At 38.9% G+C, this 144,179-nt stretch overlaps 1 protein-coding gene, 1 long non-coding RNA gene and 1 pseudogene across 7 annotated transcripts; 2 read left to right on the top strand and 1 right to left on the bottom strand.

The window, feature by feature from the left end:
* Positions 1–1,315: 1,315 nt before the first annotated feature.
* On the bottom strand, positions 1,316–3,713 carry LOC140528014 (uncharacterized). The gene is made up of 3 exons (XR_011975021.1): positions 3,617–3,713; positions 3,031–3,097; positions 1,316–2,723 (listed from the first exon to the last, which is right to left on the bottom strand). It is a non-coding gene; the product is annotated as an uncharacterized lncRNA (long non-coding RNA).
* A 14,893-nt stretch (positions 3,714–18,606) lies between these two features.
* Positions 18,607–19,861, top strand: LOC140523976 (E3 SUMO-protein ligase KIAA1586-like; annotated as a pseudogene).
* A 6,148-nt stretch (positions 19,862–26,009) lies between these two features.
* Positions 26,010–127,978, top strand: PECAM1 (platelet and endothelial cell adhesion molecule 1). 6 transcript variants are annotated; one of them, XM_072645417.1, is made up of 16 exons: positions 26,010–26,288; positions 26,377–26,403; positions 38,093–38,386; positions 44,905–45,204; positions 50,142–50,420; positions 56,739–56,987; positions 61,188–61,463; positions 64,105–64,392; positions 65,933–66,040; positions 68,161–68,188; positions 69,661–69,734; positions 71,928–71,981; positions 74,563–74,631; positions 95,709–95,759; positions 113,023–113,045; positions 126,809–127,978. In XM_072645417.1, the coding sequence occupies exons 1-16, from the start codon at positions 26,255–26,257 to the stop codon at positions 126,836–126,838; spliced, it is 2,184 nt and encodes a 727-aa protein (XP_072501518.1). In that variant the 5' UTR covers positions 26,010–26,254; the 3' UTR covers positions 126,839–127,978. The 6 variants fall into 6 exon arrangements, with proteins under 6 accessions (XP_072501518.1, XP_072501523.1, XP_072501520.1 ...); XM_072645422.1 differs by lacking the exon at positions 65,933–66,040; XM_072645419.1 differs by lacking the exon at positions 95,709–95,759 and having other exon boundaries at positions 126,809–126,973.
* The last annotated feature ends 16,201 nt before the right edge of the window (positions 127,979–144,179 follow it).

Below are 144,179 nucleotides of genomic sequence, written 5' to 3'. Positions count from 1 at the left end.
GACCAGGACATCAGGAAGATGATGCCGCAACCAGCAAGTGAACTGAATTTAAGTGAGGCAAGGCTGTGCAAGGTCACCAGCCTCACTTTCTCCTCCAGACCCATTTAGGGCCACTGGCAAGATGTAGACCAGGACAACTGAAGATGGCCCCCAGGCTTCTTTAATTGGTTTCTCAGGCACAGGTTACATAAAGTTGTTTTAAGTTAAAAAAAACCTTAGTAACCTCAATTACTTGCATGAGATAAATGGAATAATCCAAGAGATAAACCATATTCTGTTGCTCCCAGAGAAACCATAGGCAGGAGTTCTTAACTTTTTTGTGTAATGGATCCATTTGGCAGTTTGCTAACGCCTATGGAACTCTTCTCAGAATAATGTTTTTAAACCAATAAAATACAAAAGCGTACAAAGAAAACCAATCATATTGAAGTAAAAATGTATTTTTTCCCATCCAAATTCACAGAACCCTTGAAATCTATTAGCCATAGCTGTCCATGGAGTCCCAGGTAAGAACTCTTGCCATAGTAATAATCATTGAGAAGACCCCAATATTGAATGTATAAGCCCAGAGCAAGAATTTAGTACCAAAGTGATCTTGAATATAGAGGAAGCAGGTGGTGAAACTCATGTTAAAGTAATTCAAAACCTTGGGAAACTTTAGAGCGCAGATGTGTTCATCTAACCTTCCATCTCCTGCTGGCTGTAGCATGTCCTCTGAAGAAAAGGCCACCAGAGGCCAAGCTGGACAACTTCCATTTACCCCCAAGTCACCATTTCCCTCTGTGTCAGCACAACTACTGACCCCTTGGTTTCTTTTAAATCTTGGCTAAAATCCCACACTTTACAGAAAGCTTCTCCAACCCATCTTAATCCCAGTGCCTTCCCTTTACTATCTCCTATTTTTTCCTGTATTTAGCTTGCTTTGTTTGCATGTTGTCTCCCCGATTAGATGTGTAAACCTCTTTGTCTCTTTGTATCCATAGCCATTAGCACAGTGCCTGGCACATAGCAGGTCATTAGTAAATGTTTATTGATTGAAATCTCACAGCAGATTCAGGTCATTATGGATTTGAGATTAGAGGACCTGGGTTCAATTTCTGATTCTGCCTTATACTACCTATCAGGTATTGGGCACAAGTCATTTATTTTCTCTGGACCTCAGTTTCCTTCTGACTTTAATCCCTAAGATTTATGACAATCTATGCAATTGTAATATTTCTTCCCTTTCTTGTGGTATATAGTGATGCACATATTTTCTTCAGATACATTTTCAAGACCACTTGCTAAAGATAGGCTTTTCAAACTTAACCTTAAGTTTTGTTTAGAGTTTTTATTGTAGAAACTTTGGTATATTATAAAGGTGATAAAATTTGAGTGGAGGCATCATGGTATAGCCCTCCTAGATACCAGATCTCAAGTAACTATTATACCATCAAGTTACCACCATCAAGGTGGGGTTTCTACTACAAGCCTTGGGTTGTCAGGGCAAGGAATGGAGAGTGTCAAGGCTAGGCTTGCTCTCCTAGTAGTGGTGATTCCCCTCTGCGGAGCTCCAGTTATCATAGTTTCTTCTACTTCTCTGCTCCGTCGTATTGTAGGGTTGTATATTTGTTTGGCTAACAAACCATCTCATGATCTAAGAAACTGGCCCTGACAGTGAGAAACTGCCAAGTGAGATCTGGTGACCTTATCCCTTTTCTTGCACATTTCTAATATCCCTCAACATCAGCTATGTCAGGGAACAGAAGGCTTGAGACCCATGGATATGCTGGGAGCAGGGATCAATGTTCCTACCATGTCCCTTTAACTCCCTATTTTGGCCTGTCTAGAAGGTAGGGAAAAAGGAATGGTCCCTGAGAGTAGATTATTGCAATTAAACCATGAAGTACAACCAATTTGAGTACCCCTTCTAAATTAACTATAGTTACAGTTTGGTGGAGGGTTTTCAGTCTTGGGAGACCATCAGACTGTCAGGGTTAAATGGGCAATTGTCCTCAGAGGGACTTGACTATGAACCACCATGACTAAGGTGTAAACTACATGCTTAAGCAACATGGTTGCTTCCCGTGGTTAAGACAAGGTTAGTTCTTTCAATGCTGGGTCACCAAAGGTCTGGAAGATCACCAGAATGCTGTCACTCATGCATTCAGCTGGAAGTAGACAGGGAATATCTGTGCATTCTCTGTACAACTCATCTTACATTCATATACCGTGATCCCAAAATGTGCACTTTAGGGCCACACTTGGGGCCAGCCAAAGGAGACTCAGTTGTTTCGGTTGTCTCTGATTCTCCGTGACCCCTTTTGGAATTTTCTAGGCAAAGAACGAGGCAAACAGTGCTAAGTGACTTGCCCAGAGTCACCTAGCTAATAAGTGTCTGAGGTCAGACAAGTCATGCTGACTCCAGGCCCAATACTCTATCAGAACAGCGCCAGCTATCAGAACAATCCAGTAGAGTGTCTTCTGCCCATTTATTTCCTAGCAGTTGTTACAAGAACCAGCAGGTGGCTCTCATTCATTGCTGGATGTCCTTTCCACAGATTCAATTACCTTCTTCTTAACGCTAAAAGAAGAATCTTTCTTCCCTCCTCATCTGAGTCACATGTATCCTATTCCAAGCTGGGGACCATGGCATGGCCATTGGCTCAAGGGGTCTGGTCATACAAATGATAACACATTTCTGTGGCACTTTGGGGTTAAAAGGTTCTGTCTTCAGAGCCAGCCTGTGAAAAAGATAGGACAAATACAGTTATCCCCATTTAATCTTGAGTGTTTAGATGAATTACTCTATCAATTAATTGGTCAGCAAGTATTTCTTAAACACCTATCATTCCCTAGATGCTAGGAATGCAAGTACCAAGAAAAAACCAATCCCTGCTCACAAGGGCTTATAGTCCAATGAAAAGGGGAGACATTCATATGCATACATATACGTATACTTATACATATACTTGCGTGTATATCTAGAACCGTATGTATCCTCTTTAGAAGCTGGAAGCCAGAGCAAAGTTCTCATCTCATTGAACGAACCTCTTGCCAACTCTGCCCCCTCACATAAGCACGGAGCATGGCCAGTAAGAAGCAATGGATTGAGCTCCTGGTGACATACACACACATATGCAGAAAAATATAAACTGAGTAACTACCAATCTATTCAAAGTAATTAAATACAAGGTAGTTAGGAAGGAAGGACAAAGGAAACTGAGGGATCAGGAAAGATTTTATGCGGCCAACAATACTTATACTGCATATTAAAGGAAGAGCGAGACACTTCGAGGCAAAGGTAAGAAAAGAATTCACTCCAGGCCTGGGGCGCTGCTGACAGACAGAAGAAGGAATGTTATTTGTGAGTTACAGAGAGTAAGCCAATTTGACTGCATCTCAGAGCGCAAGACAGGAAGCAACATCCGATGAGGCTAGAAGAATTGTTAGGTCCAGGCTGGGCAAAGTGAGAAACTTACATTTTAATTTAGAAGCAGTAGAAAGGCACTAGATTTGATGAAAAGGGTCATATGGTCAGAATTGCGCTTAAGGAAAATTACTTGGGCAGCAGTGTGGAGGATGGACCAGAGGGATGAAAAAACATGGGACAGGAGACGTTCCTGAAGTCACAAACCTGGGAGATTGGCGGGGTTTTTTCTTTCTTTGTTTTCTTCCTTAGAGCTTACCAGAACTTAGCACTAGTGCCTGATCCCTTGTAAGTGCTGAAGAAGGAGGATGGTAACTTTGACCGAAGTAGGGAAGTCTGAAAAAGGGGAGGGTTTTGGAGGAAAGATAGTTCAGTTTTGGACATGTGGAATTTAAAGTGCCAGGCACATTCAGTTTGAAATGTTACACTGTAAATTTCACAGGGGTAGCTAGATGGTTTAGTAGATAGGACCTGGAGTCAAGAAGGCCTTGGTTCAAATTTAGTCTCAAGCACTTGCTACCTGTATGACCTTGGGCAAGTCACTTAACCTCTGTTTGTCTTAGTCTACTGGAAAAAGAAATGACAAACCACTCCAGTATTTTCACCAAAAAAACCCCATGGACTATTTTGGCATGCTATGGTTCATGAGGCCACGAGGAGTTAGGCATAATTGAACAACAGTAAGTTTCACAGGTCTCAAACCAAGGTCTTCTGATGTTGAAGTCAGTGTTCTTATTTAGGTACTCTTCATAACCTCTCAGTCTCAGACGGTCATTGATATTCTTGGGAGAATAGCATCAGCTACTGTAGTATACCATTGTTCTACATGTGTTGGGCATTGAAGGTCTTTGGGAGAGAGAATTTTGTTCATCTTACCACCAGAATCCCGTCTTTATAATTATATACTTATATAATTATATACTTGTATAATTACATAACATAATTATAACTCCTCCCTCAGTTAATTTTATTTATGCCTTTTAAAAATAATTTCCCAATACAGTTCCTTTCCTTATCTCACCTTAAATCTTCTCTAGTATCAAACAAAACTTGACTTTGTCTGTCAGGACATGCAATATTCTGCTCCACCTCTCTAGTAAGAGAGGGGAAATGCTTTCTTCTTTTCCCTGGGGCCAAGACTGGATTGCAATTAATGAATTAAGAAGCATTTTAATATCATTTTTATTTACACTATTGCAGTGGTGGTGAATATTTTTCTCTTGGTTCTTATTTTTTCCATTTTTTTCTGCTCCTGAAGCATGGAAATCTGAGAATAGGTGGAAATAGAGCTGGGCAGCTAACTGCTCATGATATATGGATGGTTAGACTATAGGAAGAAATGGGAAAGTTGAGGGTCTCAAAAAAAAGTAGTAATATACCAGTGGGCAGCAGTTAGATTTGTCTTCCAGGGGTAGGGAATCTAGGGCTTCTAGGCCACATGTGGCCTCAGGTTCCCCACCCCTGGACTCTACACCATCACTTCCTGATGGGAATAAGGTGTTAGTAAGGGTACAGCATGTGCTAGGTTAATCAGCTGTTGGCCCAGAATCACTCCTAACTCAATCCCTTGGCTTCATTGGCAAAATGCCCATTCTGTGTTCTTTATGAGGAAGACCCTGAATACTTCAATCTGACCTCTGACTTCCATTAATGAGGTTATGTATTCAGAGAAAAAAAATTCATTTTACGATGCAGTAACTTTTTTTCTCAGTCCTTAGCTGACATGAAGCAAGTGCTTAACAAATGACTGTTGAATGACTGACTAATGGAAAGCATACTGAACTAGCAGTGAGACTTGGAATATAGTTGCAGGGTCTTCTACATTCTAGCAACATTACCTGTGGTTAAATAAATTTACCTCTCCAAGCCTCAGTTTCTTCATCTGCCAAGTGAAGGTAATAATACTGGTCCTGTCTAGCTCATAGGGTTGTTGGAAGAATCAAATGAGATAATGCATATATTTTTTTATGAAGTACTATAAATCATTATTATTTGGCTCCCTTCATTCCTTTCTTTCTAAGAGAGTTTAAGTTCTCCTTCTGGCATCTGTGCAATATGGCTTTAAGAGGAAGAAAAAAAAAAGTCACCTTCCTTCCTATGCTATCAATAGCGAGAGTTTATCAATTTGTGTTTTCCATCTGGCTAGTGACCTCCATCTCTCTTCCTCTACCTGTGACTCTGGAGACTCAGCTGGACAGGGGCCAAACACAATAGCTCATTTGTTATAAATACGTTTGAGAAAAACCAAATGCAGGGAAGGAAAAATCCTATTACTGGCTGATAATGTTCTCTCTGAATCTTGTTTCTCTGTCTTGTTCTTTCTCTCTCCTTTCTTTCTGTCTTTCTCTCCTTTTCCTTCTTTTTCTCCTCTCTTCTCTTCTCTTTCATAGTCTTATAGACACACACACACACACACACACACACACACACACACACACACACACACACCACTCACTTCCTGGTTATTCATTGCCATGGACACAGAGCTCTTTTTCTTCTCAGACAGTGGGTTGGGTGCTAACATTGTTGATGCCATCACTACACAGATCAGAAGTTCCTTCCTTTTTCCTGTTGTAGAAATGCCACAGTGATGTATGTTGTGTCCAAGAACACCAGCTTACACCTGTGGAATTCACGCTTGGGAAAAACAATCCCCTTTGATCCCCTAAGGATCAAAGGTAGCCTTCTGGGTAAGTAGTGCTGAATGAGAGAACTAACTGAACTGTATGGCTCTACTTTGCTCCCCCAGACTTTTGAACTGGGTTTAAAAATGGATTCACAGGCAATAATAGTAATTTATATAATTAGGTAATGACTTTAAGTTTGCTAAGTGCTTGATATATGTCGCATCCCCTCAGGGTTACTCTCCAATCTTGTATTCACACTTGAGCGTTGCAATGACTAGTTCTTGGTGGTGAGTAATTTGTGTGCCTCCCATTAATGATCAGCTAATAGATGCAATTAACTCTTGGAAAGGCATTTAAAATGGTGTTATAGTAAAAGTAATAGCTACAAGGCATTCATTCTACAAACACGGGGCATATTTACATATGGCATCCATGGGAAGTGGGCTCAAACTCAGAGTACAATGGTAGAGAGGCACACATATAGGATACATGTGTGGCAAAGGCAACTCACAACTTGTTGTACAATACAGCATAAAAGTCTTTCCTTTCTTCCAAGAGTCCTCATGCAGCTCCTCCTTGGTTCTGGGTATAGTGTCTTTGATGGGTGGGTTGCTCATTTGGTTTCCTATGCTCTTGGTTCCTCAAAACTGCTTCCTTCCCAAAGTCTTTCTATATCCATGTTTGTCTAGAGTATGTATCTCTACTTCCTATTGGACATGTAATGTTTTCTGCTGATCAATTAATTCTCTTTCAAAGCTGAATGGACAACACGGTGAGGGGAGGAGGAAGGATAGAGAATCATTCCTCTCTCTTCTCCACAAAACACTGGGTTTAGAACTGAACTTAGTTTCCAGGGCTTAGCTATTCACAACTGAAAATAAAAGTTAAAAAAAAATTTTTTTAAAGTCATGAGTGAGGTTGTTTTTTCTAATCTCATCGAAGAAAAATGTTTATACATCCCTAAAGGGGTTAGGAAGTAGTAGCATCTTTATACTTAATTTAAAACCTTATTAACAGGTTGTGAGTAGGTTCTGAGCTTTCTGGGCTGCGAGGTAAAAGTTAACCCCTCTAAGGTAGTGATCATGGCTATTATTTTATAGAACAGGAAACTGATGCTCAGATGGGTTAAGAGACTTGCCCATGATCACACCGTTAGGAAGCATAAAATAGGATTTTAACTCAGATCATGCTCCTTCCAAGTCCTCTATCATGTCTCAGTTGGTACAGGTGACCAACTTGAGGGAAGATGACAAAAAAGAGAAATCTTCCCTTTAGGCAAGACACAACTATAGACATAAGCAGAATAGGTGGTCACCTACATGATGTGATTTAGAGAATAATTTGCCTACTCATCAATTAATCCATAAGCATTTATCAAGTGCCCACTATCTGCCAAGCATTGTGCTAACGAATGGGAATACAAAAAAAAAAAAGAAGAAGAAGAAGAAGAAAGGCAAAAGACAGTCCCTGTCCTGGAGGAGCTCACAATCTAATGGGCAGAAAACAAGCCAACAGATATGTACAGTCTATATATATGACGAATAGGAAATAATTAAGAAGGAAGATAGTAGAGTTAAGAGGGACTAGGAAAGCCTTCCTGGAAAAAGTAGGATTTTAGCTGGGACTTGAAAGAAGCCAAAGAAGCCAGCAGGTGAAGATGAGGACAGAGGGGCAATCCCTGGCAAGGGGGATAGCAAGAGAAAATGCCTGGAGCCAAGAGGGAGGGTCTCTTGTTGGAAGAACAGCAAAGAGGCCAGTATAGTTGGATGGAAAAGTACATGGTGGGGAGGTGTAAGGTATAAAGAGACTGGAATGGTAGGTGTAGGGCTTGGGTTATGAAGGACTTTGAATGCCAAACAGAGAATTTTGTATTTCATCCTGGAGGTAAAAGGGAACCATCAGAGTTTATTTAGTAAGAGTGACACGATCTAACTGTCACTTCAGGAAAATCATTTTGGGGGCTAAATAAAAGATGAACTGGAGATGAGGAGAGATGAGTGGCAGACAGAGCAACCAGCAGGTTGTCACAATAATCCAGATGTGAAGTGATGAGAGCCCTGACAGGGTGATGGCAATGCCAGAGGAAAGAGGGGAATGTATTTAAGATCCATAGTAACAGATTAGATATAGAGTTGGGTAGCGTGAGAGATAGTAAGGAGTCCAGGATGACACCTGGGTTGTGAGCCTGGGGGAGAAGGGGAGGAAGCTGATGGCAGTGCCCTAGACATTAATAGGAGAATTATTAGCCTGTTGCTTATTACTAGTGATTTAGAGCATTCTTTTAAATGGTTGTTGACTCGTATATTCTTTAGGATTATATTATTTAGCCTCCATTTGCATTTTTATTTTTTCTTCAAAGGGTTTTAAAAGTATATTTTCCTCCTTTATGAATTTTTATGCTGTAATTGATGAATATGTTTATGAATACTTATGCTGTATCCGATGGTTACTTTTGTTAAGGCACCAGGCATCACTGAGAAATACGCATACTCCTTCCTTTTGTCATTCAGTGATTACCTGCAAGCTGTCATATTTAACTTTTTCTAAGATGAGTAACTTAAAAAATTTTTTTTGTCTTGTCTAGTTCTATTTTCAGGTAGATTCCTCACCATGATAGTTGTCCTTTCTGTTTCTCCCTCATTAACAGCGACTGGGTTTTTAGAGGGGTTTGTTAGAAGAGGCAATCAACTTTCCCTTTTAGATGATCCCTGCTCTCAAGTAGATAGAGTTACTTCATTTCCTACTTCTTTTTGTAGGTTTATGACTTTCTCTCTTCTAGGCTCCCTTCTCAGCCTTGGGGAAAGTGTTTCTTAAAACTTGCTCAGGAAGAAGAGAGGTATATCTGAGGTACGTAAGGTTTTGAGGAAAATGATTCCTGCTCATGTTTTCCCCCAGGCTTCTCTTCCTCTAATATCATTGTTTAGCTCAATTGTGCCCAGGGGAATCCATGAATATTCTGGGTCCATATTTTTATTTTTGAAGAATGACAGTTTGGTCTGCCCATTAGATTTCATTTCATTTTTCCCCCTGGTCATTTTATTTATTTATTTTCAAAAACATTTATTTATTTATAGTTTTTCAACATTCATTTCCATAAAACTTTGAGTTTTAAACTTTCTCTACCCTCTCTAAGATGGTGTGCAATCTGATATGGGCTCTACTTTCACATCTTTATTAAGCATATTTTCACATTAGCCATGATGTAAATACTTAAAACTAATGGGAAGAACCACAAGAAAGAAGAAACAAAACAATATAACAAAAGAAAAGGAGAATAAATAGTGTGATTCCATTTGCATTCAGACTCCAAAGTTCTTTCTATGGATGTGGATAGTATTTTCCATCATGAGTCTTTTGGAATTGTCTTAGATCCTTGCATTGCTGAGAAGAGCTAAGTCTATCAAAGTCAGTCATTGCACAATGTGGCTATTACTGTGTATTACTGTGTATAATTACTGTGTTCTCCTGGTTCTGCTCATTTCACTCAGCATCAGTTCATATAAGTCTTTCCAATAGTATTCCATTACATTCATATACCACAAGTTGTTCAGTCATTCCCCAATTGATGGGCATCCCCTCAATTTCCAATTCTTGGCCACCACAAAAAGGACTGCTATAAATATTTTTGTACATGTGGGTCCTTTTCTTGTTTTTATGATCTCTTTGGGAATACAGGTCTAGAAATGGTATTGCTGGATCAAAGGATATGCCAATTTTATAGCCCTTTGGACCTAGTTCCAAATTGCTCTCCAGAATGGCTGGATCAATTCACAATTCCACTAACTGCATCAGTATTTCAATTTTCCCACATCTCCACTATTTATCATTTTCCTGTTTTGTCATATTAGCCAATCTGATAGGTGTAAGGTGGTACCTCAGAGTTATTTTGATTTGTATTTCTCTAATCAATAGTAATTTAGAACATTTTTTCATACAACTACAAATAGCTTTAATTTCTTCCTCTGAAAATTGTTCATATCCTTTGACCATTCATCAATTGAGGAATGACTTGTGTTCTTAGAAATTTGACTCAGTTCTCTATGTATTTTAGAAATGAGGCCTTATCAGAGACACTGGCTGTAAAAATTTTTTCCCAGCTTTCTGTTTACCTTCTGTAGCAGCAAGAACCTGACATATCCAGGATGGCCAGTTAGCACAGATTCTAGATCTGCTTTTCTGAAAAGAAAGCAACTTTGAAGGGGGTCAACAATCTACTTTAATTACATTCACCAACAGAGAAAATACAAACAGAAGAATAAAGACCAATAGACAGGGCTTTCAACTGTCTGATCATAAGCAATACATACATCACAGATCAACACACAGATACAACTGTGTGACTATTATATACATACATAGTTGCCATAGAGAGAAGCACTAATATCTGTGTTTTCAAAGCCGTGAAGGGTGGGGATGGAGGTGGGAGTGGGTCCTTAACAGCTACTCAGAGTCTCATCAGGCACACAGAACCTTCTTCCAAAGAGTAAGCCCTGAAAGCAAACCTCATCTCAGAGTATATATATGCTTTTCCAAGGCAGAGGACATTACAGCCCTTGTAACCCAATGCCTCATTAGAAATTAATAAAATGTGAGGGCCTTCACACAAAACAAGCCTCCCCTAATCAAGTTTTCCTTAATGGGCTCCACCTGAGGCCTATTAATGGGTGGGAAAGATCTTTAACTTTCATTAACACACCTTCTAAACTTGGTTGCATTAGCTTTGTTTGTATAAAAACTTTTCAATTAAATGTAATCAAAATCATCCATTTTGCATTTCATAATGTTCTCTAGCTCTTGTTTGGTCATAAATTCTTCCCTTCTCCATAGATCTGACAAGTAAATTTGCTCTTTTGCTCTCTTAGTTTGCTTATAGTACCAGTCTTTATATCTAAATCATGCATCCATTTTGATTTTATCTTGGTATAGGGTGTAAGATATTGGTCTATGCCTAGTTTTTGCCATACTATTTTCCAGTTTTCCCAGCAGTTTTTATTAAATAGTGAGTTCTTATCCCAGAAGCTGGAGTCTTTGGATTTACCAAATAACAGATTACTATAGTCATTTGCTACTGCGTCTTGTGAACCTAACCTATTCCATTGATCCATCACTGTTTCTTAGACAGTACCAAGTAGTTTTGATGATTACTGTTTTATAATACAATTTAAGATCTGAGAGAGGTAGGCAACCTTTCTTTGCATTTCTTTTCATTAATTCCCTTGATATTCTGGACCATTTGTTCTTCCAGATGAATTTTGTTAGTTTTATCTTTTATTTCTTTTTTAAAAGTTTATTTATTTTTAGTTTTCAACATTCATTTCCACAAGATTTTGAGTTTCAAATTTTCTCCTCATCTCTCCCCTTCCCCCACCCTAAGACACTGTGCATTCTGATTACCCCTTCCCCCAATCTGCTCTCCTTTCTATCACACCCCTCCTTTCCCTTATCCCCATTTCCTCTATTTTCTTGTAGGGCAAGATAGATTTCTGTACCCCATTACCTGTGTTTCTTATTTCCCAATTGCATGTAAAAAGAATATTTAGCATTCATTTTTAAAACTTTGAGTTTCAACTTTGCTGCCTTCCTCCTTCCCCATCCATCTGCACTGAGAAGGCAAGCAATTCAATATAGGTTATACATGTGTAGTTATGCGAAAAACTTCCATTAAAGTCATGTTGTGAAAGACTAACTATATTTCCCTCCATCCTATCCTGCCTCTCAGGGTAGCTAGGTGGTGCAGTGGATAAAGCACTAGTGCAGGAGTCAGGAGGACCTGAGTTCAAATCCCACCTCAGACACTTGACACTCATTAGCTGTGTGACCTTGGGCAAGTCACTTAACCCCAATTGCCTCATCCTGGGTCATCTCCAGTCAACCTGATGAATATCTGGTCACTGGATTCAGATGGTTCTGGAGGAGCAGTGAGACTGGTGACCTGCACAGCCCTCCCTCACTCAAAAAACAAAGTCAAGTGCAAGTCATGTCATCATTTCTCTGATGGCATGATCTTCTTCTGCAACCAAGGATGAATACACACACACCTGCCTGCCATTTATTGTATTCTCTCTTTTGACCTTGTCTTTCCCCAAAAGGGCTTACTTCTAATTACCCCCTCCTCCCATTTGTTCTCCCTTCTATCATCTCCCCACACCTCACTTATCTTCTTCTGCCCTACTTTCCTGTAGTGCAACATAGATTTTCATACCAAATTGACTTTGCATGTTATTCCCTCCTTAAGCCCAATGTGGTGAGAGTAAGCTTCACTTTTTCCCTCTCACCTTTCCCCTTTCCCCCCTCCATTGAAAAAGCTTTTTCTTTCCTCTTTTATGGGAGATAATTTGCCCCATTCCATTTCTCCCTTTCTCCTCCCAATATATTCCTCTCTGATCCCTCAATTTTATTTTTTTTAGATATCCTTTCCTATTCAACTCTCCTTGTGTCCTTTGTCTATATGTATATAATCCCTCCAGCTATCCACATACTGAGAAAAGTCTCAAGAATTACAACTATTATCTTTCCATGTAGGAATGTAAACAGTTCAACTTTAGTAAGTCCCTTATGATTTCTCTTTCCTGTTTACCTTTCCATGCTTCTCTTAATTCTTGTGTTTGAAAGTCAAATTTTCTATTCAGCTCTGGTCTTTTCATCAAGAATGCTTTAAAATCCTCTATTTCATTGAATTACCATTCTTTCCCTTGAAATATTATACTCAGTTTTGCTGGGTAGGTGATTCTTGGTTTTAATCCTAGCTCCTTTGACTTTTGGAATATCATATTCCAAGCCCTTTGATCTCTTAATGTAGAAGCTGCTAGATCTTGTGTTATCCTGTTTGTATTTCCACAATACTTGAATTGTTTCTTTCTGGCTGCTTGCAATATTTTCTCCTTGACCTGGGAACTCTGGAATTTGGCTATAATATTGCTAGGAGTTTTTCTTTTTGGATCTCTTTCAGGAGGTGATCACTGGATTCTTTCAATATTTGTTTTACCCCCTGGCTGTAGAATATCAGGGCAGTTTTCCTTGATAATTTCATGAAAGATGATATCTAGGCTCTTTTTATGATCATGGCTTTCAGGTAGTATCATAAATTTTAAATTGTTTCTCCTGGATCTATTTTCCAGGTCAGTTGTTTTTCCAATGAGATATTTCACATTGTCTGCCATTTTTTTCATTCCTTTGGTTTTGTTTAATAATTTCTTGATTTTTCAAAAAGTCATTAGCTTCTATCTTCTCCATTTTAATCTTTAAGGAATTATTTTCTTCAGTGAGCTTTTGGATCTTCTTTTCTATCTGGTCAGTTCTGCTTTTTATGACATTCTTCTCATCATTGGCTTTTTGGATCTCTTTTGCCATTTGGGTTAGTCTATTTTTTAAAGTGTTATTTTTTTCAGCATTTTTTTTGAGTCTCCTTTTAGCAAGCAGTTGACTCGTTTTTCATGATTTTCTTGCATCACTCTCATTTCTCTTCCCAATTTTTGCTCTACTTTTCTTACTTGATTTTCAAAATCTTTTTTGAGCTCTTCCATGGTCTGAGACCAATTCATATTATTCTTGGAGGCTTTGGATGGAGGAGTTTTGATTTTGCTTTCTTTTGTTTGTATACTTTGGTCTTCCTCGTCACCAAAGTAACATTCTGTAGTCTGATTCTTTTTCCGGTTTTTGTTCATTTCCCCAGCCATTTACTTAACTTTTGAGCTCTTTGTCAAGGTAGTTCTCTGCTTCCAGTGGAGGTGGGGAATGTAGTGTCAGCTGCTCAATCTCCCCAAAATCTGTGGGCGTAGAGCCCCAGAAACAGTGGCTGCAGCTGCCTCTGCTGCTGCTGTGGGTTCCTCTGCCTCCTCCCCTCTCTGCTGCCCTGGGGCTGGGACCAGATCACTACGTTCTCCTTCACTGGTCTCAAAGGCTTTTTTCCACTGACCTTCCAATTTATCCTGAGCATTTTGGGTTCATGAAGTCTGGAAACTACAACGGGTGTGAGAAATTCAGTCTCCTTGAGGCCTGCTCAAGTCCCGTCTGTCACTTGTGTCTCACACTGGACCATGCCCTGCCCCCCGTGTGGAGTGATAGATACTTCCCAGGGACCTTCCAGGCTGTTTTGGGCTGGACATTTGCTTCACTCTGTCATTCTGTGGATTCTGCAGCTCCAGAATTTGTTTAGAGCCATTTTTTTACAGGTATTTGGTTGGGCTTGGGGGCAGCACTCTAGAAAGTCTGTGCTGTTACTCCACCATCTTGCCTCCACTGTTACTGTTCTTCCTAGCTCTATGAAATAAATTTTTGGTAGTTTGATTAGTATGCCACTGAATAAGTAATTTAATTTAGGTAGAATTGTCATTGTTTATTACATTGGCTTGACCTACAGGGCCCATACTTTTACATGTTGAAAAAATAGAATTCATTTTAAAAAAAAGGATATTTGCATCAAATGCCAAAAGATTTTTAGAATTTTAGTGCTAAGTATATTATAGAAAAGTTTTAAAAAGAAAAAATGCAAAATGTTCCTATCTTAACCTGGAAAGTTCATAAAACTTTTGTATACTAAATTTTCTTGCATAAAATGTCATTTGAAAAGCTTAGATATTTGTCTGGAGCATGCTGTTTTTTATTTTCAGTTTTTCTTCCTGTTGTTCAAGTTTTCTTGTACAAAATGACTAATATGGAAATGCTTTACATGATTGCATGTGTATAAATCATATTGGATTAGTTACCATCTCAGTGAAAGGGGAAGGATAGAATTTGGAATTCAAAACTTTTAAAAAAATGACCCATTTAAAATTTAACAATTCATTGTAAATTTGTGGGTTTTTTCTGCATTGAAATTTTGGTGATGTGACATTACATCATGTAACCATATAGTATTGTATTGTAAAGAAGTCATTACATGAACATATTCCTGCCCATGCATGCTGAATTTCACAACAATGAATCACATGCTTGCCAGCCAACACTAGCTAGTTAACACTTGTTGGCAGATTTGGCCACTGATTGGTTATAACTTGCATTTTGTGTGTTTATTTGGATAAAAAATATGATCACTATGACTTTAACTCTGCTATACAACACATGAAACATGTACAAATGATTTTTCAAACTTCTCTTCTTTCCTTATGCTTCCACCATCTCCTTATTTTTGTTCAAGGACCCCTAATTGCACCAGAGGCTACAACCATCTGTCTGGACCATTCCAGCTAGCCCCAGGGGAGAGTGTTGTCCACTTTGGAAATCTATGAGCCACAGGGACACTATACAGTAAGAGAAGGACCTGAGGGACTCTTCTGTAATCCAGTAAGACTAGCCTCCTCACTGTTTCTTGAACAAGACACTCCATCTCCTTACTCTAAGCATTTTCACTGGCTGTTCTCCATGGATAAGTTCTCCTTCCTCACCGTTGCCTCCTCACATTCCTGACTTCTTTTGAAATGAACACCTTGAAAGTAGAAATCATGTCTTGCCTTTCTTTGACCCTCTGACGTTTAGTTCAAAGCCTTGCACAAAGTAGATATTTAATAAATGCTTATTGATTGACTCATCACCTTTTTCCCATGTTAGCTTAAGATTTCCCTTCTCAACATAGGTGTTAAAAACACTTGGTTCCCTTATAATTTTTTTAAATGGTACAATAAGGGGAAGGTTGAAGAGATCTGCAGTTATTTTTACCTTGGGCCTGTCTCAGTTTCCTTTTTGTGTAATCATAAACTGGGAGTTGGCTTTTTCCCATGACACTGCAAGGCCTCCTTTCTTCTTATATTTTTCATTGCTTCCCTGGATATTTTTTTTACCTTGTACTCCTCAAGATAAATTTTATTATTTTGTCTATTTCTGTAAAGTATTCCTTTGGTTGTTGAGTCACCAAATATATTAATTAATTAATTAACATCATTGTCTCATATTGAATTTATTGTGATATGTAGTATAAAAGGTTCATCTAAATGTGTTTTCTTTCTGTCTACTTTCCAGTTTTCCCAGAAATTCTTGCCAAATATGGAGTTATTCTATCCAACCAGTTCCACCACCCCAACCTTCAGTTGACATATGTTGATCTGTCATACTCCAAAACCATTTCCCAAAACAACAACAATCCAACAATTTAGGAATAACTTTGTTAACCTGATTTAGATTTTTAAAAAAATAAGACAAAAACCCACAGAAACAATAAAATTGGAGATGAATAGGAAAAAAAAGCTGGCTCAACCCTCATCTCATGATTTGGCATTTCTTGGCACTAGAAGCGTTCAGCACACGGGATTCCTGGAACAGGCTATTTCCTATAAACAACTATGTCTTCTTCCAAGACAGGGGTGAAAAGTTGGTGAAAAGATGATGCTTAAAATCCTGAGAGAACCTTGGTTTTTTGGAGTTTATATTTCAATACTCATAGAATCTCAGAGTTGGAAGGAACATTAGAGGTCATTTAGTTTACCTAAAGAATTTCCAAGAGCTGATATCCACATGTCATATCTTTATGGCTTAGAAAGTGCTTCATATACGTTATATTATTATTTCATTTGAGCCTTATGATAACCCTCTGAAATATACATGACAAATATTATTACATTTGTTTTCATGTTGAAGAAATTGAGATTCATGCAGAGAGTGAGTGCCAAGAAGAATAATTTACTCCTAGGTCTTATGGACTCCAAATCCAATATTAATCAGCTTCCCAATGATATAATTTTCAGTTTATCACTTGTATGCTTTTTCTGCCATGTTATATAACAGTGGGGCAGGGTAGCAAGCAAGCTAAATTTGGTTGGACTCAGAGAAATCACTCCCCACCCCTCACCTCCCCTTGAGCCTCAGTTTCTTTCCATGTAAAAAGGATTTGACGATTCAACTAGATTATTCTTAAGGTCTTTCTACCTCTAAAATTCATGATCTGATTTTATTCTTAGATCTCAAGTCAACTTGTTTCTCTCTTCTCTGAAATTCTACAGAAATTTCTTTCTTTAGCACATAGTTTATACAGTATGGTGTATGGGGTGTTCAGGAGGGCTCTGACCTCTGGTGTGAGGGCTTGCTGAGTCCTTTTTTGGACTGCTCATCCACCTTTGGTGTCCACCTTTGCTCAGCTCTCACCTGTGCCTCTGAGAAGCTGTAGCATGCACAGCAGCCACGCTCTGGTAAATCATTTCAGCAGATGGGCTAAACCAGGTTGAGGGTGACCAATGGGCCTCAGACCTGTTGCTGAGTTTGGTGGATGTCAAACCCAAGTATGTGAAGACTTCCCTCCAATGGAATGGGTGAATGAGAAGAATTTCTCCCAACAACCATGAAAGTAGCTGAAGTAGGTGCTGTAGAGTGCTTTCAGCTTGATCAGTCATCGAAGATGCCAGGTTCATCCACTGTAGCCTGGACCCATCTCCAGTTGTCCAGACTTTTTTGGTGCCACTGGACTTCAATAACTCTGGAAGAGAGAGTGAGACTGACAACTTTGTGTACCTCTGCCTCACTTAAGTCTAATTCATGCACAAGTCAAGTCATCACCCGTGATGTCAATGGTCCTCTTTGAAAATGAAGGACAAAAAACAACAGCTTATATAAAACATGATTTTGTCTACTATTATTATCATTATCGTATCTTATAATGACTATCATTGTCATCACTGTTGTTCAGTTGTTTTAGCTGTGTCCATGACCTCATTTAGGATTCTATTGGCAAAGATACTGTAGTGGTTTACCATTTCTTTCTCCCATTCATTTTACAGATGAGGAAACTGAGGCAAACAGGATTAAGTGACTTGTCCAGGTTGCACAGCTGAGGCCAGATTTAAACTCAGGTCCTCCTGACTCCAGACCTGGTGTTTTATCCACTATACTATCTAGCTACCTGCTTTATATTATCATGGATTCACTAGTTGTTTCATGTGTATGTGTGTGTGAGCCCTATTGGCTTCCTTTCACCTCTGGGATCCAATATAAAAATCTTTGACTTTTACATTTTGACTTTTAAAGCCTTAGACACTTATTAGGTATGTGACCTTGAGCAAGTCACTTAACCTCTATTTTCCTTAATCTACTGGAGAAGGAAATGGCAAACCATTCCAGTATCCTTGCCAAGAAAACCCTATGGAGAGTATGGTTCTTGGGGTCACAAAGGATCAGAGACAACTAAAAGGCAACATTTTTTTTTTCTAACAAGATTTTAAGTTTCTTGGGGCCAGGGATGGTGTCTCATACGATTGGCCATGACCCAATCACACTCAATGGAGACCATGGGGTGCTGGTACTGGCTTGTATTGGTTCAAGTGAGCTGATTGTTAATTTTCAAGAATATTTTTCAGCACAGCCAACGTACAGTTCTGAACTGGCAATGTTATTTGTTGTTTCAAAAGAATTCAAAAGATTTAATATCAACCACAGCAAATGCTGTGTGTATTTTCAGAGGGTATTTTCAATACATTATTGTCTACTTTAAGTAATGACTATATTAGTGAATATTTGATAATGAACTTAACTGCATTTTGTTCTGATGGTGCTGATGAAATTCTGAGAATAAAGTCTGGAGTGAGTGTGAAGTTGTTGGACATTTTTCCTAAAATCATAATTTGGCAGTTTTAGGGAAGCTACTGAAACAATACATAAAGTGCCAGGCCTAGAGACAGGAAAACTCACCTTTCTTGACCTCAAATCTGTCCTCAGACACTTACTAGGTGTGTGAGCCTGGGCAAGTCATTTAACCCTGTTTGCCTCAGTTCTCATCTATAAAATGAGCTGAAAATGGAAATGGCAAACCACTCCAGTATCTGCCAAGAAAACCACAGAATGGGGTCACAAAGAGTTGGACATGACAGAAAATGATTGAACAACCTCAAAAAATCATCAGGCAACTTTCACTTGATGATTCAATATTTGAAATAAAACAAGTTAATCATTTCAAAATATTTCTGAATAAAATCTATTCTTTTTATCACCAATCTAATAAAAATCATACTGAGCTAGAAACTATAGCTAAAGAACTTGAAATTGAAACTGTTAAAACTGGTTCAGTACTGGGATCTACGTGAGTAGCATAGAGTTTATGAACTGCTACTGTCATAAGGCATTCAATATCCTGTAGTATATATGGATTTCTCTCATTCTTCTTATTGTGGTTTGACAAAGAGATTAGCTAACATTAAATTGTTGCAAAACTTTAATAGAATATCATTACTTTTCCACGCATTGCAGTTAAGATCACCTAACATTCAGAAAGTATAAAAATTAATCAGATGTTCCAATAACAGCGTTGGAAAATTTAAAGACTGGCACTGGAAGTCTTGAATTTCAATTGATTAAGTCAGATAAGTTCAAGGACATTCCAGTCAATAAAAATAATAAATTTTATGCTTTTCCTAGGAACATGTTATTAAAAAATATAATACAACGCATGAACTTACATCTTTTATCAGATAGAAACAACAGTGAAAACACTTTAATTATTTTGATTTGTTAGAACCACCTACTAGATCTTATGAAGAACTAACATAGACAACTAGTGAAAAAAATTGTATCATGTAAGTGATATTTTAAAATATGAAATCAATTTGAATGATTTTCAAAATCTTGTAGTTAATAATGCACAATCAAATAATGTTCCAATTTATGTAACAGTAATGTTGAAGATGAAAAGGATTTCAGTTTAATGAATATAATTTGTATGAAGGTGAGAGATAGTGTCAGAATAGATCACATATGAAATTTAGACAATAAATATATTGGGAAAAGAGTAAGCGTATTAAACACAACTCCATCCGTCAAATCATGGTTGCATTTCAACCATAGGGTGGTTATGGATACAAGAGTTCTGTAAAAGTGAATGGAAGCATTATATGAAAATCAATTGACTATATAGAAGTTATAATAAAGAACGTTAAATATTTTATTATTTGTAATTGTGTGCTACACATCTACAAATCAGTAAAATATGTATTCTTCCTCATTTTGGGGGGAAACTGGTTGTTAAACATTTACTAGCACACCCCTGAGGGTGTCCTAATTTTATGGAGAGAATGTTCTATTGCAATTTTTCTTACTATGCCATTTTTTTGAATGCAAGTACTTTGAGCTGTGTCCTCTTGATGACTAGAGAAAATATAAAACATTGTCTCATGGATATTTTAAATTCAACATATCTAAAACCAAACTTATTATCTTTCTAAGTCTTCCCCTCTTCCTAACTTGCCCATTACTGTTAAGGGTACCATCATTCTTCCAGTTTCCCAGGCTCAAATTCTAAGTATCGTTCTTGACTCTCTTTCATGGTCCATATCCAGTCAGTTGCTAAGCCCTGTCATTTCTACCTTCTTAATATGACTTGTATACTCCTGCCTTCTCTCCTTTGATTTTGCCACCACTCTGCTCCAGTTCCTTACCACCTCATGCTTGGATTATTAAAATAGTGTCTGTTCAGTCTAAAACTGATCTTCCTAAATTGAGGGTCTGGCTCCCTATCACCTCCAGGATCCAACACACAATCTTCTATTTGACTGTTAAAGCCCTGCATCACTGACACTTTCTTACCTTCCCAATCTTCTTATACCTCACTCCATGCCAAGTACTCTGTTATCCAGTGGCACTGGCCTCCTTGGTTGTCCCTGGCATAAGACACTCATGTCTATACTCCAGGCATTGTTACTCTTCGATTCTATAACTCTCTCCCTCCTCATCTCTCCCTCCTAAGTTCTCTGACTTCCTTCAAGTTTCATCTAAAGTCTCACCTATGAAAATCAGTCCTTAATCTTTAGTGCTTTTCCTCTGAAATTATCTCCAATTTGTCTTATATATATCTTTTTGAACATAGTGCAGATTGTCTCACCCATTAAATCATGAGCTTCTTGAGAACAAGGCTCTTTTTTGTTTTGATTTTGCCTTTATTTTTATGCTCTAGAGCTAAACATGGTGCCTGGCACATAGTAGACACTTAATAAATGTTTTCCGACTTGACTTGGTAGAGGTTCTTCAGCTGTGGTTTTGAGTGGTTGTGGATTCATAATGTAGCCCCGTGGGTACCCCTCACTCACATGTAAAGCCCTAAGGATAACAATTCCATACACAAGGTAATTTGTGAGAACTTCTGGTATATAGTCTCAGTAGGGTCTTCTGGCAGCTGCTGTGTATTGGTGAACATCACAGCCCTCTATTCCAGTCAGTTATCTTGCTTTGGGTTAGACTTTCCCCAAATCCTCTCCTGTTTAGTATGAAAATGAATTTAAGCCAAAACAAAAGTTAATCTAAGATTAGCTCAATGTTCTCTAATCACCTATTATTAATTCTTGACTTCCTTATGAATATTTGTAATTGACAAAATTCATTGCTTTGGTTCTGCAATTTGTAGGGAAAAAACTCCAAGTCTTATATTTGCAGTTTTAGAATGTCAGGAATTAGAGAAACTTTATCACTCAAGCAAATTCATCTCTTTTCGGTTTCTTTTCCCACCTTCTTTATTTCTATTGATGCAGCAAAGATTTTTATAATTCCCGAGATAAAATCTCACCTAGAAACATTTTTAAAATGTCTTTTATTTGTATTTTGAAATCATTTCTGAATCTCCATCCCTACTTGAGTCCTCTTTTGTATCAAAAGAAAACATTAAAAAAAGAAAACCTCAGCAACAAATGCAGTGACTACACTGATCAGTTTTGACATCGCATGCCCAAAGTACCTCACCTCTTTACTAAAAGGAAGGGTGTCTCATCATCTTTTATGTGGTACCAAGACTGGTCATTGTAATTGTGCATGGTTCAGTTTCCTCTTAGTTTTTTTCTTAAATTTGTGTTATTATAGTCATCATATCTATTGTTCCCTTGGCTCTGCTTATCTCTCTCTTAATTACTTCAAGTCTTCCTATATTTTTCTGAATTCCTTATGTTTGTCATTCTTCAGAATAATGCTTTACTATTGTCTCTCTACATCCAATCATTTGCCAAATCCTGATGACTTGTCTTCTGCAATATTTCCTCCTGTCTCCTCTTTAGTCACCACTCTAGTTCAGTATCTCATTTCTACTTATCTACACTATTGTGACAAGTCCCTTACAGTACTCCCCCTCCCCGGGGTAGAGCTACTCATCCCCACGGACTTGACTTTCTTACCTACTCTCTTGGGCCCATCTGTCTGGGAGGGAGTTTCCTATCAAAACAAGTCCTGGGGCAAAAATAAACAAATAAAAAAGAATTTGAAAGAAAGGAAGTGAGAAAGAAAGAAAGAGAAAGGAAGGAACAAATTAATGAATGAATGCCCATGACTTCTATATCAGTCAGGCTAGATACAGAACCAGTATCCTGTCTTCACCCTGCCCCCAAGACTGCTAATACTACAAAGAGACAGAGAAAGAGACAGAGAGATAGAAGGAAAGAGACAGAGAGACAGACACACATGCACACACACACACACACACACACACACACACACACACACACACAGAGCACCCATAAAAGAATTTCCTCTACCTTGAAAAGTTATAAACAATTAATCTTCAGCTCTGAGTCTCCAGTCAGGGAAATGCTCTGGCAGTACACCACAGCTGTAAATTGCCATCCCAAGTGCTCCCTTACGGCCCCTTTCCAATATGTTTGTGCATAGCCACACATGTTTTATCTATACAAACGATTACTTCTGTGTTGCTCTATCTCTATCTCTGTCTCTCTTTCTCTGATTTTCAACTTTTTCTTTTCATCTTCTTCATTGATGTCTGCATGTATGTCATCACACCTTCCCCTATCCTTAACATGCATATTAGGGCTGGTCCTAGGAATCCCACCCTCTTTGTATTTATGATCTTTATATTATTATATTGAAAAGACAACACAAACAGAAATGCAACCTGCGCTTCGATGGACATGCCTAGTTCTAACACGGAGACACCCGTCTTGAACATGCTTTTTTGAGCATGCCAGATTTACCTAATATGGAGTCAGCTATGACCCCTACCACATGGATGGGGAGAGTCTACTTTGATTGGCTGCCTACGTCTTTAAAACTGGCAAGATTAAAACTTGTTCTTTTTGACTACTCTCTTCTCCACCAAGTTTTCTGACGTGCCCAGCTTGGATGCCATGAAGTGAACCAGTGAAAGGGGAAGAAATGTACTTCCCTTCCTCCCTCGCTTTTACTCTCACTTCTGAGAAATAGGTCTAGGGGGTGTTTGTTACTGTCCTGTGCTGTTTGCCATCTTCAGTTACAGGTGCTAGAAGTGATGTCAATGGGTCTGGGAGTTTGAGCCATGGTTCAGCCTGGGAGCTAGGATTGCAGGTGGGGTGGTGCAACCAGTCAGAATGGCATGAAAGTCCTGAGAAATCAGGATGCCTTCAACTAGAGCCCATGAGGGGGTTTTGAACTTGGAACCGGAACTGTGTACTATGGGAACCAGGCTAAACTATGAACCTAATCCTCTTTCCCTCTCCAGAGACAGAGAGGGCGTCCTGTCTCCACTTATTGGGAGTGTGCTTGTGCTTACATTTTTTGAAGTAAATATTTCTAATTTCCAGTCTGACTGTTTGTGACTGATAGAAATGGGGTACAGGAGCATAGTCCTCTATACTTGGGGGAGGAAGACAATTACTGGGGGCTGGAGCCAATGGCAGAGAACTGTAAAGTTAAGGGAATTTGAAGATCTTCCCTGCCCGTTAGTAGGCTCATGTGACCTGCTTTGAGCTTTGGCCCAGCCCACAGCTTGAGTCACATAGAGTCAATTGTGGGAGGAGCTTGCCAAATGAGTGGAGCTGAGAGAGAGTGAGGCAGAGCTGAAGCAGAGCAGCTAGCATGAGTGAGAAAGAGTGGAATTTTGCCTAGGGGAACTTGTTTGTGGGGTGGCCTAAGAGAGGGAAGGCTTGGGGATACCTGTATTCCCTTCATTGGTAATGTGTACAAACTTTGTTGTTACCATGGTGGAATTGGCTTTCTGGTGTTGGAATAAATATTTTTTCATCTTTGAGGAAGAGAGTTTATATTTTGAGAATTTACCCTGGAAATACACATACATACCCATAGCAGCTGCTGTGGGTATCGCATTGATGCTACAAGAACCTAGACCCCCCAAATCACTTTAATGATACTGGAGAACCCAAAGGGCAGAGTGAAATGTAACATACCTGACTTTCAGGCAGTGAGGACCAACATAGTCTGTGTTACAGAAAGGTAAACAAACTCTTAAGAACCGAAGGTAAGTTTCAGAAAATAAGGCTCTGAAGAGAGACAGAGGGGAAGAGAAGAAAGGAGAAAAATAGAAAAATCACTTTCCTATGGGTCTATAGTCTGGGGAGTGGGTTTTGGTGGCATCTTTCCCAGTATGCCTGGTGCCCAGCTCTGATTCTAGAGTCTGGCACCAAATCTTACAGTTAAACATCTTCCTCTTTCCCAGGACACAATCTTCAGCTCAGTTACTGAACCCCCCCCCCTCAATATCCCAACACACACACACGCACATGCACACGCACATACACACGCACATGCACATGCACACACCCACTTCTGTGTTAATGCATTCTCCAGTGGCCCACCATCCTGTTGTCTGGGAGAATAAATCTATGAGTCACATCAGACTCCTTCGGTTAGTCCCTAAGTTAGGGCAAATCCCTGGGTGATTGAGGAAGGAAACACTAGTGTGATTTCTGCCAGAATCAACAGGCAGCCAATCTCCACTGTCCTGATCTCCTTGACACAACACCAAGATGGTACTATGTATATATTACATTTGTACACCCCACCTCCCACAAAAAAAAAGCTCAAACAAACCACTATGTAGCACAAAAACATATCCCACCCTTTCTGTACATATTCTGCACTTCAATCAAATTGCAGGGAGAGTGACAAGCAGACAGACACAGAAACACAGTAAAAAACTAACAAAAAGACACCATGCATGCATACATGGACAAACTGAGATAATAAGATATACACAAAAACCAATGGATGTAGGAACATCAAGCTGAATAAGCTGAGAAAGGCAAACACAGAAAGCTGTAGAAAAAGGGAAATGGACCGGGAGACTTAGATTTTGCAGTGTTTATGTTCCCTTGACTGTGGACATCAGAATAAGTTACCCTTACTGTGTGCTGATAAGTTCCGTAACACTTTAAAACAGTCCTCACTGTACCAGGAAGCATCTTTTCTGTTTTTATTTTCAAACTTCAAAGTTTACTTTTGAAATAAGAGATTATATTCCAATAGAATTCTAAAGGTTTTTTTTTTCTCTTTGAGAATGTAAAGGAATGACATATGTTTTAGAAATTTACTTTGGTTCCACAGCATGTCTGTTTACTACCAAATGCCTTGGTCCTGAAAATTACCTCGTAAAACCAGCATTTCTTGAATTCTTCTGGGACTTTAATCTTTAGAAAATTGAAGACAAATCCTTTTTTGTTTCTTTTGGTTGAATGGGGAGCTGGAATATAGAATGGGAGGGAAAACCAATTTGTCTATAACACCATTCGGAAACAAATGAGTTAAAGTCATAAGGCTTTGAATTTGAGTTCTATCCCTGGCACTCCTGGGCACCTTCCTTAGCCTCAGTCGCATCCTCTGTAAAATGGTGATAACAGTGAATCTTTCAGGATTGTAAAGTACTTTTTAACCACGTGGAGCTACACAAATATGATATTATGATTAATTAGCAAACTCTCATGATTCTGGCAAAGCAAAGCTTTTTTTTTTCCCCCTACCATGGGCTTAGCAGTAAAATCTAGATTCACGACTATTTTAAAATGAGAATAGTTAAAGGGAAGAAATATCTTTCGTCTTGAATATCTTTCTTGAGTCAAGGGAGAAGTCTCCCTAGGTGGAAGGTAGAAATTGGAGGGTCCCTTCATTAAAAGATGAGGGAGTTCCCACTCTTCCCCATTCTGGGGGAGCCAGAAGGAAGATTGACAGGTGTGCCAAGACAAATGTCATTTCTGCTGCTTGTTTTCAAATATACTTTAAGAAACTAAACAAAGAAAATTAGTTCAGCAGCCTCTCAGGAAAAGGCCAGTCATTTCCTGAGTAGCTATCAAACCCGGCCAGAAGCTCATTGTTTTCAGTTTCCAGTAATGGCAGCTATTACCTGACCAGTGAGTGCCACTGGCCATTCGCTATTCACAAAGAGGAAAATCCTTCCAAGAGTGAATCTTAACTTTTCACACTAAGGCTTGCTTATCTATTACCCCTTTTGAAGACAACCTTTCCTACCAGCCCCTTGGTCGGACTTAACCTTCAGCGAATGAGCATTCCTGGGTTCTAGACTGAGCAACTATTACTCCAAGACAAGATGTATCTGGTTCTTCTGGGGATGCTTTGGTTCTGTAAGTTTTTATTTTCATTTTATACCTTAAATTTTATAGGACTTGAAGCTTCTGAGATAATGACACTTGATCTTTTTTTATTTTTTAGGTCCAAGACTGAAAGGTCAAGAGAACTGTAAGTTGTAGATTTTTCTACCTCTTTCCCCCCTTTCTGTCTTGCCTAGGATCTTGTCTAGGATTACAGATTTAGAACCAAAGAGAGTTTGGAGATCTAACCCTCTCATCTTACAGATGAGGGAAGGAGGTCAGACAACTTTCTTTCTTCTACATTATGTTGTCTACTTTGGGACTTTATAAATTACAATTAAACTGGTTTGATTACATTTTTAATGAAAAGATAAAAGACTAGAAGCTCCTCTTTTGGAAGATAATAAAGACATATAAAAATATGATCCTATTAGCACATATGTAAAAAAAGTTTTTGCTTAGTCCAAAACACTTGCATTTAACAATAATGTTTGAAATGTCATGAAAGTTCCAAGTGGGCAGCTGTTTGATTTTTGGAAAAAGTGAGCCACTTCATAATCTTTTTTTCTCTTTCTATGGCCAATCTCATTCCCATTCAGCACACAAAGGGTTGTTTTATTTTTTTAGACCCCAGCAGAGTTTAAGTGATTAGTCTTGGCTGTGATTTTTCCTTCTTCACAGAATATTGATTTGGGTTTATGTTTGATCCCAACACCAAACAATTCAGAATCTTGTGATAAGAGAGAATAAATATGTGTGTGTGTGTGTGTGTGTATCTTTGAAGATTTATTGACAAAGTGAAAATTATATATTTGGAAATTTGGTTTGGGATATAAAATATATGTGGAATAAGGGATTTGTTTTTAACCTTTTGAAAGAGTTTGGCATATTTAAGTAGGTCTGGGAACAAGGAAGAACTTTATATAGGGTAGAGTTCAGTTGCTGAACGGGGAGGAAGTAAAACTGAAACTCTGGAAAAATGGGTAGAAATGTGTGGCTGTTAAATTGGCCTTTAAGTTCAGATTATTTGAGAGTCTTCCGAGGAGGCAGTGTGGAATAGTAGAGATAGCAGTGGAGTTAGAGTTGGGAAGAACTGGTGAGTTCAAATTGGTGAGTTCAAATCCTATCTTAGACAATTATCAGTTATGTGACTGTAGGCGAATCAGTTCATTTCTCTGTGCCTCAGTTTCCTCATCTGTAAAATGAAGGGATTGAGTTTCATGACCTTTTACATCTTTTCTAGTTCTAGTTCTGTCTTTCTCTCTCTGTATGTATATATAAAACAACAAAGGGTTGTTTTTTCTAGATACCAGCAGAATTTAAGTGAGTAGTCATTGCTGCGATTTTTTCTTCCTCACAGATAATTGATTGGATTTATGTTTGATCCTAACACCAAACAATTCAGAATCTTGTGATTAGAGAGAATAAGGTGTGTGTGTGTGTGTGTGCGCATGTATATATAATATATTTTATATATATTATATGTGTATATGTATACATATACGTATATATACATATATACATATATATGTTTCTTCAGGGTGAGCATTTAGTACTTTCCAAAGTACTTTCACCAAAATTTGATTTTTATGATAACGTTGCAAAGCAAGTCAAGTAAGCATTATTATCTCTATTTGCCAGATGAGGATACTAAGCCCCAGAGAACAGAAGTGTGTTTTTCAAGGTTATGTAGTGAATTAGTGGTGGCATGGGGATTACAACACAGATCTTCTGTTTTACAATCCACTTTCTTTATCCATGAAATGGGAACTAACCTAATGGGAGCTAACCTAATCACTTCTCAGGGACCTGTCCCCCAGGTCTAGAAGCTCTCTTTCTTCATCTTAGAATCTCTGGTTTCCTTCAAGTCTGGTCTGCACAAGGCCTTTCCTTGTCCTCCCAGCTGCTTTTCCCACCAAGGTTACCTTGAATCTGTGTTTTATATATGTTTATACACACCCATCTCTCTCCTCTTTCCTTCAAAATAGAAGCTCCTCAGAGGCAGGGATTGTTTCAATCTTATCCTTGCTTCCTCAGTCCTTAGCACAATATCTGACACACAGCAGATGCTCAATAAATGCTTGTTAATCGATGAGGGCAGAAAGTCTTTTGGAAAATTGAAATTCTTTCATTTTGCATGATCTTGGTAAGTTTGGCAAAAATTCCCAGGCTCTTGGTTCTGTGTCTGTTTTTCATTGAAGTAGCAATGTACATTTAGAGCAACTAGGTGGTGCAGTGGATAGAGAGCCAGGCCTGGAGACAGGAAGACCTGAGTTCAAATCTGGCCCCAGACACTTGCTGTATGACCCTGGGCAAGTCATTTAACCCTCTTTGCCCTCAATTTCCTTATCTGTAAAATGACTTGGAAAAGAAACTGGCAAACTACTCCAGTCTCTCTGCCAGGAACCCTCCCTCCCCCCAAAAAAGAGTTACAAAGTCAGACATGACTGAAGTGAGTAAGTGATAACTATAGTAATGTACATTTAGGCTAACTACTTTTCTCTAGACCTCAGTTTCCTCCTTGGTAAAATGAGGTGACTGGGTGATCTCTAAAGCTTCTTCCAGAGTTGATATTCTATAATGATTGCAGTCCACAATCAGCAAGACATTTGTTCTTAGTTGGAAATGGGAGAGAATTCCTCTTTCCCCCGGTAATGAGGAGAGGAAGAGAGCCACTTGACTGGACCCCACTCATTTCATCTCAGTGACTTATATGAGTCAGTGAGATGACTGATAAAGTAGGGGCCACACACGATCTGTGGTCAAGCAGCTGGGGGAAACTAATTGGTTCCCATGATTACTGAAAAAACATGACTTCAGCCTTATAAGATTCAGCTGTAAACTAACAGAACTGACCAGCTGCATATTTGAATGACTAATTGCATGGGATATCGTTTAAGTCCAGAAAGTTGGGTGGAGGTGTCAAATTACAATGGAGCAAGGCAGTAGAGAATGAGATAGTTCGGGGTTGTCCCTGGTTACTGTAATGGCAGCAGGCCCACTCTCTTATGGGACCCAGGAAGAGAGGGAGACATTTACTGTAGCCCATTGGCACTAATTTTTGTACAGATTGGCCTGGTTTTTAAGTAAAGCCCGTCCCTTAGCTGCTGGCTGATGATCTTCTGCATTCTATAAAGCAAACACTGTGGTCACTGCTTCTCCTGGAGGACTGGGAAGGGGAGAGAAGAGCCATAGATTAGAGAACCATTGAATCCCAGAGCTGTGATAGATAGATTTTAGAGGTCCTGCCATTCAACTCTTATCCAAAACATGAATCTCATCGATATCATCTACAAATGATCCCTCTGGCCTCTTCTTGAAGACTTGCAGTGATAGGGAACTTAGGGTAGTCCATTCTATTTTTAAAAACAGCTCTGATTTTTAGGAGTTTTTCTCTTATACAGGATGTCCCCAAAATCTTCAGTTTTAAGATTTAATAGCTTACTGTTGTTCAGTCACTTTTTTTTTAAGTTGTGTCCTACATTTTGCAATCTCTTTTGTGATTTTCTTGGCAGAGATATTGGAGTGATTTGCCATTTCCTTCTGCAGCTCATTTTATAGACAAAGAAACTGAGACAAACAGGGTTAAGTGACTTGCCCAGGGTCACACAACTAGAAAGTGTCCGAGACCAGATTTGAACTCAGGAAGATGAGTCTTCCTGATTTTAAGCCCAGTGCTCTATCCACTGCTCTGCCCTTTGAGAACTTAAGGCTATTAAATTAATAATTATTAAAGCTTTAAAAATCCACTAAGATTCTTGGGATACCCTATTTTAATCTTCTATAACTTTCACCCACTGGTCTCAGTTCAGCCTTCTGGGATCAAGAAGAAGTCTAATCCCTCTCTCATATCCTAAAAACTATCATATCCTTTCCACATCTTTTCTTCTCAGGTTAGCCCTCCCCTCCTCCCTCCCCACTACTTCTCATTCTTCTTTCAAGGACAAAAGCCTTTTAACCATTCAAATACTTGATGAAAACTAGCTAAGTGGCTCAGGGAATGATGGAGTGGTAAACCTGGAATCAGGAAAGCCTGAGTTAAAATCCAGCTTCAGACACTTACTAGCAGTGTGACCCTGGGCAAGTCATTTAACCTCCACCAGCCTCGATTTTCTCATTTATAAAATGAGAGTAATAATAGCACCTAAGGTTGTTGTGAGGATAAAAGAAGACAATATTTGTAAAGTACTTTACCGTTCTTAAGGCATTATATAAATGCTAGTTATTATTATTATGTTAAAATGGTATCTTGTTCTGGTCCCCTTGATAACTCCCCTTCCTTCCTCACCCCTGCCCCGCCCCAGTCAGTATAATAAATTTATAAGTTGGTGGGTTGTGGTCCTTCGTGCTTGAAAATGACCAGAATGACATCATTATGTTGGGGCCAAGGTACAGTGTGTCCGACTGTGGCTGATCAGACCAATCCGAGCTCAGAAGGCTCTACCACAGGTTGGGCACAAATAGTCCATATGAACATTTGGAGTGAAGATGTCTCTAAATTTGCGCCTCTCACATTTTCTTTTTTTTGAGCTACTGCTTTGCTCATAGAGCACAGTGCCTTCTTTGATGTGGGCACACCACACTGGGCAGTCCTGTGCCAGTCTCCCATGTCTCAAAATATTCCTAAATTTCTGTAGAGACCTCATGAGTGTCTTTGTATCATTTCTTCTGACTTCTGTGAGAGTGTCTGCCTTGTGTGAATACTCTGTTAAATAGTCTTTTTGGCAAACATATGTTTGGCATTTGAACATGTAGCCAGCCCATTGAAGTTGTACTCTCTGCATTAGAGTTGGAAAGGCTGGCAATTCAGCTTGAGAAAGTACCTCAGTGTGTCCACTACCTTTTTATAAGTTTATAAATAGTCACTGTATCCTAGCAATAGCAGGAAGTAAGAGTGCAAAGGGGAACCTAGAAATCTCAAAAACCAAAGGAGCATAATTTGCAAATTGTATCATCGATTAACCAAAAATCACATCCTGGTAAACATGTGCTAAATCAGGAGGAGCTAACTAGACTTTACTGTCAGGGAGTGTTGGTCCCTGATATATAAATCTCAGATAAGTGTCCAGCGATCAGAACACCAAAAGGTGCTGAGAATTTGAGATGACGTGGACATGTTAACTTTAAAGTTTTCCTGACAACTTGAGATAATTTGGATATATTAATGAACTAACACCAAGGTGGTACAGATAAGAGTTTGTCTATTTCCCTTGGAAAAACCCTGTAAAAATGAGTTCCCAAATTCTTGAGCAGTCTTCCATCACCAACAGGTCCACGCTGCTTGAGTGTCTCCAATTTTAATCCATAGTTACATGAGACATTTTCTGTACCTCTCCCTTTCTCCATCTTCTTCCCCGTGCTGCGTACCTTCCTTCACAACCATATCCCTATCCCCTCACCACTTGTCTCTGTATCCTTTTAACCACTTGTCTTTGTACTCCTTGTTCCTTACTAAAGTGTCATTGCAGTCTCATTCCCTACTGCCATCATAGTTTTACCTTGGAGTACCCAAGAACCGATTATGCGCCATATCATAATTTCATAAATTAATTATCAGTTCATCATTATTATTATTTATTAGGATGCCCCCCCCTTAAATCTTCTTTTCTCAGGTCCTCACCTTCTAATTCTTTCAAGAAGAAAAGTCTTTTAGCTAGTTTCCTGAATACATAACTGTTCTTCAGAACCTTGAATTTGTAGTTGTACCCCAGTGGTCCTATAGGCAGTTCTGCTGCCAGCTTTTCCATGAAGACAAATAAGAGCATACTTCATTGATATATTTGTGTCAGAAAAATAGGCTCTACCAGGAATGGCAGTGGAAAGAGAATTGGGTCAGAGGATCTGGGTTTGAATCTTCACTTTGCCCCGTTACTTCTTGTGTGACCTTGGGCTTCATTCTTTGGTCTCAGTTTCCTCCTTTGTAAAATGAGAATGCTAGACTAGATAACTACCTAAGACCCCCTCTCTCTTTAAATCTAAGACTTCTAGGTTGTGGTCTATGAGCCTTAGCAAGACAAGAGTCCTCATTTAACAGGTATTTCTTGTTGTCTGGTCAAAGAATTCAGTAAATATACTGAAAAAATAATACCACTACCCTGCATGATGCAGTAACACGTTGGCCTCCTTGCTGCTCCTTGCACAAGCCTCTGCATCACTCCACTTGGAGTGCTCTTGCTGGCTGACCCCATACTTGGCACTTTCTCTTCATCTCTGCTTTGTGGCTTTTCTGGCTTCAAATCCCAGCCCAAATCTCTGCTTAGCAAAAGTACCTTTCCCTCTCTCCCTTAATGCCAATGCTTTCTCTCTGTTGTATATCTGCAGTTTATCTTGTCTTTGTCTTTTTTGTACATGGTTGTTTACATGTTTTCCTCCCAGTTAGATCATTAACTCCTTGAGGGTAGGGAATGGTTTGGTTTTTTTTTTTTTTTTTTTTTTTTGCATTTCTTTGTATCCCCAGTGCTTAACACAGTATCTGGCACATAGTAGGTGCTTAATAAATGCTTTTTGACTGACCAAATATGAAAATGCAGCTGTTGGGTGGCCACTCCAGTGATTAGTTTAAAGCAATTTAACTAAGTAGGTAGTCATAGAGCCCTTACTATGGTCTCAGATTCATAAAGGGTACAAAAGAAATGTAAGAAATTGCTTATGAATCAAAGAGTTAACTCTCTAATATGCCTCAAAGCTTCCTAAGCTCATCCACAGTTGTAAGGGGACTAGGTAATAGAATTCTTATTCTGGGGACCAGGAACGAAGAGGCCACCCTTCAGGCAGAGAAACATGAGAACACATGTAGCTTCCATTATAGATCAGCGCCAGGATTCTTTGGTAGTAGTGACTGTAAAGGATGTAAGATGTTAAAGGGGAAAGGCATCCTCCCTGAAACTATTCTTTAATTTGATCTATATGTCAGTGGCACCCACCTAGGGGCCATTTATTGCTGAGTTATTAAAATTTTGTTTTGGAATCCATTTTTTCTACCTTATCTTTCTTTTGGGTCTCTACCTAATAAGTTTCATAAGTTGGTTACCTGTTGTGTGAGACACTTTGGATGCTGCAGACATCTCAAGCTCAATATGTCTAAAACAGAACTCATTATCTTTTACCCAATTCACTCTATTCTAAACTTCCTTATTTCTATGGAAAGTACCATCATTCTTCAGCTTCCCAGATTTGTAACCATGGAGTTATCCTTAGCTCTTCACTTTCCTTCACCTCAGTTTCTATATCTTGCTATTTTTACTTCTTATGTCATCTCTTACATTCAGCCCCTTCTCTCTACTCACATGACTGTGACCATTTTAGTTCAGGCGCACATCAACCCTCATTAGATTATTGAAATGTCCTTCTCATCACTTTCCAGTCTCTCCTTACCTCAGGCCATCCTCAGTCTGTATAACCTTGGCAAGTCATTTAACCTGTATGCCTCAGTTTCCTCATCAGTGAAATGGGGATAATAATTGCTCCTACTTCATAGGGTTGTTGTGAACATCAAATGAGATAATATTTGTAAAGTGTTTAACACAGTACTTGCCACATAGTAGGCACTTAAAAAATTCTTTTTCACTGCTGCCTTCCTCCCCACATTGCTGCCAAAGAGATTTTCCATGCTACTCCCCTATTCAGTAAACTATAATGACTCCCTATTTTCTCTAGAGTAAAATATAAACTCTGCTTTTAAAGCCTTTCACAACCTGTCCCTGATCTACCTTGCCAGCCTCATTGGTCGTTACCTCCTTTTCCACATTGCTAGTCCAGTCCAAAGTCCTTCTTCCTGTTCCTCACATTTCTGTTCCTTTATCTCCCATCTCTGCTTTTGTCTCTCAGATCAGTAAAGTACTCCTCCCTCACTTCAAGCTCATAGAATTCCTCTCTTCTTTCAAGATGTAGGTTATGCAGTTTTCTGCATGAAGCCTTATCTCATCTCTGCTGCCTTCTCCCATCCCCCAGCTACTGGTGTCCTTCCTCCCTAACTACCTTGTATATAACTTCTTAGCATTTATTTTCTTTGTCTTTATTCTGTATATCTTTCTATATCCCTTCTTTTAACAATTGCCCTCCCCCCACTCTGATCTCCAGTTTTGGAACCAAATCGTCTTGGTCATTGTTCCTGGTTGCGGCATGTCAGTCTACTCCCCTATGGTCTTACTTACTATTCCTGTAATTTTCTGGACCAAAGTGCCCTTCCTCAACCTCTACTCTTCCATGTATATTATCTTTCCCTATTGGAATATTAGTTCCAGGGCCTTTCTTTACTTGGGGATTTGTATCCCTGGCACTTACTACAGTGCTTGGCCTTACTTGATAAATGATTTATCATTCATCCATCCATTCATATGTGTTTATTATTAAATGTAAGTTTCTTGAAAGAAGAGATTATTCATTCTTTGTATTTTTATCCTCAACTCCCAGCAAGGCACCTGGAATTTGGTAGACCAGAAGCTGGCCAGCCCAAACAGTCTAATGGCTGTTTTTATATGCCTACGAACCAAATGATTTTTACATTTTTATGGTAGGCTGTACAAAAGTAGACCTGGCCACATTTGATCCTTGGCTGTAGTGTGTCTGTAGGAGATGCTTAGAAGTGCTTTTGATGGATTGATTTTATTTGTTCTAGGCTTACCTTGTTTAAGTTTCATAGGGGACTTCTTCATTCAAATATACTGGAATTTAGGAAACATGTTAATCGATCGATCAACAAGCATTTACTTATTACGTACCAGTGACTAGGTAGAACTGTCCTTGACCTCAGGGTGCTTACATATATAGAAAGATGCAAAATAGATATGAGATAATTTGGGGGCAAGGGAGACACAGAAGCTTCATGTAGGTGGTGCTTCATCTGAATATTGAAGGAAACTTAGGCATCCTAAAAAGGCTAATATGAGAAGGGAATACACTCCTGGCATGGGGAACATGAGAGACGGAACATCATATGTGAAAAATAGTAAGAAAGACAGTCTGTCTGGATCATAGATGGATGAAGGAGAATGATGTGTGTAACATTCTTTGGGAGATGCAGTAGTCCTTTCCACCTCCACTCCCCTGGACACTGAAGTTTCCCCCAAACATCTATTTTTATACCTTGCAAGTTTGGGATTGCTGAGCCTAAAAAACAGGTTACATTTACAATAAAGCTGGAAAGGTAGCTTGTTGCCAGGTTATGAAGGGGTTTGAATGCCAAACAATGGAATTATATTTGACCAAGCAGATAATATGAGAGGCAGAATGCCATAATAGATAGAGAGCCAGCTTTGCATCTAGGAAGACCTGGGCTTAAGTCTTGCTTCTGACAGAGACTGACCATCTAAGCTAGGCAAGTCATTTAACAGTTCAGTGCTCTAGACAGCTTTCTGAGAATCTCTAAGACTATAAATTGCAGAAAAGGTGCTGACTGTCATGGGTAGAAGTTTCCACACATCCATGAACTCTTTACACCAGTGAAATTCTTTTTTTGTCTCCTATCTCTAACCCTACGAAGTCTAAGAAACCAATGGAATTGATTGCAGAGGGGAAATTATTTTGGTAGCTAAGTTGAAGATGGCTTGTAATGGGGAGAGATTTGAGACTGGGACACTAACTAGGAGTCTGCCTCAATCTAGAATAGTGGTTGTGTGAGTGAGAAGAAGGGGATCGATGTTAGAGGAGTATGGGGGTAGAAATGACAAGACTTGACATTTGCATAGACATGTAGAGGAAATGTGAGGGAGGAGTTGAGGATGACACTGAGGTTGTGAACTTGAATGATTGGAAGGATGGTGTCCTGAACAGAAATGGAGAAGTTCAGAAGAGAATTTTGTGGGGAATGATTGTGAGTTCTGGTTTGGATACGCAGAGTTCTGTATATGATGAGGTCAGCAAATGAGAGTAGAGAGAGAGGAGAGGAGGGGACAGAGCTCTGGAGAACACCCACAGTTAACAAGGGCATGATATGGAAGGAGATCTATCAAAGGAGAATAAGTTAGACAATTAAGTATAGAATGAGGAGAGGACTATGTCATGAAAACCTGGAGAGGGGATAATATTCAGGATAAGATGATCAACAGAGTCAAATGCTACAGAGAGGTCAAGAAAGATGAGGACTGAGAAAATGCTAGTAGATTTTGAAATTCAATGATCACTGGTATTTTTGGAAAGGGGAATGATGAGATAGGAGCCAGATTGCAAAGGATCTAAAAGTGAATGATAAGAGAAAGAAGGCAATAAATATAGACAATTTTTCCTACTAGTTTGCCTGAGAAAGAGAGAAGAGATGTAGGACAATAGCTTGAGGGGATGGTCAGATCAGGTGAAAGATTTTTATATTTGGGGTAAATGGTCATATTTGTAGGCAGCAAGCAGAGAAAGAACGAATAGTTAGGAAAAAACTGAAGATCAGAGACAAAGAAGTGATAATTGTGGGGGCTGTCACTATCTCTGTGTTTACATCTGCTATGGTGATGGACAGTTATTTTGCTTGATTGCATACAAGTTCTGTGATGGACCATATATCTGTCATCTGAGGATCACAAGGTACCAAAGATTTTCAGTCATAGCAGCTCTCAAGGACCATCTGTTAGTGTGTTTGTCTTTTGTTTTCGAAGAAGACCATGCCATCAGAGAAATGATGACTTGACTTGCACTTGACTTTGTTTTGAGTGAGGGAGGGCTGTGCAAGGTCACTAGCCTCACTTTCTCCTCCCTAAAGACCATCTATTAAATTGGGAAAGAAGTTGCAATTTACATTGGTGGAGAGGATACCCACCCGGAGGAAAGCATAGCTTCTTGAAGTATTAAACTATGCAATCATTTCTTCTCTCATCATTCCCTTTCCAGATTGAAAAGTTCAAATTCTTTTAGTTAGGTGATTCCTTACCTCCAACAAAACCCTACAAAAACAAGAATGACAACAGAAAACAAACCTATTTTCATTTGGATTACCCTTCTTTCTTTGAAGCCTTTGCTTCTAGTAGTGCCCAGAATGTCTATGTTCTCAGTGCAGAACCACCCTATTTTAACTTAAATAAAGGCAAAGTAGAGAGGTAGCATGGAGCAGTTGTTAAAAATTTGATTTTGGAGCCAATAAGACCAGGGTTCAAGCCTTGTCTCTGATTTGTACTGCGTGTGATCATTGAGGAATCACTGAACTTCTCACAGTCCCCAGGCAATTCCCTAGGACTAAACTGCAGAGTAGATGCTCATCCACAGTGAGGGGGAGTTTCTATATTGAATATCTCCTACGTTGATGAAATCATTGGGTTAGGAAAGGTGGGGCCATTACCATGAAAACAGAACAAGGTTAGATTTCCTCAGCCAGAGGAGAATCATGTGAGAGTATAGGCTTGGTTCGAAGGGATCTTAAACATCATCTAGTCCAATTTCCTCACTTTATAAATGGGAAAACTGAGGCCTGGAGAGGAGAGCTGGCTTGCTAAAAAATTACTGAGTTGTAAAATGGAGGAAAAGAATTCGTTGTTTAAAAATTGATCACAGATTCTTTAAAAACTAAATGACACAAATTCCATCAATAAACAATTCAGGCCAGCATTTTTTCCAGTGGAGTCAGGCTTGAGGATGGGGCAGGAGGCTTCATAAACTCATAGACTTAGAGCTGGTAAGGGTCTTTATGATTAGCTAAATCAACCCCCTCTTTTTCCAGAAAAGAAAACTGAGGTTCAGAGGTTGTGATTTGCTGATTATCAAAGATTCCCAGACTTAATGTCTCTGGGAAAGGAATCTAAAGCATGACTAGATTACTACTAGACTAGATGACTAGAAATGCCTAGCGAGAGCCATTTCCCCAAATGGACAATGTCACTTCTTACTGAAATGATTTTCCCCTGTCTTTCAACATTTAGTTTTCACCATCAATACGATTGAGATGAAAGCAGAGCCAGGCTGGGAGGTGGAGAATGGGAAGAACCTTACTCTGAAATGCCATGTGGACATCAGCACCACCTCGAAGCTCCTGTCTCAGCACCAGGTCCTCTTTTATAAGGATGACCTTCTACTCAAAAACGTTACCTCCTGGAATAAAGAAGAGAGCTTTTTTATTCAGGCTGCTCGGATATATGACCGAGGGAATTACAAGTGTATGGTGATTTTGAACAACAAGGAGAAAACCACAAGAGATTACCCTGTTTCAGTAAAAGGTAAGTGTATTGCCGTGGTAGGCCACTAAATCAGCAGAAGCTTTCCTAATCCTGTCTATGTAAAGTCAATCAACCAGCACTTACTATGTGTCAGGAATCATCAGAGACTGTAAGAGACAGGAAAATTTTGAACTACCTGGATGTAAATGTGGTACGGTGGAAACAGCAACAGCTCTGGGGTGGAGGACCTGGGGTCAGATTTCACCTCTCATCTTTCCTTATTTATATGAACTCAGGCAAATCATTAACCTCCTTGTGTCTCAGTTTCCTCCTCTGTAAAATGAGAGGGTCAGACTAGATGGCTACTGATGTTCAAAAAATAGTTCAAATTCAACCTCAGATATTCACTAGCTATGTGACCCTTGGACAAGCCACTTAACTTCTGTTTGCCTCAGTTTCCTCAACTGTTAAAATGGAGATAATAACAGCGCTTACCTCATAGGCTTGTTGTGAGGATCCAATAAGATAATATTTGTAAAAAGAGCTTAGCACAGTGCCTGGCGCAGAGTAGACACTATATCAATGCTTATTTCCCTTTCCTACTGATGTCCCTTCCAACTCTAGATATATGATCATATGAATACAATGCCAAATACAGGGGTTCAGTTGCTGACTGAAATTTATAACAAAGGCAGGAACTTGGAAGGTGATTAATTTTTGTTTTTGTTGTTTAGTCATTTTTCAGTCCTGTCTGACACTTCCTGACCCCATTTAGGGTTTTCTTAGCAAAGATACTGGAGTGGTTTGCCATTTCCTACTCCAGCTCATTTTACAGATGAAGAATTGAGGTAAACAGGTTAAGGGACTTGCCCAGGGTCACACAGCTAGTAAGTGTCTGAGGCCAGATTTGAACTCAGGAAGATCTTCCTGACTCCTACTTGTAAGACTGGGGAATAACTGTGTGGATCTGCAGCGACATACATGGATAGACATGCAGACAATACTGTGTAGGGTCACAAACACTGTATCTGTAGTTAGAAGGCCTGGTTTAAATGCCAGCCCTGACACTTTGCTGCATAATTAAGCGAGCCACTTCCCTCAGTTTCCTCATCTGTAAAATGAGGCGGTTGAACTAGATGTGTAGACAGACCTTCCCTCTCAGCTCTAAAACCTAAGGCACCAGGGAATATTCATTGATTTGAGTGTCTTGATGTTTGAATGACTGGAGAGGAAGCATAGTTTTATCCAGACAGCACTAGACATGGAGTCAAGAGCTTTGGGTATTAACTTTGTCTCCAACCCTCACTGTGTGATTGTGACCTCTCTGAGCCTTGAGTCCCTTACTGCCATCTACCTTACAGTGCTAATCCAAAAGACACAGGCAGACTTTACTGTAGAAGTAACTGCTATTGTGAGGACTGCCTCGTTCTGATAAAGTATTACCATCAAACAACTGTTCCTGTATCTGTTTCTATAGCACTGACCAGTCTTGTACCTGAAGTACTTTGAGATGGCTGTTAAATTAGTAAAAATTAAGTGACTTTTTCTCTTCCTTCCTTCCTTCTTTCTTTCCTTCCTTCCTTTTTTCTTTTCATTCTTTCTGCAGGCAGATATTAGTAAGTAAAGCTAGTCATAACTAATAATTGGTGCCTGGGACTTACTTGGGGCAGAAGGAGACAGACCCTGGGACAATGCTATGGAGACAACTGACTGTAGAGGGATGTTCATAGAGGGATGGACTGTGACAGAGTTCACTTAGAATGTGGTCTTTCTAAGGGGAGCGAGGAAGTATGTCATGTTGTTGCTTCCACTTTTAGTTATTTTTGCTAACTAGGGGTTAGGTACAGCTGTATCTCTTCTGTACAATGAGTACAAGTGCATTTGGCATTCTCTAAATTTTGGTGCCCTTGTATAAGACCCCAGTTCCCTCATCCTAGTTGTGGTTCAGGGTAAACCCCCAGGTTAGGGGTTGAATATTTGTCATTAGAAGTGCTTCTCTTTTTTACCATTCTTCAGTCTTGTGTTGCCAAACAAATTACTCAATAACAATGATAATAGCTAATATCTGTATGGCATAAAAACCCTATATTATTTCCTTATAATAATCCTATGAAGTAGGCAGAGGTAAGGAAGATGTACAAAGGTACAGAGGCAGGAAATGGAGTTCTGTGTATATAGGTCAATTTGACCAAAAGCTAGAATATGTGAAGAATGGTAATGTGTAAGAAGCCCAGAACTGTAATGTTGTAATGTAATGTAGAATCCATAAGACTTGATACCTATTTAGACACAAGGTGTGAAGGAGAGTGAAGAGTTGAGACAAGATGAATCATATCTTACATTTTATGGTGATTTACAGTATTCAAAACATTTTATAAATATTATTTCATTGGATCCTCATAGCAGCCCTGTGAGGTAAGGACTATTATCTCCATTTTACAGATGAGGAAACAGCCTTAAGTGACTTATCCATGTTTATACATGGTAAGTGTAGGAGTTGAGACACTTTATGTGCCAAGTTTATTGTGGAAAAAAAAAATCTGTTATAGAAAATGACATTGTAAAGAAGCTATATTTCTTTAATAAAACCAAGGACAACAGATACATAAAGCATTATTGTGGTGGTAGTGGTGTTCAGTTGCTTTCAATCACGTCAGACCCTTCATGGCCCCATCTGAAATTTTGTTGGCAAAGATACTAAAGTGGTTTGTCATTTCTTTCTCCAGCTCATTTTACAAATGAGGAAACTGAGGCGAACAGAGTTAAGTGACTTGTTCAGGGTCACACAGCTAGCAAGTGCCTGAGGCCAGATTTGAACTCAGGAGGATGACTCTTCCTGACTCCAGACTCAGTCTTCTATCCCCTGTACTATCTAGTTACCCACTTATAAAGCACAAGAAACTGGCTATTCTACATCTTGAAGACAATACAAGATTGAATGGAGATAACCTATAACTGGGGCAACTACGTGGCACAGGGAATAGAATGCCAGGTCTGAAGTCAGGAAGACTCATCTTCTTACCTTCAAAATGACTCTCAGACACTTCCTAGTTGTGTGACCCTGGGCAACTCACTTAACCTTGTTTGCCTCAGTTTCCTCATCTGTAAAATAAGCTAGAGAAGGAAATGGCAAACCACTCCAATATCTTTGCTAAGAAAATCCTAAACAGGGTTACACAGAGTCAGACATGACTAAACAACAAAAAAAGTTATGGCATAAAGAATTAAAGTTAAATGTGAGAGAAGAAATTGGTGACCAGGAAATTTTAAAATAGCCTAAGGAATTTTTGAGGGATAACATTAAAGTTATAACAGAATCAATCAGTCAGTTAATCAACCCACATTTACTAGGTACCTACTGTTTGCCAGGTTTTGTCTAGATGTTAGGGGTACAAAGACAAAAACATAGCACCCCTTGTTCTGATGGAGCTTACAGCTGAATGTATTTGGAATTAGAAGGTGACCATGCGATAGAGTCCATGTGGTGTAACCACTTCGTTTTTCTACAGAAGAAGAAACTGAAGTCCAGTGTGAAGTGATTTTGCAAGATCACAATGAGTGAGAGTCCAAATTTAAACATAGGTCCCCTTGTTCTATATCCAATCCTCTTTCCTCTGTACTTTGCTGTCTCTCCATTTATATCTGTCTGATATTATTCAGCAGGTCAAAGTCAGGAGGCTGGATTTGATTGGCTCAACACTGCCTTTTCCCTTGCTACTCTTGCGCAAGCAAGAATAAGGAAGGTACCTTTGTGTCCTCAGGCTCACCCTGGTACTAGGCTTATGGTGAACAGAGCAGTGGGCTCTTAGTCTTTGGCAGATCCAAAGGCAAAGTATAGAAATGGATTGTCTCTAATGGACAAGACTGAAATATTTTCTCCCTAATGGTCCTTGAATCAAGGCAGAAAGGGTGATGGGTTCAAAATGAGGTGTTAGGTCTTCTGATGAGCATGGCCTCTCTGCTTTTTAAATTTAAAAATTTTTGTTGATATTTTAATGATTTTCTTACCGGCTTACTCTTATTCATTTCTAGTTATTCCATCTCCTTTTGCTTCCTTCCCCATGGATATATTCATTTAAAAAATTACGCAAAACTGTCTGAATAACAACCATGTCTGTTGTTTCTCATTCAGCATTCATTAGTCCCTTTCACCTTTCCTTACTAAGAGGAGGGAACAGTGTTTTATCATCCCTTTTTTAAGAATCATTATTAGTCAATGTGTTTAATCTGAGTTTATCTGTCTCTTTTGTATTGTCTTCATTTCTATTGTTTTTAGTCTTTGTGTATGTTGTCTCCAGTTAGAATGTAAGCTTGTTGAGAGTACAGATTATTTCATTCTTTGTGTTTGTGTCCCCAGAGCCTAGGTCATAGTTGGTGTTTAATAAAAGCTTGTTGATTGAATAATTGACTGTTTTCCTGTTCTGTTCACTTTAATCTCCATCAGTTCATGTAAGTGTTCCTGTGTTTCTATGATTTCCTCATAATTATGCTTTTTAAAAAAGTAGGATAGTACATTCTATTTATGTATAATGTTTTGTTCTGTCCACTTGACAGACACCTACATTGTTTTCAATTTTTTATTTTTTACTTACTATGAATATTTTGATATACTGGCAATATATTTTTATGCTTGTTTTCCTCAGGGTACATACCCAGTAGTGAGATTGCTGGATTAAAGGATATGAACAGATTAGTCACTTTTCTCACATAATTCTAAATGATTTTCCTGAGCCATTGAGCCAATTCCCAGCTCCACTAACAGTGGCTGACTTCCCAGAGAACCTTCTGTCTTTGGTTTTTAACTTTCTCTGATTACAAGATATGTTAGTTGACAGCTTCAAAATATTTTGACAAAATGCCTATCACCATGGTGATAACCAGTGAGACCCAGAGCCTACTCTTTTGTTCTCACATATTCTTCCAAAAAAAATATGTTTATGCAATCTTACTATCAAGCGCAATCAATTTTTCCTTTTCTGTTCTGTTTTCTTGCCACCTCCCTACCCTGCTTCCCCATTGCCACTCTATTACTGAGTGGCAATGGGGAAATAACTTCAAAAACAATCTCAGTCATTCTGGCTCTCCCCATCCAGTGTATTTTGCACAGATTCTCCTCCTGCTCAAGAACCTACAATCATTCTCTATGGCCTATCAGATTAAAAATTAATTCTTTATCCTCACCTTACCTATCCAACAATATCTTACCTTATTTCCTAATGGCTCCCTTATGCATATAGAGACAGCATAGTATAATGGAAAAGTATTGACTCAAGAGTCAGAAGATGTAGGTAAAACCCAAACTCTGTCTATTTTCTTAAGTCACTTAACTCTCTGAACCTGTGTCTTTATCCGTAAAAAGCGGGTAATAATACTTGCATTGACTAATTTGGCATTATTATGGGGTTAAAAACTTTATAAATTGTAAAAAGCTATATAAATGTGAACTATATTTTAGTGAGTCATGCCAGTCTTCTCACTGTCTCCCAAAGATACCTTGTGGTTCTTAACTCCCAGCATTTATTCATATTAACCCTTCCTTTTCTCTGCCTTCTTTTACTCCCAAACCCTCCACTGCAGTATGATGATGATGATGATTTACACACACACACACACACACACACACACACACACACACACACACACACACACACACACACTGATGTGGTGGAAAGAACATGATGAATTTGGAGTTAAGAGATCTGGCTTCCAGTCTAGGTTTACCAGCTGATAGACCGTGGGCAGTTACTTCATGGGTGGAATGAGGATAACATATCTATACTTCCAACCTCCCAGGTCTGAGGTGTTGCTACTATTTAAATATTATTCATTCTCCAAGAATCACCTACTCCCATGAAATTCTTCCTTGATAATTTCAATCCATATGTAGGTCTTCAATTTCTCACCACTCACTCTTGTCTGTTCCATACATTTTGGGCACTAGATTTATATTCACTTTAGTACTTGATGACTTACTTTGTCTTTCCTTTTTCATTTCAAATGTTCAAACAATTATGACACCTGGACAATGCAGTTGAGGTTGGGGGAGAGATGGGATATTGTATGTAAGGCTATTGCTGGGGTGGGTGATTGCTGCCAAGGGAGGAGTTGGGTGTGTGTGTGTGTGTGTGTGTGTGTGTGTGTGTGTGTGTGTGTGTGTGTGTGTGTGTGTGTGTGTGTGTGTATGTGTGTGCGCATGCGCGTAGGGGTGCCTTGGTGTGTGAACTAAATTCAGGTTTTTTTTCTACTCTGCAGAAGGAGTACAGATGTTTGACAGTGCTCTTTACATTTTGGAGTCCAGGATTTTCCTATCCTACTTATTTATCTATTCCCTAGGGAAATTGTGGACTCTTGAAGGCTTGGATCATGTCTTAAACTTCTTTTTATCTATTCCCTTCATAGCACCTCACAAGGTACCAGACACCTAATAAGGATCTAATGAAAGGTCGTTGCACTAATTGCATGTTTAAGAAAAGGTCAAGCCAACCATCAGACTAACCTGATCCCAGAAATAATCCAAGAGAGACTAGTTTATGACTCCAGACCAAACTCACATTATTTTCTTTTCTTTTTCCACAAAGGAGTTCCGCGTCCTAGGGTTACAGTGGACAAGATGGAAGTGATGGAAGGAAGCAGGGTGACGGTTGAGTGTTCGGTGCCTGAGGAGAAGCCTCCGATATATTTTATAATTGAAAAACTGGAAATGGATATTGTCAAGCAGAAAAAAGAAAAGCTGGCCCTGAATCAAAATTATGTGATGCTGGATTTCCCAATAGAAGAACAAGACCATGTTTTAATTTTTCAATGCCAGGCCAAGATCTCTTTTGGGAATTTCTTCGAGGCCTCAGAATTCACAAAGAGTGACCTGGTCACTGTGAGAGGTCAGAGTTCTTTTTCCATTTCCATTGTTATTGTGGTATGCAAGTTTGGTTTGGGAATAAAGATACCACCATCTGATCCCATTATCTGGGCAATTTTCTCTCAAGACTGTAGCATTGACTTAAGATTTTTTTGGGGGGCAGGGTGTGATGACTCATTTAGCTCAGTGTCAGTGATTCCAGAATAGGGAAGGTCAGATCTGGAGGTCCCAGGGGCCCCCTGTGGAAAATGGCTTTTGGATCTAGAAGAGAGTGACCTAAATGGTAAAGGAACAAGAGACTATGGCATACAATGTGATTGGAAGAATGTAGGATGTTTAGGTTAAGTCTTTGAAGAACTATATGAGGAAGACTTAGATTTATTCTGCTTAGCCCCAGAGGACAAAACTAGGAGCAATAAATGGAAATTACAGTGGGATGGATTTCAGCTCAATATAAGGGAACATTTACTAATAATTAGAGCCATACCAAGGAGGAATGGGTTGCTTTGGGAGGAGATGGGTTCCTCCTCACTCACTAGATGTTTTCAAGCATAGGCTTGAGGATTTCTTGTTGGGGATATTTGAGATTCTTAGGTAGGAGTTGGACCAGATGACCTTTGAGCCTCCTTCCTACTCTTAGATTGTAATTTTATAGTGCCACATCTCCAAAAGGCACAGAAGAAGTCCCCTATTAATGGTACCAAGATGAGGGATGGCTGCCCCCTCTCACCCCCTAACAGTCTTACTGTTAATTGAGTAGATCTTGGATGAAAAGAATCAATGAAATGACATGGTAAATGATCTCAGGGCAGAAAAAGAAAACAGGGGATGTAGCCTTAGAGTATTCAGTGCAAGGCATCATATGAGGAGATTCTAATGTAGTGCTCTTTAAACATCTTTATCTTAGGCCGTCATGTCTGCCCTATCCCTAAACCTTTGTATTGACACGTGCTATCTATTCCTCCATCCCATTTGTTTTACAAGAGAACAGAGGCAGAATCAATTAATCCACAAGTGTTTATTAAGTGTTGACTATGTAGCAAACACTATGCTAGGGAAAGAGACAAAAATCAAGCAATAACTTCCCATAAGTAGCTTACATTCTTTTTGGGGGAAGATGGTGTGTACATTTGCCAAACAAATGCACAGGAAGGAAATTGCCTTTCCAACCAGTAAGTTCTTCCTACACTTGAGGCATCATGCAAATGTGCCTGAATTGCTTTGTCAAGACTTGCCACATGATGCTCTCAAGGAAAAGAAAATCTAACAAAGAAACCCCTAATGTGATGCTCAAGCACCACCACCAATCAATCACTTTAAACTGGAATGAGTTTCACAGTCACAGCAGAGGGGGTGTGACTGGCATGGAAAGAATACAGAGGAAAGGTTTAGGAAGTGAATTAGGTAGCTTATCTCATGTAAGATACTGTTTTCAGTTTGCCATTAAATCAGGGGTAGGGAATCTGCAGCCTCAAAGTGCATCCTCAAGTGCCGCCCTTTGACTGCATCTGAACTTCACAGAACAAATCCTCTTATTAAAAGAATTTCTTCAGTAAAACTTGGACTCAGTCAAAAGACTGTACCCACGGACCTAGATGGCCTCATATGGCCTCCAATCTGCAGGTTCCCCACCCTTGATCTAACCCCTTCCTACCTTTCCAATCTTACCTGCCTCTCTGTAGTTTTTGATCCAATGACACTAGCCTCCTTGCTGTTCCTTCAACAAGAATCTCTTGTTTCCATCTCTTGGTTCCAGGAATTTTCATCGTTTGTTTCCCATGCCTGAGACACCTTCCCTCCTCACCCTCACCTCCTGGCTTCCCTGGCTTCCTTCAAGCCCCAGCGAAAGTCCCATCTTCTACTGGAAGACTTCCCAGTCCCCCTTGATTCTAGCGCCTTCCCTCTGTTGATTCTTTCCTGTTTATGCTAATATAGCTTATTTGTACATAGTTGCTTGTATATCGTCTCTACCATTAGATTATGAGCTTTTTAAGGGCAGGAACTATCTGTTGTCTTTTTTTGGATCCCCAGTGCCTGGCACATAGTTGTGTGTGTGTTCGTCCTTTGTTGCCGAAGAAGACCATGCTATCAGAGAGATAATGACACGACTTGCCCTTGACTTTGTTTTGAGTGAGGGAGGGCTGTGCAGCTCACCAGCCTCACTTCTCCTCCAGAGCCATCTGAATCCAGTGACCAGATATTCATCAGGATGACTGGAAATGACCCAGGTTGAGGCAATTGGGGTTAAGTGACTGGTCCAAGGTCACACAGCTAGTGAGTGTCAGGAGAGAGAGAGAGAGAGAGAGAGAGAGAGAGAGAGAGAGACAGAGAGAGAGAGAGACAGAGAGACAGAGAGACAGAGAGAGAGACTCGAGAGTGAGAAGAGAGGAACACTCCCCACCCCCCAGGGGGCTTCCTTCTTCTTTTCCCGGTTTTGGGTCACTCTTTCTTGCTTCTCTGGCACATAGTAGGTACTTAATAAATGCTTATTGACTTATTGACATTGGCTAGAAAAGCAATCAATGATTTCTCAAGCACCTACTATTTGTCAGATACCACACTGGGTTCTCAGGATATAATTATTGTTTGTCCTTTGTACTCAGAGGACCTCAGGAGGGTGATAATCTTGACTTGCAAGTGAATTGGATTTAAGTGAGTCAGAAGTGGGCAAAGTCATGAGTCTCACTCTCTCCTCCAGAGTCAGTGAAGTCTAGTGGCAAGATATCAGTCTAGCAATGGCCCAGGATGCAGTGGAAGAAGACTTGGGTCTTTTTCAGCTAAGGTCTTTCCCAGGTCACAGTTTGTCTGAGGCAACACCCATTTAGTGATTAAAGACTAGATTAGAATTGAGACAAAAGATCGCCTATTTTACCTTCTTCAAAGAAGCAATCTGGGAGGGCAGGAACCTTAGAATTTCTGGCCAGAACGGAAAAAAAATTGCTATGTCCACTCACTCTGAGCCATCAAAACCCAAACCTCAGGATATAAAGAGGATAAGTGAAACAATACTCATTTTCAAGGATCTTAAATTCTAATCAGGATATGCATACAAAGATAAATGCAAAATAGTTAAAAGCAATATAGTTTGCAAGCAGGGCACTAGCTATTGAAAGCTTCAAGAAAACTTTCATGCAGAATGTAGAACTGAACTGAGTGGAAGGAAGAAAGGAATTCTGTGAAGTCTAGGTGAGAAGGGGGTATGCTCCAGGAATGGAGCCTGGGCGGTGCAGAAGCCCACAGGCAAGAGACAGAACACCATATGTGGGGAACAGAAATGAGCAGTTTGGCTGGATCAGTAGAGTGTGAGAGAGGAACAGTGTTCTCCGAGGTGAGAAAGATAGGTTGGGGTCAAGTTGGGAAAGGTTTTACAAAGCTAAATGAGGAGTTTGTATTTTATTCCTGAGATAATAGGGAGCCATGGAGTTTATTTGTACAGAGGAATGACGTTGTCAGATCAATGTTTAAGAATCATGCGGTTGGCAGCTGTGAGGAGAGAGGACAGGGAAAGTGAGGGGGAGGACTTGTCAGTAATCTAGATGAAAGGTGAGGTGGGTCTGGACTGAGGTAGTCAAGGATAAAGTCAAGGTTGCAAGACTTGTTTGTTAGCCAAAATAGGCAAGCACATCTATTGCTAGCAGAGAGAGTGTTGGAATAAAGTCAGGAGACCTGGGTTTAATTCCCAGTTCCCACACTTGGTATCTATGTGACCCTATGTAAATCATTTAACCTTCCTTTGTCTAAGTTTTTTTATTCTATGAATTGAGAATAATAAGAAAATCTTATTTGTCCTATTAATGTTTTTACGAGGCAAAGCATTTTGCTATGTAAATGGGAGCTATTATCAGTCTTGTCATTTGCTTCTAAGTCAGACAGCAGAAGGGACTTGAAAGACAAGGAATTTTGTTCCTTAGAGGCAGAAGAAAGTTGTAGTTATATGCAGTTATAGGAGAAGGATGGAACTCTAAGGAGGAGGTTTACAATCTCGGTGTTGTCAGTCTAATTTCAATTCTTATTGTTTCTACTTCTCAGTCAGTCAATAAGCATATATGAGGTATCTGCTGTGTGACAAGCACTGTGCTAAGTACTTTTACCAAAATATGATCTCATTTGATGAGATAAAAAGATGAGATAATGTAAGAAGACTGGACAGGTTGGGTCAGGAGGAACCAGGTTATGCAGATCTTTGAATGCCAAATAGAGGATTTTATATTTGATCCTGGAGATGATAGGGAAACACTGGAGTTTACTGAAGGAGGAAAATGGAGATGACATGAATGGACCTTCAATTTAGGAAAATAACTTTGGATGCAAAATGGAAGATGGGTTGAAGTGGGAGGAGACTTGAGGTAGGCAGTCTCACCAGTAGATTATTGCACTAGTCCAGTTGTGAGGTGATGAAGGCCTGAACCAAAATGGTGGCAATGTTTGAGGAGAGAAGACGATCTATTAGAAAGATGCTGTAAAGGTGAGACCAACAGGCTTTGTCAAAAGATTGGATATAGGAGATGAGAGATAGTGAGAAATCAAGGATGACACCACTAGGTTGGGAGTCTTTCATAACATTTCTTGTATATATCCCCCTTTTTCCCTATACATACGCAAAGATAAAGTAGGAAAATGGAGGGGCACTATGACTATAGAGAGGAAAGCATGACAATGGAAAGGCTTTGAAGAAAACAATGGTTTACAGAAGGGAGGCAGCAAGGAAAATAGAAGTAATTTACCATTTCTTAGTAGAGAGGGGACTTTACATGGAATGGCGCCTATGAAGACCTGCTTCACATGTAAACTTGTTTTGCTGCCCTGTTCTTTCTGAAGGCAGGTAGGGGAGTCTAAGGGAAAGGAGGAAAGGGAAGTGAATGATGCTTTAAAAATCATAAAGGATGGATGTTTAAAAGAAAGAAGTAGCAAGAATCACCTTGACCCCATGCCCAAGAACTCTTGTTCATTCTTTTGCAGAAACGTTTTCAATCCCTAGTTTCCAAATAACACCTGAAGGAGAGATCACAGAAGGAGATCCCCTCAAACTTAAATGCACCATCCGAGTGACACATATGTTTCTGGAGGACCGTGAAATCATCATCCAGAAAGACAGAAAGATTGTGGCCTACAATAAGGAAGGGACAGAAGTTACTTACTTCACTCCAATAGCCAGAGTGGAACACATGGGGAACTACACCTGCAAAGTGGAATCCAGCAAGATATCTAAAGTCAACAGCGTGTTCATCAATATCACAGGTGAGAAAAGTCACTAACATGAGCTTAACTAGAGAAAAATGTTGCACAGATTAGCTGTAGACTCTGAAATGTTGCTGTCCAATAGGAACTTGCTGCTTCCATTCATTCATTAAGTACTGTTGATTTGCCTGTTCCATGCCAAACCTTGTGTCTGGTGCTAGGAGAAATACAGAGTGAGAAAATGCTATCCCTGCCTTTGCTGTTACTGTTGTTAATACTTTTATTTTCTTCTTCTCCCCTTTATGTTCAATGAGACTCAGATAGAAACAGTCCTGGGTTAAGTCACTATCCTGCTTCCATTTTTTTTAATGTTTATCATTTGGTGAACTTGTGCTGGGGGAATAAAATAATTGATCATTTGTAATTGAATAAAAGTACTAGGTTGCAAGCTCACCTTCTATAGACTTACTGAAAAGATTTTCAGAACAAGCCTCATACTAGATAGGATGAATGGGGTAGTGTGTTCTTTTTTCTGCCTGATTTTTATTTCTTCTGCTAAGACTTTGTATTCTTTCTCTATTTTTGCAAATAATTTACATTATATTATAATTAGCTATTCTTCAAATGTTTGATATAATTCATTGGTTTGGGGTATTTTTTTCTCTGGGAATTTTTTAATAGTATATTTAATTTCTTTTTCTGAGATTGGTTATTCAAAGTCTCTATTTCTTGTACTGAGTATTGTATATATTTTTGTAAATATTTATTTTTTTTTTATTTAAAATTTTGTTGGCCTATAGTTTGGCAAAATAATTTCAAATAATACCATTTATTCACTCTTCATTTGTTGTAAATTCTTTTCTATTTTTGATATTTGTAATTTGATTGTCCATTCTTTTATTAGATTAGCTATTAGTTTAATTTCTTTATTAGTTTCTTAAGGTTCCTAGTTTTATTCACCAATTCAATGGATTATTTTTTATTTTCAGTTTTGTTTATATATCCTTTGATTTTCATAATTTCTATTTTTTGTGTTTAGCTGGAATTTTTTTGATATTTTGTCTTTTCTAGTTTTCTGGCCTGTCTAATTCATTAATTTGTTTTTTTTTTCTCTTTTACTGATTAGAGTGTTTAAGATTTTCATCTAAGAACTTTGTTGACAGTGTCCCAAAGTTTTATTAGGTTGTCTCATTTTTCCCCCAATTTTCCCTAAAGAAATTATCTGTTACTTCTATTACTTGTATTTCGATCTGCCAATTCTTTAAGATGAAATTATTTGTTCTTCATTTAAGTTTAAAATTTTTACCCCAAAACTTATAATTTTTATTGATTATAATTTTATTGCATTGTTCTGGGCAAGAAATGTGTCTCATATTTATGTTTTTATGCATCAGTTTTATTCATTTGGGACATGGTGTAAAGTCACCAAACATAACTATGAATATGTATATTTCTTCATATTCCCTTTTAGTAACTACCAGAGAGCTATCTTCCAAAATTTTATTTAGGACATTAACTCCTCTCTTATTTATCCTTCTGTTACTTTTCCTATTTCTGAAAGGGATTACATTGAGTTATCTCATCACTATAATTCCACTGTTTATTTCTTCTCATAATTTAATAAATTTTCCTTCAAGTATTTAGATGTTATGCCATTTGTTCCATAAATATTAAAGCTTGGCATTATTTTATCATCTATGGTGCCTTTATGTATAATGTAACTACATTGCTTATGTCCTTTAACCACATACGTTTTTATTGTTGCCTTTTCTGAGATCATAATTGCTACCCTGCTTTTCTGAATTTGCCTGTAGCATAATAATTTCTGCTCCAGTCCCTCATTTAAATTCTGTGTGGATCTTTATATTTAAAGTGTGTTTCTTGTATGCTACAGACTGCTGAATTCTGCTTTCTAATCCATTATACTGCATACCTTTATTTTATGGATGAGTTTATATTAATCATTTTCATGATGCATATGTTTTCCTCTTTTCCTTTTATTCCCTTCTTTATGATGAAAAAGGGAGGTGGAGCAAAAGAAGGAAACTGATTAACACTAGTAATATTTAACTGGGAGCAGCTAGGCAGCACAATGGATAGAGTGCCAGGACTGAGGTCAAGAAGACTCATCTTCCTGAGTTCAAATCTGGCCTCAGACACTTACTAGTTGTGTGATCCTGGTCAAGTCACTTAACCCTGTTTGCCTCAGTTTCCTCATCTGTAAAATGAACTCGGGAAGGAAATGGCAAAGTACTCCAGTATCTTTGCCAAGAAAACCCCAGAGTGGCAAAGAGTTGGACACAAGTGAAGTGAGTTAGGAACAACAACAATCTTTAAACGCTATCGTCTGTTTCAATTCTATCCTTTCTTCACCAAGCCCAAGCTCTGATCTCAGACATTTAAGTTTTCCTTCTCTCTTTCAAATTCCCCTTGCCTTTTATGAGCCATTCTCTGAAGTAAGTTCATTTTACTTATGACTGTTGTTCATCCTTCATTCTCAAAGAGGACCACTAACATTGCAAAGGTGATCTGCCTTGCTTGTGACTTTTTCTTCCCTGAATCTACCCTTCCATTTATATCTTGTTTCACCCTTTCCCTTTTCTCACTTTCCTCCCATTGCTCATTTTTGCACCAAACTCTTTGTGTGTCTTTGTGAGATCATGTAATGTCTACTTCCCCTGCACTTTCATACATTTACATATTCTTTTCCCCTATATTTGTATACTTTTTTCTTATGTGACCCATTTATGTAATATAAGGTCCTTCTGCATCCCGAATCAATTATTTCTCCATTAGGAGGTGGGTAGCAGGATTTATTATCAGTCTTCTAGAATTGTGGTCAGTCTTTGCATTGACCATAGTTCTTAAGTGCTACAGAATTGTTTGTCTTTAATGATGTTGTCACTGATACACAGATTGTTCTTCTGGTTCTGACCACTTCACTGTGCATCACTTCAGGCAAGTCTTCCCAGGTATCTCTGAAACCATCCCTTTTATAATTTCTTATAATAAAATAACAGTCCATTAATTATATGCCATCATTTATTCATCCATTACCCAACTTATGGGTACACTACGATTGTTTCCAGGTCTTTTCTACAAAAAAAAAAAGCTACCATAAATACTTTTGTACATATGTACTTTTCCTTTTCCTTTGATCTTTTCAGAGTATAGGCTTCGTAGTGGTTTTCTGGGTCAAAGGATATGCTCAGTTTACTGACTTTTGGGGTAGAACTCCAAAACACTTCCTAGAATGTTTGGACCAAACATTTCTCTACCAGTAATATATGAATGTGCCCATCTGCCTGTACCCCCTCCAATAATTGTTGTTTTCCTTTTTTTGTTCTTTTTGCTAATTTGATAGGTATTAGGCAGAACCTCAGGATTATTACATTTTACCTTGAATCTTTATCTGAGTTTGCACAAGATTCCCTGAGGTGGTACCTGTTGTGTGTTTGTGCCATTCTGGAGTGCATACAAGAATTTATTTCTGTTTCTTTTTTCATCTTCTTCATCATTGGTTTTTCTGGGGTCTTTTCAGGCATTCATTGGGACTAGGTAAGTTGCACTTCTCCTTCATGATCTTTCTTTTGTCAGCACCTTAACTGAAAGTGAATTTTTGTTTCAGTTAAGAGATTCATTTGACACAATCATTTGTCCAATACTTGTTTTTGGACATGTTTTTGATTTCTTGTGGATATTAACTTTTGGTTCCATTGCTAAATCTTAGCTATTTAGTAGGCTCTGTCTGGTGGTAAACTAGTTATGAGATACCTTTGGTAAGTCCCCCAGTGGTGTCCAGCCTTTCCTCTTTCTCTATTCTGGAAATGTTTCTGTAACTTACTAAGGTCCCTCCTAGCTCTAAAGCTATGATAAACTTTTTTCTTTATTTTTTTTAACCTTCCCATTCTGCAGAATCAGGAGGTGCTAGTTTAGACAGTATGATCATCAGAGAGATTCTCTGTTTTCATATTGTAATGTCTCTCTCAAATATATATTTTTTTCCTATATGTCAGCTGGACAGAGAAGTCTTGGTTTGGAAGTGAGAGACTGAAAAGTAGAACCAAGTGTTTCAAAAGAACAATTTGCTCTGTATTTAGGAGAGGAGTCTCTCTCTCTCTCTCTCTCTCTCTCCCTCCCTCCCTCCCCCCTTTTCTCTGTCTCTTTCTCTGTCATTGTCTCTCTCTCTCTCCCCCTCTCTTTCCCTCTCTCTCTTTTTCTCTTCTTTCTGTCTCTGTCTGTCCCTCTTCCTTCCCAGCTTATCAGGAAACTAACTAGATCTCAAAGCAGGAAGTGTGGTGTAGTTGAAAGAGTGCTGAATTTGGAGTTTAAGGACCAGGGTTGGAATCCTGGAGCTGCTCTTTACTAATTATGTGACCTTAGTCAAAGCATTTAACCTTTGAGGCCTTAGTTTTCCCATTTATAAAATGCAAGGATTTGATTAGAAAATGAATAAGATAGTGGTATACTGGTAAATGTTTAACAATCCGCTCTATAAGAAAAAATGTACATACAACATACTTTTAAGTTTAATCCGAATTATTAACATTTTATTCATCACTTTCTTAAGTCCAGACAATAAACAGAACAATAAATCAAGCCCTCATTTGTGGATTTGGACAAATTTTCAAGATGTAAATGTTCACATTGAAAATTTAATAATCAGCTCTTGTGAGCTAGTATGAACTGGCTTCAATATACCATTAGTATGAAGTCTCTTTCAACTCTAAATCTACGATTCTATAGCCTAGTGTAGGAAGAACATTGAACTTGTGTTCAAATCCTGGTTCTGTCACTTACTACTTAAAGTGATCTCAGGCTAGTCACTTCATTTTTCTGGGTCTCAGTGTGCATCATCGTCATCACTAGCACTTATATAGTGCTTTAAGATTTGCAAAGCAATTTATAAATGTTATCTTATTTGACCTTCACAACAACTGTGGAAGGTATGTGGTATTCCTATCCCCATTTTACAGATGAGGAAATTGAAGGTAGAATTTGATCTCAGGTCTTTCTGACTCCAAGTCCAATAGTCTATCCACTGTGCCCACATAGTTGCCCTCCTGTAGAATGAGAGGGTTGGACTAAGGGATTTTTAATATTCCTTTCATCTCTGATATGCTATGATTCTGTGATTCCCAAGCTAAGAAACATTAAAATTTTTGATTTAAGAATTCACCAGGTTGAACTCAGTTCAATTCAGCAAGCATTTGTTCAACTCCTATTATATTTAAGACACTACGTATGCTAAGCCTTGGAAATACAGACACAAAATAAAAATCAGCAAGAAAAAAATCAGCCCCTAGCCTTAAGAAATTCATATTCTACTGGAATTTTAACTAGGGACACAGTTTAGATACAAAATATTTTGAGGAGGGAACGAGCATTAACAGCTAGGAGGATCAGGAAGAGGCTTCCTATAGGAGGTGGCACACAAAAGGAGTTTTTGAAACTGAAAATGTAATAATAATGATGTTGATGATAGCTACAATTTATATGGAGCCTACTATGTGACAGGCATTGTGCTAAGTACTTTGCAATTATTATCTTGTTTGCTCCTTACAACAACCCTGAGAGTTAGGTATAATTATTTTCTTCATTTTACAGATAAGAAAATTGAGGCAAACAGAGATTTTACGTGGTTTTCCCAGGGTCACATAGTTAGTAAGTGTCTGAAGTTGGATTTGAGTTTTTGTCTTCCTGACTTCAGGTCTGGCCTTAGAATAGCTACCGGTTAAGTGGAAATGAGGAAAAGAATACATTACAGGCATAAGGGACAGCCTATGCAGAGACAGGAATGCCTGAACTGGAATACAGGGGGTAGCAAGTAAGCCAATCTGACTGAAATTTAAGATTATGTGAGATAGGGACCGGATCTGTAATTTCATTGATACAGTGATCTTCTAGGTGAAGACAGTACGCCTACCAGTTCAGGACAGCACCTTCTAAATGAAAGGTTTGTCTAGAGAATTGAAAGACTGGAAGGTTTGCCCTGGGTCCTGGAGCCTCTATGTGTCAGCAGTGGGACCGCGAACCCAATTCTTTCTGGTTTTGAGACCAGTTCTCTATCTACTGCACCACATTGCCCTTCTAAGAGTACAGAAAGAGAAGTAACATGAAATAAGCCTGGAGAGGGAGGCTAGTGTTAATCAGCCAATCAACAAACATTTAACAAGCACCTACGATATGCCAAGCACTGTACTAAGTCAGTCTGTGAAGGGCAAGTCTGTTCTCCTTTTATCTTTCACGGGGTTGATTGTTTCTGTCAAAAAGTAGGTCAGTGGAAACGTCCTCCTCATTGATATTCCTTTCCCTTTCCTTTAGTAGCTTTGGAGTGGTGCCCAACTACACATCATTGCTGCTCTTTGTTCTTTACAGAGTTATTTTCCAAACCCCAGCTGCTGATTTCTTCCAACCATCTGGATGAAGGTGGGAAGCTAGACCTATCCTGTCAGATCTCAGGGTCTTCACATGCCAATTTCACTATCCAGAAGGAGAATACAACAATAACAAATTCTCAGAACTTTACAAAGAGGGCCTGGGTACATGACAGTGGGACATACAGATGCCTTGCTGCAATCCACAATGTCATCAAGGAAAGTGATCCAGTACAGTTATCTGTTTTTGGTGAGTAAATGTTTATTTATGTGTAGGAGACCAAAAGATGGAAAAGACTCTGAATAGAGCTGCTGTTTCTCTAGTACTCAGTGCTAAACAGAATTCAAAAGGTGAGTCAGAAAGTGGTGGGATGGTGAGTGGAGAAATGAAGAAACCAACGGAAAATGCAGAGCACAAGCACCTAGAGCTGTGTCGTAGAAAGAGTTTTTTGCCAGTATTATTATTTGCTTCTGCTTGACCACATGACAGAAAACACCAATGTTAAGACTGGGCCGGCACTTTGCAAAGTTCTAACTTGCCTAGACAGCAGCTTGTTTGAACAGACAACTCAAGAACGTTGCTGAGGGTTTTTAAGAAACTCTTGTGAAAAAAAAATCCAACTTCTGGTTCTTTGTTCATGTCTTGGAGAATAAGCTTAAAGGTTGCCCCAACATGGTAGAGAGGGAACAGAGCTGCATATATTAAGATGGGCAATGAAGCAGACAGAAAGTTAAGCACCATACCAGGAGGTTGCATGCCAATCCAGTCCAATTAAGTACAGTTCTACAAGCATAAGTACCCTCAGTGGTATGTGAATTAATTGGGACAAGCAATAATTTGTTATGGTTTCATTGTGTTTGTGTTTCTGCTGAAATTAGGATGATTCATAATGTCTGACTTTGACCCAGTAAAACTGGAGGGAACTGGTTTTCCCACTTTTTGTCAGTCATCCATCAGTTGTGTTATATTTCTTAGCATATATGTGTGCTTCATTGTTCTGGTAACAGCACCCTTCCCCTGCTTGTTTGATTAGGAGATGAGCATGGTCACAACTGGGTTTCATTTTATGGGTTCGGTCTTGGACTATGGTTTTACTAACAAAGCCTGAAGTAGCCAGGCTAAAGTTGGAAAGCTGAGCCAAATGGGACAGGTCATTGGATTCTCAATCAGTCTGAAATGCCACTGTCCTACACATAAGGGGCATAGCAAGTCATCATGATGTGAATGTTGCCATCAGCCTCATTGTTGTTGGTGTTAATATAATGTTGGTGCTGAACATTCATTCATTTGGCAAGCATATATTAAACACCTGCTGTCTGTGGAACCTACTAAGCCAAGTCCTGAAGGTGATGTAAAGTTTAGATAAGATACAGATTCATTTTCAGGGAGTTTACAATCTTGGAGGTGGATGGAGGGTAAGCCACCAGCACAAATAATTTCTATACAGTATTATGTGAAAATAAATTAAAGAAATGTCAAACATAATGCTATGTGAGGAGAAAGGTGGAGGCTGGGGGATCAGAGAAGGATTCTCATGTGAATTCAGACTTAAAAGATAGGAATTCCATAGGTGAAGGAAGGAGGTAAGGAAGAGGGGACATACTCAGAGTTTCCACTGATTTTACTATTTTACCTGGGTCCATCCTGTGCTGATCTTCCTAATAATAATTTCCCAGGAGTAGTGATAATGTTTATGATAATCATGAGTATCAGTGTGGTGCAACAGACAGAGAGACAACATCAGAATTAAGAAGAACATCTCCTTCCTCAGACATAAATGGGCAAAAAGGATGCACACTGATCTTGGACAAGTCACTTGAGTTCTTAGTGTCCCAGACCATAAATTCTAGAACAAATGCCCATATTCATTAATAGAGGAAGCTTCCTTACTAGAATTGCCTACACCAATGAAATCACAGGTCCAGACAAAATCATGATAGTGATAATAAGAATTATCATAATAAGTAAGGTGGTTGGGGAAGCACCTTAGAAAGTGTCATTATGTGCTGTCCATCGTACGTGAAAATAATGCTCCTGATGAAATATCCCAGGAAATGAGCTCTTTTTGCATTGATGGGGTTCTCTTAGACTAACCCATTTCCTTTGTTTAGTTGCCTTGCGGTCAATAACATCTCTAATTGCGATCAGGAATAGGGCTGATGTCTGGGAATTAAGTGATGCTAATTGACCTACTAAGGGATTGAAGCCAAGACCTTGACTCCATTAGACTTGTGCTTTTGAATATTTATCACAAATTTCCTCTGCTCCTCACACCCCCTGTAAAAAGCACTGGTCTATGAGACTGTATTTGTGTCAATATTGATCCCTAAAATTTACAGACTTTACTGAACTGAATGGCTCCACTGGAGCAAATGATCATCTTTTCACCTATATTACTGCATTACCTTCCCATAGGGCACGGGTAAGGATATGTTGTCGATATATTTATGTGTCGATAAGGGGCCATGTGTGCATACATAGACATATATGTACAAACTTTTCTTAAATAGATAACATTGTCTCCCTGATATTTGCTGAGTGCTTTATCATCCCAAAGTATATCAATTCAATATAATAAAATGTAAGCATTTTATGCCTACGAACTAGTCACTAGGGATACAAAGACAAAAATGAGCAAGCCTGCAACTTTAAGGACCTTTACATTTGTCTGAAAGTCTTAACCATGACCTCATTTCACCCCCACAGTTATCCTGGAAGGCAGATAAGGAAGGCATTATTATAAATATATTCACATATTGTTTTGCTGAAGCAGAATGGAATCTTCTTGAGGGCACAGATTGTTTCATTATTATCTTTGTATCCCTAACACCCAGCTAAGTGACTGACATATAGCAAGAAATGAATGGTTTCCAAAAATGAATTGAATTTAAAAAAATGAAAAAATAGCTAAAACTAGTATAGATACTATAAACAAAGTAGCAGAGCAAGGAATAGTTTTCCTGTCAGATTTATAGAGAATGGAAGAATGTGTGACCAAGCAAGAAATAGAGAACATTATGAAATGGAAAATGGATAATTTTGATTACATCAAATTGAAAAGTTTTTGCACAAACAAAGCCAATGCAACCAAGATTAGAAGGGAAGCAAAAAAGTGGGAAACAATTTTTATAAGCAGTGTCTCTGACAAAGACCTCATTTCTAAAATATATAGAGAACTGAGTCAAATTTATAAGAATACAAGTCATTCCACAATTGATAAATGGTCAAAGGATATGAACAGACAGTTTTTAGAGGAAGAAATTAAAGCTATCTATCATATGACAAAATGTTCTAAATCACTATTGATTAGAGAAATGCAAATCAAAACAATATTGAGGTACCACCTCACACTTATCAGATTGGCTAACATGACAGAACAGGAAAGTGATAAATGTTGGAGAAGATGTGGGAAAATTGGATCACTAATGTATTGTTGGGGGAGTTGTGAACTGATCTAACCATTCTGGAGAGCAATTTGGAACCATGCCCAAAGGGCTACAAAAATGTGCATATCCTCTGACCTAGCAATACCACTTCTAGGAATGTATCCCAAAGAGATCATAAAAGTGGGAAAAGGACCCACATTTACAAAAATCTTTTTGTGGTGGCCAAGAATTGGAAATTGAGGGGATGCCCATCAATTGGGGAATGGCTGAACAAGTTGTGGTATATGAATGTAATGGAATACTATTGTGCTAAAAGAAATGATGAGCAGGAAGACTTCAGAAAACCTAGGGAAGATATGAACTGATACTGAGTGAAGTGAGCAGAACCAGAAGAACACTGAACACAGTTACAGCAAGGATTAACTTTTATAGACTTAGCTCTTCTCAGCAATGCAAGGTTCTAAGACAATTCCAAAAGGCTCACAATGGAAAATGCTATCCACATCCAGAGAAAGAACTATGGAGTCTGAATGCAGATGGAAGTATACGATTTGCGCTCTCTCTCTCTCTCTCTTTTTTTGTTGTTTCTTCTTTCTCATGGTTCCGTCCATTGGTTCTGATTCTTCTTTACAACACGACTAATGTGAAAATATGTTTAATATGTATAGCCCATATTAAATTGCACACCGTCTTGGGGAAGGAGAGGGAAAAGATGGGGAGAAAATTTAGAACTCAAAATCTTTTGGAAGCAAATGTCAAAAACTAAAAATTAATTAATTAATTTAAAAGCAGCATAATATTTTTTGGGGAGAGCATTTTTTGGTCACCTTTCTAAATGATAAGACTGATTGGGATGTTTCAATAGGTCTGAAGTGCTATTTTTACATTAACTCAATAAAGATTTGCGTTTCTCTTTCTGAACTTATTCTAATCAGATCATTGTTTGTAGAATTGGCCTTGAACAGCTAATTAAGTGCACTTTTGTAACATTCTGCATGAGAAAGAATGAATTTCAATAGTGTCCCTGGTAATTTCTCAATTATTTTTTCTCCTTTTTTTTCAGAAATTGTCTCTAAGCCCAGAATTTTTCATAACTCAGAATCTGAAGTAATAAAGGGGCAGCTGTTAGAACTCTATTGCCAGTCAACAAATGGGACACCACCTATTCGGTACTATCTTTGTAAAATGAACACATGTAAGAGTCACAAAGAAATGTACTCCAATGAACCAGCAAAATTCTTGGAGAGGCCCACTGCAACCACAGAATATACTTGTGTTGCAAAAAACCACCATTCCCAAGGCTCAGTGGTTAGTGATGTCTTGAATGTCTCAGTGATAGGTAAGTTGATGTGTAAGAAATAAAGAAAATGCTTTGATAGCCCTAAAAGAACCCTATTGCTTCAGAGCAAAATTTGGACACTATCTCATGATATTTTCAGAGGTTTGGGGATACCAAAAGAACACTGAGTCTGGGCTTGAATCCTGGTTCTGTAAGTTATTCCTTGTGTGATCTTGGACAACTCAATTCAGCAGCTATCAAGTGACTGATATTTTCAAGACTCTCTTTGTTCTTCTTGTTCAGTCATGTCCAACTCTACGTACCTCCATGGACTTTTTGTCTATGGGGTTTTCTTGGCAAAGTTACTAGAGTGGCTTGCCATTTTCTTCTCCAGTGTGTCTCTATTTTTACAGAGGAGAAAATGAGGCAAATAGCAGTTAAGTGACTTGCCCAGGGTCATACAACTAACAAGTGTATGAAGTCACATTTGAACTCAGATCTGCCTGACTCCAAGCCTAATGTTCCATCCCCTGCACCACCTACTGTTGATTAAAAGACAAAAAATAATATATTACTTATCATTAAGGAACATACCATTTGCACAGGGCCAGGCACACAGTAGGTATTTGCTAAATGTTTACTGATTGATGATGATAACGATAACAACAGGTCTTTCAAAACCTAACGTATCATCCATGCTATGGGGAGGAGGGCAAACATCAAGGAAGGGACAAAAGTGATAATGTACAATGGGAATTTTAGATTGCTATAGTAGCCATGAAAGCCTAACCAGAGCCCTAAAATACTGCCAAATTAGCTTCTGATGATGTCAATTGGGTTAGCACTCTGGTAAATGTGTTGCAATGGCTTGAAAGAGTTAAAGAAAAGAAGACATGGTTGTTATAAGGTTGCAGGGTAGTCCTACTCTGAATTCAAGGGCTTCACACAATAGTGTTATATGCAGTGAACACTGCCTTGGTAAGAACAACAAGGTGAAAGGTGGAGCTATCGTCAATCCTATCCCCATCCCAGGGCAAAATGACTGGAGAAAGCTATGGAGGATCTGAGGAAAGACACTGGAAGTTATGTCACTAGCGGTTATAAGTTGGAAGAAAGTTAAATTTCCCAAATAAAGCAACACAACAAGAACATTCAGAAGAGTACGTGGGAAAAGCAAAAGTACACTAGGAATTCTAGATTTCCTGAAATCAAAGTGAAAAAGTGGAAGTAAGCACAATGAATAGCAATTAATTCAACATCCATTTAAAAATATCATTCCAGAGGCTTGAGAAGCAAAGAAATCAGAGAGAGAGCAACTCCTCCCCCCAAAAAAAGAAAGAGGAGGAAATTTCTGATTTTATTTGTGGTTATAAGAAACAACAAAAAGCAGACAGGAAACAGAAAGTTGTGTACCTTTGATGTAACAAATGGTAGACCAGTTGTATCAGTCAATATGGAGGATTAGGATGGACTTGGTGTAGGAATGACAAGTGAGCGGAATCTTGAAGAAAGTTAAGGATTCTAGGGGTTAATAGGGAGGGCAATCTAGGCATGGGGGACAGCTTGGGCAAAGCCATGGCAACAGGAGATAGAATGTCATGGAAATATAGGAAAGAACAAGTTGGTCAGTTTTTCTGGAACCTAGGGATGATGGCATGTAATTAGTTTGGAGGGAGTTAAAACCTAAGCTTGAGAAATACTTGAAAATATCTGTGGGGTCCACCTTTCACCATAGTACTAAAAAACCTGGTGGTCTAAGGTTTCTTTTTTTTCCCCCAACTCTAATATTCTATAATATTAGAATATAATATGTATTATAATATAATATATTATAATATAATAATATTCTATAATATGGTTGATAAAATGATATGTAAAGTAACATACCAGCAAAGTGATTAGTGAGAAGGTGAGGCCAAGAGCAACGGCTTGTTGGAGAGGAGTGTGAGGTGAAGGGAAATGAGTCAGTTTAGCCGGGGAAAGTCTCCTGGAGAACATGGGAATGATTTAGTTTGAGAAAGGAAGTGAATTGGGAGAAAAGAGAGCAATTCCAAAGCTAACGACAAGACTGGGGAGGAGGTGGTGCATTACAGTGAAAAGTAATGAATTTGGAATCGGAGGACTGAGTTAAAATTTTAGCTCTGACACTTTCTACCCATGTGACCTTGGGGAGGTCCCTTCACCTCATGAAGACTTTCCTCATCCACAAAGTGAGGAGGGGTGGGGGTTGGATGGACTCAATGTCCTCCAAGTCCCCTTTCCGTTCTTAACCTATAAGTGTGTTTGTCACTTAAAATTTGTGAGCTTGTCATCTAAAATCTCTTGGTTCTTCAACTACTTCATCTGTAAAGTAGGATAAGAATATCTTGACTACCTATCTCACAGAGTTAATGTGTAATAATGTAATGGGATATTGTCTGTATTTTATGCTAGGTAGATGTCAACTGTTATTATTTCAGAACCACAGAATGTCAATTAGGGAAGGAACCTGAGCATCAGTCTTGGCCAATCTGAACTTGAACAAGAATCCCCTCTAAAATATTTGCATCAGGTGGTCTTCCAGCGTTGTTAAGTACTGTATTCACAATATAGTCCTCTATTAAAACCAACTGTCAGTGATGACTATTGAGTATTATTTATCTCCCCCTTCTCCCTGCCCCTTTTTTGAAAGATTTTTATTATTCTATTTCTTTTCTTCCAGTTCCAGTTGCCAGGGTCAACTTATCCATTCTGCTCAGTGAGGAAGTAGAGAGTGGGGAACAAGTTGTGCTCCGGTGCAGCACCGATGAAGGGTCTTGGCCGATTCACTATAGGTTTTATAAACATGATGCTGCAGTCCCTTTTTATGAAGAAACCTCAAATGACACTCAAGCAATCTGGACCACCTTAAAGGCTACCAAGGAGGATGAAGGACAGTATTACTGTTTAGCTTCCAACAGGGGCAACCGGCAGAGCAAGAGCCCAAAGAGTAACATTATTACTGTCAAAGGTAAGTCATGCAGTGATTTGTAGTCCCTGAAGGGCATCTCGAACAAGGAGAGCCCTTCTAGAGCAAAGATTCCTGATCTTTACAACAGTGGGAATTATTTTTTAATACTCCACAAAGGTCCTAGATATTAGTAGATTAAGAGAAATACAAAATAACAAAGAAGCATTACGACTTCAAGAACACAATGATAAAGGTATTTGTATTTTATTCATCACCCTGGCATCTACATATATTTGAAATATAATGATTTGTATATGTAGAAGACGTTCTTTATTTTTCATATGACAGCAGACATGTTACTTTTGTAGAATAGTGAGTCATTAAATGAGATTGACCCCTTTCAATAACTCAGGTGATCCACAGCCCACAGGTTGAGAATCACTGTTCTACAGTATATTCAAGAGAATTATGAGAACCAAGTCCTGTGCTTGAGTATGCCACTTACTGAGGACAGGCTGGCGCAGTATAGTAAAGTGCTGAATTTGAAAACAGAGGACATGGGCTGGACACCCAACATGTGACACTGGATCTCACTTTCCACATGTAAAAAATGAATAGATGATCTTTCTGCACCTCAGCTTCCCTTTTGGTGAGATATCCAGAATAAGCTCCTTTGTGGATTTAAATCTTATGATCCAATGATCCATTTTCACTTTGATCATCATGGTTATCCTCTCTGGGAAATGGAAAGGATCATCTTGAAAGTTGGGAGTGAAGATGATTTGTGTGCTCTGCTGCTTTAGTACTTCAGAGAAAAAATGCTAAATTTTATGGCAACAGCCATCAAAGTGAGTTTAATTTTTTGCCTTCCTCTAAAGTAGTTTCTTGAAAGTGCAGAAAACCTCCTGTCTATTTGGAGATAGTGTAATGTAGTGGTTAGAGAGCTGAACCTGGGGTCAGGAAGACCTAGGTTCACGTTCCACCTCTAACTACTTGTATACCCATTGGAAAGTCACTTAACCTCCATATGCCTCAGTTTTCTCTTCTGTAAAATGGGGATAATCAATCAATAAACATTTATTAAATGCTACTATGTGCTAGCCACTATGCTAAGAACTGGGAATATAAAAAGAGATATTCAAGGAGCTTACAATCTGTTGAGGGAGACAACATGGAAACAAAGCAAGCTATATACTAGATCAATAGGAAATGATTAACAGAGGGAAAGTGTTAGAATAGAGGGGTTAGGAGGAAGAAAAGCTTTTAATAAAAGACGAGATTTTAGTTGGCACTTCTGGGAAGCCAGGGAGTTCAGTAGGCACAACTAAGGAGGGAGAGTGTTTCAGACATGGGGGAGAGCGAGAGAAAATGCTTGGAGCCAAGAGATGAAGTGTCCTGTTTGTGGAATAACTCCCAGGAGCCTTCTGTCACTGGATCAAAGAGCACAATATATGAAAGGTAGGAGGGGGCCAGGTTATGATAACAATAATATCTAGCCCCACAGGGTTGTTGTGAGCCTCAAGTGAGATAACAAATGTAAATTCTTTACAAACTTTCAAGCATTAAACAAGTGTGAGTTATTTTTTAATTTAATTTTCAGTCACTCTTGCTCCATGGATGAAGGGTCTTATTGCAGTGGTAATCATTGGTGCCATAATCACTACATTGGTTCTTGTAGCCAGATGGTACTTTCTTAAGAAAACAAAAGGTGAGTAGTATCTTTTTTTTCCATCCATGAATTGCTCTTGAAAAGAAGTTAACTAAGCCTAGCAGTTTTGTTGTTTGTTGAGTCATTTTTGTCATATCCAACTCTTCATGTTGAAATCCCCCAGCACCCCCAAAAAACTTTGAATTTTACAGCAAAGACACTAGATATAAAAATACATGGCATTTCCTTCCCCAGCACATTTTACAGATGAGGAAACAGGTAAATGGGGTTAAGTAACTTGTCCAGGATCAAACAATTAGTAAGTCTGAAATCAGATTTGGGCTCAGGAAGATGTGTCTTCCTGACTTCAGGCCTGGCACTCTATCCATTGCACCATCTAGCTATCTCAGCATTGGTAGATTTATATTATAAATAATTCTACTTCTCGGGGGCCTTTGTAATTATACCACTGTGTGGTGCATATGGTGGAATCTGAGTAGGGTATTTCATGATGTTCTTGCAGCATGAGGTAATAGAAAGAGAATTTTGGACTCAGAGGGTTGAGTTCTTTCCCTACCATGTATTAGTAGTGTGTCATTGGACCAATCCCTTCCCCTTTCTGATTTTTATTTTACTCATTTGCAGACTGGATTAGTTTCAGCCCTCAGTCTATGACTCTATGCTGATGGTAATCTTTAGTGCGTGACTTGGGTAGCCGATCGCCTAGGCGTGAGGAGATCTGGATGCTAGTCTCATTTTGGCTCTGACCTCAGTGTGTGACCTTGGGGGATCATTTCCTCTTCCTGAGCCTCAGTTTTCTCATCTATAAAAAAATGAAAGGAGTTTGAATAGATCTGGGGTTTTATGAATTAGCCTGAGCAGGTACTTAAAACTTGTACTTACAAGTCATGTTGTCAGGATAGAATTAGTGGTATTATTTTCTTGATTGAGAGCTAGAGAAGGTCAGAAGGAAAAAATTTTTGATTAGTTACAAGTCTATTTGAAAAGAGACAGGAAATTAACTTCTTAGTGCTCGATTTTGCTTGGGTTTGAGCTGTCTAAGCCAATCCCTTAAGTTTGGTCAGCGTTGTACCTACTGATAAGATAGAAGTGGTATAATGTAAGAGAGAAAGGTATTCCCAAGTCTGTACTTCTTCTCAAATATTTCTCCTTCAAACTGTTAGAATGTATGAAGTGTCCACTATAAGTCAATTCTTTGGGAGAATTAAATGTTAAAATACAAATATACAAGTACAAAAATATATCAAAACTTTCTGCTGATGCCCTAGCTGAAGTTAGCCTATCACTTTAGCTAGCCAGTCAACAAGGTTCTGAAAGAATGGGACATTGAGGACACCTGAGCAGATCGATTTCAGTTGAGTATTGTGTGGCTAGGAGAGGATCCTGAAGCTCTGACCTGGAGTGTATGTTGCTTTGGCTGTCAGAGAGGGATAGCTGTAGCAACCTAAGCAGCCAGCACGGCGAGTCCTGGGAGGATGGGAGCAGTTGAGGACACTAGGGAGGGATGGGTGCCACAGGGATGGTGGAAAAGAACATTTTAACTTCAGAGTCTTTCCCTGGGCTGGCCCTGGATTTAGCCTATATCCATCTAGAGTTGAGAGGAAGAGAATAGACTCAATTTATTCATTAAATTATGCAGAGATGGGCTCTAAGTTAAAAAAAAATTTGCATCTTATAGTGAACATTGGTACTTTGGATAGACTGACAGATTCCCTGGATTAGTGAGCACATAAATTCAGATTTTTTTAAAGCTTGATTTCCTTCTCTTGTGAGACAGGGTCTTCTTGAAACTTAATCGTATATGGCCAAAAGGATGACAGTTTTTTGTTTGATTTTTTTTTTTACTGCAAATATTGGAGTACTGGGCTTACTTTTCCCTTTTTCAATGACATTATTGATATCTTCACAGCTAGTCAAACATGGTTTAGATACAATATATTGCTATCTAGGCAAGTCACTTATGCTACTCTTAACCTCATTGTCCTCATCTATAAAAGGAGTATAAGGATAGCATCTAACTTACAGGACTATGGAGAGTTTCAAATGAAATTTTCTATGTAAACTACTTTGTAAACTTCAAAACACTGTGTAAATATGATCTATTATTATGTTATTGGAATATGGAAAATTTTAACATACTTTTTCTTTTCCCTTCAAAGCAAAACAGATGCCAGTGGAGATGTCCAGGTCAGTTTGTTTATTTTGGTGAAAGGGATTTGAAATGAAATTATGAAGTGAAGTTAGAGAGGGAATAATTTGTTACTTTGCTCAGAGCTAATGAATGTTAAGGACTTTTTACCATGCAGACCCCTGAGAGGGTGTCTGGGATGCCTAGGGGTTTCCCATACCCCAATTAAGAGCTCCTGTATTCCTGTTTCCTTGAGGGAAGAGACTATGTCACTCCAATTCAACAAACATTTATTAAATGTCTACTGTAGAAAATATATTTATTTATGTAATCCCTAGAATATACCTAGCACAGAATTTTACCTGTATCATGTATTCTGACAGTTAGAAGTTCATGAAGCGATGTATCTTAGTGGATAGAGAGCTGGCTTTGGGACCAGGAAGTCCTGAGTTCAAGTCCCATCCCTGCCACATATTGGCTTCATTACCCTAGGCAAGTCACCTCTCAATATTCTAGGACTCTTTCTAAGTTGCAGAAAATGTGCTAACTTGCATTGGAAGAGGGGTTTTCCTCACTTGGGAGTTCAGTGAAATCATAGGTCCAGTTCCTAAAATAGGGCCTTTGTACTCTTGGAGTTCACAATCTAGTGCTGATACTTCAAAGTGGAATAATTCTTATTTGAAACCCTTTGCATGGATTATAGATATTAACATAGGAAAGCTCGACAGAAATCGAGTCCCTAGAAAAATAAGACAAAATTCAAATATAGATGCAGAAATTCAAACACATTTTCATTTACCCATGGTCAATCCAGGCCATATCCAGGCAAAACATCTCACTCAAGAAAAATGAGTAGCATAGGAAATAGGAAAATGAACAAGATCTCGATCTATGAAGTCGTTCAACAAACACTTAAATAATTGGTCTGTACAAGATGCTGTGCTAGCTGCTGTGGGAAATACAAAGATGAGTCAGGTGCAGCGACTTCTATGAAAAATCCCTGATCCAAAATGCAACCAAAATACAAAAGAAAATATGATAACACTTAGCAGATATATGAACAAGAAGCCATTATGATGGGAGTTCCCAAGGGGAGAAGATTCCTTTTAACAAGGAAGGTCAAGGAAAACTTCACAAAGAAGGTGGCATTTGGATTAGACCATGCAGGAAGAATAGGATTTTAAGATGTAAGGATCAGGGGACTGGGGAGGGGAGGTTGGGGGATGGGGAAGGCAAGAGCAGCAAAGTAAATTCCAAAAGCTTCTCTCTGCTTTTTGTTGTTTGATCTTTAGTTCTGTTGGACACATGTACAGAAAGAGCTCAAATCTTTTGTAGCATATTACAGTATTTTGGACTTTTAAAAGTCCATTTTCTAGATTGGAAAAAAAATATAATTCTTTTTCTACATGAGAAAAGAAAACTCTCCTGGTCTTCCCAAGACCATCTCCTAGGTCATATTTTGTTGACTCTGGGTTGGTGCCAAAGGTCTCATATGTTTTTCCTTTTTTTCCTTTTTTAATGTAATTTTAAGGCCAGGACCACCCCTGAACTCCAACACTGAGAAGATGCCATCTGATCCCAATGTAGAAGCTAACAGTCACTCTGGTATGGCATCTTGACTTTCCTTCTTAACAAAGTATGTTTTCTCTAAGCAGGTCTTCTGAATATAAAAGTCCAGCACTTTTCTATTACACTATCCTCAAAACTTCCCCTTTCCAATTGTCTAGTCTGGCTAGATTTTTGCCATGTTTCTCTATCTCCTCTGTTAGAATTCTGAATCACAAATTGAACCATCCTTCATAATGAAAACATCACTGAGGTTAGAAATATGTAGGAGAAAATACAAAATACTTCTGGCTGGTGGAATATGAGAAGCTGTATGATGAGATGATTTGGAGTCAGAGAAGCTGAGTTCAAATCTGTCTGTGTGACTTTGGGCAGTCATTTAACCAGAATATGCTAAATGCTTATTAGTTACCAGTGAGCATACTAGGAGTATAAATTCAACGACAAAAGTCTCAGGCCTCAAGGAGTTGTATTCTAGAGTTGGAGTAGAGGGAGATAATACAACATACTTTGTTTTGCTGTTTCAGTTCTGTCCGAATCTTCATGACCCCATTTGGGATTTGTGTGGCAGAGGATTTTGTGGTTTGCCATTTCCTTCTCCGGTTCATTTTACCAAAGAGGAAACTGAGGCAAACAGGATTAAGTGATTTGCCCAGGAGCACACAACTAGTAGGTAAATGAGGCCAGATTTGAACTCCAGAAGATGAGTCTTCCTGACTTCAGGCCCTGCGCTCTATCCATTGTACCACCTAGCTGCCCTAGATATACTTACAGATAAGTAGACACTGCAGCTACATACAGAATTATATGAAGTAATTTAAAGGGGACTTAGGAAAAACCTCTTGAAAGAGAGAGCAGTTGAGTCTTGATGAGAGACAGGATTTCTAAGAAGTAGAGGTGAGGAAGCATCAGGAATAGCCTGTGCAAAGGTTTAGAAGTGAGAGATGAAATGATAATTCATTTTCAAACCTCAATTATTTATCAGGTACACTAACTATGATGCCAAGAACTGTACTAGGTGCTGAGAATACAAAGACAGACATGAAATAATCCTTGGCCTCCAGAAGCTTCCATTTTATCTGGGGAAATAACTTTACCAGATCTAATTATATACAAAATAAAGATTCTAAGAGGCTGAGGTGACGAGAGCTTGTACACAGCTTGCACAGCTTGTACTAAAGCATGGAGGTGGGATATGGAGAAAAGTGTGCAAGAAATACGTTAGGCCATTAGGGAAATACTGTGTAAAAAGCCTGCAAGGGTAGTTTGGAGCTGGGTTGTGAGGTGCTTTCAATGACGAACTAAAGAGTTTGGGTTTGATCTTTTTTCTATTTTTTGTTTCTTCATCATTTTTGTGAGCACACTTAGAAATATGCTTGATATTCTTGAAAATAGTAATGTTTTTCATTCTTTGTACTTGTGTTCCCAGCACCTAGCACACTGTCTGACAATGGTAGGTGCTTCCTAAATGCTCTGGAGTTTACTGTACAGGGAAGTAACCTGATCAGACTTGTGCTTGAGGAAAGTTGCTTTGGTCACTGTATGGTGGATGTACTGGAAAGAAGAGGCCGGAGGCAGGGAGATTAGTCATGAGGTCATTATAATTGTACATGAGAGAAGTTATGAGGGCCAAAGAAGTCTGGTAGCTGTGTGAATAGAGAGAAGGAGACGAAGGTACAAGAGACATCGAGGTTGAACCTGTAAGTTTTGGCAACTGATTGGATATGTGGTTTGAGACAGAGTGACAGGTCAAGGATAATGCCAAGTCTTTGATCCTGGGTATGGGAAGAGGATGGCACCCTTGACAGAAATAAGGAAGGTCAGGAGAAAAGTGACTTTCAGTCAAGAAAGATAACAGGTTCTGTTTTAAATGTGTTTAGTCTCAGGTGCCTACAAGATTATCGAGTTCACAGTGTCCAATGGGCAGTTGGTCAAAGCAAGTCACTTCGCCTTGTGGAGCCTGTTTCCTCTTTTTTTTTTTTAAATGAAGAGGTTAGACTACATGACCTCAGAGGTCTCTTCCAACTCTAAATCTAGATGTTTCTTCGAGGGCAGAAGGTTTTATCTTAAATAGTTTGCCTTATTAGTATGAGTCATTTTGTCTTCTGTTTAACCGAACTAAATGGGAAAAAACAAACAAAACGCCCTTTCATTTTTCATTAAGATGCTGATATAAAACCAAGTTTCCCTTGCCATGAATGCTAATTAAATTTTAACTGATTTTTGGACTAGGATACAACGATGATATTGGGAACCATACAATGAAACCAACAAATGAACACAAAGGTAATTAAGGTCCTGTCCTACTCAAAATTCCTGATCTTGTCTAGTGTTTTTAATAAGAAATGTTTATTCACTTATAACAAAAGAGAAAAACTTAATCAGGACTCCCAGATTCTTTTCTTACTTCTGTCAATGACTATGCCTCAGTTTCCTCATCTATAAAAATCTGTGCTTTTTCTCTCTTTGACTCACAAACAAGACACTTGATCTCTAGGCTCTGGGCATTTTCTCCAGCTTCCTCTCATTTCTGGAATGTTCTCATTCACCTCATCCTACTGACTTCCCTGGCTTCCTTTAAGTCCCATATAAAACAGGATCTTCTACAAGAAACTCTTTTCAACCCCTCTTACTTCTTTATCTGATGCCTTCTTTCTATGAATTATTTCCCATTTATCCCGTATATAGCTTGCTTTGTATATGTTTATTTGCTTGCTGTCTCCTTCACTGGATCATAAGCTCCTTGGGGGATTGTCTTGTTTCTTTTTGTATCCTCAGTGCTTAGCTTGGTGAATGGCATATAGTGGGCACTTAATAAATGTTTATTGATTGTTTGATCTTTATACAAAATACAAGTTATTTCTCCCTAAGAGAGAATTACCTTAAATACTGGCAGGAGCAATATGGGTTAGATATGTCTCATTTTCCTCATCTGTCATCTATAAATGAAAAATTTGGAAGAGATCATCTCTGAGGCTTTTTCTGGGTTCAACATACTGTGATTCTATGACAAAGATTTCTTGGTAGTCCCCATCTTAAATTCTAAGCATGGATTATTGAATCGCAGACTGTTATTGCTAGAGTAATCTTATAAGTAATGCAATTTTCAAGAACATTACTGATACGTTTTGTTTTGACACAATAAATACTACCGAACAAATGCTCAAAGTCCCTTATGTTCCTCTGAAAAATAACACCTTGTAAATAATGTAGTTCAGCCAATTCTTTAAAAAAAACCACACACATATAACTTTTCTCTGTTTTTTCAATGAACATTTATTTTCTCTACCTCCCCCCTCCCCTTCCCCAATCTCCCATTGTACAAACAAAACCCATGTAACAAATACGCACAGACAAAACAAATTCCCACATAGGTCACACCCAAAAATATATGTATTATTTTACAGTTGCATATGGAATCTTTCTCTCTAGAAAGTCAACCCACATATTTTGCAGATGAGAACACTGAAACCTAGGGATGCTTTCAAGAGAGAGATTGCATAATGTACTTTCTGAAGAATCTTTAAAAATTATATTTTTATGTGTTTAATAAGAATGTAAGTGTAGAACCCATAAAAGATTGCACGCTGTCTTGGGGAGGGAGAGGGATGGGAGGGAGAGAAAATTTAAAACTTATGGAAGTGATTGTTGAAAACTGAAAACAAATTTAATTAAATTAAAAAAATAAAATATGTTATGTGCTAAAAAATTAATGGCAACCTTTCAAATAAAAAAAATTGTATTTTTATCTATTTGCCCAAGATAACAGAAAAGACATTATGGCTGGAGGTAGGGGACAGACTGAGTACATTTTTAGAGTTTTTTCCAGCCCTGGAATAGGATAGAAACTAGAGGGTATAAAAGATTAAATTTGTTGCAAAAGTCTTTTGACATCTGTCTCAAAGTATTACATTGTTTGCAAGTGTAGCATCCTGATCCCTTGCTGAAGCCAGAAGGATATTTTCTGAGAGCTAACAGGTTATCTAAATGAAGATTTTCAAGATACCATTCTAATACTTTTGTCCCAGAAGAGTATTTGTGGACTTCATGTTTACCAAGAGAGGGAAATAGAATATATCTGACCAGATTTAATGATAACCATCTGGGAGATTTCATTCATTTTATTAGGGTGAAGGGATTGTCCTTTCACAAAATTTTATGTTCCTGGGTTAATATCCAATCTTAATCTCTTTTGTGTTTGAAAAAGTCATGAGATGGATGAATTGTCTTAATCCAGACATGGAAGGTAGTAATTGACTGATATTTCCTGGTGCTCAAATCATTCTTTTCCCTTTCTGGTACATAGTCCTTGAAAAATCTTCCTGCATAGAATTAAAATATATGTGTGTATATGTTTGTGTTTGTATATATGCATATTTGTATGTATATATATATATACACACACATATATACACATAACAGGCATTTATAGTTAAGATCAAATTGGTTATATGTGTATACATTATATGTAATAAAACCAAAAATGTACATATGTACACACACAACACAACATAATAATTGTGTATATACATGAGTGTGTTTGTCCTTCGTTGCCGAAGAAGACCATGCCATCAGAGAAATGATGGCATGTTAAGATCAAATGGGTTATATGTGGATACATTATATCTATATATCTATAATGTATCCACATATAACCCATTTGATCTTAACTATATATGCTTGTACACATAACTATATGTGTGTCTTTGGAATGTTTGAAGGCCACTAAAATGTGCCCTTAATCCTGACTAGGAGCCCTGCATCCTGTCTCTTAGGAATTAGCATTACAGTGAGAATACATGGTGTGCTTTGAGCTCCTTGAAGATAGTGCTGCCTAACACCAAGTGTTATGATTTCTTTGTGACAGAGCTTGACCATTCGAATGTGGATGTGGAATACACTGAAGTTGAAGTTTTGACACCTGATCTTCATAGAGGTAACTGAGCTTTTGATGCTAATACATCACTGTACTTTGTTGACTAGCTGAGCAAAGATACTTGGGTTGAAGGTAACTGTTGACTCAGCCACTTTATAATCTTAGAGTCACCTGGGTCACTGTCAGGTTAGGTGACTGGTCTGTGCTCAGCACGTGTCAGAAGCAAGACTTGAACACAGGTCTTCCTGAATTCAGGGCTGACCCCCTAACCAATGGCCCATGCTTCTGAGAATGCATGCAGCTTGGTCCTTAGGGAATCAACAGAAATAAAGAGTGATTAGCCAAACCCTCAGTTTAGACTGCAGTTTCCAAAACTTGACTGCTGTCCAGCAGGATCTTATAAAAACGAGTTTCATTTCTGGGAGGGAAACAGATGTTTGGACTTGGTACATATGCACTTAGTGTGTAGAGAAAGCAGCTCTGCTACTAACCCACTGTGTAACCTGGAGCAAACCGTATCCTTTCTCTTGGAATTCACTTTTTCTTCTGTAGAATTAGGATATTAGAATCAATGGCTTAAGGACCAGCAATGTATCCACTTTCAGAGGCATTTTGGGGAAGTAAAGCTTTAATTCTTAGGAAATTTTCCCTCATATTAAGCCAAATTTTGCCTCTCCATAATACTGCCTCCCCATCCCCCAGATTAGGTTCTCATTTATAGACTGGCTTCTTTTTTTTTTTAGGTGGGGCCCAAAGGCATTTCTTATATCCTCAGTTTTGTACCAACTTGGTAATGTGTGTTTTGTCTTTCGTTGCCGAAGAAGACCATGCCATCAGAGAAATGATGACATGACTTGTATTTGACTTTGTTTTGAGTGAGGGAGGGCTGTGCAGGTCACCAGCCTCACTTCTCCTCCAGAGCCATCTGAATCCAGTGACCAGGTATTCATCAGGATGACTGGAGATGACCCAGGATGAGGCAATTGGGGTTAAGTGGCTTGCCCAAGGTCACACAGCTAGCAAGTGTCAAGTGTCTGAGATGAGATTTGAACTCAGTTCCTCCTGACTCCTGCACTGGTGCTGTATCCACTGCACCACCTAGCTGCCCCACTTGGTGATAGATCAGCTTAAAGGATGGAATTTGGGCTTGGTGAGAGTAGAGCAAACATTCAAATGCCAATTTCATTTACTTTTAACATCGTAAAGAATTTCAACTAGAAACCACCTTTACTTCAATTCACTGCCTATTGACATATTGGAAGGAAATAATCCTTTCTGCTTGGCACATGATGCTGTAATATTTACTTGTTCACTCATCCATTTATTTTTATCATTATTTTAGCTTTTCTTCCCCAGGTACATGGAAAAACAACGTTTAACATTCATTTTTAAAACTTTGAGTTCCAAATTCTCTCCCTTCCTCCCTCCCCACCTTACCCCTCATTGAGAAGGCAAGTGATTTGATCTAGGTTATACAGGTATAGTCATGCAAAACATATTCATAACAGTCACATTGTAAAAGAAGACAGACAAGAAAACAAAACCTCAAGAGAAATAGTTTAAAAAATATGCTTCAATCTGTTTTCAGACACCATCAGTTCTTTCTCTGGGGATGGATAGCAGTTTTCAATATAAGTCATTCAGAGTTGTCTTGGATCATTGTATTGCTTAGAATAGCTAAGTTATTCACACCTAATCATCTAACAGCATTACTGTTACTTTGTACATAGTACATTTCCCTTTGCATCAGCTTATGTAAGTCTTTCCGGGTTTTTCTGCAAGTATCCTGGTAACATTTTTTTATAGCTCAATAGTATTCCATCACAATCACATGCCACAACTTGTTCAGTCATTCCCCAATTGATGGGCATCCCCTCAGTTTCCAATTCTTTGCCGCCAGAAAAAAGCTGCTATAAATATTTTTGTACATATAGATCCTTTTCCTTTTTGCCTTTATCTTTTTGGGTTACAGATCTAGTAGTGGTATTATTAGGTCAAAGGGTATACATGGTTTTATAGTCCTCTGGACATAATTCTAAATTGTTCTACAGAACGGTTGAATCAGTTTACAACTTCACCAACAGTGCATTAGTCTCATTTTTCCCACATCCCATAAAACATTTGTCATTTACCTTTTCTGTCCTGTTAGCCAATCTAATAGGTATGAAGTAGTACCTCAGAATTGTTTTAATTTGCATTTCTCCAATCAATAGTGAATTAGAATATTTTTTCATGTCCTTTAAAATAGAAGTTACTAAATCTTGTATTATCCTGACTGTAGCTCCAAATACTAGAATTATTTCTTTCTGGTTGCTTGCAATATTTTCTCCTTAACCTGGGAACTCTGAAATTTGGCTATAATATTCCTGGCAATTTTCATTTTGGGATCTCTTTCAGGGGGTGATTGGTGGATTCTTTCAATTTCTATTTTATTCTCTGGTTCTAGAATATTGAGGCAATTTTCCTTGATAATTTCTTGAAAGATGATGTCTAGGCTCTTTTTTTAAAATCATGGCTTTTATGTAGTTCAATAATTTTAAAATCATCTCTCCTTGATCTATTTTCTAGGTCAGTGCTTTTTCAATGAGATATTTCATATAGTCTTCTATGTTTTCTTTCTTTTGGTTTTCTTTTATTGTTTCTTGATTTTTCATAAAGTCATTAGCTTCCATTTGCTCCATTCTATTATTTTCTTCAGTGATCTTTTGTATCTCCTTTTCCATTTTTCCAGTTCTTCTTTTTCAGGCATTCTTCTCCTCATTGGCTTTTGGCACTTCTTTTACCATTTAGCCTAGACTGTTTTTTAAGGTGTTATTTTCCTCAGTAATTTTTTGGGTCTCCTTTAGCAAGCTGTTGACTTTTTTTCATGCTTTTCTTGCATCACTCTCATTTCTTTTCTCAATTTTCCCTCTACCTCTCTTACTTCATTTTTGAAATCCTTCCTGAGCTCTTCCATGGCCTGAAACCAGTTCATGAACTTTGACTTTGTTGTCTTCTTCTGAGTGTGTGTTTTGATCTTTCTTGTCACCCTAATAACTTTGAATAGAGTTGTTTTTTTTTCTGTTGTTTACTCGTTTTCCTAGCCTATTAGTTGACTTTTAACTGTTTGCCAAATTAGGACTCTACTTCCAAGGTGGAGAGCACATTGTCCCAAGACTCAGGGATTTTGTGCAGCTGTTTTCAGAGATACATCTAGAGACTTGTAAGTTTTTAATTCTTCTAATGTGGTATGATCTAAAGCAGGCCTGTGGGCCTCTTGTAGCCTGCCAAAGGATTTTCAGCAGCTCATGAAAAATGGAGGGTTGCCACTGTGTACTCTCCTGTTTGTCATGTGACCCGTGGAAACCAATCATTGGCAGTCCGTCTCTAGTCTGTCCTATCTGTGGCCTGAAGAAGTTTAGCTTATTTTAATTTTGGCCCCTGTCTACTGCCAAGTTGTAAAGGTCTGATCTAAGGAGAAGTGTTTACTACCCTGGACTGTGCTCTGTGACCACAAGCACTCTTTTCTGCGCTAGAGCTGTGAGCAGGGTCCCTCTTCCACTGCTGCTGCAAGCTCTACTATGCTAGTGCTCCTTCTTGCCCTGGAACCACCATCCAGGGTATGGGCAAAGCAACAAAGTCCTATCTCAATGCCAGCAAAAAGACCCCCACAATCTCCTTATGACCAGTTACTTGACCCCCTTACCATCTATGGGCTAAGTGCTCTGGGAATAGTCACTGCCACTGCTGTTGATGCTGATTCAGTCATTCCCAAGGCCTGGTTCTGATTTGCTGTGGCTAGGGCTATACTTGGCGTGACCTGTGCTGGACTGTACTCCTCTCTCATTATGATGCTACAGACCTTTCCTGCCTATCTTCCAAGTTGTCTTGGGCTGGAAATTTGTTTTACCCCGTCCTTTGTGGGTTCTTCTACTCTAGAATTTGTTTAGTCATTTTTAAAGGTATTTGGACAGGTTTGGGAGAGAGTTCAGGTGAGTCCCTGCCTTTATTCAGCCATCTTGGCTTTACCTTGAAACTGTAAAATTTAAACAAGGCCCATAGTCACCCATCCTCTCTGACTGATCTTCATTCAGGACAAGGGCAGTCTATCTATGTCTGTTCACATAAAGAGCAATGGTGGCATTTGCTAACGTGTGGTAGGTCAAATGGCTTATTCTTGTATCACAGTTTTGGATTAGCATTTTTTGACTCCCTGCTTTCTTCCCGTCATCCATGTTCAATATCCCTTCAATTTTATTTGCTGAATTCACAGACCCTTAATGGTGAAGGACAGAGGAAGGTGGTGTGAGCTTGATATATGGAGGGGACTAGCATTATCTTTTCCTTCTGTGTGTGTATGTGTGTGTGTGTGTGTGTGTGTGTGTGTGTGTGTGTGTGTGTGTGTGTGAATATCAGAAATGCCTGTCACAGGCATACCAACTCCCCACTGTAGTATGGAACTGGAAATATTTGGATCTAGCACTTTTCTTGGGGACTGAATATATTGCGGCATTGGCCTCCTACTTATAAAGTGCCTCCTTTGAGGTGAACTTCTTCTTTTGAAGGAATAGTTGCGCAATAGACGTTTATTGAGCAGAATTGTTTAGGGTAGAAATTTGTTTTCAAAATACGCTTTGAAAAAATACCCCTGACAGGTTAGGTTCTGCTTTTGCAAACTGCCCTGACAGCTTACTTTCTGGCACTGGGTGTGTGGGGAAAGGGGGAGGAAGTGTTTATGGATGTTAAGTGAGGACCATGCCCTACCTCAAGGGCAGCTGGAAGTCAGAAGCCAGAGAACCATAAAATAATAGAATCTGAGAGCTGGAGGGTCCTTAGAAATTTAGTTCAACTTCTCATTTTACAGATAAGTAAGCCCTTGTGACCTAGGTCATGTAATCACTCAGTTGCAAAACTGAGTCCAGACCCCAAAAGTGATTACTGCACCTAATTTAGAGGTTCAGCTTTGACAGCCAGTGAAAAGACATGCAAAGTTACAAATATGAATGGGCTTAATTACAAAAGGGCTTTGGAATGTTGGAAGAACTGGGATTTAAGAAGGTTGAGAAGGTAAGTGCTTGGTCCTTTGCAAATATTATCATCTCAGTAATAGTGTTTAGTCTCTTTGTCTGACTTGGAAGGAAATTCTCTAGACCATTGGAGTATCTGGGATAAGTGGGCCAGAATGGAGGTCACATTGGCTTGAAAATTTAGGTCTTCCTGAATGCCCAAGAGGCTAAGTTCTAAAATCATAGCATCATCCATCTAGCATAGAAAAAATATGAAAAGTCACTGAGTCCAATTCCCAATTTTACAGATGAGGAAACTGAGGACTAAAGTCCAGAGGATATCTAGAAATGGAAGAAACTTTAGAGGCTGCAGAGTCCAATCCCCTCTTTTAAAAATGAGGAAATAAGACCAAAAGATGTTAAAGAACTTGCCCAGGGTCCCCCAGGTAGCAAATAACAGACTCAGGACTTGACCCTAGATTTTCTGACTCCCTGTCTAGTATTCTTAGGTAGTAAACTCTGAAATGGGGGTCCTGACACTATACCAAGGAGAGCAAGACCAATCAGTCAGAGAGTGGAAGATGGTTGTCCCACTCTCTTGATACTAATTGCAAGGATTGCCTTCAACACAAGCAAACTCTCTGGACTCAACCTTCTCCTATGGTTGTGCTCTAAAGTGAGCACATCTGGGGAGTTATAAACTAACCTTGCTGGTAACCCACACACTTAAAATTCACAAGTGTCACTAGGAAAATTCCAACCTACTCAGTGTACACACAGCCTGTTCCCCAGACAAATTCCTGGCTATAACAGGTGCTTGTGGGTTGGTTCTGTGTCTCTTGGAGAGCTGTTCACTCCAAAGCAATGGCTGGTAAATAATATGCTCCTTTTCAGTTTTAGTGAGACAGAGTAAGCACAGGATGAGAAGAGGACTGAGCTCTACAGCTCTCATTAAGTTAATTTTTTTTCCCAAACCTCTCTCCCTTCTGAGATGGCCTGTTACTGCCTACTACTTACTGTCCAAGGCGTCATCATTTTTTAGGTCACCTGGACTTGAAGGCATGGTATCATCCCAGTCTATTCATTATCACTCATACACTCTATTCAATCAGTTGCCAATTCTACTGCCAGTTGCTCCTTCCTCAATATGTCTCACATCTGTCCCCATCTCTTTACTGTAATCAGTCTTAGTTCAGGCCTTCATCACCTCTTGCCTGAATTATTATAATGGGCTTCTCATTCTCTCCACTTCTCAAATCTCTCCCTATTCCACCCCCATCTCCACAGAGCTACCAAAAGAAATTTCCTAAGGTGAAAGTTTGACTATGTCACTCCCCTACAGAATAAACTCCAGGGGTCCACTAATGAATTTAGAATCAAATATTATCTCATCCTTTTAAAATGTAACAGTCACTCTGATTTATTCCAGGAATTTAGACTCTTAATGGCAGCTTGGGTCCCCAGAGGAGCAACTACTACCTCTAGTTTTAGGGATAACTATGTGGGTCACTAACATGGTAGTTCCCTCCCCCCTTCCCTGGTGTGTTTCCCATGAATCATCAGCCAGCAGATTCAATAAGCTCTTGAAAAGGCATTTACTCAAGTGGAAAAGTAAGAACAGGAGTTACACAGCAACATCCCTCTTGTACCAAACTTGGGGTGCTTTCTCTCACAATGACACACAGAATTGGGGATAGGGGAGGAAGAATGGGTACAAACATAAAGTACAATGGTAATGAGGCACATCTGGTGGGAATACATGTGGCCAAGGCAACTTGCAACTCCAGAACTAGACAGCCTTGATTCCATCCCTTTCTTCAGAGAATCTTTACTAAGTTCAATGAAGTGTAGGATGTAGGTAACAGGGATTTACAAGTCACCCTGTTGCTCAGCCAAGATTCCTCTTCTAAGGGCATTGCTGTTGGATAGATCAATCTATTGCTAGGATGAGCTGGGTAGGCCTCTTATTGTCTGAACTAAACCTACCCAGGGTACTCCATTTCTTTCTTTTTTAGATCATAAACATAACCATTTACTTAGCAATAAGGCAAAATGAATAACAACAGAGTTGCTCATATTATAGGATGCCCCATTTCTACTGGATGCTCTCTGGGGTCTCCCTGGGGTCACTCTTCAAGCAGTAACTATAGTCTCTACCACCTGTAGTCTCAAGCAGATTCTGTGGGTGCTACTGATAATAATATAAGCATATGAGGAATATATGCTAAAAAGTATTTGATTGATAAACTGCAGTGGCTCCCTGGATTTAATCCTTATATTTATATTCCATATATATGCATATAAATAATCCCTATATATTTAATTTAATATAATTAACATACATTAAAATAATATAATTAATCCATATAAATATTTAATGTAATATAATACCTATATATTTAATCCATATATATCCTATCCCAGAGATAGATAGATAGATAGATAGATAGATAGATAGATAGATAGATAGATAGATCCTATATTATAATCCCTGTAGGGCCTGAATTCCTATATCTAATCTTCTAGGATTGAATATAAAACCTACTATTTGGCTTTTAAGGTCCTTCATGACTTAGATGCTTCCTACTTCTCCAGTCTTTGTTACATCTTACTGCCTTTCACTTACTCTATGATGCAGTGATTTTGGCCTCTTTGCTGTACCTTGTAGAAGACACCCCATCTCCTAATTGCATTTTCACTATCCGTTTCCTTTCCCTCTTCACCTCTGCCCTCTCCTGGCTTCTCTTGCTTCCGTCACAAAAATCCCCTGCAAGAAATTTTTACCAGTCCTCCTTAATACTGCGTCTTTCCTTTGAGATGATTTCAAATTTATTCTGTATATGTGTGCTTGCATATAGCTATTTCCATGATGTTTCCGCTGGAGACTGTGAACTTCTTGGGGGAAGGGACTGGTTTTGCCTTTCTCTGTATTCTTAGCACAATGCCTGGTAGAAAGTAGGTGCTTAATAAGCTCACTTGGAACAATACCTGGTACAAAGTAGGTGCTTAATGCACAATGATTGGTAGAAAGTAGGTGCTTAATGAGTAGCAGCTTATTGACTTGCATTGAGAGAGATACACAATCAAGCACATCTGATAGCATTGCTGTGGTTTGTTCTTCAATTCTGAAGAGGACCATGACATCATGGAGGTGATGTCACAACTTGCAAATGAAATGAGGGAGGGCTGTGCAAAGGCACCAGCCTCACTTTCTCCTCCAGAGTCATCTGAGTCCATTGGCAAGATATAGACCAGGACAAATGGAGATGGCCCCCTGTCTGAAAGCCATCGTTTTATTGAATAGCTCCAGCCTCCTAGGGGCAGTAAGGGATGTTGTAAGGCATGGATCTCCCTCAGTCACTGCCTGGTTTGGGATTAGGAGACCACTTAATTTGTAAAAAGTGCTCCTTGGCAGTCTGCTAGATGGGCAGTGAAAGCCACCCAAACTGAACAAGGTCTGGTGCTTTCTCCAGACCTTCCTGCCTTGTATGCAGTCCCACTGCTTACACTGGGATGGTTCAAGGTGCTATTTTGAGCTAGGGCTGGGTCCATTTGTTCAGTGAGGAAGGGAGTGTTCTTAATTAGCCCCAGCCTATTGCATATTTTTTTTTGTCTGTAATTGCTGGGAAAATCCCATGACGTAAAGCAGGCTCTTTCATTGTGAACATAAGGCTAACTGGAGCCAACATCACGCTGAACCAGGAAATATCCTGTCAGGGAAAGACAGCAACAATCTCTTAGCTTCTTAGCTAGCTTAATCTTTTGCACACAGCAATAGACACCAAACTGGAAGAAAATCTGAGAAAGAATAATTAGTACAACCTTGCAGACCATCCTGCAAAGTGTAGATTCTATAACAAGCACCTGGTCACATAGAACAAGTATGTGATCACAGCTGCAGACTTGGAAATGTCATCATTCTTTACTGTCTTCTTAGGGACTTAAAGTTCTTACAGACTTTGTTTCATTGTTTTTCAGTCATATCTGAATCCTTGTGACCTCATTTGGGGTTTTCTTAGCAAAGATATTGGGATGGAGCTCATTTTACAAACGAGAAACCTGAGGCAAACAGGGCTACGTGACTTGCCCAGCGTCACACAGCTAAGTGTCTGAGGCAAGATTTGACTCAGGTCCTCCTGGTTCCAGGGACAGCATTTTATCCGTTGTGCCACCTAGCTGCCCATTGTTAAGAATTGACAGTATTCCATTAAATTCATGTGTCACGATTTGTTTAGCCATTCCCCAAGGGATAGACATCTACTTTGGTTCTAGTTCTCTGCTAGCAGAAAAAGTTCTGATGCATAAATATTTTGGTGCATATGAGGTCTTTCCTTTTGTCTCTTTGGCATATATGTCCACCATTCAAATTTTGATCAAAGGATATGACTCTTGTAGTAACTTTTTTGTATAATTCTCTAGTTGCTTTCTAGAATGGTTATACCAAGTTATAGCTCCATCGCTCATATATATGAATATAATTATACATTTCTGTCATTGTTCTTCCTATCTTTTATTATCTTTGACAACTTTGTGGACAGGTGATAAAATCTTAGGATTGTTTAATTTGAATTTCTCTTATTACTAGCAATTTGAAGAATTCTTGTATGTGGTTGTGAATATTTTGCAATTCTTTTGAGAAATGTTTATTCCCATATTTTAGCTACTTATTTTGGGAAAATAGCTTTTAGTCTACTGTTGTTTATCTTGTTATGTGTTTTATCTTTCATAATTGACTCTATCCTTTGGTTAGGAATTCATCCGTAGTTATGAAAGTTATATGATATTCTTTTCCAAGAGTTGCATATGCATTTTGAATGTATTGTGGAAAATAGTATAAAATGTTGACCTAAATCTTTTATTATTCCAAATGAATTTTGCTATGGTTTTGTGTAACTTTATAAATGATCATTTTGGTAGTTTGATTTGTATAACATTATATATGTAAATTAATGTTGATAGCATTATCATTTTTATTATATTGGCCCAGTAATGAGTACTGACTATTCCTCTAGCTATTTAAATTATTCCCTATTTCTTTAAGGAGTGTTTTGTATTTCTATAGGTATTGGGTGTGCTTTAGTAGATTGATTCCTAGACATTTTGTGCATTATATAATTATTTTGAATGAGATATCCCTTTCTCTTTTTGCCTCCTGGATTTTGTTATATATATTAAAAAGTTCATTTTTGTGGATTTATTTTGTAGCCTGCAACTTTACTGAAGCTATTCTTTCAATTAATTTCTTTGCTGAATCTTGTAGGTTTTCTAAGTAAATCAGAAACAGGAAAATGGGGTGTTTTTTGCTTTTACTTTTGCTGAATTTATGAGAAAAGTTTCTACTGTTTCTCCAGTGCATAAAATGCAAGCTTCTAGTTTTGGTCCTTTTTTTATAATATTAAAAATATTTTATATGACTCTACATTGTAGTGTTTTTGAGTCTAGATGAGTATTAATATTTCTTCAAGGGCTTTTTCTGCATCTATTGAGATAATCATGAATTCTGGATATTTTTGTTTTAAATATTATTATATTGACTATTTTCTTAATATTGAATAATCTTTGCATTGCTAATATAAATTCAAGTTGATCACAGTGATTTTTTTGGTATAATTTCTATAGTCCTTTTACAGGATTGTATTTCAAATTTTAAAATTGATATTCAATAGCAACCTTGATCTATAGTTCTTTTTCTTTTTCTGGTTTAGTTAGTAAGTAGTAACTGGTTTACTTAGACTATATTTTTCTTGGAAAAGGAGTTTGATAAAATGCTTTCTTTTCCAATCTTTGAGAGTAATTTGTGTACAATAGATATTAATTGTTCTTTAAAGGTTTGATAGAATTCTGTAAATATAGCAGGCAAGACTAGGAGCTGAGTTTTGTTTTGGTAGTTTATAGCTAGTTCATTTTCCTTTTTTTGAGACTGGATTATTTAAAATTTTTATCCCTGGTTCTGTTAATTTGAGTATTTCATATTTTTGTAGGCAATCCCCTATTTCTTTGGAGCTCTAAGTTCTGATGGCAGATAACTGTGATAGGTTCTTAGGACTCTTTTCATTTTTTATGGTTTTGATGTGATTTCAACATTTTTTGTTATTTTTGTACTAGTCCAAGAAGTTTTTAAAATCAGATTTCCTAAAGATTTATCACTTTTATTTGTCTTTTCAAAGAACTAACTTTTAGTTTTGTTGAATTAGTTGTCTAGTCTTTTTGTTTTCCAGTTTATCTATTTCCCTTCCAACTTTCAAGATTTCCTCTTTCATGCTTATTTTGGATTTATTTGTTGACCTAATTTTAAAAAATGCATATTCGTTCATTAATTCCTCATTTTTCTATTTTGTTAATATATGCTTTTAGGTATATAATTTTTACTCTGAGGACTGCTTTAGCTGCGTCTCAGAAAATTTGGTATGTTGTCTTGTCATTTTGATTATCTTTCACGCAGTTGTTAATTGTTTCCATGATGTTATTTGACACTTCTTAAGATTCCATCATTAAATTTCCATTTAGGTCTGTGTCTTTTTCTTGTAGTTTTTGAATTGATTGCTATTTTTATTGCTTGATGGTCTATATGGCAGCAGTTTCAGGGATGGTGACCACCTCATGATGGAGAGAAATGTTGGCTATGGATTTTAGAAAGGCACCAATCCTAGGAGCCACTACCATCCTCAGGTGATGACTATCTTTCCACATCCACCAAGACACTTCCTTTCTCATTGGCCACTCTTACTGCCTCTAATGGACTTTACTACTGACCTGGTTGCTGATGGGATCTCCAGTGGCTCTAATGGATCACCCCAAATTGTACAGTCTTCTGAATACCTCCTCCTCATAATACTCATTCCCTATTATCAAGAAAGAACAAAATACAAAAGAAATAGAGGTTCACAGACGTGTGGTGATTGGGAAAACAGCAAAGCAATTATTCTTCTCCTCACTAGGCAACTCAGCAGTTATGGCCCATTTATTGCCATGAAGGAAAAGACCGAGAAATTGGTGGGTTGTTCCTTTGCATGAGTTTGTGAACTCATTTCTGGCTCATTACCTTCTAAGTCATTAATCTTGTTGGGTCCTCAGCCAACTGGAAAATGTTTGTTATTATATCATATCAGCTACTTAGGCACTAATGACTGAAAATAGATTCCTTTCGATTTTCCATGTAGTTACTTGGACTGGAATCATGTACAAAAATATTTGTATATGTTCAAGATTAGAACCAGTTAGAGAATACCTGTTTGTGTTTGTTTAATTTTCCATTTATGAATTTATAAGCTATGCATTTGGTGCATACAAGTTTAACATTGATAGCATATCTATGATTCCTGTAAGCATAATGAAATTTCCTTATCTCTTTTGATACTGTGAATTTTTATTTTTGATTTGTCTAATTGTGTTATCACAACTCCTTTAAAAAAATAACACCTGATGTTTAGTAAATTTTCCTCTAATCTTTCATATATGTCTTTGGTCATTTGATATGTTTTTTGTAGGCAATGGATTGTGCATTTTTGTTTTCTTATTCACTCTGCTACTCTCACTTTATTATATTGTTTGTAATATGAACATCCAAAGTTATGTTACTTAGGTTTATACTTTCCCCCATTTTTGTCTTGATATTGCTTAATTTCTTTTTTGTTCATTTTCCTCTTTTGCTGGTACTTTGTACATATAATTACTTTTGCTTAAACTGTATTGATGCAACCCTGTTTGCATAGGCTCTCTTCCCATCCCTACCTTCAGTCCCACTGGATAGCCCTTTCCCTAGTTTGGAAATTTTACTTCATTGATTTTTTTTCCTTCCTCCCTCCCTTCCTCTCTTCCTCTCCTCTCCTCTCTTTTCCTTCCTTCCTTCCTTCCTTCCTTCCTTCCTTCCTTCCTTCCTTCCTTCCTTCCTTCCTTCCTTCCTTCCTTCCTTCCTTCCTTCCTTCCTTTCCTCCCTCCTTTTTCCATTCTTTTTCTCATCTCTTTTAGGTGGTTAGTTCAAAATCTACCCTGCTTCTATCTTCTAACTTCTTTTGTTTTAGATTTTTTTCTGTACCTTTTTCTAAGAAGATTTTCTTTGCTTTCTTTTCCTCATGAATTCTCTTCCCTTCCTGTTTCTTCTGAACTTCTGCTCTCTGCTTTGTGGTCTACATTTACTCATTCTTTCATTTCTTTGTGTTACTCATGGAATTGATGTTAGTTAGTTCCAGATGCCTCTTTTAACCAACTTCTCTGTTTTCGTCTTTATAGATCTTGTCCCATCATTCTTTTTTTGTTGCTGTTGTACCTCACTCTTAAAAGTATCAAGTCATGACAGAAAATTATGTGTATAGAAGTCGTATCTCAGGGTAGAAATTCTTATGTCACAAATCATTCAGCTCAATTCTACCAATTAACTTCCTTGTAAATATTCTCCTCTCCATTCATTAGTCTTGATATTTCATCTTTAAATTTCATCCCTTGTCCCAGTTGTGGGTGCCACTTGCCCTTAGGAGCTTACGTTTCTTTTTCTGTGGCAGGATGCTGTCCATGAGAACAAAATATTTTCTTAGAGAAGGTGGTCTCTCTTTGTACCAACTTTCTTTGGATTAAACCTATGGTAAGATCCTCATTTCCATGACAGGCATAGAATCCCTTCCACCACGTTGAGTTGAGACCCTCTTTTCATTCCTTGTTTCAGTTCCTCCTTTCTGTAGCCCCACTTCTAGCTTAGAGATTAAGGGAGTTAGCCCTTTGATGTTTACCCATGGACTATGTGCCCCCTCTTATTCTGAAACTTTGTCTGAGAATATCTTGAGTCACGTTGCCTATGTTTGTGTGGGGGGAAGGGAGTGTTGTATCACTTAGTCTGTGGTGCTTCTGTTCTGTTTTTTCACCTTAACTTCTGTTTTTTTTATACCTTTATTCCTTTGGGTATTTTAAAAATCTTCTTTGTTTTTTTTAATTCCATAGGCCAGTATCTTTAGTCCTATTTTTAAATAAAGTAACCTCTAGAAATGGGATGGTGTATTTTATTACTTTTCTTTGCTCTATAATTTTTTACTTATCCACCTTTCTTGTGTTTCTCTTGCATTTAGGGTGTTTGCAAGTTGAATAATTATGTATTTTTTTTATTTACTGGAATGCTTTAAATGCCTTTATTTTATAGAAAATCCATCCCTTCTGTTAATGAATAGGCTCAGATTTATAAGGTGGATAGGTCATTTTGAGCTGCATGTTGAGCTTTTTTGCTTTTTGGAATATATTATTCCATTTCTTTCTGTGGTTTCTAGTTGATGTAGAACAGTCTTATGTCATTTTAATTTTCTTTCCTTTATATTTGAAGCTGCTTGCAGAATTTCATGTTAAATTTAAATACTATGTATTGCAGAATTTGAAGTATAAGCATTTTCCAGAGATGATCTTTGAATTTCTAAAAAAAAAAAAATGTGCTTTGTTTTTTATATTCAGAAGTTCTGGGAAGTTTTGTTTTATTTCTTGCATTTTGGTGTTCAGGGTTGGGTTGTTTTTTTTTTTTCATCTGTCACCTTCTGGGAGAACTATGAGTCTTAAGTAGTCTTTATGCCTCTTCTCTTTGAAGTCAATAGCTTTGGCTTATATAGAGATTACATATTCTATCAACATTGCTGTCTTTTGCATCTCTTCTGCCAAATTTTCATCCGCTTCAGTATTTTTGTATCTCATATCTGTGATTCTTTCTTTTGCTTCTTTGAAGAAACTCATCACAGTGGATTCAGTTTTTTTTTTTCTAATTTGGCTAATTATCTCTGTTTTGAGAGCTATACGTTCTAATAGTTATTCCTTCCTAAATTATTCTCTTAGAGATTTCATTTCTCTTTTGAACCATTTTAGAATTTCTTCTTTTTTCATCTCACACTCTTTTAGAAATTCATAGGGTTCTATATTCCATCAGACTTTGTTTTACTTTCCTTTGTCTTATAGTATTTGTTAAAGGGGTTTGTACTCTTTTGAGGGTTAGGTACTATTCCTTCTAATTTTAGGGTTCTGTGTTAATTTATCTGCCTGTGCTCTAGATTTTTGGCTGAATTTTCTTCCCCATAAAATCTTTGATGCTTTAACTCTCCCCACCTTCCCCACTTTATACTCCTGCATCACTAACTCTTTGACTCAATCCCCTTTGACTATGGGTACATTTCAAGAGCTGGACCACAAAGCTGCCTCAGCCTCCTATCATATAATTTTTATTTTACCAGCTTCATTCTTTGCACCTATTATTCTCAGGAGAAGGGGTTATAACTGGCCCCAATTGTGCTTCAGGCCACTTTTCTTCAGGCCCAATGCAGCTACTCAAACTGGCCTGATACTCTAGTTACCCATGACTTTCATCTTTTTCCTCTTTGACAAGGATGAATCAACGTCAGGCTTTTTATCCTATTGTTGGAGAAGTATAGGAAGTGTTCTGAACAGAGTCTCTACAGTTTTGAGGGTCCCTAAACTAGAGTTCATCTAGGAAAATGGCAGCTGATTATCTCCCCCAATATAGCTGGTCAGAATCAATATCTGCCTTTCAGAGTGGAGAGTGGGTATGCTGACAGTATCTGTAGCAGGAGAAGAATGTCAGTGTAAGTCCCGGCCACAAACCTACAGGACAATTTGTGTATTCTTGATCAGAGTGTAGAAGCTAGTTGGGGAAGGGTGCTAAATGAGTGCTTTAAAGATTAGCATTCTTTGATACTAATTCATGAGACTTCTACCTCAGTGGAGTTCCCTCTTTCTTGTCCTGTGAATTCAGTTGTAATTGTTCTACATCTGGCACATTATTTCTTCTTTGGATGATACCTGAGAGTGAAGATTGGAGAATGTCTAGTTTTCCATCTTTTTGAGCATGTGACCCAGAAGGCTCAACCTTCTTGTTTTATAGGTGATAAAACTGAGATCTAGAGAGAAGTGACTTACCTAAGGTCACACAGATAATAAATGGTATAGCTGGGATGTGAATCCAGACCCCCTGAATTCAGTATTCTTTCCGTTATACCATACAGTAGAATATAATGAGATAGCTGGTCTGAGGTTGGGATACAGAATGCATCAGGTTGTTGAACACATATTTGCCAAAATATGCTATAATAATTTAATATGACCAATCCAAAACCAATTATTATCCAAAACTCTAGCCAAGTCTCATCTCGAAGTTTGTGGTTCTTTAATCTGGGGTCTATGGACTTTTTTGTTTTTTTTTTTTCTATTTTGATGATATTATTTCAATATAATTGGTTTCTTTTATATTTTTTAAATTAATTTCCTACATATTTTATTTTACATGAATCTCAAAATATTACTTTGTAAAGGGGTCCACATGCTCCCCCATTCTGCCAAAGGGGTCCATGACACAAAAAAAGTTAAGAATCCCTTGTTCTGGAGATTCCAGGATGGAATGTGTGCCAGACACAGAGAGATCTCAGATTTAATAAACAGCTTTTTATGACCCATTGGCTCACTTTAGTCTTGATGCCAAATACAGAATTGAAATTAGTCAATCAATAAGCATTTATTAAATGCCAACTATATACCAAGCATTGTGCTACGTATTAGGTATACAAAGACAGAAACTAAAATAGATCCTTCCCTCAAGGGCCTTACATTCTATCAAGGAAGTCAACATGTCAGGGGTAACATGGTTAGACTCATACTTTAAGAAAACCGTTTTGGCAACTGTGTAGAGAACAGAATGGAAAAGATGAGCCAAGGAGCCCTATCAGAAGGCTATTAGAATAGCCCAGGCAAGAAGTAATGAGGGACTGACTTAGGGTAGCAATAATTTATGTGGAGAAAAGAACACAAATCTGAAAGCTGTGGAAGTAGATTCAGTAAGATTTGGAAACTTATTAGATGAATGGGAAAAGGGAGAGTGAGGAGTTAAGGATGACACTGAGGTTATGAACTCAAGTGACTAGAAAGATGGTTCTTGGAAGATATAAGATCAGAAATGGTGTAGGGTTTTTTTGGGGAAAGATAAGTTCTGTTTTGGACAAATTGAGTTTGAGATGCCTAATAGAAGTCTGAAGAACTCAGTAGGCTATTGGTTATGCAGATACAGAATTCAAGAAACTAAGGCTGGGCATATGAATCTGGGAAACAAAACATATGGCCATAATCTGTGTCTATAAATCTCTATGAGGCAAATCAGAGCTCCCAAATAGCTGATGGTATATGAAGAATTTGGTTTGTGCTAAAAACATTAGAAGAAATATGTGGTCAAAAAATCTCCAGCACAAGTTTTCCCTTCCCTTTCAGAACATAAATGGGAAGAAAGATTCTCTCTTGAAGAGGGATGGTAATTTTAATCATGTAGGTGTGCTCACCAAGGTCTTTTCATAGAAAGGACGCCATTTGGATTCAGGAGACTTGAGCTAGAATCCCAGCTCTGACATCATTTGCAGAGTGACCATGGACAAATCATCCCCCCTCTCAGAGACTCATTTTCCTTATTTGTAAGATGGAACAAGCACTTTTTTAATCCTTAAGGCACGACATTGTTGTATATTGTTGTTAATCTTGAGTTTATGATGAGGGGGCTGTAGTGGGTAAAGAACTGGACTGGCAGTGAGGCTGACCTGGATTCAGATCCTGACTCTGACACTTACTAGCTGTGGGACTATATAGCCATATATAAAAATTTGTTATATTTCACTCTTACATGTCCTTCTGTGTCCCAACTAGTATTTTGCCTAGTGACATTCTCCCTGAGGACTTAGCTTGTTGGGTAGTTGCTATGTTTGCCAGACTCTTAACATAGCTCTTGACTCCCCAAACTCTCCAGCGGATCAAGATAAGGATCTCTCAGGACCTTGGGCTTCTTTGGTTGTAAAATTGTCTGGGAACAAGATGACTTCCAAGTTCTCTTCTGGTTTGGACATTCTATGGTTCTAAATGTAGAACTAAATTTTAGAGCTAATTAGCTCTAAAACATGAATCCAAGATTCTCCTAGACATATTAGTTATACTATCTAATTTCTAATTATTTGGACTAATTAAAAATATCATAACTTACATTTATGTAAATATTTTAAGGTTTACAAAGTGATATTTTAAAATCATAAAACTCAGAGTACATGTACAATATCCATCTCCAAAGAAGACCTTTATGAACTAGAAGTTCTAAAGCCACAACTAGCACTTTTTATGCCTTAAGCAGGTAGCACCAAATGCAGCCTCGGTACTGGCTGCTGGTCCTACAGAGGGGAGGAGGGGATGCAGGGTATTGCTCTGCTGAGTGATACTGCTTTCCTGAGGTGAGGAGTGGAAATAGGGAGGAATACATTTTCTATTTTTATATTCCTGTAGCTTCCAATTTTAGTTATTATTCTAACTAGATATTAATTTTTTTTTACATTGCTGAAGGATCACAGTAGGTCAGTATGATAGGAGGATGCGCCAGTGAGGGCCCAGGCCTTAGAGCATGCTCAGATTTGCCCTTCCTGGTGGTTTATAGAGAGCAAGTGTAGATATTCTTTGCCTAGTAATAATCCAACTAGTGGAGGCATGGTGGTCCTTCTTCGAAATATGAGTAACTGAGAGGCTAGTTCTGTGTAGTGATGAAGAGCCTTCTGGTTGGCTAAGGTGCTAGAAGGACTGATGGATGGCCTATTGGCTGCTGAAATGGAACAGATTATACAAATTAAGTGATATGAGGGGAAAAAAGAAGCAAAAGGGGCCTACTCCACATTTCATGAGCCATCAATCCTTTTAGCTCATTAGCCGATCAAAAGATTCTTTATCTCTCACCATACAATACCTGTCCCTTGGTCACTCATGACCAGAACTGGTTGGATTAGAACTAGGTGAGTAATATCTGTGCATAAGAAATGGGCCCTCATTGGACAGTTCTCCCATTACATTGGGAATATAGATTTAGAGCTGGAAAGAAATCTTAGAGGGTGTTTAGACCACTATCCCCCTTCCTTTACTTCTGCCTCTTAGTTCCCCTGATTTCCTTCAAGACAGCTCAAATCCCACTTATTCCAGGAGGCCTTTTCTGGTTCATCCAGCCTTCCCCTCTCATGGAGTTTCCAACATACTAAGCATTTATTAGAATGTAAGTTCTTTGAGGGCAAAGACTGTCTTTTTGCCATCCTTTGTATCTCTAGCACTTGTACAGTACTTGGCACATATCTAACAATTAGTAAATGCCAGTTGCCTTGACCTCCATATTTTTTTACAAGTGACTTGCCCATGCTGACCTAGCTAAGTGTCAGAGGCTAGATTTGAACCTGGATCCTCCTGATTCAAAGTCTAGCACTCTTTCTACCATGTGTTGGTCAATTGTCCTCTAAATTTTGCACCCTTCTGCTAAGCCCTGCTTTGTTGCAGTGCCTATAAATTAATGTCTCTATTTTGCCACTGTTTATATAGGAGAGTGCTAGTTGTGACTCTAGAACTTCTATTTCATAAAGAAGCTTCTTTGGAGATGGATAATGTACATGTTCTCTGAGAGAACATATTTATATATATATATAGGAGAGGGAGTATGAGAGGTGATTATCTCTAGCTTGTCTATAAGTTAATGGGTTCTGGAGCTTAGATAATTATAGAGGTCCCCTCCTTTGAGTGGGGTCTCTTTGAATAGCTCTGCCAGCTGTACAGCAGGGATAGGCTCTTTTCCTTGTGTAGGCAGCACAGGTGTGATTCTTTAGTAGTTTGAAGGAGATGGAGTGGAATCTTGGGAAGTATCCAGCATCTCAAGCCATCTGCTTCCCTAAAGAAACCAATCTCTTTCCAAGAAACCTTGGTTTCTTCAGTGTTTGGAGATATCTATCTGGATAATGTAAAGAGACAGCAGATAGGCTTAATCTCAGGATCTTCCCTATTGCTCAGGCAGAGTCAGATTAACCCATAGGCCAGGCAGATACATGCTTAGGAGTCCATAAGGTTAGCAAAATTTTCCCCTTTTTTGACTCTGGTGATAGAAAGTGGGAACCCAAGTAGCAGCCTTGGAATGTGGAACCACTCACCAAGAACACCAGATAGAAGAAGAGATGGCAGACCACTGAGGACCTTAGTGTTGTGTCCCTTCCCCCAGAAAGGATGTCAGGGATAATAAGTGACAGCATTGATTCACAAGAGCTAAGACTGGAAGGAAAATCCTAGAGAAGGACAGAAAGAAATATCCCATTTTCTCTTCTCCTGTAAGATACTTTTGGCAATTTTGTAGGAAGAAGGGAGTATTTGCTAGGGTCATTTTGTGTTGGGGGCAGGGTAGGGAGCAGTAGGAGATAGGAAAAGAGTACAATTTGGCTGGGTTCAGGGTCTTGGGTTTGATTTCTTTCTGTTATCAATCTACCGTTCTGAAAGTCCAAGTCCACATCCCCATGATGTTTCACAGTCATAAAGCCGAAAGCTTTAAATGACAATTCTAAGTAACAGGTGTTAGGGGTGGGTGAAGAGGCTAAGGGACAAATGGGGACCAAACACAAGTGCTGGAATTGCAGGCAGGCATTTGGGAGTGCTGAGCTGCCTGTTGCCTTATTTCTAATTCCAAACTTCTCTAGGTTTCCTTCCCTTCTTTCCCCCCAACCAGCTGTCCTGCCCCTCTGCCTAATAAAGATAATGATAATAATAACATTTATATAGCATTTGCTATGTGCCAGGCCTTGTGCAAAGCGCCTTACAACTAAATTAACATATATTTACTTTGCATGTATTTTGTATTTACTTATATTTGGACAAGTTATATCCTTCCCATCAAAACGTAAGTTCCATGGGGGCTGGGAATGTTTCATTTTTGTTTCATTTTTGTTTTTGTATTCCCTGTGCTTGTGTAATGCCTGGCCTATAGTAAATACTTAATAAAAGCTTGCTGATTTCTTTCAAATTTATATCTCCTTAGGGTTTAGGTTCTCACATAAATGTGCAGTTTTCTGAGTATCTCTGAATTGTGCATGTTTCTAATTATGAGAAAGTTGACTAAACAAGAAGAATATTCTTTCCTAAAGAGAATCTGGGATAGTCTAGTAGGTAGGTACCTTTCAATGAAATAAACTGTACAACCCTGAGAGTGGAGCCCCTCCCTTCATCAGGATGTGCTGATAGGGAATGGGAAATTTGTGTGATATCCCAGACAACCATATCTACAGACACCCAAGATGTGATAGAATATCTTAACTTTGTCAGTCTAAAGGAAAGACACTGAATCTGTGCCCATACCTTTTCCAGCTCCTGAAAGGAAAGGAACTGAGACTGTTTACAGTGAAATCAGAAAGGCTGGTAAGTCCACTAGTGAACAGTGGTATGGAGGTGGGTTGGGGGGAGGTTTGAGGAAGTAGGTTGGGCTTGAGAGAATGGGGAAAGAGGAGGGGTGAGTTTCAGTAGGTGGGTGAAAAGACTTTTGTCTAAGAGGAGGGGAATTCATATACCTTTATATACATATATATGCTACCAATTCCTTTTTGCCCAGACCAGGAAATCCAGTAGTGGAACTATGGGAAATGACTAGGTTAAGAAAACCAGATGCCCTTATGAGGGAGGAGGATGGAGGGGAAGCTACTCTACAATTGAGTTCAACAAGCATTTATTAAGAAACTATTATGTACCAGGTGCTATTCTGAGTGCCAGAAGGACAAAAACCAAAATGAAATGGTTCCTGCCCTCAAGAGTTTAGCTTCTATTGGGTAGAAGCAACACGGACATGGACAATGTAATACAAACAGTATTTATAATACACACACACACACACACACACACACACACACACACACACACACACACACACACACACTGTAATTTCCTAGGGAAGGTCACATGTCCAAAAGTAAAGGGTTATTTATTAACCAAAAAAAAGCAACTTCCAGATGGCACAATGAAGGGTAGGATAGAGTGGGATAGGGATGGATGGGGCTGACATGAATGTGTTTGAGGGAAGGGTAACTAGTGGCCAGGAAAGAGAGCTTCAGCCTAGTCATCTAACTAAAACTCAAAATCACTGGTACTATGAGTGGAGTCTTTAGGTATTTGATTATCATGCCTTTCACCAGTGGAAAAGGTAATATCTTTTAGATTATCAGTCACACTGAGCAAAAGGTAGAAAGAACAGAGTAGGTATACTTACTTTGTAGGACAGATGATGGATGAATAAATGAAAAACATTTATTAAACACTTTCTGTGTGCCAAGCATAGTATTAAGTGCTAGGCATGTAATACAAAAGAAAGGCAGTCCTTGACTGTAATTCTGGTGGGAGAAATAATACATAAAGGGAAGTAGTAGCCATAAAAGAAGTTGTGGTTTGGGAAGTCATGAAGACATTGTGCAGTCAGAGACAGTGAAGCCTAGTAGTTTAACTTCTCCCAGGCACGATCTTTGCATGGTCTTGTTTAAAGAATGGGGCAACAACAGTAGGAGCGGTCAAAGTAGGCACCCGTGGAGTCCTGGAGACTGGCTAGCCAGCTCCAGAAAAAGCTTTTTGGATCTATATCCCAAGAGCTCTTGGCATTAACCAGAGTGAAGATCAGCAGGGATGTGATGGCCATGCATGCCAACAACCCTCTCTTCTCATCTCTTTTTCCTGTTTTGATCACTCATGTCTCACCTACTTGTGTCTCCCCACCTCCTTGCTTGTGTTACTCCCAAAATTTAGGGCAAGTTTTCCTCATTCAGAATGATCGTAATTGTTAACTGCCAACAGTTTTCTCCTCAGATCATCTGTTAACAGACTCTTCCCTCTCAGAATATTCATTAACACATTAACTCTTTTCCCCTCAGAAAATTCATTATTTCTCTTCAGAATGTAATTATCATTTCTGTCAAAGTACCTCACAGAATGGAGTGGAACTGTGATTACCACAGGTGTTTTGCATTCTAGGGGAACATCTAGTTCCAGCTGAGAAATCAAAAGTGATCAAGCTAGTGGAGAACTTAGAGAATAGTACAGTTCCCTTGTAGCAGATGAAGATACCAAGACCAGAAGAAGGCAAATGACTTTCCTAAGATAACACAGATTAGTGGTAGATCTGAAAATGGAAACCAAGTCTCTTGATTCCCAGGCCAGTGCCCATTCCATTCCATTCTCTGAACATCAGAGAATCCTAGCAATCCTTACAGAATCTCAGTTGGAAGAAACCTCAGGAATTATCTGGTCTAACCCTATTTGAAAAGGATTTCCTTCTTCAGCACCACAAGCAAGTGGTCTTCTGATCTTTGCTTGAAGAATCACCCCAGTTATACTTCTAGACAGCTCTAATAGTTAGGAATAGGGCAACTAGGTAACTCTGGATAAAGTGCCACCTCTGGGGTTAGGAGGACCTAAATTCAATCTATCCTCAGATACTTACCATCTGTGTGACCCTGGGGCAAGTCGCTAGACCTAGTTTGCTTCAGTTCCTTATCTGTAAAATGTGCTAGAGAAGGAAATGGCAAACTACTGCAGTATCTTAGCCAAGAAAACCCCAAATAGGGTCATAGAGAGTCAGATACAATTGAAATGATTCAACAACAACAACAAAATAGGATGCTGTTCCTTACATCAAATTTACATATATAGTATACGTATATATGTGTGTGTGTACATATATATATATGTGTGTGTGTATGTATATATATATATATTTCTCCCTTGAGGAATAGACTTGAGCAGAACAAGTCTATTTCATCTTTCATGTGAAAGATATTTCAAATACTTAAAGATGGTTGTCATCTTTCCCCAAAGTCATCTCTTTTCCAGTCTAAACACATTCATTTCTTTGAACTGATCTTTTTTGTGTACTAAATACCCAGTAGAAAATATGAGAAAGATTCCAGATTTCATGTCTGCAGAGCTGCCAAAGAGAGAATTTCCCTTTGTGAAACTGACAAACTGATTTTGTAGATAAGTGGTTGTAATGGATAGATAAGTTGTTGCTTGATGATCTCATAGCTTAGTGAATATTAGAGATGGAATTTGAACCCAATTTGGATCTTCTTGATCCCTGGCTCAGCCCTCTAATCAGGAGGACATTTTACCTCTTCTAGAGGATATGATATATAAAATACTATTAGTTGTATAATATAATCAAAGGGAATGGGTATAAACCCTGAGTCTGCTACTTACTAATTGTGGGCAAACCTGACCGCTGACCTATTTTCCTTATCTGTAATACATGAGATGTTTGGACTACATTTCTTCTAAGGATGCTTGTCACTCTGAATTTTGCTTTCCTATGAATAGCTCTTTGAGTGTTCCCAAGAAATATAGAGTCCTCAGATTAACAGTGTTTACCATAGGTCGTTGGACCTATTCCTCTGCCTTCAGACAGGGCCATACCAATTATAAGTTTGGATTAGCGAATATCTACCTGGATTCCATGTTAATTTCTTTTAGTGATGCAGAATTTTTCCTTTGAAGCCAGAAAGTTCTTTTCCCTTGTCCAGTTTGAATCCTGCTACATAATCCTATTATGGCAACCTAAGCAGAGCAGCTAGTGGACACCAAAGGGAAACTAAGCCAAAAGAACTGTTTTTGAAGGAAGCGGTTAACCTCTCTTCTTTAGAAGTCTAGCAAAACCTAGGAATCCTTTCTCAAAAATCATATTTTCAAATGCATAAAATAAAATACATAGGATTGTAAAGGAAACCAATCATATTGAAATACAAATATCAAAAAAAATGTTTTAAGTTTACAGACTCCAGATTAAGAACCCCCATTCCTTTTTAAATATATTTTTATTTCATTGAAGTTTACCCAAATATATTTTAAAACATTTTAAACATTCATTTTAAAAAATTTTAAGTTCCAGATTATCTGCCTCCTTCCCCCAACTCTTAAGAAGGCAAGCAATACAATATCAATTAAACATGTGAAATCATGCAAAACATTTTTCCATATTAGAAAACACACCCACAAAAAACCACAAGTAAAATAAAGTGAAAAAAATATGCTTCAATCTTTGCCCAGAGCTCACCAGAACTCCCATTCTAAAAGAAAGAAAGGAGCCTTAAATTGTAGTCTTGGTTCTAATGAGCTAGAATTCTGTTTACTCAGGTGCCAGAGGTCCACTTTTTAAGGTCTCAGTTTTATTTTTGTCTTTCTTAATTCATTCAAATAGCTGGAAATGTTTAAAGTACAGAGTTCATTTTGTTCTCAGTGGCCTTGTAGCCCGCATACTAATAATATTCTGACTGAAAGAATTCTGTGTAGGAAGATCTGAGCTTCAATTCTATTCATGCCATTTCCTAGCTAGCTCTGTGACCTTAGACAGGTTATCTCACCACTGTGATCTTCAGTTTCTTCATTTGTAAAATAGAGGACAAGTATACAGTATTCTTGGACAAATAAAATAAGATAATGCCTGTAAAAGTCGTTTTTTTTTACCTTAAAGCACCATAATTGTGTTTGTTACTAGTATCCATATTATACTCCTGTAATCCTTCAGAGGTCCAACCTAAACTGAAGTATAAACACTGACTCCCTGGACAATTGGTTGTCCTTTCTCTACTTGAACATCTCCAGTGCTGAGTTTTATGACTTTATGGTTATAAATGTTAAATGTTATAAATGTTAAATTTAAATGTTAAATCTTTGAAAAAGTCTAATTGCTAGTTCTTTTTACATACTGAGCTGAAGCTGGTCTATACTTCTCCTTCAGACATCCCTAGAATATAGAAAATTGTCCTCTCCGCAAACAATCAGCAGTAAGCAGAGTCCATGTGTTTCCCTCTGTAGAAGGGGGGATTCCAGGCAGAATAGATACTACTGAACAATTCTGAGCATTGAGGAAGGTGCTCCTGCCCAGCAAATAAATACCTCTCCCACTTTCCAGAGGCCATAGTTAGATATTCACTCCTTTGGATTAGGAACATGAAGAAGAACATGTAGAACAGTGGTTCTCAACCTCTTCAGGTATAATGACCCATTCCAATCCCCTTCTATCCTAAAAACAAGGGGATTTCTCTCTCTTCTCCTTACTCCCTTTACAGAAGTAGATTCTTCTTACTCTCCATGCTATCAACCATGAGTGTAGTAAGTCCCTCATAGAAGCAGGGACTGGGTAGTGTCTCCACAATGACAGCAGAGGTCACATGGGTTCCTGCTGGGGCCTCTTGTGTTCAAGGATGTTCATAAATCAAGTGTTCCATGGTTCTGTACTGCCCACACTATAGCCTTCAGAGAATTGGTCCTTATTTGAGATCTGTAACATTTCCCCCCATCCCCCTCCTCCAGCTGTCCCATTCAGTCCTAAAGAGACAGTTCCCTGAGGAAAAGCTGTGAAGTAGTTAGTTTGTCTTTAGTGTTCCACTCTCCCCTTTGGGTACACTTTTCCTCCCCCACCCTCCTCCAATCAGTAATACTTCCTGCCCCCACCTCCACTTCCTGCTACCCTTACCACTCTCTAAACTGTTCTCAGGAAAGAATCCAACAAACTCCCTGCCTCGGGAAATATAAGTGACTCACAAGATTTCATGCGTTTGCATGTCCCAGAGGGATTGGCATTTCAACAAAGACCAACCTGGAGGGAACTTAGAGATCACCCAGGCCAAGCCCTTTGTTTTATGGATAAGGAAAAAGAAAAAAGAAAGCCCCAAGTCCGGCCTCTCGATTGCATTCCTCTTCTATGATCAGTGGTTCTCAACAGCAGATCATGTGGGGGAGATCTGAATTATTACAAGGGACTTCATGAATCCATGTGTGCACTAAGCCTTGTCATTTTGTCACTATGCATTTTCTGAGTTAGTAGAGTATTAACTACAGTGCTATGTGTGCCTAGTGGGGTACTGGGGGTGTTGTCTCAGAAATCTTTTTGGGGAGTGGGGTTTGAGAAATGAGAAATCTTTTGATGATAAGTCACCTGATTTGAAAGGCTTGGGGACCACTGCGTTATACAAGGCTGTGTTCCTTTGTGTCAGAAGAATGAATTCCTAACTATGGAATTCTAGGCATAATGTGTCTTGTGAGTGGAACACATTTATTTTCTCAAAGGGAAGTTCTACTCTGCCCTCACAATTTTGCAGCATCTGCTGTTCTGCTTCCTGTTAGATCTTGGAGTTCTCTTAATCCCTGGGTCCAGACTGGCTGCTCTCAGAAGTTTCTCTGATTCTCTGTTCATTTAACAAAGAAGGTTTCATTTTGGTTGGCCCAGCCTTGCTTACAAAGAGAATCTTTTCTCAGCTGCTATGTGTAATGGAAATGTGCCCTTGTAAAGCCACAATCTCAATCTATTCAGAATCTTTGACTTCTTTTAACAGCAGGAACAACAACAAAAAAAATCATTATCCCAAGATGTCTCCTCTCCTTCTCTTTGGTAAATGTCAAATCTGGGAGACTATCCTCTGGAGATTTTTCTCCTTAAACTTTATTTCCTCCTTTATCTGGACTTTTTTTAAAAAATTTTTTAAGCTGAAATCTTTCTTCTTTTCCTTCCTCTTTTTCCTCCTCACAAAAGGCAGGCAATAGACGTTTCCTTTTTGGCATGGTAGAAGTCAAGTGATATTAAAACCTCAAGTGTGACTGGCTACCGCTTTGGTCTGCCAATTCCCTCCTCGTCTTTAAGGAAGACTATTTCCCTCATAAAGCTTTGACCTACAACATAATAACATCCCTCCTGCTTCTCACCAGAACCTTTATGGTTGTTATTTGAAATAGGCTTTACTCTTGCTGTCATTTCTTTTCAAAGGACCAAACCAACTTTTATTTTCTCCCACTTTTCTAAGTTGGAGTTTTACATTTGACGTCAGCTTAGAAAAAGAGAGTTCAGCTGGGTGGCCATTTGGAGATAAGGGAGGCGATAGGGCACAAATGTACTATCAGAAGCTCACATTTCTACTTCACTTGAAGTTTTACATGGAGTATTCCTCACTACAACCACGTAAGGTGGCAAGTGCTGCCATATTTACTCTTCATTTTTCAGATAAGAAAAGTGAACTCAAAGAAATTAAATGACTTTCCCAGGGTCACACAGTTAAGATTTAAATCTAGATACCCTGACTGAATCTAGGGCTCTTTCTCTACTGCCTCTAAAACAGGGCTCTGTAATTCAGAATCTGTGGATTGTGGATAGATGTCATGGAGTCCATGAACTTGGATGGGGAAAAATATATCTAATTTTTTATAACCTCTAACTGAAATTTAGCATTTCCTTGAATGATTTAAAAACATTATTCCTCAAAAGGGTCCATAAACTATACCAGATTACCAGGGGGTCGTTGACACACAAGGGGTTAGGAACTCTTGTTCTATATGAGAGGAAGATAGCCTGACTTTTATTTTTCACTCTGTCACTTTTTCTATCTCTTCTCCAATTTATTGAAGAGGGAACTAAGACCATTGTGATGTCAAGAAGGTTAGGACTTAAACAGTCAGGAGGGCTGATGTTTAATAACTAGTAAGTAGAAGAAGAGAAGGAAGGAGGTCAGCAGTGATGCCAGACTGAAGCCAGGGAGGGCAGTTACCATGCAGGGACAACTTGCAGAGAGCGGTCAGCAAACTGGTTCTGACTGCCCTTTATCCTACTGACGGCCAAGTATGGGGGGGGGGGGTGGCAGCAGCCAGCTTTGGCATGATCTGTAAAATGTAGTTACCAGGTTCTAGCTACATCACTGGAAGGAGGAAGAGGAATAGGTTCCTTGAGTTTGAAGAGGGAGACTCCTGTTGGGGGGAGACACTTTTAAGGAAATTCCGCTTGGGGGAAGGATATTTGGGAGGAAATGGGGAACGGTCCCACCAGACCCAGCAATCGCAGAGTAACCCAGAGGCTTGAGACATGACAGCAAGGCAGTTCTGGACCCCTGAGGTCAACCTTGATGAGCCCCACCTATGGCTGTCCCCTGCTCCAGAAGCAATGGGATGGTTCCTTTGCCATGACTTCTTCACAACGGTGCTGGCTCACAGCTGCCTGGTAGCCCATCCATGCCCACAGCTGGTGGATGTAGGAAGCAGGGCATGAGCTTCTACCAGTCCTGGCCAAGGGCCCAAGGCAAAATCTTAATACTTGGGTCCTTGGGTCTTTGGACAAGTCTCTTCTCTCTGAAGTGTTAGTTTCCTTTCTATAAAGTGAGGGAGATAACTTTAGATGGCCTCTAAGATCCAATGTTCTCTGATAATTGTGCATCATTGTTTTGCAATATTTGGATGTTGCTTACTTCCCCACAGACAGCAGAGGGGAGGAATCTCCTCAGTGATGGACAGCAAGGGAAAAATGAAGGCTTAGGAAGCAGTCTCAGGAAGTCCAACTCAGGGTGCAGAGAGGAACCAAGTCAGCCTGCCTATTTCTTTAGTGGCCTCACTTTGTAAAGTCCTATAGTACTAAGCAGCACAATATGAGGCAAAGAAGACTTGGGGCTGGACTCAGAGGACCTGGGTTTGAACCTCATTTCTGCCACTTAGTTACTCATGTGTTCTAACAAGTCATTTCACACTTCTGGGGTTTAATTTGCTCATCTGTAAGGTAAGGGGTTGGGCTAGATGACTTCCATAATGTCTTCCAGCTCTCAGTCTATGACCTGGGGTGATTCTAGGCAATAGTTGGGGCCACTTTCCACCTAAGTGACCTGATTGAATCAGAGAAAAGTTCATTCCCCTCCCTCCGTCTCAGTCCGCACATCTGTAAACTATGGAGGTTGAACTACTAGATCAGGGATTCTTAAATATATATACATATATATATGTACACACATATTTATACGCACACATATATACACACACAGACACATGTATATGTATATGTATGTGTGTGCTTATATGTATGTATACACATATGTATACACACACTATAAACACACACACATATATATGTATGTGTGTGTGTATATCTATATATCTATATCAAATGGACCCCTTTGGGAGACGTGGTGAAACCTTTGTTTTCCTTCTCAAAATAATATTTTTTTATTCATTAGAATAATTGAAGGAAGCTAGAGGTCATTAGTGTATAGAGTCAACTCCTGAGAAGGGGGTAGGGAAGGAAATAAGCACCTACTATTAATTTAAAATATTAAGTAATTAAGTAATTTCTTAAGTAATTTAAAAAATAGGGCAGTTAGATGGAAAAGTAGATAAAGTGCCTAGCCTGGAGTCAGGAAGATCTGAGTTCAAACGTGGCCTCAAACTAGCCTCAGAGCTGTGTGACTCTGGGCAAGTCACTTGACCCTGTTCACCTCAGTTTCCTCATCTGTAAAATGAGCTAGAGAAGCACATGGCAAACCACTCCTGTATCTTGGCCAAGAAGACTCCAAATAGGGTCACAAAGAGTTGGACACAACCAAAATGACTAGGTAACAATAACTGTTGTGCCAGGCACTGTACTATACTTTACAAAGATTATCTCATTTGATTCTGGGAGGTAGGTGCTCTTATTAGCCCCCTTTTACAGAGGAGGTAACCAAAGCAGACAGAAGTGAAATGACTTGCTCAGAGTTACACAGTTCTAGTAAATGTCTGAGGCTGTGTTTGAACTCAGGTCCTCCTGCCCTCTATCTGAAATTGCTGCCCCAAGTAATGTTTTAGAATGTGCAAAATAAAATACATAGGATTTCAAGGAAACCAACAATATTGAAATACAGGTATCAAAATATAAAAAAAAAATCAGAGACCCTAGAACTAGATGATTTCTAAGGTCCCTTTTGACTTTAAATCCTTTATTTTTTTTTCTTTAGTTCCTTTCCTATGTCACTTAATCTTTCAGTTCACCTGCTCCCTCCAACCCAGGGAGTTTTACTTTTGACTATTTTGGGAAACATCTTAAGAACACATTGTTCTGATTGTTCTGGTTGCATTGGCCTTTTTCTGAGTGAAAAAAGGAAAAGTGTTCTCCGGAGATAAGCAATTAAGCCTGGAGCAATCTGGCCAATGAAGAGCAAACTAGAGGCTCTAGCCTGGGAGTAGGAGCAGGACAAATGACCCTGAGAGAAGAGGATGAGAGCCGAAGCTGTTATGCTGTGTGTAGAGAACAGGTGGAGATGAAAACATTTTTCTCTTTGCTTTCAGACTCTTAGCCTTCTAGTGGAACATAAGCTCTCTGAGGGCAGGGCAGGCACTATTCTATTTTTGTATTTATATGTCCAGTTTCTGCATACAGTCAGTCAGTCAAACAGGCATTCATTAAGTGCTTATTGTATACATCCATCACTGTGTTGAACACCTAAGATACAAAGAATCTGTCTTTGTCGTTACATCTGATGGGAGAGACAACATGAAAGTAACTGGGTAAGCGCAAGATACATAGAGATCGATGGTAGTCCCAGAAGGGAGGCAGTAGCTATCGGGGAGACTTTCTGCAGAAGAGGGGAGCTGAACTGAGTCCTGAAGAAAGCCGGTGAAGTGGGAGAGCATTCCAGGTATGGAGGATGTAGACAGTGAATGCAAAGACACAGAGAGTGAACTATGGGAGGAAAAGCAAGTAGGCCAGGGTAGGATGAATGTGCAGTATGTGTAGAGGGAAGAACATGTAAGGAGGCCGGAAAGTTAGGAAGGGGCTCAGTTGTGAAAAGCTTTATGAGTGGGAGGGTGACATGTCCAGATATGTTTTTAGGAAAATCACTTTGGCAGCTAAATGACAGATTAATTAAATTGGGCAGATACGTGAGCCAGGGAGACCAATTAGAAGAATATTTCAATAATCCAGGTGAGAGGTGACAGTCAGCTGAGCTAGGGTGGTGGTTGTGTGCATTGACAGAAGGGGATTTAAGTGAAAGATACTGCACAGTTAGAAATGACGAGATTCGGCAATAGATTGGAATGGATGCAAGCAGTTGAGGATAACTCAGGTTTCAAACCTGGGTTACTGGTAGGATAGATGGCGATGCCCTGGACAGTAATAGGGAAGTTCAGAAGAGGGGAAGGTTTCAGGGGAAAAAAAGACTCTGAGGTCTGTTGTGGGCATGGTGAGTTTGAGATGTCCGCAAGCTGCCCAGGTCAAGATGTCCAAAAGGTAGTTGGTGATGTAGAACTGAAGCCAAGGAGAGACAATAGGATTGAATGTATAGATTTGGGGATCATCTGCATTGAGAAGATAATTGATTGGTGCATGTTGAATTGAATTGAATAGCTTGGCCTTGGTGGGGAAGGGCTGGGGTAGTCAGAGTCCCTTGTCACCAGCAGAAGAGGCTTCAAAAGCTATTGGAGAGATGATAGCAACGATTGACAATTTTAGTGTTTGCCAAGTGCTTAACAGTGTTGTCTTATTTGAGAAGGAATGAAGAGGTCTCTCTAGGCACAGCTATGGTTTCTTAGCAACCTTTTAAAAAAATTTTAACACTTTTATTTATAGTTCTGAATTCCAAATTGTATCCCTCTCTCCCTTTTCTTTCCTTCCCCTCCCTGAGATGATAAGCAATTAGATATAGGTTATACATGTTCAATTGAGTAAAACATTTCCATATCAGTCATTTTGTACAAGAAGACTTGAGTAAATGAAAAAAATGAAAGTGAAAAATAGCATGCTTCAATCTGTATTTAATCAATATCAGTTCTTTCTCTGGAGGCTGGTAGTATACTTCATTAGTTCTTTGGGATTGTTTTGGGTCATTATCTTGCTGAGAATAGCCAAATCATTCACAGCTATTCATTGAACAATATTGCTTTTACTGCATACAACATTCTCCTGGTTCTGTTCATTTTACTATGCATCAGATCATGTAAGTCTTTTCAGTTTTTTTGAGATCATCCTGCTTGTCATTTCTTACAACACAATAATATTCCATTACAATCATATACCACAGTTGGTTTAGCCATTCCCCTATTGGTGGGCATCCCTTTGATTTCCAACTCTTAGCCACCACAAAAAGAGCTGCTATAAATATTTTTGTACCAATAGCTCCTTTTCCCTTTTTTGGGAATAAATAGATTAATTTAAATAAAATTGTCATTTTTATTATATTGGCTCAGCCTACCCATAATCAACTGATATTTTTCCAATTGTTTAGAACTGACTTTATTTGTGTGGAAAGTGTTTTATAGTTGTATTCATTGTATTCATTGTATTCTTGGGTTTGTCTTGGCAGGTAGACTCTCAAGTATTTTATATTGTGTATTTCAAATGGAATTTCTCTTTCTATCCCTTGCTGCTGGACTTTGTTGGTAATATATAGAAATGCTGCAATTTCTTTGCTAGTATTTTGTTCAAAATTTTTACATCAATATTCATTAGGGAAATTGGTTTATAATTTTCTTTCTCTGTTTTAGCTCTTCCTGGTTTGGGTATCAGCACTATATTTGTGTCATAAAAACAATTGGGTAGGACTCTGTCTATTTTTCCAAATAGTTTGTATAGTAGTGTGATTAATTGTTCTTTAAATGTTTGGTAGAATTTACTTGTGAATCCATTTGATCCTAGGAGTTTTTTCTTAGGAAGTTCACTGATAACTTGCTTATTCAATTTCTTTTTCTAATATTGGGCTATTTAAGTATTTTATTTCTTCTGTTAATCTGAGTAATTTATATTTTTGTAGATATTCACCCATTTCATTTAGATAATCAAATCTGTCGATATATAATTAGGGGGAAAGCTCCTAATAATTGTCTTAATTTTTTCTTCACTGGTGGTGAATTCATCCCCTTTCATTTTTGATACTAGTAATTTGCCTTTCTTCTTACCTTTTTCAAATCAAATTAACCAATGGTTTATTTTATTGTTTCTCTCTCCCCCTCCATTAAACCAGCTTCTAGTTTTATTTATTAGTTCAATGGTTTTCTTACTTTCAATTTTATTAATCCTCATCTTTGATTTTCAGGATTTCCAATTTGGTGTTTAATTGGGGATTTTAAATTTATTCTTTTTCTAGTATTTTTAATTTCATGTCCAATTCATCAATCTTTTTTTCTATTTTATTAGAGATATAAATTTTCCCCTAAGTACTGTTTGACTGCATCCCATAAATTTTGGTATACTGTCTCATTGTTGTAATTTTTTTCATGAAATTATTGATTTTTTCTATGATTTGTTCTTTGACCCACTTGTTTTTTAGGATTAGATTATTTAATTCCTGATTAATTTTTAATCTCTCTATTGTCCATTAGTGAAAGTAATTTTCATTGCATTATGATCTGAAAAGGATGTTTTTAACTATTTCTGCTTTTCTATATTTGGTTGGGAGGTTTTTATGTTCTAATAAATGGTCAATTTGTGTGTAGATGCCATGTACTGCTGAAAAAAAGATATAATCCTTTCTATTTCCATTCAGTTTTCTCCAGAGATCTGTCATATCTAGCTTTCCCAGAATTTTGTTCATCTCCTTAAGTTCTTTCTTTGTTTGTATTTTTTATTAGATTTATTTAGTTCTGAGAAGGAACAGTCTCTCACTAGTATAGTTTTATTATCTGTTTCTTCCTATAACTCATTTAACTCCTCCAAAAATTTAGATGCTATACCATTTGGTGCCTATATGTTTAGTATTGACATAACTTCATTCTCTATGGTACCTTTCAGCAATATATAGTTTTTGTTTAATCTCTTTTAATTAGAGCTATTTTTGCTTTTGCTTTGTCTGAGATCATGAACACTACCTCTGCATTCTTTGCTTTAATTGAAGTACAGTAGATTCTGCTCTAGCCCCTTACCTTTACCCTGTATGTATCTCTCTGCTTCAACATATCATAGGATTCTGGTTTTTAATCCATTCTCCTGTCTCCTTCTGTTTTGTGAATGAGTTCATGCCAATTCACATTTATAGTTATGATAACTATGTATTTCCCTCCATGTTATTTTTCTCCTCTTTATCCCCCTCTCTCTCACCCCCATCCTTTCCCTTCTCACAAGTGTTTTATTTCTGATCACTTCCCCAATATACCCCCTCTTTTATCAGTCCCCACTCCCTCTTCTATTATTCCTCTTCCTTTTTACTTCCCTATAGGGTAAGATAGATTTCCATATCTAACCAAGTGTGGCTGTTATTCTCTCTTTGAGCCAATTTTGATGAGAGTAAAGTTTGAGCTTTGCCTACCACTCCAGCCCCCAAGTCTTTCCCTCAACTATAATAGATTTTTCATGCCTCTTTTATGTGGGATAATTTACCCCATTCAATCTCCCCCCTCCTTCCAGTGCAATTTTCTTTCTCCCCCCTTAATTTTGTTTTTTAAGGTATCATCCCATCAAAGTCTTCTTATATCCACATTTTCTATCTACATATACTCCTTGTAATTGTTCTTATAATAATAAAGAGTTACAAATATTATCTTGCCATATAGAAATATAAATAGTTTAACCTTATTATTGAATTTCTTATGTTTTTCTCTTTCTTGTTTCTTTTTTACCTTTTTATGTTTGCCTTGAGTCTTGTATTTGGAAGTCAAAAGTTTTATTCAGCTCTATTTATTTATTTCCTAAAGTCCTCTATTTCGTTAAATGCCCATTTTTTTCTGCGAAAGATTATAATCAGTTTTTTCTGGGTAGGTGATTTTTGGTTGTAATCCTAATACCTTTGCCTTCCAGTATATCATATTCCAAGCCCTCCAGTTCTTTAATATGGGAGCTTCCAAATCGTATGTAATCCTGACTGTAGTTCCATGATATATGAATTGTTTCTTTTTGGCTGCTTGCAATACTTTTCTCCTTGATTTGTGAGCTCTGGAATTTAGCTATGATCTGGAAGTTTTCATCTTGGGATCTCTTTCAGGCAGTGATCAGTGAATTCATTCAATTCCTATTTTGCCCTCTGGTTCTAATATCTCAGGGCAGTTTTCTTTGATAATTTCTTGAAAGATGTTGTCCAGACTTTTTTTTTTTGATCATGGCTTTCAAGTTAGTCCAATAATTCTTATATTAGTTCTCTTGGATCTATTTCCTAGGTCAATTGCTTTTTCAAGGAGAAATTTCACATTTTATCCTATTTTTAAAACTTTTTTGATTTGATTTGATTGTATACTGATGTCACAGAGTCATTAGTTTTCAATTGTTTAATTCTAATTTTTAAGGAATTATTTTCTTCAGTGAGTTTTTGTACTTCCTTTTCCATGTGGCCAATTCTATTTTTTAGGGAGCTATTTTCTTTGGTAAACTTTTGTAAATCTTTTCCTGTGCTATTGACTTATTTGTCATGATTCTCTTGCATTACTCTCCTTTCTTCTCCCAATTTTTCTTCTACTTCTCTAATTTGCTTTTAAAAATCCTTTTAAAATTCTTGTGGGAATTCTTTTTGGGCCTAAGACCAAATTACATTTTTTTTGAGGCTTCCCACATAGCCATCTTGACACTATTGTCCTCATCTGCACTTACGCTTTGATCCACCTTATCACTTTCCATAGTCAAGTTCTTTTTTGGTTTTTTGCTCATTTTTTCCTGCCCTTCTTTTTGTGACTTGGTGTTTTTATGTGAGAGTTTCTTGTCTTGCATTGTCAAAAGCTTTTTGGATTGGGGCTCTGGGTCTTACTGATGGTTTTTACTGGGCTTCAGGGTTTAGTAGCTTGCTTCCTCTGGAGGATAGGCTTCCCTTCTGGCTTGTACTGGCGAGGGGGAGCCTCCCTGTTGGCTTCCTCAGGGTATGGGGTTTAGCTGCTGACCTGTTCCAGGGGTGGGGCCTTGCTTTGCTGCACAGACTGCTCACTTGCCTAGGGGTCTGCTTGTTTGCAGGAGGGTGAGGCCTTGTTGGTGGATTGCCCTAGACTTGGAGTTGATACAGGCCCCCTGCTGTGAGACTGGCTGTTGCTACTCTCGGACCTTGCTCCCCTCTAACCCCCAATGAGACAGTCTTTTTTTTTGCCAGGTTGGTAAGCTGCTTTCCTGCTCCTAGATCAATTCTGAGGCAATTTTCTAGTTGTTTGGAGGGGAATTTTGAAGGATTTCCTCACTCCAGCATCTTAGCCTCAGAAGTTTTTTAACCTTTTAGCTTTCCTAGCAGAAGAGAGAGGGTATGAGTCAATGTAATGATAATTTATTCACTTTCTACTGAATGTTTTTAAGTATAATTCCTTGTCTGCAATCAGGGAATGCTGTCCCTGAATGAGCAAAGGTAGCTTGATTATCATCACCTAATCTGAACAGGAAGCTTGTTCCACAGATGTGGTTTGCCAGCAATAGAGAGAGCAACATAATTTTCCTTAAAAAACATTTTTCCCCCTTCAATCCTATATTTACCTTCCTGAGATTCCAGGGCAGTTATCAGCCTCTCTGGGCCCAGGCTTTGGATGGTGTCATGAAATAAGCCTGCCTGATGACTCACTGAGTCCTAGGCTCCAGACTTCGTTATTCCATGGCAAGCATCCATGTTTCTGTCCTGTGGCTTTATAATCACAAGAGACTCTTAAATGTTTTCTGTGGAGCCTACCTTCTTCTATCTTCTGCTTTCTCTAAAGCTTTATAGAGCTCTAAGATTCAGTACTTTTTTTTTAAGGAGCATAATCTCCCTTTTCTCACCCTGACTTCCCATCTGTCTACTTCAAACTAAGCATGGCCAGCTTTTCCCATCCCAGGGGCAGATTTGGTGGGGAGGGGATGGTTGGTCTCACCAACAAACTAGGGAGAGATGCTCCTAAGTAGAAACCTCAGTACTAAGCATTGTCTGGGAGAAGAATGAAAATTGGTGACTGTACATGTCATGGTTGCCCTTCCTCTAAGGCTGCATTTGTGCCCAGTTACAGAACCTCCCCTTGGGAAGATTGTGGCTCTTTTGGGTCTATTGTAGGTCAGGCTTGGGTGTGAGTCTTTTTCTGTACTTGGAGGCCTGCTCAATGCACCAAAGTTTTCATAATGGCCCTCTGTTAATGGATGGACTAACTCTTCACTGTATGTAGCTCTAGGCTTTTTGAGATCTTTGGGGATTCCTGACTCTCTTCTATCTGGTACAAAAGATCTAATCTGTACATGCATAGATTTAGGAACAACTGATATTTGACATTTTAAAGTTTGCAATGCTCTCAACACACATACATTTATTTGAAATTCACAACAATCTCATGACATGGGTATCATAGCCATGATTTTCTCCACCAAACTGAAGCTCAGGGTGATTAGATGAATTGTCTATGGTAAATATTAGAGTAGGATTTTAAACGAGAGCTTAATGGCTCCAGTTGCAGCATTCCATCCAACATACCATATTGTCTCTCCATAATAGAAAATGGTTTCCCTCTCCCCAGTTCTCCTCCTGCTTGACAGAGGGAAATCCTAGCAGAGGGTAAATTTCATTTATGCAACAGATGCCCATTCCTAGGTTGTCCTAGAAAGACTGCTTGTGAGAAATGATCATTTAGATTCTTGGGAGTTACCTCCCCAAGGGAGAACCTGGAACCTAGAAATCTGAGGTGAGGTAGACACCTGCACATGAGATTCCTCATTATGTACAAGATTAGTGATGAGGCCACAGTTTTTCTGCAGATAGAAGGAGCCACAAAAATCAAAAGAACAGCTGAGCAAATAATAAGCACCCCATGTCTACTTCCCTATAGCTACAGTTAAACTTGACTTCCTTTCTTTGATTTGGAAAGCTCTAAAATTAGCCCTCTTGGGTGTTGAAAACTTCCTTCCATAACTGGGTGTTGGAGGATGAAAACATAATATGCATGCCTTCTTTCTGTGTGAAGATGAGGTTCTGTCCTGTTAATTACATGATTGTCATACTTTTTTTCCTTCCAGATTCAGGGGAGAACAGGCATTCTGTAAGTACACATTCCACTTGCATAATTTTTTAAAAAAGGACCAATCCTTAGACTCCACAATGTCATCAAAACCATCCATAGTCTTCCTTCCCTCAGATGATTATTTTTAGCAACAGTACCAATAATGAAGACATTGTAATAAATGAGTCCTGAGGTCCATTCCTGTGGTAACATATTCTGACTGTGTGATTGTTAGAGCAGTGGATGAAAGGAACCTAGGGCATACAGCTAGGAGATGGGATTAATGCAGAGGCTTCCAAGCAATGGGAAAATTCCATGGAAATTTGAGAACATCATGACCTCAGGAGATTCACAGCTCTGGGTCTAGTGGAAGCTAGTACTGAACAATCCAATTGATTACACTGCTGGGTAACCTTGATACCACTCTCCTCAAGATCCAGCAGAGTCATCAATGTACCCACTGGATAGAAACTCCATAGAATGACAAAAACAGTTCCTTTGCAAGAAGGATAAAATCCAAGGAAGATGCTTTCAGCAGAGTCGGTTGAGGCTATGGTACCATGTGGGTGTTTAGGCTCCAGGCCTAGGTTTTTAACTTCTTTAGCCTCTCCCAGGGAACAGGAATGTAGACCTTTTGTTTATCTATATTTGGGCATTGGTTCAAATGGAGAACAAAAGCTATTGTTGTGTTTCAAGCATGTGAAGATTCCTCCTACAATACATTGAATCTTGGGTATTTAGCTTCAAAACCATCTGCTTCCAGAAGAGAGAGAAGAACCTTTTTTGGTGATTTGAAAATGTTTAGAAAACAGGAGTGGGAGTGCCTTCAAGTTTCTGTTATTCTGGGGAAGCAGATCCTTTTGAGTGGCCTGAGGGGCTGATGGTGCCATAGATTTGTTTACAGATTTTTAGGTAGGATATAGGATACAGGTTTGGGCTGAGGAAAGGGCCTCAAGAAGGTACTAGAAGTTGAGTTCTATCTCTAGTGAGACTGGAATTTTGCTGAGAACCTAATCTTTACCACATCCCAATATGAAGGGAAGTCTAATTTTTTTAAAACTGTTTTACCCTTTTGTATCCCTTGTCCTCTGGCATCCTCTTCCCAGACTGCTCCCCCTTAAACAAGTCAAAAGATCAGTAAACGTGGCTATAGTCACTTCTGCTCCAGTGTGTTCCTGAAGGCGATAGGAAGGGGCAGTGCTTTCTGAATGGGAGACTTTGGGTTGCTAGATAAGCCTTATATTGAACTCAGAAAGCAAAACTATTGTTCTGTTGGAGCTACAGCAGCTAATAATAAGAATTATAAAAATAAGAATGCTATTTTTCTTTTTTCAAACTTTTGTAATAAATGTCTTGGAAAATCTATTTAGGTGATACCTTGTTTAAAAGAATAAATGTTAGAAAAGGACATTTGGACAGTACTACTGTAGTAGTAGTCTGTAATAGTCTGTCATATTTATGAAAGCTTCCATAATGCTATTATTTGTTTTATTTGCCGTACATTAAATTATTCAATATTTTGCTATAAAAATAATTGAATCTATAAAAAAAAGAGAGGAAAGAAGGAAGGAAGAGATATAGCACTTCAAGATTTGCAAACACTTTAAAAATACAAAACTCTTTGGGTTACTTTACCAACTTGCAATTGTACTTGTAAGTTGGATACCCATAGGGTGGTTGTCATTTTGTGTTGAAGAGGATAACCCTGTGGTTGATTCCCCCTGAGTGACAGCTTAACCCCCACCAGTGTGTTTCCCATTAACAATCAGCCAGTAGACATAATTAGCTCTTAGAGATATTTACTAAGACGATATAGTAAAAGCAGTTGGTACAAAATATTCCCTCCATAAACCTAGAGCACACTGTCTCAACAGTACAATGGTAGTGCAATGAGGCACATGTGTAGGGAAAAGGTAATTTACAACTCCTGGTACTGCAGGACCTAGAAGTTCTTTCTCTTTGCAGAGTTCTTACTCAGTTACCCTTACATCCAGCATCTCTGCTGAGTGGGCAGTTCTACTGTGTTCCCACAGACTGTTCCTTTCTTGGGTCCAAAGTCCGAAGTTTCCTCTGCTTTGAGAAAGGCCCAATGATGGGCAGCTAGGTGGCATAGTGCAGAGAGTGCTGGCCTTGAATTCAGGAAGACATCTTCTAGAGTTCAAATCTGACGACAGATGCTAGCTGTGTGACCCTAGGCAAGTAACTTAACCATGTCTCTCTCAGTTTCCTTGTCTCTAAAATTGAGCTGGAGAAGGAAATGGTCAATCGGTCTGGTACTTTTGCCAAGAAAACTCCAAATGGGGTCATGCAGAATCAGACATGATTGAAAAATGACTGAATAGCAATAGCTGCAGTGACAAAGCCAACGGAAGAGAAATTCCCTTTCCCCCAGTTTTGAGGATGTCTCCTAGTGATTATTTCCCAATCTTGCATTCCTCAACTACTAGATGGATTGCTTCTTTTAAATATATAACCATTAAATAATTATTTATTATTAAATATTATTCATTAATAATGATTAATTAATTAATTATTACTAAATTATTTATTTATTCTTAAATAAAATTAAATAATAACAAGGGGTGTGACTAATTTTCTTAGCCAAAGGATGTTTCCTGTGTGGTGTCAGTTGTTCTCATGCAATGACCAAGCCCTGTAATGCTCTCAAGTTGGTTAAATATCTTATTCACACATTTTTGTGGTTGCAGAAAAACTCCTTAACACCACCTTTACACTTTATGATTCTGTTTTGAGCCTTTTGTGTTGCCCATTATGTTAACTGAGGTAGAGAAGTGAACTCCTTTTCTTATACGTACATCATCTCATTTGACTCTTACAACAATATGGTGAGTTAAATGCTTACGTATTATTTTCTTTATTTTACAGACCAGAAAACAGAATCTGAGAGAGGTTAAATGACTTGCCAGAGGTCACACAGCTGAGAAGTTTCTTAGTTGAGATTCAAATCCAAGTTTTTCTGACCCCAAGTCCAATCTCAATCAGGAGTAGTGCAACTTCTCTCCTAGCAGGTTCTGAGTAGTAAAAAAAAAAAATTTATTCATTCAAAAACATTTATTATCTACTGTGTTCCTGGCACTGAACTAGGTATTAGGAGAAGATACAAAGTTTAGATAAGATATAGTCCTTGCCCTCTTGGAGTTCATAGTTTCAAAGAGGTATAGAGACAAACAGTTTGTCCTTCATTCTGGAAAAGGACCAATGACATCAGGAGAGTGAGGTCTTGACCTGCAAGTGAATTGGATTTAAGTGAGGTGGGGCTGTGGAAAGTCATCAGCCTCATTCCCTCCTCCAGAGCCATTGGAGTCTAGTGGTAAGACGTAGCTCAGGACAACTGGAGAAGACCCAAGATGCAGTGAAAGACCTTGGCTTTTTCAAGCTAAGGTCTTTCCTAGATCTCAAATTGTCTTAGGCAACACCTGTAGAGTGATTTAAGACTAGGTAAGAAATGAGGCAAAAGACGTCTTAGTTTGACTACTCAAAGAAAAAAAAATCAAAATGGGAGGGGAAGACCCTCAGGGTTTCTGGCCAGAACAGAAAGAACTGCTATTTATACTTACTCTGAGCATTCAAAACCCAAATAGTGACCAAGTGAGGCGTGGACTGGGATCCATTATTGGCCAATCAGTGAGAACCAGAGTAATTTGGGTTAAAGGCATGGGCAAATAGTTTCATTTGAATCCCAATGGGCTTTTTCAAAACCTGCTTTTCTGGAGCAAGTGTATTAGAGAGATAAAAGTAAAGTACAAAGTGAGATCTAAGGCAGAGAAGTCCCTATAAAAGGAAGCATTAGAGAAAGCTTCTTGGAGGACGAGGAATCTGATTTGGACTTTAAAGAAAGAGCATGAATTTCACCAGAAAAGGGACAGAGGGAAAGCATTTGAAATATGAGGAATTGTGCAAATGAGGTATGTTGGTTTCTTGGAATAAGTGTACATTAGTAGAACATGGTGGATTAAAGGAGGTACTATGAGAGGAAGAAAGGGCCTGAGAAGTTGAAAGAAGGCCCTGAACCCGATTTGGGGACCCTCTTCCTTTTGCCACTGTAGGAACAACCTTGCCATGAACTTCTCTTTCCCACTTTACTATCAAGTAATGTAAGATCAATGACCTTGGGTAAGGATGTTCTTGCCTGGGTGAAGGGCATCCGGGTACACATTCAGAGCAGGAGTTAGACAACCAGTGTTTGACTACTTACTGCTGTGTGATTTGAGGAACAGCACTCTCTCTGGAGCTCAGTTTCTCTTCCTTTGTAAAATGAGGGAACTGGACTAAATGACCACTAAGCTCCCTTCTGGCTCAAAATGTGTGATCTGATGATCCCTCTTCCAAGGTTTGGCAGAAATTTCTGAATTAGAAAGCCTTTTTATTGGGGCCGAAGCCCCCATTTTGGTGATAGATATCCAGGAACCCCTTTGTTTCCTGAGAACTTGACCTTGTGGTAAGGTCTCATTCCAACAGTGGAATTATTCTAGTCATATCCCTTTGGAAGAGAGAAAGGTACCAGCTGTGCTTATGATGGGAATATTCTAGGTTCAAAGGAAAGCAACATGAAACAAAAGATGAGCCGTTTTCTTGCTGTTAGTTTCACAGACTGGCATGAATGCAAAATAGGGAATTTGTATCTACTAGGCATTGTGAGAGTAAGAGAAAAATGAGTCTTTGGTTCAGTAAATATGTCTCTTTTAATAGTGATTCTCATCCTCATACCTTACCTACTTTCTATTCGGTGTAGTAGATAGATGTTCTGGATAAAGGCTCTGATTCCCAAAGAACCTCAGCATTTGAGAATCAGGAGGGACCTCAGTGATCCATTGACCTCCACCATAACACAATGGACACAAATGGTCACCCAGGCTTTGCTTAAAAGCCTTCAACAAGAAGGAACCTATTACTTCCAGTGGCTCAGTCCATTCCACTTTTGATTAGTTCTAATTTTTAGGAAATTTTTCCTGACACAAGACCTAATGTCACTTCTTCGAGATTTCTACCCAATGCTCTGTGTTCCAGGGCCAAAAATGAAAAAGCCTAACCTCTCTTCCACATGTCAGCTTTTCAACTGGGTGAAGACAGCTAATATATTTCCCCAAAGGTGTTCTCATACTGTTAGTTAATAAGCATTTAATAAGGCTTGCTGGGAACCAAGCACAATTTTATTGTGCCTAGTGCTGGAAAATGCCCCCCCCCCCCAAAAAAAAGTCCCTTCCTCAAAGAGCTCATATGCTAATGGAGTAAGTAACATGCAACAAACGATATACATACAAGATATATACAGTGTAATAAATTCAGAGGGAAGGGAAAGGTATGTGTATGTGTGGTTTGACTGAGAAAGACCTCCTGTGGAAGGTGGACTTTGAACTGTCTGGAAGGAAGCCAGGGAAATCTGGAGGCTGAGATGAGAAAAGAGAGTATTCTCAGACATGGGCTACCACCAGTAAAAAGCCACATCTTTGGCAGATAGATCATTGTATTAGAGGAACAGTAAGATGGTGAGTGCAGCTGGATCATAAAGTACATGGAGGGAATCAAAGTGTAAGAAGACTAGAAAGGTAGGAAAGGGCCAAGTTGTGAAGGGCTTTAAATGTCAAAGAGAGGATTTTTATATTGGATCCTGGAGGTAATAGGGGGTCACTGGAGTTTATTGAGGAGGGGAGTGACATGGTCAGATGTGTATTTTAGGAAGAACACTTTAGCAGAACTCTGGTAAGAAGAATACTGTCCTTAAATCCTGAAGAGTAGGGTTATTGATCATGGAATTATAGGTTTAGAGCTGGAAGGAATTTAAAAGATCATTTAGTCTTATCCCTCATTATATAGATTAATAAACCTAGAGAAAGGAAATGATTTGCTCAAGATCAGTTGGCAAATTAGATTCCCCCAAAGAGATGCTGAGGTCTGTGGACCTAGGGTACATGCTAATAACTTAAGCCAGTGGATTTTGTTTATAAAATAAGCCAGTATAATTTCCCTAATAGTCATCCAGTAAGGGTCAGGAGCAAATTAGTTGAACTGTCCCACAGGGAACTGGGAGGGGATTTCCTTCCTGAAATCAAAACTGGCGATCTTTCTTCCTTGTTAATAGCCTCAGCTTCTGAAAACATATTGAAGGAAATATCTTAACAATGAGATAACCACTTAGCCAAAATGTTAATTTAGTATTGTGTTTGACTGAGGCCATTCTGACTTCATTTTTCCTCTGCCGTTTCAGCTTTGTTTATAAATTGTATTTATGGTGAAGGCAGACAGATAAATGAAACACGGTGTACTGTGCCAGAAGGGTGGCTTCCAGACTAGGGCACAGTCTTGGAGACAGCCCCTTTCCTTGTTCCCGACCCCTTACTCACTCTGACCCTAGTACATATCTTTATAGTAAAGATCTCCACAGTTTGCCCTCCCTCTCCTTCCTCCCCACAGCTTGCCCTCCTTCTCCTTCCTCCCCACAGCTTTCCCTCCCTCTCCTTCCTCCCCACAGTTTGCCCTCCCTCTCCTTCCTCCCCACATCTCCCTCTTCCCTTCAAATGCAGCCGTTTCGGAGGGAGAGAATAGAAAAAATGATTTTATTAAAAGCAGCCAGGTATAGTAGAAAGACTGCTCTTTGGAGTCAGGAGAAATCTAGGTTCAAAGCCTCCTTAGTGACCCTTATTAACTGTTTTACAGGGTTTTACAGTCATTTACCTCCCTCAGTCTCAGTCCCCTCAGAAAATGGGTATAATGCCTGTAGTGCCTAATGCACAGAGCTTTTCTGAGGGTCATTCAAGTTGTCTGTAGAACGATTTGCAGATGTTTAAGCAATATAAGCAAATATCTGTTGTTCTGTTGAAGGGGAATTCCTCAACCCAGACTTCTAAAATCCTCCCTGGAAGGAATTGTTCTCACTTTGATCCATTTGACCAGAGATCAATCTATCAGGAGGCCAGGCTAAAAGACAAAAAGTTTAATTAGAATCAGCTGATGGACAGTTGTCAGGTATATGTATAACAACAGCTCAGAACAGAAAAAAATCCTAAATACTGAATGTTACGCAGAATTCGAATCAGCTTCCCTGGTGGCTAAGCCTTGTTACTTTCCTTATTTGGGAGGTCAAGTAACAGGGACAGGATCTCAGGCAATTTGGAGAAGTGCTAACCTTTGAGTCTCAAGAATTGCCAAAAATCAGATTTGTTCCAGTGGGATAACAGTTTCTCTTCAGAGAATTCTATCAATTAAACCTATCTGCAATCTTTATATTGGCCTGAAATCTCAAAAGAGTTGGCAGCCTCATTTCCTTAAAATCATCCTATTGTTCAATTAAACAGCAGAGGATCTTTCTGTATTTACACAATCCTACAACTCAGTTTCCTTGGTCTTGGATGCCCGGTTAATCCCTCCTCCCTTCACTGGGTGGACCACTACAAAGCAATCATCATTCACCTACAGAAGGAGAAAGTTTATTCTAGGTCAAGTTAGAAGGGAGATGAACTCTTGAGATAAGCGACAGATTTTAGGGGTTTTTTTTTGGGTGGGTTGTTGTTTTTTTGTTTTGTTTTGAGACTGGATCTCCTTATCTCACTCAGGCTGCAAGTTTAGCAGGTCACTCACCAGCTGATTCCCACTACTGTTGACATGGAAGCTTTGACCTGCTCCTTTTCAGACCTGGGCTGCTCAGGCCCTCTTAGCCTTTCTTCCCACTTAGTCAGAAAATCTGAGTTCAAATTGGACCTCAAGTACTTACTAGCTGGGCAGCTAGGTGGTGCATCAGATAGACAGCCAGTCCTGGAGTCAGGAAGACCTGAATTCAAATTTGTTCTCAGTCACTTACTAGCTGTGTGACCCTGGGCAAATCACCCTGTTTACCTCAGTTTCTTCATCTGTCAAATGAACTGGAAAAGGAAATGACAAACTACTTTAGTATCTTTGCTAAGAAAACTCCAAATAGGGGTCATGAAGTGTCTGACAGAACTAAAATGATTGAGCAGTGACAACTTCCAAGCTCTGTGACCCTAGGCAAATGGCTTAATCATTTTCTACCTCAGGTTCCTCAACTGTAAAATGGGGATCATAATAGCAGCTACCTCCCTGAGGTTGGTATAAGGATAAAGTGAGTTAATGTTTGTAAAGTAACCAGTACGTAGTAGGCACTTGATAAATTCCTGTTTCCTTTTCCTTGTTCTCATAAAAATGTCAATTATTTTTAAAATATGTCAGTTATAAGTAAAAATTGACAGTTATTTTATTCACAAAATAAAATATTTTGTGTAATACTATTTAAACCCCAGAGATTCCTGAAAGAAATGTTATTTATGTAGCAAAGCCCGCAGAATTAGCTCATAAAAGGTACTCAGGTCTCATTTCCTCCAGAAAAGGAAAGCAGCCGCACCTGAGTAGGACCTGTCCAGTCATCCACTTGATCACATTCTAGATGAAAGCAAGAAATCAAGAACAATGTCTTTCATCAAGACTGAAGTGGTGGAAATTAAGTGTCCTGTGATGGCAACGCCAAAGGTAGAGGTTTTCCATTTGGATGTATGAACCCTAGCATCTTGCTGCGGGTGTCTTTGAGGGCTGCTCGCAAAGACTGCCTGTGCATTTGGGGTAAGGTGTCTAAGGCTGTTGGTCCCTCATCCCCAAAGAGGCCCAAGAGGGAAGCCACTGAGCAGCAAAGACAGTGATTTACGTAATATAAAGAGTGCAAACCCTAGCCTCATGTTTCCAAAGAATTTATACCCATATCTCACCTCACTCCTGCCTCCTTTTATTCAATAAGAGTTGATATAATGACTCTTCTGTACCTAGGCAGGGCTATAGGGTACATGAGTGGAGAAAGGAAAGAAATATTCATTTATTAACCACCTACTATGTGCCAGGCACTACGCTAAGTGCTTTACAGATATTATCTCACTTGAAGTTTACAACAGCCGTAGGAGGTAAGGGCTATTATGATCCCCACTTTACAGATGAGGAAACTGAGATATAGGGAGGTTAAATGACTTACCCACATAGGGCACAGAGCTAGTATGTATCTGAGGCTGGATTTTAATTCAAGCTTTCTTGAGTCCAGGCCTAGCATTCTATTCCTTATACTTTCTAGCTGCCTTAGTAGAAGTATAAGGTGTTGTCTTTACCCTTAAGGAATCTATAGGGTTCTAAATAAGACACATGGTCATGGATAGATTTCAGGGGGTTCATGTAAAAAATTATCTTTCTTTCATTATAATTTATTTCCTTTGTAATCCTATGTGTTGTATTTTATGATTTTAAAACCATTCTTCTGAGAAGGGGTCTCCAGGCTTCACCATACTGCCAAAGGGATCCATGACCCAAAAAAAGAGTGAGAGTCTCTGACTTAGAGATGCTACCTTAAGAGAATCCTCGTCCAAAGACTGAATGCTGGACTTGGAAGAAGAAAGACTTAAATCTCATCTTTGACACTTACTAGGTGCAGGAGATAGCACAATGGACTTGAAGTCAGGAAACCTCATCGTCATGAGTTCAAATCTGATCTCAGACACTCACTAGCTGTGTGACCTTGAGTAAGTCACTTAACCCTGTGGGCCTCAGTTCCTTACCTGTAAAATGAACTGTGGAAGGAAATGGTAAATCCCATTCCAATATTTCTGGCAAGAAAACCCCAAAATGGGGTCATGGAGAATCAGATAAGACTGAACAACAAGCTGTGTGATCTTTGGCTCTTAAACTCTCTGGACCTCAGTTTTCTCATCTGCACAATGGGTACACTAGTGTTTGCAGGGTTCATTCACAGGGTTGCTGTGTGGCTCAAATAAGGTAATGTTTATTTATCATTTTGAGAATTTTAAAGTGAAATGTAAGAGTGATTATTACCATGTCCCAAATACATACCGCATTTTCATCTTCTCCTAGGGACTTTCCCTAGGGTCTCCTAAGACAATCAAATAGACATGATCTCTCACTGTTCTGAAATTCCATTATCTCTTTGGTTATATCTTTCTTAATATACTTACCACCACCTTCAATTGTGTTATGATCTCTATATAAATCTTTCTTCTCCTAGACTGTACGCTCCTTGAAGACAGGGACAGTATCTTATGAATAATGTTTAACAGCTGCCTTTTAGAAAGGGAAAAATGAATCCACTTTTAAGTTTAATCTACATTATTGACATTTTCTCCATTACTTTCTTAGGCCTAGACAATAATAAAACAAATAAATCAAACCCTGATTTGCAGTGTGGTGTACGTAAAAACTCACATTGACAATTTAATAATCAGCTCTCTCCAGCCCGTATAAGCTGACTCAAGCACACTCCTGCACCTAACAGCAAATATAAGGGCATCCTATAAATATTTCTTGAAGCAATTAGAAAGCAATTCAATACAACCTATTTTGTTTTATCTGAGCTTATCATTACTCTTCTGAAAGCATATAGAATTAGAAGGTACCATCCATTTCAGGGGGTCTTCCCCTGGGCCTGACAGATTTCAGGGGGTCTGTGAACTTAAATGGGGGAAAAAAATCAAATCACGTATTTGTTTTCATGAATCCTGAAATTTAGCATTCCCTTTAATTATTTAAAAACATAAGTTTAAGAGGGTCCATAGGGTTACATCAGGCTGCCAAAGGGGTCCATAATGCAAAAGAGGTTAAGCACCCCTGCTCTAGTCTAACACGTTCATTTTACAACTGAGTTAATGGAAGCCCAAAGAAACTCAGTGATTTGCTTTAGCTGTCACTAAGTAGTGATAGAACCAACACTGGAACCCACCCAGAATCAAACATAACAATTTATCACCCAAAGCAGGGGGCAGGTAGATGCAAAAACCCCATTCAAGACGTGTCTTGAATTTACAAAGACCATTCCATTATAGGATAGCCAATATCCCATCTCATTCCCACCACAGTGGCTTTGATGTGCTGAAATGTCCTGCTCCCTAACTCTACCTTCAAGGCCAGGCTCAAAGATTACTTCCTTTGTGAAACTTCATAAAAGCATTCAATAAAATACTTTAAAATTTAAGTCAATAAATATTTATTAACAACTTATGAAAGGCAAGGTGCTACTAAATTATCTGGTGGCTATTAGACTATGAGGTGGCTAACAGACTATCTAGGTAGTCTAGTAGCACCTTGCCTTGTACATAGTAGGTCTAGTATCCCAAGATGACTAAGAGATAGTCCCCACCTTCAAGGAATTTGGAAATGAAAGAGGGGTGTTTGATAAGCCAAATATGACATTTATATAGCATTTTAAATTGGGCCTCATTTGCGCATCACACTCAGGTATTTCCTTGTTAATTATTGCTTGTTATTCTAGACCAATGATTTTATAGATGTGTTGACAACTTCCTTACTCTGATTCCTCTGTTGTTGTTTAGTTGTGTCCAATGCTTCATGACCCCATTTTGGGATTTTCTTGAAAAAGATGCTGGAGTGGTTTGCCATTTTATCTCCAGTTCATTTTATAGATGAGGAAATTGAGAAAAGCGGGGTTAAGTGACTTGCCCAGGGTCACACAGCTAGGAAGTGTCCAAGGCCAGATTTGAACTCAGGAAGATGTGTCTTCCTAACTCCAGGCAGGGTGATTTATTCACTATATTACCTAGTTGCTCCCTCTATCAATGCACATTAACACTTTTGTGGTTTTAGAATTTCCTGGGAGCATGTTAAATATTTGCCCTCTATTACTGAGGTGTTAGACTCTCAGATTTGAATTCCAGTAGTCCTGACACTGGGGTCAGCTCTCTATACATTCATCCTACTGTCTCTTCCTATAGTTACAACAGGTTTTACTGCCCTCATTGTACAGATGAGGTCGTTGTTGTTGTGTTTGTCCTTCATTCTCTAAGAGGACCATGACATCAAGATGATGACATGACTTGCAGTTGACTTTGATTTGAGTGAGGGAGGCATGTGCAAGATCACCAACCTCACTTTCTTCTGCTGAGCCATCTGGGTCCAGTGGCCTGATGATTGGAGATGGTCCAGGATGCAAGGGGAGACCCTGGCCCTTTCAGGCTAAGGTCTTATCACATTCTCACTTTGAGTCAGATACATCCATTCAATGAATAGGCTTTTTTTAAGTAGTTACTCAAGGGATGACCCTTTTAAACAAAAAAAACAGAAAAAAAAATCAAACTGGGAGGGGAAGACCCTCAGAGTTCCTGGGTAAAAAAGAAGCAATTACTATTTAGTAATTACATTACATTCACTCTGTGCTGGGTGGGGACTTGTTCAGTCTAGGAGCTCCAGAGTGAATTGTGTTTAAGGCTTGATCTCTGAGTAAGCAATATAGCCAGTAAACCCCAAGGAAAAAAGATAGCTTTTGGCCATGGAGTGTACCTTCCACTGGATAGAACACCAGAGAAGAGAGGAGAGGAGAGGAGAGGAGAGGGAAGGGGAAAGGAGGGGAGGGGAGGGGAGGGGAGGGGAGGGGAGGTACTGACTCGCAGGTTGTGTTTGTCCTTCATTCTCGAAGAGGACCATGACATCAAGATGAGGACATGACTTGCAGTTGACTTTGATTTGAGTGAGGGAGGGCTGTGCAAGGTCACCAGCCTCACTTTCTTCTCCTCTACAGATGAGGAAACTGCCCACAGGCCTACAGCTAATAAATATCCAAAGTAGGAGTCAAGGATTGAGAGAAGACAGAAATAGGATAGGGGAATGTCGAGTTTGGGGAGGAGACAGAGTCACATAGATTTACTATATTGTGAATAACAATAATAATAAATCAAACCAAGCCAATTCATTCCTTCCAGTGTACAAGTGAGGAGGCCCTCTCAGCCCTGAGGCCTGCAAAGGCACAAAAGAATACTGCCCTAGTTTTAGGCTTATCTGGCAAGGGTACGATTATAGTCAAGACCGATTATGAGGAGCAAGCTAAGAAGTTACTAGAACTAATGGAAAACTCAAGAAATTCAGAGAAAACAATTTTATAAATGGTCCCAGAGACAAACAGGATGATTTTTCCTTACCAGCTTGCTAAGCTTAATCAACACATTTTGGAGTAAAACTGCAAATAAAGTTTTATAATTTCATGCAAATCACTTAAGCACTTTCTTTTCCCCCTCATTTGTCTTACCACTTTTTATGCAAACTTGACAAATTTTTAAAACAAACTGTAGATAAAGCAAAGTCAAGTCAAAAAAGCATTTATTAAGTGCTCCATGTGCGAAGTGCTGAGGATGCAACTCTAAGCTACAAAACAGGCCTTTGCCCTCAAGAACCTTATATCCTAACAAGGGAAGGCAACATATAAAAATGAAAAGGTTTTCCAATGCTGTTTCTTTTTTCCTCATTTGTATTTGTTGATTATAATTTTTAAAAATTTAAAAATTTTAATTTAGTTTAATTTAAATTTTTAAACTTAAAAAAAACATCAAATAAGCCTTTCTTTTTTCCTCATTTATGTTTGTTGATTATAATTTTTAAAAAAAAAAATCTAATAAGCCTACCTTTAAAAAATTGTGATTATAATAGATATTTACACAGGTTTACAAAATGCTTTAGGTACTCATTTCATTTGAGTCTCACAACAACATAGTGAAGTTCTGAGAGCATTATTATTCTACAGGTACAACCACTGTTGTCATTACTATTTTACAGATAAAGAAACTGAAGGTGGAAGAATTTAACTGTTGGTGTCAAAGATAAGATACGACTCCCATGTCCATTTTCTGTATAGCACCTCTGCCTCTCTGTCTAATTGGACAGGTTGAATGAATGTTGGAAACTATGACGGAATATGACATCTGGTCACTGTCCCACACTATCTCTTGGAAGGAGGCATATATGTGACCTAACTCTTTTTTGTCTCTTGTTGCCAACAGAGAATAGAAGGCTCCCTTGATGCAACTTAGAAAACCAATTACAGATGTGGATCCCTGATGTTCCAAGAAGATGAACGGATATTTTCCACGTATCCCAAGAGCACTGTAGTACTTACTCATGAATCTGATGGTCTCTTCTTACAAACAGTGATTTTCTCAGGCCAGCTTGTCATTTCTCAAAACTATCCCTGTGTGTGTGTGCGTGTGTGCATGTATGCATGTCTGTGGTGCATGTGTGTGTGTTAATGTGTTACAAAGATTCTAGAGAAAGAAAAGTGCTGCTAGAAATTCTGGGTCCCATTCCATTTCACACTTTAACCCTCTCTGGAGGTGATTATCACTGCTTCCCAGATTTTGGGAAAAATACAACAGAAATAGAAAGTTCATTGTTCATGGTCCATTGGGGGTCTTTTGAGACTTGAATATTTTATCTTGTACAGAGATAGAGAACTTTGCCAAAGTGTCTACATAAAAAAGAAACATTTTTTAATTTTATGGTAAACTGCCTGTTCTAAGATAAAGATCCTAAAGCTTTGGGGGCCTCTTTTTTCACATGTTCCTTCTAGTCCTTCAAAGGGCCCATTGTTTTGTGCAAACTCTGTCTCTCCTGAAATATACAATGCAGATCAGACTGGAGAAAGGCGGCTCCTTCTGATATGCCCTGACTGGAAACAGAAAAAGCCAAGCTATTGGCAATGGCGCTTTGGGAACATGATGGTTCCCAATGGTTTGGGAAAGTGGAGACAAGGCTTTTATGGAACAGGGCCAACATATAGCATTTAAGAAGTAAACTGAATGAAGCTCAGACGCTCTTAAGCATGTTTCTTTACTCCTTTTCTTTTTTTTCCCTTCAATTTCAATGAAGTCTCAAAGACAGAAGCTGTAATAGAAGGAGCCTCCAGCCAGTAGTTTTCTTCTAGCAAATTAAAATTTCTTACTAATTCTTTTTCTTTAATTTATTCCTTGCTACAGAAATTCTTGCTTACATCACCAAATTATTTCATATTGTATTTAAGACGGGCAGGTGCCCTTCTGCTCCTTTTGCTTTGGAGTTCCATCTGCATACCTAACTAGAGCTATTTCCCTCTCCCTGGTGGCTATAGGCTTGGTTGAAGGGAGAAGGGGGAGGAATGAAGAGTGTTTCAATAAATAAACTTGAACTTTCCTTCAGATTTGTGGAATGGTATTTTTATTGCACAGGGTAGACAGACATAGATGGGTTGCAATCTGTATCACTGGTGGGAGTATGCCTACTGAGGTATGATCTATGATGAGATCATAGTGCCAACTGGACAGTTCACAGTTGCTCTTTCAGCAAACTTTAGGTGGATCTCTCTTCTGGGCCCTTGAAGACCCCAAGCCCCCAAAGGCTTCTGCATGGCCAAAGAGATGTCATCATACAGCTGAAACAGGCTCTTGAGAAAGGTCTGTGCCACATGTTGTTGAAACTACTCCTAGTGTGGGTTCAGGCTTAAACAAGTAGTCATTTTAAATCTGTCAGATTAGCTCATTACAGTTGACCATGCTATAATAATAGCTAGTATTTATATAATAACATGCTATGCGCCAAGTGCTTTATAAATATTTTCTACCTGGTAAGACTTACATGAATTGATGCAAAGGGAACAGAACCCGGAGAACATTATACACAGTAAAAGCAATATTGTTTGATGAAGAACTATGAATGACTTAGCTGTTCCCAGCAATACAACGTTCCAAGACAAACCCAAAGGACTAATGATGAAACATATTATCTGTCTCCAGAGAAAGAACTGATATTGTTTGAATATAGACTGAGGCATGCTATGTTTTCACTTTCTTTCATTTGAGTCTTCTTGTGCAAAATGACTAATACAGAAATGTTTTACATGATTGCACATATTTCTGTATTAGTCATGTTGCAAAAGAATGCACATACACACATACATACACACAATACAGGAAGTGGGGGGAAAAGGGCAATAAATAAATATATGTATGAATAAATAAATAAATATTCTCTCAATTGATCCTCACAGCAACCCTGGGAGGTAGATACTAGTATTATCCTATTTTACAGAGGAGGAAACTGAGGCAAACAAAGGTTTAAGTGACTTGCTCAAGGTCACACGGATTGTAAGTATTGGTTCAGAACTTCCAACTCCAGGCCTAGTACTCTATGTACTATACCACCTTGCTACCCAGATCCAGAGTAGGGTTTCTTGACATGGGGTCCAGAAACTTGTTTTATAAAATATTTGGGAGGAGAAGTGAGGCTGGTGACCTGCACCGCCCTCCCGCACTCAAAACAAAGTCAAGTGCAAGTCATGGCATCATTTCTCTGATGGTGTGGTCTCTTTTACAATGAAGGATGAACACAACAACAACATAAAATATTTGATAATTAATATGATTGATTTCCTTTTGAATCCTATGAAGGGTCTATGTTGTTGTTCAGTCATGAATGATTTCATCTGGGGTTTTCTTGGGAAAGATACTGCAGTGGTTTGTCGTTTCCTTCCCCAGATCCTTTTACAAATGAGGAAACTGAGGCAAACAGGATTAAGTGACTTGTCCAGGATTACATAGCTGGTAAGTGTCTGAGGACAAATTTAAAATCAGGAAGACGAGCCTTCCTGACCCCAGGCCCAGCACTCTATCCACTGTGCTCCCTAGCTGCCCCAAGATATTAGGCTTAGCCAAATCACTAAAGGGTCCAGGACAAAGAGAACAATTACCTTCCCATTAACTCCTCCAGACCCTCTTGCTCACACAAAGTGTGTGATGTCAGAAAACTCAAAGGAACTACTGCTGTCAAGCGTACTTTTTGTCAGTCACTTATTAGTGGAGGCAAGTTAAGGAAATTGCTGAGAACTACGGTAGGTCTTAGGTCTCTACCAGCCACTGAGAGGGTTTGGTGGTTAAGAGGCCAGATTCTTCCTCTGTTTTACCATTTGCTGTTCAATTAAATTCAACAAGCATTAATCAACCAAGCAATAGTATTTCGGTTCCTACATGGTAGACATTGTGCTGGCCATTGAGGATACAACTACTGTGATGTATAAAAAATTCAAGAGACATAGTTTCTGGGTAATTAATTATTTTATTAGTCATGCTAGCAATTAATTAATAAAAGAGATCAATGACACTCTCAAATGCCAAAGACCCCTCATGGAACCCAGTCAGCGATTATATACCCTTGAAAAAGTGGGTGTTCTTGAGGGAAGCAATTGGTTAACAATTAATGAGAAGAATGAATATTATAATAAGAGGTGGGCTTATTCTAATGAAGGGTGAGGTGGGGGGAAACATATGCCTCTGATCCCTCAGTCTTGGACAGAGACTTATCTCTTATCTAGACTTACCCAAACTAACCCAAACTAGACAAAAGGGGGTCGACTTCTACCCAAGCCTGCCTGAGTGGAACACAACGGACTGGAATTCCCCTGAGATTCTTTGTAAGGTTCTCTAGTTGGGTGGGGTCTCTCACCCAGGCTTGAAAGTAAACCACACCATACCACCGCACCCTATTCCCCCCACTTTGGGAGATATCATCCATCAACAATGTCCTTCAGAGACTGAACAACCTACAGATTTCTGAAAAAATCCTGGTCCTAAATAAATAAATAATTATTTGTTAAATGTATTAAATAATTAATTATTAATAATAGAGAAATAATCATTTCTTTCAATACAAAGAATGAAACAATCTGTACTCATCAGGAGCTTACATATTTATGTTTGAACAAAGAGTTCACAAATAATTCAGTCAGTCAGCATTTATTAAGTGCCTGCTATGTGTAGGACATTATTCTAATCTTTGGAGATACAAAGAAAGGCCCCAAAATATTAGTCCTTGTCCCTTAAGAGTTCACATTCTAATGAGGAAAACATGTAAAAATGATAGGGCACTAGATGATAGGAGTCTCATCCTTTGACCATGCCCAGTGTCTTCTCTATTGCAATCCCTGTGTGTCTGTGTGACCCTCCTTGCAGGCATGCACAATGGAGATCCTTACTCTCCACTTCAGAGCAAACATAGATGTACTACCACTGTTTCCTGTCTGCTAACACTGTACTGAAGAGAAGACTTTGATTGCTTGCTAAGTCAAAACTTGATGTGCTTACCAAAGGCATTAACTGGCCATATTGACCGCTTTTACACAAGCTTTTCTGGAATGAAGAGGATGAACTAACTGCAGTGGGTTTGAAATTCTTCCTTCCTTCACCCCCACCCCATCTCTATCCTAGCAATTTATCCCGCTCCCAGGAAAACAGTGAAGGAAATAGTAGATAGGGAGAGATTGATGATTAAAGAGAGAATAGGGATGATAAAGAGGTCAGTCTGTTCTGAAGAGGGAAAAGAATGTCATTAAAAGTGTAGCTATAGAACAGGGCCACACAACATACGACCAGCCAAGGAATTTTGGGTAGCTCTCAAAAAATGTAGGGTTGCCACTGTGTACTGTCCTGTTTGTTACGTGACTTGTGGCAACCAACCATGGTCAGTCTGTCTTTAGTCTAACCTATCTGTGGCCAGAAGTTAAGCCTATTTTAATTTTGGCCCATACTTACTGCCAAGTTGTGCAAGTCTGATATACAAGTTCGCTTTGGCAAAGACAATGGCCACTTCATCAGAGATAGATGTGAAAGAGGAACTAGCTGGGGAAGAAGTCTTAAGCAATGTGATAGAAGAATGAGGAAACAAGAGGGAGCTTTTGGGAAATGACCTCAATGGAGAGGGGCTGGAATATGAGGCAAGATCCACAGATGAGAAGGTGAGGGGACAAGGTACTGCAGAATAGTTGCTGTGGAAAGTGAGATAGTGTAGGGAGAATGATCACACACACACATACACACACACACACACACAACACACACACACACACACACACACACACACACACACCCTTTAAAGACCTGCATGAGAGCAAAAATTAAATAGGAGAGATGTTTTTCTTCATTCCTGCTTCTAGAGAGGAAACATAGCACAAAAAGGAAGGAAGGAAGGAAGGAAGAAGGCGAGAGAGAGGGAGGAAGGAAGAAAGAAAGAGAGAGACAAACAAAAAAGGAAGGAGGGAAGGAAGGAGAGAGGAAGAGAGAGAAGGAAGGGAGGGAAGGAAGGCTATGTATGAGTGGTGATTATTGCATTGGTTTTTTTTTCACTTAAATTCCTGACTAGGAAGAGCTTTTACATATAATAGATGAGGTCTTCATTATCTGAGTATTTATAATTCCAGATCCTGCCAGTACCAGGTTAAATTATGTTTTGTTCTGGGCCTTGATTGCCTTGGTGTAGGGATTTCCCAGTGAGGAAACTCTACCAAGGTAAATCAGCAGCTGCTCTTCTTATAAACTTATGAGAGATTTGCCTGAGGTACTGAAAGGTTAAATGTCTTGAAATGTAACAACTGGCACAGGGCTGCTGCTAGTATCAGAGGGTCTGGAGCATTCACCCTTTTCCTTTCATGGGGCTCCTATCTTTAGAACTCCACACAGATAAGATTCAGGTCAGAGAGGAATCTGCCCTTTTAAGAAGTTCATGCCAGAACTCTCTGGCTCATTACAGCTCTTCAAATCTCTTGGGAAAATTGTGTAACCTTGAGATTTAGATCATGCCTGGGGGGAGTTGTTGTTTGTCCTTCATTTTTAAAGAGGATCAATGACATCATGGGACAACGTCTTGACTCATGGATAAACTGGATTTAAGTGAGGTGGAGCTGTACAAAGTTATCAGCCTCACTCTTTCTTCCAGAGTCATCAATGCCCAGTGGCGATGGTCCAGGTGTAGTGGATGACCCTGGCTTTTTCTGTGTCTCACCAAACTCTGCTTCAGCTGCCTTCATGGCCATTGGGACAAATTGTTCTCGTCCACTCATTCCACTGGGGGAAGTTTTCACGTGCTTGGGGTAGACACCTTCCAAATCAACAACAGGTTTGAGAGTCTTCGGTTGCCTTCTTCAGCATCTTTTTGGGTCTCTTTTAGCAAGCTGTTGACCTGCTTTTCAAGCTCTTCCATGGCCTGAGCCTGTGTTATATTTATTTTGGAGGTACTGGATGCAGAAGCCTTGACTACCTCTGATAGTATGCATTGTTCTTCCTCATCCAAAAGGATGGAAGGAAATACCTGTTCACCAAGAAAGTAACCTTCTAGAGTCTTATTTTTTTACCTTTTTGGGGCATTTTCCCAGACAGTTACTTGACTTTTGAGTCCTTTGTCAAGAGGAGGGTATACTCTGGGGACCAGAAAGTTCAGTTCCTCCAAGGTGGCACAATCAAGGGAGAGGAGATCACTCCTCTCCTGACCTGCACACTGGTCTGAAAGCAACTAAAACTTTTTCTGCCTTGAATCTGCAAGTAGTAGAACTCCCTCTCCACAACTACCTCCAGCTCTGCCATGTCAGCCCAGCATTCCTCCTCACCCCAGGACCGTGTTCAGGGCTGAGATTCACATCAGCCACTAAATTCCCACAGGGGCTTTAGGCCAAGGGCTCCAGGAATGGAGGCTACAGCTGCTGCCACCATTGCCGCCCCCACCACCGTTGCTGCCTGGGGCCTGGGCTAGGGGTGGACCCTGCTTCCTTCTTGCCCAGTTGGAAAAGTCCTCTCACTGACCTTTGAAACTTTATTTGGAGCTTGTGGGTTGAGGGGTCTAGGAACCTTCGCTGCTGTTGGGGATTCCACACCCGAGGTTATTGCAGTCCTGTTCCTCTCGGTGCTGCACAGCCAAGGCTAGGCTGCTCTCTGCTCTGTGCTCCGTGCAGTGGACCTTTTCTGTCAGCCTTCCAGGTTACCTTTGGCTGGAAATCTTTCACTCTATCATTCTGTGGCTTCTGCTGCTCTAGAATTTGTTGAGAGTCATTTTTATAGGTATTTTATGGGCTGTGGGGGAAGAGCTAGAGTATGTGCATTTCTACTCTGCCATCTTGGCTCTGCCCCCCCCCCCCCACCTCCCCTTCAGTTACCTTCAGCCTGGTTTAGTCCATCTGCCAAGACTATTTTACCAATATGCGGCTGCAGTACATACTACTCACCAGTAAGAGTTGAGGGCCAGGTAGACATCAAAGGTAGATGAACAACCCTGAGAAGGGCTCAACAAGTCTTCATACCAGAGGTGTTAGTCTTCCTTAAAAATCAGAAGAGAGTAGAATGTAAGTCAGATATAGAACAACAATTTACTTCCTCTACACAAAAGAAATGCTTAACAGACAAAAGGCTCACAAACGTTATTGGTGAAGTCTCAAGCAATAGTAACTTATAACTACTGTTAGACCCTCCTAGAAGTTTGAAACTTAAAACATTAAAGCACAAAACATTTCATGAGACTGATGGATTGGTATTTCACCTTCACCTTGTATCTGCACAGTTTAAACAAATCCTTCTAAGTCCATATCTTCTGGCAAGCCAGGGCAAGGTTTGGCCTTATCCTTCTTATGGTTATCATTTTTAGCAGTGCTAAAGTGATGTGGAACATTGCACATATTTTCAGGATATTTTTTTTATTAGTTTTGCTGATTATTTTCATTCTTTTTCCTCTTTCCCTTTTAAAAATAATCTTTGTTATATAATAGAGCAGCTCCGTGGGAGACTGGAGAAGGGATACAGGGTTAAAAATAGGTGATGTAAAAGCAAATGACATCAATAAAAATTAATTTAAAAAAAAAGAAAATTATCTATAGTAGCTTTAGGTGAGCTCCCTCCTGAAGTATAGCCAGCATTGACTGAGAGACCCAGAAGCTCCTGACCTCTCAGATTCACAAGTTTACCTCCAAGGCAACCAAATCCCTCTGAGGATTTCTATTCAGTCAACTATGTGAAGGAAAAATAACACAAAGCAAAAGAGGCAGTAGAGACTCAAGCTAAAACTTACCTAGCTGAGCCCCTGTTCTAACCATTACATACAAATTGGGACCTTGGAGTTCCAATCAAACATCCCTCCCCTCTTCCCCCAGCTGTTCACTATGAAATGTTCCTGTTTTAAGAGGACTTAAGTAGTCTTTTTTCTGATGCTAACGGTTCTCAGATTATGAGAACTTCCTATGCCTCCTTTTAGTCCAGCTGTTGATCAGTCATAACCCCGTTTGGGGTTTTCTTTTCAAAGAACCACTAGGGTAACTTGCTATTTCCTTCTCCAGCTCATTTTAACAGATGTCTTCCATCATTCTGATGAATATCTGGCCACTTGACTCAAATGGCTCTGGAGGACAAAGTGAAGCTGGTGAATTCCCCATAGCCCTCTCTCACTCAAATTAAAGTCAATTGCAAGTCATTTCATCATTTCCCTGATGTCACGGTCCTCTTCAAGAATGAAGGACAAACACAATCTGTGAGTATGCTAAGCTGTAATGGAGCTTCTGCCTCTTTCTCAAAAACTAGGCCTTAAATCCATTTCACTCTGGAGCTTGTAGATTGAACAATAATAGATCCCTGCCTAAGCACCACTTAATGTCTATTTTTTGGACCCTCCTGGCTCATTGTTGTTGTACTTTATTTTCAAGGAAGTCCAAAATGACATCACTGTGCCAGATTCAAGTTTCAATGCATCCAATTGTGGCCATTCAGACCAGTGCAAGCTCAGAATGCTCTACCACAGGTTGGGCACAAATAGTCCATGTGAACATTTGGGGTGGATACTCTAAATTTGCACATTCTTCATCTCCTTTGAGTGGTTTCATTTCTTCTTTGCTCATAGAGCATAGCACCTTCTCTGATGTGGGCATGCCATGCTGAGCAGTCCTGTGCCAGTGTCTCCCATGTCACACAACTAATTCCAAAGTTCTTTAGAGAGACCTTGAGAGTGTCCTTCTATCACTTCTTCTGACCACCATGTGAATGCTTGCCCTGTGTGAGTTCTCCATAAAACAGTCTTTTGGGCAAGTGTACGTTTTGCATTAAAACAACATGGCCAGCCCATTAGAGTTGTACTTTCTGAAGCAGAGTATGAATGCTTGGCATTTTAGTTCAAGCAAGAACCTCTGCCAGGTGATCTTCATAATTTTCCTAAGACAATTCAAATGGAATTGCCAGTTTCACAGGCATGCAACAATGAGGTCAGCACAACAGCTCTGTAGACCTTCAGTTTGGTAGTCATTCTAATACCTCTTCTCTCCCACACTTTCCTTTGAAACCTCCCAAACACTGAGCAAGCTCTGGCATGTGGCAAAGCCTTCCTGGCTCGAAGTGATTGTAAATAATAACTGTTTCTCTTTTGGCCAGCAAAAGCCTGAGGGTCTACCTCTTACAGTTTGATTTTTTTTTTTTTATTAAAGGAGCCATCCCTTGACTCACTTCTTAAAGAGGCTTCAACCTGTGCAGAGCTGAGTTCATTATCTTCCCCTTTCCCATTCCCAAACCCAAACCCAGCCTTTCTTCAAACTTCTCTAATACTGTTGAGGTCTTTCTGTCTTTCTAGTCATCCATGTTCACAACTCTGATGTCATCCTTTCCTCACACTCACCCAATCAATCAACATTTACTAAATGCTTTCTACAAGCCAGGTTCTGGGCTAAATGTTGGGAATACGAAAGGAGGCAAAAGACAGTCCCCACCCTGCCCTCAGAGAGCTTAGATCTAATGGGAGAAACAACATGCAAACAAATATAAAAACAGCAAGTTATATACAAGATAAATAGGAGATAATTAACAGAGTTAAGGGTGTGAAACAGGCCTGCACAACATATAGCCCATAGGCTGCTTGCAGCCCATCAAAGGATTTCGGGCAGCCAGAGAAAAATGTAGAGGATGTAAAAGAGAGCAAAAATGTAACAAGTACTTTGTGCCCCGCTTGACCCACCTTCCACTGGTCACTACTGTGCCTGTCATGTAACATGGAGGGTGGGTTGCCACTTCGAACTCACTCCTGGTAGTCATGTGACCCTCGATGACCAACCATCATCAGTCTTACTCTAGTCTGAGAAGAGGCAGAGTCATATTCACTGTTTTTAGTCATTATTGGTGTTAAACAGAGACAAAGTGAATGCAGCGGGCTATTTGATGAGCAGCAACTAGAGGTCTTCTCCTTCCTCTCTCCTCAGTCACATCCAAGTTACATGAGTGTCTGGTGCTCTCTCTAAAGTCAGACACTCAGTTCAGTATTTCTTTGTATGTGGACAGTTGCTGTGAAGATTTTTTGATTCTGACATTAAGGTTTTTGGGGTGACAAAAAGAAACAGAAGATTGAATCAGAACACAGAATGTTTAATCCGGAGTGGACAAATAGATACTTGTTTACTTATGTAAGAGACAAAATATTGAGCCTTATTTGCCAAGAAGTAATAGCCATTCCGAAGGAATACAATCTTTGTCACCATTTTTGCATCAAAACATCCTGAGTTAAGTAAATTGGACACCAGTGAAAAACAGATTAAAGAATTCAAATTATTGAAAGTCTCAGTGGGAAACAACACTTTTTTCAAGAAAGTAAACTCAGAAAATGAAGCAGCTACTAAGGGTTAGTTTTCAGATTTCTAAAGAAATTGATTTCGAATGTGATTCTGGAGTACACTAAACTGATTGCTGACAAGAAGTGTAATACATCCTGTTAACTAAATGTAAACTGTAAGAAAACCTGTAAAATGTATTAAAACTTGTGTTACTTAGCAAGGTAATTTTTTTTTTAACATTAATGTGATTTCATGATAAATGATAAATAAAAAGCTTAAACAATAAGTGTAATTAATTGGTATTAATTGAAATCTCCGTTTTTCTAAAATATGGCTAATTTTCAAAATAGTTTAATCATTAATTATATCTTTATGCGAAAAGGGAGCTGCTAAAAACCTATCTGCTGCCTGAAGAAATGTAGCCTATTTTACTTTTGACCTTTACCTACTCCAATACAGCCAAGCTGTGCAAGTCTGTTCTAGAATTAAGAAGGGTTAGGGAAAGCGTTCTGTAGAAGTTTGGATTTTAGCTGGGACTTAAAGAAAGCTGGGGAGGTTAGTAGTCAGGTCAGCAGTTGGAGTGAAAGAGGGATAGCATTTCAGGCATTAGGAACAACCAGAGAAAATGCCTGGAGCCAAGAGATGGTGTGTCTCATTTATGGAACAGTCAGGAAGCCAGCATCCCTGGATCAAAGAGTATGTGTCAGGGAGTAAGGTATAAGAGGACTAGAAAGGTAGGAAGGGATAAAGTTATAAAATGCTTTGAATGCCACAAATTTTGTATTTGATCCTAGAGGCAATAGGGAACCAGCCATTGGAGTTAATTGAGTGAGGTACTAGTGGTGGTAGTGTTTGTGACATGGTCAGATCTAGCTTTAGGAAAATCACTTTAGTGGCTGAATGGATGTTGGACTGGAGTGGGGAGAGATGTAAGGCAGGCCCAGACTATTGTAGTAATCAAGATTATTGTAATAATCTAGGCGTGAAACCTGCACTAGAGTGATGGCAGTGTCAAAGGAGAGAAGGGGACATAATAGAGAGATGTTGCAAATGTGAAATCAGCAGACCTTGGCAACAGATTGCATATGGGGGAATGAGAGAGACAGTGAAGAGTATATGATGATTCATAGGTTGCAAGCCAAAATAGTTGGGAGGATGGTACTGTCTTCTACAGTAATATGGAAGGTAGGAGGGGAGCAGAGAGTTTAGGGGAAAAGAGGATGAATTCTCCTTTTAGACATATTAAGTTCAAAGTTGTCTACTGGTCATCCATTTCAAGATGTCCAAAAGATATCATCTGGAAGAAAAAGGTCCAAAATGTCAAGGGAATTAATGAAAAGAAATGCTAGGGAAGGTAGCCTAGCCATACCAGATCTTAAATTGTTTTATAAAATAGCGATCATCCAAACCACTTGTTACTGGCTAAGAAATAGAGTGGTAGATCACTGGAATAGGTTAGGTACACAAAACACAGTAGTCAATGAATATAGCCGTTAACTGTTTGATAAACCCAAAGACCCCAAAATCTGGGATAAGAACTCACTATTTGACAAAATTTGCTGGGAAAACTGGAAAATGGTATGGCAGAAATTGGGCATAGACCAACATCTGAAACTATACACCAAAATAAAGTCCAAATGAGTACACGATTTAAGTATGAAGGTTGATCCTATAAACAAATTAGGGGAGCAAGAAATAGTTTATTTGTCAGATTTATGTTGAATGGAGGAATTTATGAACAAACAAGAGGTACAGAACATTACAAAATAAAAAATGGATAATTTTATTACATTAAATTGAAAAGTTTTTGTACAAACAAAGCCAATGCAACCAATATTAGGAGAGAAGCAGAAAACTGGGAAAGAATTTTTACAACTGATGTCTGTGATAAAGGCCTCATTTCTAAAATATATAGAGAACTGAGTTAAATACAGATGATTGATTGTATTGACCAATTGATAAATGGTCAAAGGATATGAACAGGCAGTTTTCAGAGGATGAAATTAAAGCTATCTGTAGTCATATGAAAAAAATGCTCTAAATCATTATTGGAGACATGCAAATCAAAACAACTCTGAGGTACCACATCACATCTATCAGACAATGAAATGATAAGTGGAAGATGTGGGAAAGTTGGAACGCTAAATTCATTGTTGGTTGAGCTGTGAGTTGATCCAATAATTCTAGAGAGCAATTTGGAACTATGCCCAAAGGGCTATAAAAATGTGCATACCCTTGACTCAACAATACTGCTTCTAGGGCTGTCTCCCAAAGAAATCATAAAAATAGGAAAAGAACTCACACGTACAAAAATATTTATAGCAGTTCTTTTTGTAGTGACCAAGAACTTGAAATTGAGGGGATGCCCATCAATTGAGGAATGACTGAACAAGTTGTGGTATATGAATGTAGTGGAATACTATTGTGCTATAAGAAATGATGAACAGGTGGATTTCAGAAGAGATTTATATGAACTGATGTTGAGTGAAGTGAGCAGAACCAGAAGAAATAGCCACAGTGTGTGATGACTGATTTTGATAGACATCTCAGCAATGGAAGGACCTAAAACAATTCCAAAGGACTCATGATGGAAAATGCCATTCACATACAGAGAAAGAACCAAGGAGTCAGAATGCAGATCGAAGCCAACTATTTACTTTTTTGTTTTATTATTTTTTGTTTCTCATGGTTTCTCCTATTCATTAAAATTCTGCTATGCAACATGACTAATGTGAAAAATATGTTTAATAGGAATGTATGTGTAGAGTCTATATCAGATTGCATAATGGGGAAGGAGGGAGAAGGAGGGGGAGAAAATTTAAAACTTATGGAAGTGAATGTTGAAAACTAAAAATAAATGAATATATGAATAAAACTAGCTATATCTAGAAAATTTTTTAAAAAGATGTTCAGGGGGCGGAGCCAAGATGGCGGAGTAGAAAGACGCACATACACATAGCTCCGAACCCACAACCCATAGAACATCTACAAAAAAGTAACTCACAGCAAATTCTGCACCCAGAGGCCACAGAACATTGAAGCCAGGGAGATTTCTGTTCCAGAGAGACCTGCAAACCTCTCGCAAAAGGTCCTTCGCGCCAAGGACTGGGCGCCGGGCGGCCGCGGCACCAAGAGGAAAAGATCCGAGCAGGCTTCAGGGACGGGATCTCCAGCGGCCACGCGGGTCCCTCCACCCACAGGTGACAGGGGTCGGTGAGAGGGTCTCTTTGGCAGGTCGAGAGGGGAGTGGGGTGCCCCCATAACTCAGGCCCCCTTGGGAGGCAACAGCGGAGGCGGGAGCAGACCGGGGCTCCCCAAGCAGACAGGAGCCCGGATCCATTGTTGAAGGTCTCCACATAAACCCCCTGAGGGAACTGAGCCTGTAAGGCGGCCCTGCCCCCACCTGAGCACCTGAACTTAATCTCACACTGAATAGCAGCCCTGCCCCCACCAAAAGCCCTGAGGCTGGGAAGCAGCATTTAAATCTCAAACCCCAAGCACTGGCTGGGAGGATCCGGAGGAGAAGTGGGTGTGAAGAGAATATTCAGAAGTCAAATCACTGGCTGGGAAAATGCCCAGAAAAGGGAAAAGAAAAAAGACTATAGAAGGTTACTTTCTTGGGGAACAGGCATTTCCTCCCTTCCTTTCTGATGAGGAAGAACAGTGCTTACCATCAGGCAAAGACACAGAAGTCAAGGCCTCTATATCCCAGCCCACTCAATGGGCTCAGGCCATAGAAGAGATCATAGAAAATCAAGTTAGAGGTGGAAGAAAAGCTGGGAAGAGAAATGAGAGACATGCAGTCAAAGCATGAACAGCAGATCAGCTCCCTGCTAAAGGAGACCCCAAAAAATGATGAAGAAAATAACACCCTGAAAAATAGGCTAACTCAATTGGCAAAGGAGGTTCAAGAAGCCAATGAGGAGAAGAATGCTTTCAAAAGCAGAATTAGCCAAATGGAAAAGGAGATTCAAAAGCTCACTGAAGAAAATAGTTCTTTCAAAATTAGAATGGAACAGATGGAGGCTAATGACTTTATGAGAAAGCAAGAAATCACAAAACAAAACCAAAAGAATGAAAAAATGGAAGATAATGTGAAATATCTCATTGGGAAAACAACTGACCTGGAGAATAGATCCAGGAGAGACAATTTAAAAATTATGGGCCTACCTGAAAGCCAGGATCAAAAAAAGAGCCTAGACATCATCTTTCATGAAATTATCAAGGAAAACTGCCCTGAGATTCTAGAACCAGAGGGCAAAATAAGTATTCAAGGAATCCACAGATCACCGCCTGAAAGAGATCCAAAAAGAGAAACTCCTAGGAACATTGTGGCCAAATTCCAGAGTTCCCAGATCAAGGAGAAAATATTGCAAGCAGCTAGAAAGAAACAATTCAAGTATTGTGGAAATACAATCAGGATAACACAAGATCTAGCAGCTTCCACATAAAGGGATCGAAGGACGTGGAATAGGATATTCCAGAAGTCAAAGGAACTAGGACTAAAACCAAGAATCACCTACCCAGCAAAACTGAATATAATACTTCAGGGGAAAAATTGGTCTTTCAAGCATTCTTGATGAAAAGACCAGAGCTGAAAAGAAAATTTGACTTTCAAACACAAGAATGAAGAGAAGCATGAAAAAGTAAATAGCAAAGAGAAGTCATAAGGGACTCACTAAAGTTGAACTGTTTACATTCCTACATGGAAAGACAATATTTGTAACTCTTGAAACTATTCAGCATCTGGGTACAGGGTGGGATAACACACACACACATGCACATGCACATGCACACACACATAGAGACAGAGTGCACAGAGTGAACTGAAGACGAGGGGATCATATCTTAAAAAAAAATGAAATCAAGCAGTGAGAGAGAAATATATTGGGAGGAGAAAGGGAGAAATGGAATGGGGCAAATTATCTCTCATAAAAGAGGCAAGCAAAAGACTTTTTAGTGAAGGGAAAAAGAGGGGAGGTGAGAGAAAAACATGAAGTTTACTCCCATCACATTCCACTAAAGGAAGGAATAAAATGCACAGTCATTTTGGTATGAAAACCTATCTTACAATACAGGAAAGTGGGGGATAAGGGGATAAGCAGGGTGGGGGGGATGATGGAAGGGAGGGCACGGGGAGGAGGGAGCAATTTGAGGTCAACACTCATGGGGAGGGTCAGGATCAAAAGGGAGAACAGAAGTAATGGGGAACAGGATAGGATGGAGGGAAATATAATTAGTTCTTACACAACACTACTATTATGGAAGTCATTTGCAAAACTACACAGATCTGGCCTATATTGAATTGCTTGCCTTCCAAAGGGAAGGGGTGGGGAGGGAGGGAGGGCAGATTGGCAGACAGGGGCAATTAGAACGCTCGGGTTTTGGGGTGGGGGGAGGGGACAAAAGGGGAGAAATGTGGAACCCAAAATTTTGTGAAAATGAATGTTAAAAGTTAAATAATAATAATAAAAAAAAAGATGTTCAAAAGGTAGTTGAAGGTGTGGGATTGGAGGTCAGGAGAGAATTTCAGGAGATGGTGGTTAAATCTTCACCCCACTCATACAATTAGTTGCCAAATCTTGTCATTTCTATCCCTACAACATTTCTCACAACTTTTCTTCGTTGACGCAATCAACACATTAGTTCAGGGCTCCATCATTTTTCATCTGGGTCATTGCAACAACCTCTTATTGCTTTCCCTGCCTCAAATCTCTCCCCTTTCCAATCATCCTTCACAAAGCAGTCAAACTGATTTTCCTAAAGTGCAAATATGATGGCATCACTTCAGTAAGCTCAAATAGTTCTCTATTAACTCTAGAATCTAATTCCTCTTTGTTGCTTTTGCTGTTCAGCTGTTTTCAGTCATGTTGGACTCTTTGTGATCTTTATCTTTGCCAAGAAAACCCCAAATGGGGTCACAAGGAATTAGACATGACTGAAAAATGACTAACCAACAAATGGCAAAGATACTGGAGTGGTTTGCCATTTCCTTCTCCAGCTCATTTTACAAATGAGGAAACTGAGGCAAACAGGGTTAAGTGACTTGCCCAAGGTGACACAGCTAATATGTACTTGAGGCCAAATTTGAACTGGGAATTGGGGATGAGTCTTCCTGATTTTAGGGCCTGGCACTCTATCCATTGGGTCACCTAGCTGCCCACTAATTCAACTAATTGACATTTAAAGCTCACAACAAACTGGTTTCATCCTATCTTTGTAGCCAATAAATGTCTGATATTGAATTTGAACTCAGGGTTTTCTCATTCCAGTCTAGCATGCTCTCTAATCTGACGCTTAGCTACTTTCACCATTTCTCTAGCTTTCACTAAATTCCTGCTCTGGTGATTTATCTAGAATGGAGATACCACTGAATTCTTGGAGGCATGACAAAGGAGAGATATTACAGGTAGCAGGCCCAATTAAGTTGTAAAGTTTTCAGGTGTGGGCTAACTCTTCCAAATACAAGCTTATGGAGATTTCAGGTGATAAAATTTTCAATCACAACTCTGTAAGTTGTGATCCGTGTGGGTAGAGGAATTAGCCACTGCAATAATGACCTCTTGAAGAAATGAAGTAGGCATTTTTCCTATGTTGCTCGTTCAGATCCAGAGTTTTGTGATGATGCAATCTTTGAAAGATGTAGCACTGTATTGCCCCCTGGTGGAGAAGAAATTTACAGTCTCAATTATGGCTCTTGGGAGAAGTGATTGACTTGTTGGGTTCAGTATACAAGTTCTGTTTGTTACAAGTACACTGGGTCCAGAAATGTCCAGTGTCAGCTACAAAAACATGGTGGCTAAATGAATGAACTGGTAAAGAAAGCGTTTTAACATTTCTTGAGCTGAATTGGTTAATGTTTAAAGAACTGAGTTTGAAAATAGGACCATAAATTTCAAACTGGAAAGGACCACAGGAGTCATCTTGTCCACTTTATTTGAATTTGGATAAACCCCAAAAACTCTCTCTCTTAAAAAAACAAAAGAATTTGAGTATATTTTCCTTTCTGC

The sequence above is a fragment of the Notamacropus eugenii genome, chromosome 2 (assembly GCF_028372415.1).
Source record: "Notamacropus eugenii isolate mMacEug1 chromosome 2, mMacEug1.pri_v2, whole genome shotgun sequence".
Taxonomy (NCBI): Eukaryota; Metazoa; Chordata; class Mammalia; order Diprotodontia; family Macropodidae; genus Notamacropus; species Notamacropus eugenii.
This window is presented reverse-complemented; position numbering and strand designations above follow the sequence as displayed.

Bases quoted from the DNA above. Each gene is read 5' to 3' on its own strand.
- PECAM1 (XM_072645417.1), top strand. From the start codon at position 26,255: ATGTATCTGGTTCTTCTGGGGATGCTTTGGTTCT. The intron at 26,289-26,376 runs GTAAGTTTTTAT...TTTATTTTTTAG, and splicing joins TCTGGGGATGCTTTGGTTCT to GTCCAAGACTGAAAGGTCAA. The intron at 61,464-64,104 runs GTAAGTTGATGT...CTTTTCTTCCAG, and splicing joins CTTGAATGTCTCAGTGATAG to TTCCAGTTGCCAGGGTCAAC.